Raw genomic sequence first — 144,179 nt, 5'->3', positions numbered from 1 at the left:
ATAGTGCAAGAAACTCCCACAAGTTTGCTGCCTATGAGTTTTCTTCTACTCCTCCCTCTTTTTCACTCTCCACATTCAATCCCTCTCCCATGCATTCCAATTCCACCTTCAAAATATTTCCAGCATTAGACTGGAGTCAACTAACCCTCATCCACTCCCTTGTTATCTCTTGTCTAGACTACTCTGAGCTCCCTCTCTCTGGCCTTTCTGCCTCTACTCATTACAATCCATTATCAAAATTGTTGCTCATGTTATTTTCCTTTCTTTCCATTCTGCATCCCCTGTCTCCTAGTCGCTACACTGGCTTCCTGCCTATCAAGTCCAATTGAAACTCCCTACTCCCACCTATAAAGCGCTCATCTAATACTCTCCCCCTACATCTTCAGCCTCATCCCCCTTCACACTCCCTCCAGCCCTCTCCATTATGCCAATGGCCACCACCTCTCCTCCTCACGCATTACCTCCTCTTACTCCTACCTCCATGACTTCTTCAGTGCTGCTTCCCTCCTTTGGAACTCACCTCCTCTCCCAATCAGGCTGTCTACCACTTTCCAAGGCTTCAAATGTGCACTTACAACCCAGTCCTTCATCATCATCATCTATTTATTTTTATAGTGCCGCTAATTCCGCAGCGCTGTACAGAGAACTCATTCACATCAGTCCCTGCCCCATTGGTGCTTACAATCTAAATCCCCTAACATACACACACAAAGACAGAGAGATACTAAGGGCAATTTAATAGCAGCCAAATAACCTACCAGTATGTTTTTGGAGTGTGGGAGGAAACCAGAGCACCCGCAGGAAACCCACGCAAACACGGGGAGAACATACAAACTCCACACAGATAAGGCCATGGTCAGGAATCGAACTCATGATCCCAGTGCTGTGAGGCAGAAGTGCTAACCACTGAGCCACCGTGCTGCCTACCAGCTCTCCTCCGTTGTACGAGATACAGTAAAGATGCTTCGATATTAAAAAAGAAAGTATTGTAATGCGCCTAGGGAATGATTTATTAACAAGTGGCGATAATGATTTTTCTTATTGTCTCTATCGACGAAGGTAACGTCCATTTTCGCCAGCCATTGGCTTTTCGCCCTGTTATAAACATACCCCTTTTCCAGACTTATCCATTGCATTGATTCGCCTATTTACACAGATCCCGTATTAGCCCGTACATCGGTGGCTCTTAACCAACATCTACCTGCTGTAATAAACGCTACTCCCCCCCCCCCCCCACTAACTAGACCTTGAAGATGTGTACTATGTTGAATTCTATGAGGTTAGGTATACATTGTTATGTCCGCTCCTCACTCTGTACCTCCCCTTCCTTTTCCCTTTATTTATTTCTGTACCACCCCCTCACCCCCCGAAACACTAAAATTGTGATACAAACTATTGATGTTAAAAAATAGCAGCCTAGATTTATTTTTAATATTAGTGAGTATATATTGTATTATACATAGAGAGCCCTGACCAGTAATTTCCTACCAGGTCTACCAATCATTCTTGAGTAAAGACTTACTCATCCCACAACTGACGCCATTTTACTGTGCTAATCTGTGCCCAGGTTTGTAGCAACAGAAAGAAAGACAGAAAAATAATTATACAACAAAACAAGAAGTATACTGCAGTGTTGCGTTAGTTTACTGTATATAACTTACACTGTGATGTATTTGTCCTTAAGTATACTCAACAGCGAGCAATGCGTCAAACTATATCTAGCCAGGTAAAACTATTGACCTGTCTTTACATTGCAGATTGGCTGACAGCTGCTGGGTAGGGTAAGGGGTCAGGCTTTTTAAACTGATTTTTCATAATGTGCAGTTACAGGTGCGACATGTTATATTCTCCCAACGCTGAGAAAAGCTTGCTAAATAAATATTAACAAAGACAATTACACTGAGATTGATTTATTACATTTTTTTTTTGCACTAACGGTTCAGATACAGGACACGCTCCTCTTGTCTTGCTCTATAATTGTTCACTTTCTTGCTTTGCTGAGAATGATTTAAACAAATGACCATCTGTTTAAAATGTATTCAAAAACCACTCTTTTATTTTTTCCCCACAAAGAGTAGATATATTTTTTTTTTTAGTGCTTATTTTCTGTGTAATGTGATGGCAAGGTTTTATTTCTGTACTAACATGACGGGGTGGAAGTTTTCGTTCAGTGATTGCAAAGCCGTGGAATGTTGTATGCTTGTACAGGCAGAAGGCATCAGAGTGGTCTAGTGATGGTTGCGTAAATTCCTGTGGATTTCATCACTATCTATATTATGTACTGTAGGTGAAAGACTTTGCAAGAAGAACAGCACTGTGTTAACCATACAGCCATACTAGACATTGTAATGTTTTGGCAGCAGAAATAGATATATTTTATGGTTATTTTATTTTTCTTTCTTTTTGCAGTTTACTTTTCTTTACCAAGTACTTATGTTTAACAATAAATATAACAGAGGAGGGGGTGTTGAGTAGAGGTCCACAAGCATGAGCAAATGACTACGTGTGGCCAAATTGGACATTGATCCTGTACACACTGGGAGCTGCTCTGTGCCCTCTATCCAACCTCACCACATTCGTAGCACTCTATCCAACCTCACCACATTCGTAGCACTCTATCCAGCCTCACCACATTCGTAGCACTCTATCCAGCCTCACCACATTCGTAGCACTCTATCCAGCCGCACCACATTCGTAGCACTCTATCCAACCTCACCACATTCGTAGCACTCTATCCAGCCTCACCACATTCGTAGCACTCTATCCAGCCTCACCACATTCGTAGCACTCTATCCAGCCTCACCACATTCGTAGCACTCTATCCAGCCGCACCACATTCGTAGCACTCTATCCAACCTCACCACATTCGTAGCACTCTATCCAGCCTCACCACATTCGTAGCACTCTATCCAACCTCACCACATTCGTAGCACTCTATCCAACCTCACCCCATTCATGGCCATAGCTCCTTCTATCCAAACACACATGATAAAAATGATAAAAAGGGACAGACTACACTAAATCCACATGCGCATGGCACAAAGTGACAGATTTTACTAACGTCAGAAGACAGTTGCTACAAATCAATTTTAGAAACAAATTAAAAGATTCATTTTAAAAGCACTGTCCTGACTTAGGAAATGAGCCAAACAATGAACTTAAAGTGGAGTTTGAATTTCACAAAGGAAAATACATAGCACTGCTGCAAAGTGTATGCGAAGCCTTGCAGGAAAAATATATTTATTGCTTTAGAACAAGCCTGACCAACCTGAGGAATCCCACTTCTTGTGAAACTACAAGCCCAAGCATGCTTTGGGCAGCACGGTGGCTCAGTGGTTAGCACTTCTGCCTCACAGCGCTGGGGTCATGAGTTCAATTCCCGACCATGTGTGGAGTTTGTATGTTCTACCCGTGTTTGCGTGGGTTTCCTCCGGGTGGGTTTCCTCCGGGTGCTCCGGTTTCTCTCACACTGCAAAAACATACTAGTAGGTTAATTGGCTGCTATCAAATAAACCCTAGTCTGTGTGTCTATGTGTGTGTGTATGTTAGGGAATTTAGACTGTAAGCTCCAATGGGGCAGGGACTGATGTGAGTGAGCTCTCTGTACAGCGCTGCGGAATTTGTGGCGCTACATAAATAAATGGTGATGATCATGATGATGATGATGCTTTGCCAGTAGATAGTCAGCAAATAGCTGTCAGGGTATGCTGGGAGTTGTAGTGTCACAACACTCGGAGTGTCACAGGTTGGTCAGGTATGCTGTAGAGCATATGGGTGGGTAAAAGTGAATTTAGGAGCTGGTACTTAACACGAACTTGCTCAAACACAATAGAGATCATCTACAAATATACCCCAAATCCACTTATACCTTTATTACAAATGTAATCTAAAATGTCCTTGAAATGCTCCTTCTCTACCCCTTATTATAATTTATTTTGTGGCGGGGAGGCTGCAGGGAGAGGTATAAACTTGGTTGCAAATAAAAAGAAAACATGAAAGATAAATGTAGTGAGGTTTTAATCTTGACGTATTCCCATGGTGAAGGCTGAAGACAATGAGCCATCCTTGGTTGGGCGATTGACGATAAGCGAGTAGGAGTGACAGGGACAGCGACAGGCGCAGACGTGACAACCCCCTCCCCTCTCACACCTTCACCCTCAGTGGCGCTAGTTCACACCTCCATTCTGCTACATGATTCTAATTTTTAATGAAAACGGAATGAATAACAAAGATCGCCATGACCCTATTAAAAAGCCAAGTGGAGCTGAGGTACAAAAAGACGGGAACATAAACATTGGTGGGTGGGTGTAAAAGGCTGAATTTTAAATTATGGACGAGTTCATTTTGACCTACCGAGTATTAGCCTGGTGTGGGAGGTGAAGGAGAGCTACGAGCGTATTATAAGAATCCTTAATCAGACCCAATGTAAACCTATGTGTCCCCGCCGAAATCAATGCACACGGTGGGTTCGAAAGCTGCATGTGCATCATAAACTACCTACACTGAATCTGCCCCTCTACACGGGGGCGTAGTACCTATTAACGATACTGACTACCACAACATGGACTACGACGACATGAGGATTCCGAAGAATTACTACCCCGACCTGAAAAATAAACGACTTACCATGATCCAGATGACTTCATGTGACGACCCGTTGTGACGACGACTGTGAAAAATTACGTCACGTGAAAATGCGACTCCTCTTAAAGCGTTAAAGGTGATGGACGGACCCGGCTGCCATTCATCTAATGTAAGTATTATTTTAGGGGTTAGGATTAGTGGTATTAGGGTTAGGAGTTAGGAGTCAGGAGTTAGAGTTAACCTTACCTTTACAAGCCGGACCTGGCTTGTAAAGAACCATTAGATGAATGGCAGCCGGGTCCTTCTATCGCCGCTTTAAGTGGGGTCGCGTTTTCACATGACGTCATTTTCCAGAGTCGGCAACTCATCGGGTCGTCACATGAAGTCATCTGGATCATGGTAAGTCGGTTTTTTTTCAGGTTAGGGTAGTAGTTCTTCAGAATCCTCATGTCGTCGTAGTCCATGTCGCAGTAGTCAGTATCGTTAAACTGACTACCACCGGTACACGGCACATAGATCAATTCCTATGGGGATGTCAGATGGCGTTTTCCAGCTCTAACGATTTATCAGCTGTAAAACCGCTAGCGGCCGCAGGCCTCAAATCGCTCCTTTCTGACATATCAGAGGGAGGAACACTCGTCTCAGATTAATCTTTGAAGATGCTGCCTGCAACATTTTCTGATCATAATTCCTCCGGTGTGACTGGGGAAGAGCGTTACCTATTCACTTATAGGAATAATTTTAGCGCTATGAACGTTAGAGACCAGACCTGGTATTCTAATATTTTTTATCACAAAAAGTTATGTTTCCGACGACTCTAACACGGAATGCTGGGGTGATCTCATTGATGAATTAGTGTTCAAGAAATGAAAAATCTGCTTATGTTTCACATTTCTTATAAATTCCAACCAAAAAAAACACATTTATTGCTTGGCTTAAAATTGCAATAATTACAGCAACACAGCTAATAAACTCTTTTAATAGGTTTAAAAACAGCGCTTACCAAAAAAAAATTACAAAGCCAAAAAAGCTAGCACTGTTTATTGAGATTTAATTTAATCTAGAATGAGACCCAAAAGACCGAATCTAAACTTTATATGTTAATTATTGAAGAATTTATTTTTATTTTTTTTATGTTCCACTTAATTGAACAATTATCTAGGTAGATGGAACTAATTTTTTTTAGAAAGCCCTAGTACTTTTATTAGTGACCAAAACTCTCATCTCAGCAATAGTACAAAAGTAATACCTTCCTTTTAAAAATTCTGTAAGCCTTGACCACAGACATATCTAATCTGGAACTAACCCCAAAACTCCGAACACGCAGGGACTGGTGCCGGCCTAAGCCGTTCTTGTGCGCCGGATGGACGTGCACAAGAGACAGATGATTTCACAAAATGAGAGAGGCCAGATTAAAACCTGTGTTTGTATATAGTAATAAATACTAGAGTGTGCCAAGTGACCGGGTACATAACGTTTTGTAGTATTTAGGTTGTCTAACTAGATGCCATTTTGGTGCTCCATACAATCAGGCAACCCAAGCTGTTACCCAGTCAGACTGCAGCTTGGACCAGAACCATCATAATTATTTTCCTTTTAATTTTGGACAATTTTTCTGGGATCCTTAATAAGGACAACACCAGAGGGGTAAATAATGTATTAAACCTTTTAAAAAGAAAATGTGGGGGTGTTGCCCATAACAACCAATCAGATTCTGGTTTGCATATATTTAGTATGTTGTAGAAATGACAGCGAGAATCTGATTGGTTGTTATAGCCAACACCTCCAATTTTCCTTCTTAGAAAGTTTGACCCTTGTTTTTGCTGAAAACAGAAGATTAAATTGATTATGGAGTAACATTTCACCTATGGATAAAAGTGCAGAGTATTCTCACTACTGCAATAATGAAGATATGACATCGAAAACGTTTTTCTGCTCAGAGCAGACATTATCCATTAGGCAGCAAAATCAATGGAGCAACTAAATTAAATTAAGTAAATAAAAGTAAGTAAATTTATAGTCACAATATTCTCCATTCTTTTCATTTTTATTAATTCTATTAATTATTATTTATTCTTTTTCATTTTGTATCTAATATTTTTTGTCAGTATATTTTTTTGCCAATGTTAAAAAAAATTCTCTTTTTGCCAAATGAATTTTGTTTAAAATTTATTTGAACTTTTTTTTTTTTTTTTAGAAAATGTTTGCTAGTTTGTGATTGTTTTCTTTGAAAATTTATGTTGCTTGTTTTGTGCCATTGGTAAACTGAATTCACACCATAAAAGTCTGTTTACACAAAACTCCACTGAGGATTATAACAATTTCAGTTGATTGCACTGAAATGACTTTGGGTGTTTTTGCTGTGGTCTAAAGTGTGTAAAAAGAGAATAGAACTGAAAATGGAAAATCCACAATTTAGATGCTTGATAAATAGGACTCTCAATGTAAGATGCAGATTCCTGCATCTGGAAATGATAAATGTGCATTCATTGTACCGATTTCTATCCCGTCACCTCACTGCAGCTGCGGTAATGAAGTCTCTAAAGATGAACTGTATGGGCCTGAGTCAGTAAGGAGAGCAAAGCATAAAAAAGGAGTAACTTTGCACCTGGGCAAAACCATGTTGCATTGGAGGGGAGGTAAATTTAAAATGTGGGGACAGATTTATAATTGGGGTAGGACATGTCCTAGATCAACTTTACATTTCAGCGTAAAAATACAGATATCAAGTATTTGTGTGCTAGATGAAAAAGCAGCCAGTATATAACTTGTGTGCAAAATAATAAACTAATTTGCACCCCTTGCATTGTAACATGGTTTCTCCAGTATCAAACTTACTCCTTGTTTTTGCTTTGCTCTCCTTAATGACTCAGGCCCTATGTGCTCTATATAGAAGAGCAATGACAATTCTACAGTAACAGAAATCCTTTGCTCTATTATCTGTAAAATGTGATAGGAAAATTGGAAAAACAAGTTCCAAAAAGTATATACCCGGGGGAGAAGTCATGTGACAAGGGGGCAGAAGGGGACGTAGTGATGTCGTCGCGACACCATAGCCCACTATAAAATGCCGAAATTCACGACATTGATTAGCGGGGTGGGGCTTAATCGCGTCATTGAGCTCCGCCCTGCCATTTAATGCCCATGAATATAACAGATGAAGAGCACAGATCTGACGGTACATTGTGTAGGTGTGTACACATGAATCGCATGCTGATCGGGACTTTCAGTCCTTGGTAATATAGTTACAGATAACTTTAGCATGAGAGATGGATTTCCACACAAATATGGCAGTATACAGTTAACAGGAATAAATGATTTTTGGCTTTTCCACGACTTGGGGATTTCTGATCTGTCACCATGAAGATGTGCACAGTGAAGCTAACGTTAAGGGTAATTATGCATAAATATGTGATTTGTCACAGATTACACCAGTATTTAGTGTAGCTACATCCTATCCTCTAGCTGTATTTTACACAAGGGACACAAAACACTCAAATTGTCACTGGTGCTGTATTCGGATCTCCATGGGCCTGAAACTAACAATTATGATGGACCTCGGGCTCCTGATATAATCTGAATATTTAGCTAATGATTTGACATTAGCATACCTACCAAGTGTCCAGATTTAGGCAGGATAGTTCAGATTTGATGGCTCTATCTCTCAGACACCTTGGCCCCGCTGATCTGAAATTCACTGTTAAGAAATAGGATCTCTCCTGTTTATTTGATCTATCATCTGTGCAATTACTGCTACTACTATGTGTAGGATCATTCCTGCAGTTCACTGATTCAGCTGCTTGCTAGGCAAATAGTTACAACTACAAGCTTCATTCAGAGCTCAGTCTGGCAGCCTTAGATGTGCAATCACCTACCACACTCATGCAGCTAATCATCCTGCAGTTCTGATTGGTGCTGCTGCATTTATAAACCTCTTCCTGGCAGCATACCAATGCTGGTGATAGATCCTGCTTGACCTAGTGTGCTTTGTATCCTGACTTGTTCTACTGTCAGTGTTTAACCCGGATTGTTTATAGAAATTGCTGTCTTCTCCACTCCTGACTCTTGGTTTGCTAAACGGATTTGATCTCATATCTCTACCTGCCCTGACCCCTGGCTTGTTTAAAGGATTCTGCTGTCTTCTCTACTCCTGTCTGACTCTGAGTTCTGCCAATTACATTCTGGTTGCTCACTACCTGTTGCTGAGTACATGTGGAAAATAATAAGTTCCTCGGAGAGGGGGCTTCTAAAAGTGAAGCAGTGAAACGCGAGGTGAAAGGTAAAGGTGAAACACAAAGCCATTCTAGCAGTGGAGGATCTCACGCTAGTCTGCCCTTAACACTCACTCACGTTAGTAATAGATCAATTTATAAAAAATTAGTCACTTCTTTCCCCAATAATAAAATCCTACTTTAATTCCCAGACCCCCCCCCCCTCTGCAAATACTTAATTTTATTCTGTATTATTAATCATGATATAGTAAATACACTTGTTTTCGAAGGTCTATATGTCTATCCATACATCCAGCAACTTAATCACGTATATCTGCAATTACAACGCATCCTATAAGTTTAAATGTGATCTTCCCCAATATTTAAGCAATGAGGAAGGAAGGCATTTAAATGAAACAACATAAATGGGGAGAATTCATTTTTTTTAATAAGATTCTTAGGGTTTCCTGCCATCGTGGTACAGAGGTTTACAAGTCAGCAAGCTTGTCCGTCGTTCTGTTTTACTTACACTTGTATTGCCTTTTACCTCTAAACTCAACATTACACCGCACCCCATAATTCACCCGACAAACCACACAAGTCAAATAAAAGCATATTGGTCTGTGTGAAACTTATATACTTTACGACCCTGCTAAACATTCGGTTGAGTCAGGGATTAAATGTGCCTTTTTTCCCAAACGAGGAGCATTAGTCATTAAAATGACCGGCTTATTATAGATCCAAATTAGCACTTTCATTTTTCCGCAGTGAGAACTACCTACAATTTTCTTTAGCATTTGTTGTAAATTAGAACAGTTATCCCCCTTTTTGTTGCCTCTAGTCCATTGGCAGATAGGTTTGGAACCTCATAAAATTCCACCAAATTCAACATGCTTCATTTTTTTTGCAGCCCAAGCAGGAAATTACAACAATTTTTCACTTCTTTTACCAGAGTTGTTAAGCAAATGCCTCACTAGAGCATTGGATATTGGCTGAGAAATCAGGGGAGTTTTTCTCCCAAAAGGCTGTTTAAAGCAAGCAGTAAGTCAGCAAAGTAAGACAGATATTATTTTGATAGACTCTGACACAGTGTTGCCTTTCCCTCTCTGTGCCCTTCATCAAACTTTGACACCGTTATTTGTCGGGCCCTGACAGAACAAGATGGCTGACACTTGCATGACTTTTGCATGCAATCCATATATTATGAGGCAATTGCTGTAAAAAAAAAAAAAAAAAACAGTGTATATTTCAGTAGTGTTTTAAAAAAACAGGACAGTTTCTGAAACAGTTTTAGATCTGGAAAGTATTTGGCCACTTGTGAAGTAAAGATTTGGGGGACATTAATAAAAATGTGTAACAGCAACCAAACGTTTGCTTTCATTTCTTAAGCTCAAACTCTTCAAATATCCAAATATATTCTGTTCTTACAAGCTCCCAGTATAACTTAATATACTTAGTATTCAGTTTAATGGGGGTTAGGGACTGGGACAAAACCAGTTCTGCTTATGAATGTTTTGGGGCAATTAAATGTCTGGCTATAGTGACTTAGAAGGAGGTAGATCAGTCTAATTTTGGGGTGCCTCCACCAAATATCGGGGACAGAAATATCTTTGTGCAGTAGAAGAGAAGTACATAAAGACAGACAGGTATAACTACAACAAGCCAGATGTTATAAAGCTGCAACTTTTCCACAAAATGTTAAACCGTACACAACTTAAATAAATAAGATCCAATAAGGAAGATGAAGGCCCAGTCCTATCCTGTGTTGTGTTACTTCAGTTCTACCGAGCTGGTATCTATAGAGTACTAGACAAATTGTTGATCTGTTTAACAGCTGGGTAACGCTGCATAAGAAACAGGATAAATATTAGATGAAGCTCTGCCCAGGAACGATCCTTCTCAAGTCTAATTCAAGTTCAGATGTAAGTCCCTTTGCGAGATGTATCTTACGTGAAATAGCTCCATGCAGGCTCATACACGGACCATGCACCAATAAAAGCAATCACACGCAAATGACATAGGGGTGGGAAGGGGCGGATGAACCAGGGGGTGCCTGTACTTAACTATGGGGGGCTGCCTATACTAAACTATGGGGGCTGCCTATACTAATCTATGGGGGGCTGCCTATACTAAACTATGGGGGGCTGCCTATAGTAAACTATGGGGGGGGCTGCATGTTCTAAGTTATGGTGGGGCTGCTTGTTCTAAACTATAGTGGAGACTGCCTATCCTAAACTATAGGGGGGCTGTCTATATTAAGCTATAGAAGGGATCTATAATATAAATGTCTAGTGGCGTGTGTTAGTCTGTCTGTGTGTGGAAAAAATAAAACCAAGCTGCAGCGCCACCTGCTGGGCGGAGTTATACACTGACCTACTAAATTCTTAGTGTGTGTGGAAAAAAAAATTCAGAAAGGGCTGAAATTTGGTATACTAAGATGTTTTTAATTTGTTAATTGTTAAAAGTGTTTATAAAGATTTAAAAAAAATATATATATATATATTTCTTGAAGGAGAAGTGACAGTTGGGAGTGGCTGGTGGTTGCCGGGGGTGACAGTGGGGAGTGGTTGGTGGTTGCGGCCTGGGCTATAGCCCAAATGCATGACAAGAACCTTTTTAACACCTTGGGGTAAATGTATCAATATGCAGGTTCTTCAACACCCGCGTGTTCAGCCTCTTCCGCGATTAAATTTCAAGTGGCGCTGCATTGTAAAGGGAAGTTAACCCTTTACAATGCAGCGCCGCTTGAAATTTAATCGCGGAAGAGGCTGAACACGCGGGTGTTAAAGAACCCGCATATTGATACATTTACCCCCTTAAATAGCTTGATTTGACTAGAATGCATGAGTATCATGCACGGGTTAACTTGTGTTTATATAACAATATATGGGAGAGGCCTATACTAAACTATAATGAAGGGTGGGGCCTGATATAATGTGTGAGGGAAAAGGGGTTTATGTTGCTATAATGTGTGAGGGAGTGGGGTGGGGGGGGTCTTAATATATTGTGTGATATGAGTGAATGGAGGGGGCTGTCTTATTAGCACTTCGGTGGGGGGTAGGCTATTAATATAATGGTGGAGTTTTGGTAGGGGCTAGCTAAATATTTATTGGGTGCTATTTTATTTGTGGGGTGATGGTGGGGCAATTTAATTTATTGGTTGGGGCCTATTAAATTAAGATCGGGTGACAGGACCTTTAGTTTAATGCTGAGGTGGTTTGGGCCTATTAAATGTGGGGTTGAGTTTAGGGAGGGCTCTTTATTAAATGTGAATATTAATTCTTTAATGCCAGGGATGGTTGTGGGAAATGGTTATATTAAACGCAAATGCTATTAATTTATTGCTAGGGCTGTTTGGAGCGAGGGAAATAGGTTTATTTATTAATTGGGAGTACTATTACTTTTATATCAGCGCTGCGTGGAGGGAAATAGGTTTATTTATTAAATGTTTATGCTATTAATTTAATGTCGGGGTAGTTGGAGGGAAATAGATCTATTTATCAAATGTGAGTACTATTATTTTAATGTTGGGACTGGAGGGAGTCCTAATTATTAAATGTGGGTGCTATTAATTTAATGCCAGGGCTGGTTGGAGATTTCTAACTTTCATTTACCCATTTTTTCTTCCAAATAGGGCCTCCAACATTCCAGGATCCAGACAAGTAGCAAATAATCTAAAGAAACCAGCAGCCACAGGTGGTGAAAGTGCCAAGAACAGGTAGGAGAGAGTGGGACGGTCTGCCAACTGTCCTGAATCTGATGGCGCAGTCCCAAATTTGGGTGATTGTCTTGCTTAGACAGGATTTGGTCCGACTACAAGGACAGTTGGGAGGTATGTCCTGCTTCACACCGTACTGCTCGTAAAGGCAGAGCTGTGTGTACCTAACAGTAGTGCACACAGTTTTGCCTGTGTATTTGTCTAAAATGTATCTAAAATTATAACCCTCCTGTCTTAAGTGTCCCAGGCTCCCCAGAGCCTTACTCAGCTCTGGTGATACTTTAGTGGTCCTTTCATTGATTCCATTGCCTGCCTTCTACCTTGCATTGGTCCCATTCTCAGATCACTTTGTAGAGCATATGGCTAGCCCCCATTGCACTGACAATATTATTAATCCTTCCTCCTTTGTGCTTAGTATATCACCAACAAACCCTTGGAATAGCTCTCCCCTTCACTTATGCCATTGTCTGCCAACCCTCCCTGCACTGTTATTAAATTATGCCACCACCAATCACTGGGCACATTTAGGGCTCATACACAATTGTTACAACAGAAGTGTTTTCTTGCAGATTCTTGCAACATTTCACCTTTGTGGTGATCACACTGGATAGCCATTTATTATAAGGAGTATTTTTAATGCCTTTTTGAAACACACAGAACACATATTCATATATTATATATAGAGAGATATGACTGGTAGTTTACATCTCAGGACATCAGGAAAAGATGCACCAGTGGGGTAAGGTGCTCATATGCTGCTCTGGCAGACTGATCACATAATTGTGTCAAGATGTTTTGTAATAGTTAAACAAAGTCAGATATGTTTCTATGAAGAGCATTTTGGATGGATGTGTTAGTAGCAACTAAACAAGTTTGAGCACAGAGACATAAACCAGTCACAGATAATGTAAAAGGATTCATGTATTTTTATAGCACAGGACTGGCAGCTTTTTCCCTGTATGGCTTTAGAGATGGCCCACTGTGTCTTAAGTCATCACATCCAGGTTTTCCTAAATGTTACCACAACTAACATCCAGTAGTTCTAAATCCCGCCTTCTTTTGTGTTGGCCACACCTCCAGTTGACTTGGTCCCACCCACATGAGGCCACTTTAAGAATTTTTTCCAGGGCCACTTTAAGTTCCCAATCCGCCCCTGTGTACACCCCTTCTTGGGGACCGCCTCTGCTGCAAGTATCGGGCAGTCCCTGTTGGACTAAGCTTACCCCGGGGCAATGATTTTTCAGCCCTCCCTCTCACATAAATATTTACGAGCCCCCTGGTTTGATACAGAGGGGCAGCATTACGGGACAGATGTGACTCACTCCAAGGACTTGCACCATGTAACATTGTGCCCTCTCATCATCTATAAGTGTCTACTAATGCCGCTGTCTGTAGTTGTCCACTGTTGTTTTAATGAAGGATTTTGTAGATCTGCCACCAGGGCATTTGTTTTCTACAATTCAATTCTAAAAATTATTAACCATACTTTACGGTTCTCTATCTCCATCACATAACATAAATCATCATCCATCATATCTCCATCTATACATCTGTTCTATGCCAGGTCCAAAATCTGTCCTGTTAATTTCTCAGAATGTGGATTTTCAATTGTATTGTCAAGACATGTTCTGGGCAACCAAATCTGCATCAATGTAGATATTATACATAATTATATGTGTGGGAAGGGTGACTATTGGTTTATCTGAACTGTCTGTTTTACATATTTCTTACACGTCACTAATAGAACATATAAATATAATTTATATACATTCCATAGTTATATACATGGGTCTTGGGGACCACCTCTGCTGCAAGTCTCAGGCAGTCCCCTCTACCCCGTGGATGGGTGAAGCTTACCCCGGAGGACTGATTTTTCCTCCCTCCCCATAAATATGAGTCCCCTGGTTGGATTCAGAAGTGCAGCATTATGGCACAGAGCATATAAGTACAATAAGGTAATGAAAGCCATGCTCTTGGACACCGATGAGTACTCTGGCCAGGGCCTGATCAACCAATAGGCTGATCAGGCTGCAGCCTGGGGCACTGGGACTTGGGGGGGTGCTGGGACATGGGAGGTGCTGGGACCTGGGGGCGCAGCACCTGCAGCATTTAAGATTTTTCCTTACTATTGACTACTTGCACCCGGAGCCACCCCTCACCCCACACCACTACGCTGTCGCTCCCACCCCTCCCCTTTCCCCTCCACCTCCTACCTGACTGTCAGGTGTGATGTCATCATCACGCCCGACAGTATCAGTGAGGAGCCCGGCAGAGAGGAGCAGCAGCCCGAAAACAAGTGTGTGGTAAGGAAAGCATGGTGTACAGGGTAGAGGGGCAGGAGGGAGGGGGGATTGTGATTCAGGGGGGCAGTGTAATGCAGAGAGGGCAGTGGTGTGATGCATGGGGGCAGTGATGTGATGCAGAGGGGGGCAGTAGTGTGATGCACAGGGGGGGCAGTGGATTGATATACAGGGGGGGCAGTGGTGTGATATACTGGGGGGGCAGTGGTGTGATATACAGGGGGGGAAGTGGTGTGATGCACTGGGGGCCAGTTGTATCACACAACACAGGGGGTGCAGTGGTGTGATGAAGGGACATATGTGTGATGAAGGGACATATGTGTGATGAAGGGACATATGTGTGATGAAGGGACATGCTAGAACTGTCTATTCGGATTACTTGGCATTTCCATTTGGAATCCTGTGTTTGCTCCTGGGCAGCAGCAGAGTCTGGAAAATGTTCTGCATCAATCATCGCTGCATCTGGACCTCTGGAGGAATTAAGGCTCAAGTGTGTGAGGTCTGGGAAGTGGGTATTTGGTGTGTGCGCAATTTTCTATGAAATTTTCCCTAGGACACCGAGAAGCCTTGCACCAGCCGCATAGTTAAATAAGTGGGACAGCAGAGTGTGATTAAGGGGTCAGTGTGTGCTGCAATGCGGATCAGTATGTGCTACAGTGGGGGGAAGTGTGTGCTGCAGGGGGACAGAGTGTCGTGAAGGGGGGCAGCAGAGTGGGCTGTAAGGGGGAAAGTATGATGAAGGGGGACTGACTGTGCTGTAAGTTGGACAGTGTACTGAGGGGCAGAGTGTGATGGAGGGGCACAGGGTGCTGTAATTGGGACAGTGTACTGAGGGGCAGAGTGTGATGGAGGGGGACACAGTGTGATAAAGGGCACAGTGTATTAAGGGGGTCGTGTGATAAGGTGATTTATGGCTGGGGAAGAGGGTCATGAATTGGCCTTTGGGTGTTAAGAGACATTTCTTTATACATCCTTTTCACTAATGTTATAAATTGGCAAGTGGAAGGTATGTGGGAGGAGCTAAGGTGGGTGATGAATTGGCTGTGGGGGAGGTGAGGAATTAACTTGGGAAGTGGGTGATAAAATTGCCAGGGGCATCATGAATTGGCCACTGGGGTGTGATGAAATGGCTGTTGGGGGGGCATGATCTCTGTATTGTTTGGCGTTCATGAGGATAAAGCTAAGTGATAACAAAGCTACAAGAACAAGCAAGAGAAAACAGCAAGAACAGGTAAGAGAATCTGTCTAAATGTGTTTGCTGGATAATAATCCTGAATTTTCTTGTAATGATTTGAGGGAGGGGTGTGTGCTACGGGTGTATTAGCCCAGGGCGGCCATAAGCCTTAACCAGGTCCTAACTCTGGCAATATATTGTGTGCCTAATCTTTGAGTTTTTGTAGTATGGTGCAGGACACCTTCGTCTCCTAGTATCCTCCTTTATTTATATAGCAACAGCAAATTAGATATAATTGAATAGATTGAAAAATAGAAAAGAATATCTATTATGGGGTGTGCTGCTGACCTCTCACAAACAGCCTTCTTTAAATATTCATTTCACTGAATGACCCTTCTAAAATAGACAATTATTGATAAATAGAAAAGATTAGAATATATAGCTTTTTTGGGGTGTGTAACTGCTGCTGAATCTCACACGCAAACACACAATTTTTTTCTTATTTCCCTTGTCACTGCCCCACACAAGATTACTGTCACTAGAAAAACTCAAGTTTAAAAGAAAGAAATCTGTTTGTTTTCTGGATTCTGCTGCTAACAGTCTGACAGCAAAAGCACTGTTTTTCTCAAAGAATATACTAGTTAGTTCAGAATGATTTATATCTAACTCAGTCTGTATATACTGTATAGTACTATTAGATATATACAATGCGATGTATTAACAACAACCAGTAGCCACTAGTCTGTGCAAAGTCTATTTAACATTAAAATTAATAGCAATTGATCAGTAAACTATTGTAGCTGACTGTTCTCTACAGAACTGCTTTACAATAATGTTAGGACTCTATTGCTTTCCTATGTCCCTGGTTCACCCTGAACACTATTTTATGAGCAGAGCACCGCAGCTAACCTCCTCCCTCGCAGAACAGAAAACGGGAGGACTATATATATATATATATATATATATATATATATATATATATATGTTTCCACAAAGAATATGAAGTAGGCGCCTTAAATATATTCAAGATAATTCACATTATATGCGTACCAGAAAAAGGATTAAAGGAGACACTTCAACAACCGGTTATGTTGGTTGTTATGAGCCGCGGCTCCCCGACGTTTATTCCATGCTTATTTTTGCATGGCACATTTTTGAATTCGCTGCACATATATTGTTATTCTTTATGTCCTTTATACAGGGCATTATGGCCTTACATGGGGGTTATTGGAGTTAGGGAGGAGTCCCGCTGGCACTCTGCTTCTATTGGTGTTCCTCACTATTTAAGGCAGTGAGGACAGAGCCTCACTGCCAGTTATAGCTCCCAGTGTAGCTAGGCTTCCTGTTCCTGTTCCCTGCTCCTTGACTGTTTTTGCTAGACCTGATCTCCCGTGTATGACCCCTGGCTTGTTTCTGGACCCTGTTGTATTGCCTGTGACCTCTGACCTCGGCTTGTCTCTGGATACGTTGTCTGCTGCCGGCCCTCGACCCTAGCCTGGATTTCACTCTGCTGTTTGCTTTTACACTCTATTACTGGGTTCTCCCCAGTCAGTGCACATCTCACGACCCTCTGTTTGTCTGCAGCCAAGTCTGTCCCCACCACTAGGGGCTCCAGTGAACACCAGACTTTCAGAGCAGACTCCGGGTTTTGATGTACTGGCTGGAGGGGTTCCTAAGATTGGTTAGATGACAATTTTGGATATCAGAGTCCTCTCATGGAGATAGGGATAAACAAAAACAATCACACAATAGTGTAATTAACTTAAGATATGTGGAACCCTCCGCCAAAGCACTCCAATGCAAATGTGCGTACCAGAGAGAAAATATATGAAAGCTTATCTGTAGTCTTGGTGTGTCCTTGCCCAAATATGTCCTAGACTCACAGGCAGGATGAAGAAAACACATATAGTGTAGTATATTCCAAAAATATTGAAATTTAATAGCCTCAGGATAAAATTACATTTACATGATAGGACCATATGAACAGTGTATGAAGTTGCTTAGACGAGCATAGCATAGGGTATAATAAAAAATTCCCATAAAAACAAACAATAAAAAAGTGCTGATTGATCGCAAAAACTTCTCCTGATGTAGTCTCGTGATTATAGAGACGAAACGTGTTGAGAATTTCCCATAAGCGCCTGCTGGAGGGTCTATTGTTTACTATCTACCTCCAGGCTTGTGATCAATCAACACTTCCATATTGTTTGTTTTTATGGGTGGTATTAATTAGAACTATAGTGATTCAAATAAGCAGACGAAGAGTCATCCTTCAGCGCTCAGGAGAGGAAAAACCCCCTGTGGAGGAAACCTCTGGGGAACCATGGCTGCGAGGACTGCCCTTCCCTCTGGGCATTAAGGGGCTGCAGAGATAACGTGTAAGGTTGAAATGTTTGTTGATCCATACAGGTGAAATTCACCAGTATTTCTGGTAATAATGTCCATTGTTCCGGTCCTGTTTGAGCTCTCGGTGATCTGGCTTCAGAGTTACTCTTATTAAAGATCCAGAGGAAGGCGAAAAACCACTCAGAGACATTTCATTATCCTCAAAAATAGGGAAAAATAATTCCTTCCCGACTCCATGTATGGAAATCAGTATTCATCCTGGATCACATATAGCTCTGTACAGAAATAAAGGGGAGGGAGCCCTGCTCCTAGGAGCTTACAATCTAATGAGATGAATCCTGCCCACTAAGGCTTACAATTTGATTCATCGATACAGAACAGGGGAGGAAGCCCTGCTCCTAGGAGCTCACAATCTAATGAGATGAATCCTGCCCATTAGGGATTACTATTTGATTCATCTATACTAGAGATGAGCGGGCTCGGATATCTGAAATCCGAGCCCACCCGAACATTGCCGATCCGAGCTGGGTCCGAGACAGATCCGGGTATTCCCGCCAATTGCAAAACTGAAACCGAGGCTCTGAGTCATAATCCCGCTGTCGGATCTCGCGATACTCGGATCCTATAAATTCCCCGCTAGTCGCCGCCATCTTCACTCAGGCATTGATCAGGGTAGAGGGAGGGTGTGTTAGGTGGTCCTCTGTCCTGCTATATCTCGTGCTGTGCTGTGGAAATAGCACAGCACAGCACGAAATTTTTTAAAAAAGTTATAAAAAAAAGAAATTAAAAAAAAATATCCAAAAACAATCCTGCAGTATAAGTCCATTGGTACTGCAATATTACAAAGTTCACTGATCCTGCAGAATAGACTGGGAATTAGTGGAAATGATTGTTATTGAATGTTATTGAGGTTAATAATAGCGTAGGAGTGAAAATAAACCAAAAAACTTGTTTTTAACACTTTTTATGTTTTTTTTCCAAATAAATCTGAATCCAAAACCTTAAATCCGAACGAAAACCTTTCGTCAGGTGTTTTGCAAAAAAAATCCGAACCCAAAACCTCAAGCAAATCCGAATCCAAAACACAAAACACGAGACACCAAAAGTGGCCGGTGCACATCCCTAATCTATACAGAACAGGGGAGGAAGCCCTGCTCCTAGGAGCTCACAATCTAATTAGATAAATCCTGCCCGTTAGGGATTACTATTTGATTTATCGATACAGAACAGAGTAGAAGCCCTGCTCCTAGGAGCTCTTAATCTAATGAGATGAATCCTGCCCACTAGGGTTTACAATTTGATTCATCTATAAAGAACAGGGGAGGAAGCCCTGCTCATAGGAGCTCACAATCTAATGAGATGAATCCTGCCCACTAGGGCTTACAATATGATTCATCTATACAGAACCGGGGAGGGAGCGCTGCTCTTAGGAGCTTACAATCTAATGAGATGAATCCTGAGCGTTAGGGATTACTATTTGATTCATCGATACAGAACAGGGGAGGGAGCCCTGCTCCTAGGAGCTTACAATCTAATGAGATGAATCCTACCCACTAGGGATTACAATTTGATTCATCTATACAGAACAGAGAAGGGTGCCGTGCTCCTAGGAGCTTACAATCTAATGAGATGAATCCTGAGCATTAGGGATTACTATTTGATTCATCGATACAGAACAGGGGAGGGAGCCCTGCTCCTAGGAGCTTACAATCTAATGAGATGAATCCTACCCACTAGGGATTACAATTTGATTCATCTATACAGAACAGGGGAGAGAGCCCTGCTCCTAGGAGCTCACAATCTAATGAGATGAATCCTGCCCACTAGGGATTACAATTTGATTCATCGATACAGAACAGAGAAGGGTGCCGTGCTCCTTGGAGCTTACAATCTAATGAGATGAATCCTACCCACTAGGGATTACAATTTGATTCATCTATACAGAACAGAGAAGGGTGCCGTGCTCCTAGGAGCTTACAATCTAATGAGATGAATCCTGAGCGTTAGGGATTACTATTTGATTCATCGATACAGAACAGGGGAGGGAGCCCTGCTCCTAGGAGCTTACAATCTAATGAGATGAATCCTACCCACTAGGGATTACAATTTGATTCATCTATACAGAACAGGGGAGAGAGCCCTGCTCCTAGGAGCTTACATTCTAATGAGATGAATCCTGCCCACTAGGGATTACTATTTGATTCATCTATACAAAACAGGGGAGGGAGCCCTGCTCCTAGGAGCTCACAATCTAATGAGATGAATCCTGCCCACTAGGGATTACAATTTGATTCATCTATACAGAACAGAGAAGGGTGCCGTGCTCCTAGGAGCTTACAATCTAATGAGATGAATCCTGCCCACTAGGGATTACTATTTGATTCATCTATACAGAACAGGGGAGGGAGCGCTGCTCTTAGGAGCTTACAATCTAATGAGATGAATCCTGAGCGTTAGGGATTACTATTTGATTCATCTATACAGAACAGGGGAGGGAGCCCTGCTCCTAGGAGCTTACAATCTAATGAGATGAATCCTGCCCACTAGGGATTACTATTTGATTCATCTATACAAAACAGGGAAGGGAGCCCTGCTCCTAGGAGCTCACAATCTAATGAGATGAATCCTGCCCACTAGGGATTACAATTTGATTCATCTATACAGAACAGAGAAGGGTGCCGTGCTCCTAGGAGCTTACAATCTAATGAGATGAATCCTGCCCACTAGGGATTACTATTTGATTCATCTATACAGAACAGGGGAGGGAGCGCTGCTCTTAGGAGCTTACAATCTAATGAGATGAATCCTGAGCGTTAGGGATTACTATTTGATTCATCTATACAAAACAGGGGAGGGAGCACTGCTCAAAGGAGCTCACAATCTAATGAGATGAATCCTGCCCACTAGGGCTACAATATGATTCATCTATACAGAAGAGGGGAGGGAGCCTATACAGATATAATTACATCCTTCTCACTTACCTCATCCATTGGATACAATGTTATTGGATCTTGCCTATAGGGCTCACACAATCCTGCATAGAAGAGAGCAGGGGATCCCACGCAGTAACTGTTATAAGAACAAGTTACTTGAGCAACCCTGAGTTGTAGATCTCTTCGCTGGTGTCAGTGATCCTCGGCGTCACCCTCCCAACTGACTTCCTGATTGACTGACTGCAGCTGGTTCTGGTCCTTATATCAGTCTCATGAACATTCCATCGTAATGGTCTCCATGGAAACTATGTCACCTGCTCTGATGTCATAATAGGCTCTGACCTCATGTTACTGACAAGTGATGAAAGTATAACCAGAGGTGGTGGAGGGTGTAAGCCTAAAATATAAATACAGAAATCACATTCATGTCATATCAGGTCTATGAGTGGATGGAAGGTTTGTGGCCCCTGTGGCCCCTGTGGCCCTTTCTTTCTATGTTACCCCTTCTCCCAGATTGGTCTCAGAGATCCATGGCCCAAACCTCCACCACATTCTATGTGTATAATACTATAAATCATCTATTCTGCCGCTAGTAACAATGTACCTGTTCCTCCATCCTATCAGAATTACAGTCTCCATCCAATCAGAATTAGTCTCCATCCTATTAGAATATAGAAATGAAACAAAAGAGTAATTTCTGTTATTTTGCTCTTATATAGTCTTATGTGACATTTCCACTAATCTGATCTGCAGGTAATTAAAATAACTGTACAATTTACCCTTAATTTACAGAAGTTTAACAGATATAAGAAGAGGAAATATACTAGTATATAAAATGTGACGTGCATGACCTCAAATACCCAACACAAGAATATATTTCTAGTACCACTATTTAAAACACCATAAATAAAAAAACATTTATGAATTGGAAGTATTTAAAACAAATAATCTTGTTCTATATAATCAGATTAACAATTTATTAAATAAAAAATAAATGTAAATGATGAACTGCCCATAACTGAATCTGGAAAAACATTAGTCACAAGGATCTCTATGGTCCCTGGAAGTTATACATGTGATCCCTGCTCCTTCTATGTTGTGCAGAGATGTTAGAAGTTGTGCACACATTATGGGGCTTGTGTAGGCGTCTGTCAGACAGGAAATATGGATCTCTGTTCTGCGCATGAGCAAAAGATGCAGAAGTGCAAGTTCCTATGTAGAGTGTGGCGCATCTTACACTAAGGTTTAGAGAGGTAGCCGGGGGAGGGAGGTCCAAGCGTAGGCCGAGTACAGTAAGGACATGTCCACGTAAATGTGACTGACCTGAGCAGACCCAGGTCACAGCCAGTCATGGGCAGCACGGTGGCTCAGTGGTTAGCACTTCTACCTCACAGCACAGGGGCCATGAGTTTGATTCCTGACCAGGGCCAGGTCTGTGTGTAGTCTGTATGCTCTGCCTGTGTTAGCATAGGTTTCCTCCCACACTCCTAAAACATATTAGTGGGTTAATTGGCTGCAGACAAAATATATTACCCTAGTGCTAAGTAATTCACACTGTAAGCTCCAATGCGGCAGGGACTGATGTGTGAGACAAATATTCTATGTACAGCGCTGCGGAATTGGTGGAAATATATATATAAATAAATTATGATATTTATAGTGGTGGTAGTGGGCAGTAAACAGGTGTATATCATACCGCCACTTCTCCTACTACTGCCTTCATTGTAACACTATCACATTCCAGCCACTTACATTATATATATACATATATATATATATATATACAGTGGTGGAAGTGGGGGGTATACGGGTACAGGGGAATGTCATACCACCACTTCTCCTACTGTCTTTATTGTAACACTATCATATTCCAGTCACTTACATTATCACTTTTTCCCGGCAGGGTTGGAGGCGGAGCTAGGCAATGTGGGACTGCAGGTGGGGGTCAGCGCACGCGGGGCTGCGGGTGGGGGGCGTGTCGCCAGGGGGGGAGGCAAGTGGGCGATCACAAACATTGTTTGTCAGTGGACAGCATAGCGGTTGGCTACCAGTTGCTGTATGGGGTCTCAAAATACTATGTGGCAGACAGGAAGTCTGACATCACTTCCTGTGAGCCTGATCTAAGGATCGATGCTGGCCAACTCAACTAAAGGTAGGTGAGCAAGGGGGGGCTTCCTGTTCTAAACTATAGGGGGCCTGTCTATTGTAAACTATAGGGGGGCTGCCTGTACTAAACTATTGGGGGCATAAAGGCAATGTACAGTAAGGGCGAGCTGACACAGGTGCGGCTGATTCAAGTCCTGGGTGTCTCGTAAATATGTGTTATTTAGCCGCATCCTTTGCACCAGCTACAGATGGAAAAAGAATATATAATATACTATACATATTTTATACGATTCTGGGATAACATTGAAGTTATTACTAAACATCATCATCAGCTTTTTATATAGCGCTACTAATTCCGCAGCGCTGTACAGAGAACTCATTCACATCAGTCCCTGCCCCATTGGAGCTTACAGTCTAAATTCCCTAACATACACACAGACAGACGCACAGACTAGGGTCAATTTGTTAGCACTCCACACTCCAATTAACCTACCAGTATGTTTTTGGCGTGTGGGAGGAAACCGGAGCACCCGGAGGAAACACACTCAAATACGGGGAGAACATACAAACTCCTCACAGATAAGTCCATGGTCTTGAATTGAACTCATGACCCCAGTGCTATGAGGCAGAAGTGTTAACCACTAAGCCACCATCTATCATAAGTGCTAACGTAGCCAGTTTATTTTTCCGTTTGAACAAAATTTGCAGTTAGAGACTACACAGTCTCTTCTGACAGCCGCTATCACTTATTTAGATCTATTGATTAACAATACTAGGGCCCAGGGTGTGTTTTCTTTCCACAACTCAGGAAAATTTTTTGTGTGTGGTTTCTGCACCCACCACAGGTCAGGTGTCAGTGCCGACAGATAGTGACGACTGATAAGGCAAAGTCTTTGTATTAAAAGCTACACCTATGGTCGCACTGAACATGTGATAGCAAGGAAGATAGATTATATAAAGGTTTTGTATGTACAGTACGCCTTAAAAAACGTTTTCATCGTAGTCATCTAATGTGATTGGCAGCAAGGTTGCATTGTTGCTCAACTTTTTGGATTTTTGATTCTAACTTCACAGACTGTATTGATGACTTAGTTTATATAAAGTATATGACAACAATTTGAAACACCTATTACTAGACAACAATGGTGTTTTTGAAACTTGGTGAACAGATAATTTACAGCAGTGATAGCACCATGAAGTAGCTGGAGAGCCGCAGGAGAGGCCCTTCAGCCTTCAAAGGGGCCCCAGAGAGGAACGCGGGAGAGCACAGCGCACTACCTCCTCCTCCTCCGGGTAAGCCGCGTGACCTCCCTACGCTGCGCAGAGAATATCACGTGAAGCGGACGTCGGCTGCCCCCATTCTAATCAGAACTGCCAGTTGCCCACCACTCATTTACAGTCACATTTTGTATTACTTATATTTCAATAAATTGAACCACCTATTTTAGCACTTATTTGACTGAACAAATGATTTTAAGATTATGTTATAGACAATTTATAGCCACAGTTGGTATTAACTACAAGTTAACCCCTGCATGATACTCATGCATTCTAGTCAAATCAAGCTACTTAAGGTGTTAAAAAGGTTCTTGTCATGCATTTGGGCCATAGCCCAGGCCTCAACCACCAACCACTCCCCACTGTCACCCCCGGCAACCACCAACCACTCCCCACTGTCACTTCTCCTTCAAGAAATATATATTTTTTTAAATCTTTATAAACACTTTTAACAATTAACAAATTAAATTAACAAATTAAAAACATCTTAGTATACCAAATTTCAGCCCTTTCTGAATTTTTTTTTACACACACACACTAAGAATTTAGTAGGTCAGTGTATAACTCTGCCCAGCAGGTGGCGCTGCAGCTTGGTTTTATTTTTTCCACACACACACACACACACACACAGACAGACAGACTAACACACGCCACTAGACATTTATATATTAGATAGTAAAGTAAATTGACACTCTTATTACATTATTTGTTGCAGTATTTGCCAAAAAAAAGACATTCAGAAGAAAGACAATTTTTTGCCACAGCTGATATAAAATATATTAAAAGGAATTGAACCACACTTACCACAATATTTATTTGACTGAATAAAGACATTTTTATGGTAGACTTTCTAAAGTAGATTACAATAACTAAAGCCCCATCTACTGGGATATTTATTTGACTGAATAAAAGATATTTGAAATGCTGGGTGAACTAACGGATAAATCTTCACCTCTCCTACATTCAGAACGAATGAGTTTGAGTCTGGCGATCGATATGTAAGTGTGACTGTTGGGCTGTGATCGCCTCCTTTGCTTTTGATTGATTGCAATTTGTCTAATTAAACAAATGGGTGTTATTTTATTCTCCTAATTTTGGGTAAATCAGGACTGATAACCAAATTCATTCTCTACTACCGAATTTGGAAAATTTTCAGATTCAGAGAGATGGATTTGCTCACCTCTAAATACCACCACAGATAGTTTGACTTTGTTAGTGCATATTAAGATGTTCAGGCAGCACACACAGCGCTAATGAATCAGCATCACTACCCTACAGAGTCTGTTAGATAGATGCTAGAGCAGCATGCTAACCAGAACATTCTGTCTTGCACTGAGGAGCCTTAAAAAGAATGGAACAGTTTGCCTATAGGTGGATATTCTGCATCAGAACATTCAAACTAGTGGTTAAAGTATTGACACTAAGAAGTTATTTGGTCCAGAATAGGAAGGTTGTATTTACATATTAGCCGTGGGGATCGTGCCTTAGATTTCTACGTGCACTTGGCCCAATCTAGAACAAATTTTCAATTCACATCGAAAAGACCACATCACTGTTCCCTCATTCTCATAACTAATTTAAGCCATAAATTGTTAGGAACCCGGAATCTACTCTGCCAATCAGGTGTTCACTGGAGCCCCTGATGGTGGGGACAGACTGGGCCACAGACTGACAGAGGGTCGTGAAGTGTGTACCGGCTGGGGAGAACCCAGGCAAGCGGAGTGAGGTCCACGCAGAGGTCAAGGGCCGGCAGCAGACAACAGTACCAGTAAACAAGCCGAGGTCAGGGGTCACAAGCGGATAGCAGAAACGGTAAACAGGCCAGAGATCTGGGTCACAGGATACAAAAGCAAAGTCCAATTCAGAGCCAAGGGTCATACACGGGAAATCAGTAGAGGTTCAGAAGACAGGAACGGGAACAAGCAGGTCAGCAGACTGGAGTGCAGAAGCTATAACCGGCAATGAGGTAGTGGACCTCATTGCCTTAAATATCAGTACCAGCCAATCAGAGCCTGGCAGTGGGATCACATGGACAGAGGTCCTGATACAAATTAGTACTTAATTAGCCCACAGGCTTACCTATTCCTGCGCCTGCGCCCGGCTGTCCCCAGCCGCCGGGACGCGGCGCTGCTGTAGTTAGCGTCCGGCCGCTGCCTAGGCAACGGTCGGGTAAATTCCGGAAGTGACGTCCCGGTCGTCATAGCGACGGCCGAGACGCCTGCAGACAGGAGGTGAGAGTCGCGGCAGCGCCCGCGACCGCCGCGACTGCTAACAGTACCGCCCCCTTGAGGAGGGGTCAAGGCACCCCGACATCCAGTTTTTTTGGGAAATTTGCTAAAGAACTCCTTCAACTGTCTGTCTTCTAACCCGCGGTTCCTCCACTGCACCAAGAAGTGTACCTGCCCTTGCACTTTTTTAGAATCCAGGATTTTCTGAACAATGTATCTCTGTGGCTTGCTTGAAGACTGGGCTTGAGCTGGATAAAGTACTGGCTTCAATAGAGAACAATGAAATGTGTTGGGAATTCTCAACGAGCCCGGAATTTTTAACCTAAATGCGACGGGGTTCACCTGCTTGATGATGGGAAACGGCCCGATGAACTTAGGACCCAACTTCTTGCAAGGCTGTTTGAGCCTGATATTTTTTGTAGACAGCCACACTTTCTGTCCAACCTTAAGGGAGCAGGTGGTACGGTGTCGGTCCGAATTTTTTTTTGCAACAAGTGAGGCTTGTCTCAATGATGAGTGTACTTTCCTCCAGATAACTCGGAGATCCCTGGCAGTGGAGCGGATCTCCTGGATACCAACGGACTGAAGTGAATACAAGGAGTTAGATCTGGGGTGAAAACCATAATTGCAAAAAAACGGAGATGTTTTGGTAGATGAGTGACAGGAGTTGTTACAGGCAAATTCCGCCCAGGGCCACAAGGAGGACCAGTTGTCATGGAACTCCGATGTGTAGCATCGTAAAAACTTCTCCAAAGACTGGTTAACTCTTTCAGTTTGCCCATTTGACTGAGGGTGGTATGCGGAAGACAAACTGATCTTGATTCCAAGGAGGGTACAGAAGGATTTCCAGAACTGCGCTATGAACTGAGAACCCCGATCAGAGACGATGTCAGTAGGGAGTCCATGGAGACGGAAGATGTGTTGAATGAACAAGACGGCCAAATCTCGAGCAGTAGGAAGCCTGGTTAATGGAATGAAATGCAACATTTTGCTGAACCGGTCTACCATGACCCAAATGGTATTGTGTCCCGCAGAGGATGGCAGATCAACTATAAAGTCCATGGACAAGTGTGTCCAAGGTTTTGCAGAAGCGGCCAACGGAACTAACTGACCTACCGGGCGAGTGCTAGGAACTTTGTTCCTGGCACAAACTTCACAAGACAGGACGTGACTCTTGACGTCAGCAGACAAAGACGGCCACCATACAGTACGGGAAGGGATTTCCAATGTTTTGAAGACTCAAGGATGTCCAGCAGACTGACTATTGTGTGCTTCAGCAAGGACTGCTTTTCTTAGATGAACTGGGACAAACAAGCATCCTACCGGAGTATTATCAGGAGCCAACCTCTGGAACCTTTGTAAGGAACAACTCAAGTCTTGGGTTAACCCGGCATGGATCATAGACACAGGGAAAATAGGCTCTGGACTAGTAACCGGGGCATGGTGTGCCAGGAAACTTCTGGGCAGAGCATCTGCCCGGACATTTTTAGAACCTGGACGATAGGTGATTATAAAGTTAAAACGGGTGAAGAACAGTGACCAACGAGCCTGTCGAGGGTTCAGTCATTTGGCCGACTGTATATACTGTAGATTTTTATGATCCGTTATAACGGAGATCTGATGTGCAGCGCCTTCCAACCAATGTCGCCATTCCTCAAAGGCCCATTTAATTTCTAACAGTACTCGATTTCCAACATCATAGTTGGTTTCCGCTGAAGAGAACTGACGGGAAAAATAGGCACATGGATGTAGGCGGTGAGTATGGGGATCTTTTTGTGACAAGATGGCCCCGGCACCGACGTCAGAGGCATCAACTTCAAGAATAAATGGTGCTTTAGGATCCGGGTGTCTAAGGACCTGAGCAGACACGAAGGCTTTCTTCAGGGTTTCAAATGCCATAATTGTTTGAAGAGACCAATTAGCTGGATCACTTCCCTTGCGGGTCAAGGTGACGATAGGAGCCACGATATCAGCAAAGCCGCCAATAAATCTCCTGTAATAATTGGCAAAACCCAGCAATCTCTGGACCGCCTTGAGGTTATTCGGCGGTACCCAGTCCAGGATTGCTTGGACCTTGGTTGGGTCCATGGAGAAACCTTCTGAGGAGATTATATAACCTAGGAAGGATACCTTCTGGACCTCGAAACTCGCATTTCTCGAGTTTAGCGTAGAGATGGTGTTCTCGAAATTTCTGTAGGACTTGTCTGACATGACCCTGGTGTGCTGACAACGATTCTGAATATATGAGGATGTCGTCCAACTAAACAACAACGAAGTGTCCCAGAAACTCACGTAACACCTCATTAATCAAATCCTGGAATATTGCAGGGGCATTACTAAGACCAAACGGCATGACCAGATATTCGTAGTGGCCCGAGAGCATGTTGAATGCCATCTTCCATTCATCACCTGCTCTAATACGTATGAGGTTATAGGCACCACGAAGATCAATTTTCATGAAGATAGTTGCCCCTCTTAGTTGGTCAAAAAGTACGGAGATGAGAGGAAGGGGATAGGTGTTCTTGACCGTAATGAGATTCAGCCCTTGGTAGTCGATACAGGGTCTGAGTCCACCGTCCTTCTTGGATACAAAGAAGCACCCTGCTCCTACTGGAGACTTGGATGGCCTGATGAAGCCTTTCTCCAAGTTTTCGTCAATGTAATCCTGCATGGATTTGGTCTCTGGGCCGGAGAGAGAGTACAAGCGTCACTTGGGTAATTTAGAACCCGGAATGAGCTCAATGGCACAGTCGAAATCCTGGTGCGGTGGTAGAGTGTCAGCAGCCTTTTTGGAGAAAACATCCCAGAAGTTATGATACTGTGAAGGAAGTTGCTCCGGAATAGGCTGAATCACACGCAGGGTAGAGTCAAGCAAGACTGTGTACAATAAGAGCTCCACTGGACAATTTCTCCTTTAACCCAATCCATGACAGGGTTATGGCGGGATAGCCAGGGGTGGCCCAGAATCAAAGGAACTGAGGGACATTCGATAAGGAGGAAGACTATGGATTCCTAGTGGAGAGCTCCAATGTTCAATTGTATTGGCGGGGTCTCCCAGGTAATCTTGCCGCCTGGTAATGGACTGCCATCTAAGTCACAAACAGTAATAGCGGACTTGAGTTTGACCATCGGAATTCCAGCAGCGCGGGCGAACCCGATGTCAAGGAAGCTGCCTGCAGCTCCACTATCAATGAAGGCCGACAGGTCCACAGTACGAGCACTGAACGTGAGCTGTGCAGGGATCAATACAGCATTTTTCGGGGAGACAATCTGCAGACCTAGGTGAACTTTCCCCTCGTTTCCTAGGCATGCTCTTTTCCCGGCTTATTTGGGCAGGAACGGGAGAAATGGCCTTTTGTGCCACAGTAGAGACATAGGCCTTGTGATTGTCTCCTGTCTCTTTCCTCAGGGGAGAGACGATACGCTCCTAAATGCGTAGGCTCCTCACCATCCATGGAAACAGGAATGAAGGCGGATGGAGATGAAGATGCCTCCTTTTTGGTTTTCCGCTCTTTAAATCTCCTGTTGATTTTGATGGAGAGGTGCATCAGATCCTCCAGAGAAGTAGGAGATGGATATTGCACCAAAGAGTCTTTAATCTGTTCCGACAGGCCGAGACGGAACTGACTACGTAAGGCGGGGTCATTCCATCCACTATCAGGTGACCATCTACGGAATTCAGCGCAATATTCCTCTGCCGACCGCCGGCCTTGTTTCAAGGCCCGTAGATGAGCTTCTGCAGAGGCCATTCGATCCGGGTCATCATATAGTAGACCTAATGCCTCAAAGAAAGCGTCTACAGACTGCATGGCAGGACTGGTCTGTGGCAAACAAAAAGCCCAGGACTGGGGGTCACCTTGTAGGAGGGAAATGATAATCCCGACTCTTTGTTGCTCTGAACCAGAGGAGCGGGGTCTCAACCGGAAATAGAGCTTGCAGCTCTCCCTGAAATTCCGAAACAGGGATCTATTTCCAGAGAACCGATCCGGCAAATTCACCTTAGGTTAACAGGTGGAACTTTGAGTGGGTTGTGAAGTTTTCGCGGCTTCTTCTTGAACGGACAACCTCTCAGTCAATCCCTGGATCATCTGGTACAAGGACTTAACATGGCCTGCTAAGGCTTGTGCCGGAGACGGTGTGGATCCGCTTTCATCCATCACAACCTCGTCTCAGTGTTTAGGCCATTTATAATGTTAGGAACCCCTCCAGCCGGCACAACACAACCCAGAATCTACTCTGCTAATCAGGTGTTCACTGGAGCCCCTGATGGTGGGGACAGACTGGGCCGCAGACTGACAGAGGGTCGTGAAGTGTGTACCGGCTGGGGAGAACCCAGGCAAGCGGAGTGAGGTCCACGTAGAGGTCAAGGGCCGGCAGCAGACAACAGTACCAGTAAACAAGCCGAGGTCAGGGGTCACAAGCGGATAGCAGAAACGGTAAACAGGCCAGAGATCTGGGTCACAGGATACAAAAGTGAAGTCCAATTCAGAGCCAAGGGTCATACACGGGAAATCAGTAGAGGTTCAGAAGACAGGAACGGGAACAAGCAGGTCAGCAGACTGGAGTGAAGAAGCTATAACCGGCAATGAGGTAGTGGACCTCATTGGCTTAAATATCAGTACCAGCCAATCAGAGCCTGGCAGTGAGATCACATGGACAGAGGTCCTGATACAAATTAGTACTTAATTAGCCCACAGGCTTACCTTTTCCTGCGCCTGCGCACGGCTGTCCCCAGCCGCCGGGACGCGGCACTGCTGTAGTTAGCGTCCGGCCGTTGCCTAGTGATGACGACCGGGACGCCTGCAGACAGGAGGTGAGAGTCGCGGCGGTGCCCGCGGCCGCCGCGACTGCTAACATAAATAAGGTTAAACCGAGCACTATTGTAGAAGAACAAATAATTTTTACTTAATGAAAATTGTGGTTCTAATGTGATCGGACGTTTGACGGTTATACTTTTGCTTCTTGATATTTTCCCACCTCTCGAGATATCTCATTGCACTTCTAGTCCAAGGACGCACTGGTGCAAAACAGCGTCGTTTTGCTCTGGGCATCCAGAGTAGGCGATCAACGAGGTCCTCTTTTGGTTTGTGCTCATAAAAATACAGGTCCGGCAAACTACAAGGTCAAAAGGTTTCCGTTACATAAGAGCCATGGAAACCCGCGCCCTCAATGTGAGCTATAGACTCAGTACAGCTGTGCCCTTTACAAGTGTATGTACAGCAATAAACCCAATAGCTTTTCTGTTCCATAACTAGCAAGTATCACGCTTCATGTTGCTTAAAGCAAACATACATAACAGCCCCGGTCCTGGCTGTAACATGCCGCTGAGAAGACAAGGCTTTTCATTATTGAATTTTTACTACGCTCTGCAGACTTTATGCCTCACACGTGAATTAACGTCAGTCTGTAAAACAGTTTAACTAGTTTCTTTATTTGTCTTAGCTTCAGTGACTGGCAATAGAGACCTCGGTCAGTGGTATTGCAACGGAGAATGACTTTTAGAAGAGATGGAGCATCACGATTATAAATGAACAATATGATTTTTGGCAAGGAACATGACTTTCGTATATATATATAAAATAATTATTTTAATTTTAATTCAATAAACCTAATTTTTTATCTTTATACAGAAATATGTTTGTGACTTCAGGTTTATGTTTGTACTTATTTGTTTTTTATAGGGAAGTGCATGGATTTGGAGGTGCGATATTTTGGGATGGAGGAGCTTGGTGGTACAGGGGCGTCCCTTGCTGTGTTTGGACATAAATATACCTAGTTATATACAAACATGTAAAAATAACATTATGTTTTAAGGGAAGAGATTATTTAAATGATATTCAAGAGATGGAGAAAGCACATTAAGGGGGCCATTTCTGATCTAGTGGGCCCTGGCTATACTTTCAGGGGGACAACTTTGCCCTTTTCAGACGCACTTTTTACATTTCTAAGAGCATTTTGACGATTAATATTGTAGGGGGATTGTAAAGTGTTGGTAGGTTGGACTTTTCACTCTTTCCACCAGATGCATTCTCATCTTGTCCCACAACAGATTGCTTTGACTGTTTTTTACAGGGACATTAGGAAGAGCATTACATACCTGTATATTTTCTTATTAATAAAGAGTGTTTTGTGTAGCCAAATCTGCCTCATATCTGGTCATTCACAGATTGGGCCAAAATATCATAATTGAAATTCCTTGTTCCAAGACCCAAGCAGGGGCGCACGGAGGATTTTTCAGGGGGGGTTTCCTCCACCCCCCGGAAAAAAAAAAACCCTAGAGACCGGGCATGCGCGGCAGCTCCGTTTCGGCTGCACTGTAGTATACAGCAGCCGCGGCGCTGTCAAAGAAGCATCCGTGGCGGTGCTGTATACAATACAGCACCACTACGGACGCTTCTTAGACAGCGCCGCGGATGCTGTATACTACAGTGCCGATATGTAGGGCACTTTTTTAGCGGGGGAGGGGGTTTCTGGAGGCCCAGAAACCCCCCCTGCGTGCGCCCCTGCCAAGAGGGCCCGTGGCTCCAGTCCCATTCAGCCAACCGGGTTGGGTATGAAAAGTCGACAGGCAAAACGCTGACAGTCGTAATGTCGACACGGCTATAAGGTCGACAGTCAGAAAGTCTACAGGTTCATACACAGTTAAGAAGTTGATATGCAAAATGTGGACAGGGTTGTAAAGTTGACTTAGGTCTCAGCGGGCCCTGGGTGCCAGGGCATGCTGACACTTATGGTCCCCCAAGTGCCAACAAGACCTGGCAGCCATGGGATTGCTAGTGCTTGTAGTAATACTAGCGCCAATATGTCCAAACACTTATTGGTAGCCTGGGCATAATGGGACATGTAGTGCACCAGAGACATAATGGATTTCTACATTAATTAAATTACTATTACCTCATAGCAACTACTCAAAGGATGTGGGAAGAGCCCTAGAGCTATCAGCATAGGACTGGTTAAACGTAGAGAGTTCCCCTGCTACAGTGCCACCAGCCCCATCTGGCAAGGCTTAGTGCTAGTAATAGTAAAATCGAGGGGACCCCACGCTTTTTGTCCCCTCTATTTTGCTAGTACCAGCCTAGGCTGGCAGCACTAGGGTTGTGCCCCCAACACAACGTTTTTTTTTTTACATTTATTGCCTTCCGTTTTTATATTTCATGTATTGCGGTTTTAAATCTAGTGATTTATGTCGATATTTTAAATGTCAACCTTTTAACTTTGTCAACATTATGAACCTGTAGACATTATGGTGTCGACATTTTAACTGTTGACATTTCAACTACATCCCCACCCAACCATGGCCTCATCCTAGCCGAATTAAAGCCTGGGACAAATGGGCACAAGTGGCCACTAGCTTCCTATGAGCCCATGCCGTCAGACCCCATAATCTGTGTTCACTGCTCCTGCTTTTGGCAAGGATGCCGATGCCGCTTGGTGGTGGACCAAAAAGTTCCCAAGTCACATCTCAACAATCCTGTCCAATCCAAATGCCGGATTGGTGACCTGATTGAGCATATACACTACAATGTCAGCCTAACCTAAATAGTCCAAATTGGCCAACATAATCTGTGGCCGTATAGCCATTGTAACCCACCATATTCCCTCTTAAAAAGAGCAAGTAAACACAGCAAGCAGTCCCATCAATTCAGAAAGGGAAGTCAAGTGATTCCTTTGTTGACAAACTGTTATTAATCTGCCCTACATACAGATCCAGTCATCCATCCTGAGCTTTGAGCAACTGGTTCTGGGTCCAAATTGGTCACACAGGAAGGAGAGGAAATTGAACATAGATATAGATGCTCAGCAATGAGGTGAAGAGATCGGATCACATGAGGCATAAGGATTGCACGTGGTCAATTACTTTGCACCCTGGTGGATCTTACATGGAATGGTCTGCCAGTCCTACCAGTCCCAGCTGACACTGGATGAACCCAGATCAGACATTGATCAGGGTTGCTAGTTCCAAGTCACACATATGCAGCAAATTGAGACCGGTTTGGCCTAAACTTTCCAAACTGATGGACTAAACCTCTGTAGGTGGAGCAGTTTTACCTCCAACACATAAGAAAAGATAAAGAGACCCCATATTCTCAGTAAAACTTATCGTTCTTATAGAGGCAGCAAGGTGGCTCAGTGGTTAGCACTTCTGCCTCACAGCACTGGGGTCATGAGTTCAATTCCCGACCATGGCCTTATCTGTGTGGAGTTTGTATTTCCTCCCCGTGTTTGCGTGGGTTTCCACCGGGTGCTCTGGTTTTCTCCCACACTCCAAAAACATACTGGTAGGTTAATTGGTTGCTATTAAATTGCCCTTAGTCCCTCTCTGTCTGTGTGTGTGTGTGTGTGTATATTAGGGGATTTAGACTGTAAGCTCCAATGGGGCAGGGACTGATGTGATTGAGTTCTCTGTACAGCGCTGTGGAATTAGTAGCGCTATATAGATGATGATGATGGTAGAGGGAGAGTTATATTTTCAACACAATATTTTTTTTTCCTTTTAATTATAAAGATAATCATTCTTCAGAGCTGGATTAAGAACCCATATTTGGGCCCCATTCCCACCTAAGTGTGCAGAAAAAAAACAACATAAAAAAGTATTTTGAACACTAATATCAGGTCCATCAATGTCACCAACAAGGTTCAGGAGTAGAGTATATTCCAGAGTAACTTACGTTCCAGTGATAGAGGACACTTTGCCAAACTGATGGGTAAAAATTATTTTGCTTTTTGCCGAGTAATCAACACCTGAAACAAGCTTCTTGCAGAGTAAAAGGATAAACAGAGTTGTACACTGGGAATAAACCACTAATTTAAAAAATAAAGTAAAATAAAATAATTTTTGATTAATCATCAATAGCTACTTATTAAAATGAAACAAAGTCATTTGAATACTTTGCTATTGTTACCGCCATTTTAGCCCTATGGCATATTATAGAGTATTCTGCAATATTGTTTTCCCTTTGCAAAGCGCGGTGAAATGCTAGACTGTTTACACACATAGTGTTACACAACAATCAAAGAGTTACCTCCCAAAGTATGTGTCACCATTCAGCCCAAGGAACATGACCCCTTCCATACTGGAATGTCATTGGCAGTGGTCCGAGCCTGAGCTACACATCAGTGGAGGAACAGCTGTGAGGGGCCAAAGCTCCACCAAACGGCCTCTTTGATGTTCTCTTGTTAAACTGGAATAGAGATTAGTCGGAGATTTGATAACATTCTTTCCAGCCTCGGATCATGAACTACATCCACGGGGACGTATATTTAAACCGGCTTAGGTGAAATTAATTTAATTTGTAACAGGGCAGCTAAAATAAGGCTCCTCAAAAAAGGAGAAGGGAATGCTGGAAACCACCGTTGACGTGACACCGTGTGAGCTAAAAGTTCAGCCCTTTGGTTTGTGAAGCATGACACAGGCTTCTACTGACACCGAAAATCCAAAGACAGATCTGTTTCAGCTTCCTTAGGTCTCAGCAGTGCAGGACAGGTTGTGCTGTTCAGCAGTGGGACGACGTAGGGCCTGAGTCATTAAGGAGAGCATAAAAAAGGAGTAACATTTGCACCTGGGCAAAACCATGATGCATTGGAGGGGGAGGTTAATTTAAAATGTGGGGACAGATTTATAGTTGGGGTAGGGCATGTCCTAGATCAACTTTAAATTTCAGTGTAGTAATAAAGCTATTAAGTATTTGTGTGCTAGATGAAAAAACAGCCAGCATTTAACTTATGCGCAAAATAATAAACTACTTTGCACCCCTTGTATTGTAACATGGTTTGTCCCAGAGAACATTTACCCATTTTTTGCCTTAATGACTCAGGCCTGTAGTGTCACTGGAAGATTGAGCAGCAATAGAGAGACTAACAGGCAATGTTTCCTGGGAACACAATATTCAAATAAAGTCTCCCTATCACTACTAGTTCCTCTAGTGAAGTTGCATCTACAGCCCTTCACACTGATGACCAGAATAATCTACCTGTACTGATGAGGTCAAAGCAGGTAGGAAGAGTTCTACTTTGTCTTGGAGTAGATTTACTAAAAATCTGATGTATATGAGATTAACTGAAATGACTACCCTATAAATGGTATTTCTCCATAGGCTTCATGTAGAGCATGGTGGATTAGTGGTTAGCACTTCTGCCTCACAGCACTGGGGTCATGAGTTCAATTCCCAACCATGGTCTTATGTGTAGTATGTTTGTTCTCCCCGTGGTTGTGTGGGTCTCCTCCCACAATCTAAAAAAACATACTAGCAGGTTAATTGGCTGCTATCAAATTGACCCTAGTCTGTGTGTGTGAATGTTAGGGAATTCAGAGTGTAAGCTCTAAAAATGTTGTGTGTATGTTCCTTGCAGGATAACCCCACCCTTTCAAGCACCTGTTATGGCCTATAAATTGATTTGAGCAGCTTCCACTTTTGTATTTGTCTGAGAGGCATGTTGGTGTCAGTAGCTGAGAGGGGGTACTGGCACTGAATTGCTGTTTAGAGGCTTCTGGGGTACCTCTTTGGTAAGTTGGCTCTCAATTTAAAAACACATATGTATGGCCCAAATATATGGGACTCTCATTGTTTAGAGTAGGACCATCCTATTAGCAAAAGCGCCTTGGCTTGGCAGGATGGCTTAAACATACATTTGCAAATGTGTGCAACAAAGACTTTTGCATTTTTATCTACAGTAGAAATGGCAGATCTGTTGCTGGCTATAGCAGTGTGCTGGGGGAAAAAATGTTGTGTGTATGTTCCTTGCAGGATAACCCCACCCTTTCAAGCACGTGTTATGGCCTATAAATTGATTTGAGCAGCTTCCACTTTTGTATTTGTCTGAGAGGCATGTTGGTGTCAGTAGCTGAGAGGGGGTACTGGCACTGAATTGCTGTTTAGAGGCTTCTGGGGTACCTCTTTGGTAAGTTGGCTCTCAATTTAAAAACACATATGTATGGCCCAAATATATGGGACTCTCATTGTTTAGAGTAGGACCATCCTATTAGCAAAAGCGCCTTGGCGTGGCAGGATGGCTTAAACATACATTTGCAAATGTGTGCAACAAAGACTTTTGCATTTTTATCTACAGTAGAAATGGCAGATCTGTTGCTGGCTATAGCAGTGTGCTGGGGGAAAAAATGTTGTGTGTATGTTCCTTGCAGGATAACCCCAAAGAATAAAATCTTTCTGTGAAATGTTTTTGTTTATAAATTAAGTGCATGTCTTTATAACTCCATTAGATGGAGCAATATGTGAAATCATATGTGAAATTTCTTTTAAAAAATAGATAAATGCTTCATTAAGTATACATATGAAAGGTATATTACTATTTAAATTGCTTCATATTACCACACTGTATCTGTCCCCCTCTATTCACCTGTACCGAGGACCTCTGCTATAGAGCTTCAGGTAAGGGTGGGTGTGGCTGTTGGATTCATCCAATCATAGCCCATGCATCAGTCTCCTCCCCCCCCCGATCCTTTCTTAAAGTGCTCTCATTGTTCTGTATGGTGGGCTACCAGTGGAGGACTCCCACCACTGCACTAGGCTGGCAGAAGCCACGATTTTTGTAAAACCTTAGAAAATGTCAAACCCCCTTTTTATCAATGTAATTTAGTATGTTGCATTTTCTTATTTAATGCACCTTTGACTAATGCTCCTCCTCCTGTGCCCAAAAATACATAAGAAAATCCTATAAAATTCACAGAAACTCCTCCGCAAAAGAACAGATAATTTACAGGAATAAAGATCTACATTTTACTGCATTCTAACACTGTCATTCCATAAACTTTATATTTTATATGTACTTTTAAACAAAACAAATCATAAGAAAAAGTTTTATCTGTTTCATGAATGATCATCTTTACAGACGAATAAATGTTTGTAGGAAGTGCTTACTGACTATTAGGTAATATGGAATAATCCCTTTTCTGATTGTATTAATAAGATTCACTTTAAAACCTCTAAATCTGCAATAAAGGTTGATTGAAAAATAAAAGTTACAAACAACATTCATAAATCTATACGAAAAAGTTTTAGAGAAGATTGTTAGAACTGAAGATATGTGAAATAAAGATGGCGGGGGAGATAGTTGTCTAAGTCTAAGCCACACATGGGCCTATCCACAAAGATGGTTAAATGAACCAAGACCTGGCTGTTCATTCTCTGAGTGGCTGAATTTGACAGCATGATAGGGGCCCGTTTGTGCAGTCGGAAGATGACCTCACACGCAGGCGGTTACTTTACCACTGCATTCACCAACGCGCCTCGTGATGATTCAATGGATTTTATTTGTATTATTATCAGACATACTTATCTCTTACCAATTGCCTGATATCAGCTGCAATAACTCAGTATGTGTGATAATCCCTACACACAGCGGATTTCATGTTAGTTAATCTCATTAAAGGATACTGCAACCATCTCCTTTTAGACACCTGTGACAAGATGGACATCCTATGCCACCCTATCTGTTGTGTTGCTGGGGATCCACTGGGCTTGCCTTGCCACCGTCCCTTTTCTTTCTCCCAAGTGCACCCTCTAACTGCAGGAGGAGGGACTTTTGCTACTGCCACCACTGGACTCCTTTGCGGCATCCGGAACCGCATCCTTCTGGGTGACTCTCGCTGCTAATACACCTGGGCTGGTACCCCTGACCTCTTGCCTTCCAATTAGGATTGCTGTGGCTGGTTTCCCCTGGCTTATCACACTGGCCAGAGCTGCAGGTAGCGGGCAGAGCGTTGGTACTGGAATGCTGGGTCCCAACCTCAGAACAGATGGATAGCAGAGTGAAAGCTGCCAAGCCCAAATTCCCTTGCAGGAACCTCTGGTGAAAGCCTTCCACTCTGTTAGATTCCGTGCCACTGGGTGAAGCACCATCAATCCCAGGCAGGACAGAAGGATCCCACTCAGCCTAGTGAATCCTGACAGTAACACTGTAATTAGATAATTATTCCCCATAATACAAGCCACCGGGGCTAAGGTAGATGGGGAACTAGTTTTAATATGTACTTCTGGATAATATGGTACGTTTTTTGCTAGTGCCAAATACCTGTATAATCAGTTATATCTGTTTCTACTCAACCAATTCTTGACTGCCCAACTACTCAACAACTCAAAGCCAAGCTGAGCTACCAGAGCGCTCTCTCCTGGTCAGAGAAACAGAGGAACCCTATTTTTTTGGCAGGGGGGCGAAGATGAAGGTAACAGTTTATTAAAAACATTTACAGATATCTATGTCCACATTCCAAAGAGAGGCATTTGTCATCATCACACCTCGACACCAAGGTTACTAATAAGCGGTTGCCAAGCGGTGGCCATCGATCCATCATTCAAAATTGACCTGGCTGTGTACAGAGGTAATCTGCAGGGAGCACTAACAGATACAGAATATAGTGCAATGAAGTCTCTCACATATGGGCAATATTCTGTCCAGTTGCTGAAGCTGAATAGAGGTGATAAAATGTGGAGAGTAGATAAAATAACATTTATTCCCCTCCCAGTGGTGGTCCTGTTTCAGTGTAGGAAAATCACTTTGATTAACAACCACATTGATTATGTGGTTTGTATTATGGGAGATAATTATCTAATTACAAACTTACTTCTATAAAATGATTCATCAACCACTAAGAAGAAAGGTCACGATATGTGGTTTTCTCCCCACCGAACAGCTAAGCTCTGTCTTTCTTCATAGCTTTTTAAGCATATATATATATATATATATATATATATATATATATATATATTTATAAATGTTACAACAGAATCAGTGTCATTATCATCCCCTGCATGCTGCGTTACATACATTATAACCCTACATTATGTATATTAACTAGGAGGCGGGCGTACATTCAGGGCCATCTTTTCCATTGGGCACGATGGGCAGCTGCCCGAGGGCCCCACGGGCAAGGGGGCCGAATAGGCACGGCTCTTAATGAGAATAAATAATCCTGCAAAAGAAAAAACCTGCAAAAAAAACCTATAATGGTCACTGAGCAAGTACATCTATCTATCTCTATCTCTATATATCGATATCTATATCTGTATCTGTATACATCTATATATCTATATCTATACCTATATCTAGGGGCCACGGTGCACTGCTTTGCCCGGGGGCCCATAATGTTGTTAAGATGGCCCTGCGTACATTACAGGTAAGTAAAGGGGAGGAGTGAACATAACCATATCAATATTTCATATTCCAGTGGTCCAGTTTATTTTGAATAACACAATATTATTTTCACACTATAGAGTTTATATACGGTAACTGGCCAGTACAATTTCCCATTTTTGGGAATAACTTTTTAACTGCTGTATGTACAGGTATATTACAAACTCAAATTCAATTTAAGGGTCAGTGTCACTAACAGGCAAAGCCCCGAAACTCCAGTGATATCACTGCTATAGTTTTAGCATTTCCTCCAGTGACTGCTCATGTTCTTCAAAGTACAAATATCACCCAGGGTTCTGATGGTTCTTCATTACAAATACAGAAAAGTATCACTTTATATGGAAGGTGGAAGTGGATGGTGTTGTATTTTCATAACCAAGGGCCTGATTCATTAAGGATCTTAACTTTAGAAACTTCTTATTTCAGTCTCCTGGACAAAACCATGTTACAATGCAAGGGGTGCAAATTAGTATTCTGTTTTGCACATAAGTTAAATACTGACTGTTTTTTCATGTAGCACACAAATATCAACTTTTAAATTTCAGTGCACAAATAAGCTATCAATTATTTGTGTGCTACATGAAAAAACAGCCAGTATTTAACTTATGTGCAAAACAGAATACTAATTTGCACCCCTTGCATTGTAACATGGTTTTGTCCAGGAGACTGAAATAAGAAGATTCTCAAGTTAAGATCCTTAATGAATCAGGCCCCAAGAGAGCTTCTTTTTGGTAGAAACAAATTATCATAGAACAGGGATCTTTATTCAGTTATATAATCCGCACTATAAGAATATTATAGAATTTAGGAGCCCAATAGACACTTTGGGAATGATTTGAGAAGTCTATTCATCTATACAAATGACCGTAAAAAAGGACACAGAACTTGGGTTTAAAAGAGAAACTGTTGCAAGATTTGTATATATGTCATTGCAAACAATATAGTAGAGTAATTCTAATTTATAATAATCAGAATTTAGGAATGTAATGTCTCCTATGGATGCAGTGTATGTCTGTATTGGTTTATGTATATGGAACCATGTATGCAGCGCTTATAAATTGACATGGAGCAAACACAACAAAGTGGGTGTAGTGTAATAGGGAACAGATATTAATATTTAGGTCTCTGTTCCAAAGAGCTTACAATCTAAATGGGTTAAAGGAAACAAAGAGCAACAAAAGGCAAGGTAACAGGTACTTAATGTGGCCACATCGCCTGTGTTGGCAGACAGTTTATAGGCTAAACCTATATTCATGAGACAGCCTATCAATTCAATAGTACCTAGTAACATCGCTGAGGCATGAGGTACTTTGTGGTTCATGCCTCAGTGAATTGCTTATTGGTCTGCCTCCACTGTGTGTATTTGATGGTTCAAACTTTTAAACCCAAGAGCACAAGAGGATGATGATTTACGTTGTGGACATGGTTATAAAGCAGAGATTGTAGCAGTATGATAGCAATGAATATACATTATACTACTCCCACATCCAATAATGGTTTGTATATATCACCGTGCAGGATGGGAGGCTTCCAGATTCATATTATTGTGTCTGAGACAAGGAAATAAATTCTTTCAAGTTCCTGACATTAAATATTCCTGAAGTCACTCTGGTGAATTGCAGATTTATTGCAGATTGCAGTAACATCTCCAGATAATAGGGGAATTGTTCATAAATTCAATCACGCAGACTCTTTGAAACCCAGCAGATCCCCCCTCTCCCTCACACACTTTGACAGACATTAAATGAAGAGGAAATAGCCCCAAGGAGAGAAAATAGCTTTACAGATGGGCTGAATGGGGCTGAAAATCTGAATTTCTTTCATTCAAAACCTTTTAAGACGCAGCTGTCCGCTCAGATTGTCATTCAGCTAATATTATATATCTGCGGCTCTCTGAAAAGACATTTACTGATGTTTTTTTCTAAAGTGTACCCATTACTTACACATTGGAAGCGGCTGTTTTGTGCATCATATGTCAGCGGTGTCACTAGTTCCTAGTGAACCGATGGGTGTTATTCTCACGAATATTGGTTCAGACATCTATTGTGTGTCATGATAGGGACTCTGCAACCCCTCCATGGAGCTGGTATGGGTTCCTTGCCACAGAATTGGCAGAGATAAGTTCAGATTGCAAGTTGTGAGGAAAAATGGTAACAGGCAAGAGATAATTCACCTCATTTGTAAAAAGCATTATTATCTATATACTAAACACATCTTTATAGCTGCAGCTGACCTCTATAACTCTCATCCACTCTCCATCAGACTCCTCACAAGTTACTATAGCTGCACCTGACCTCTGTTACTCACAACCCCTCTCCATCAGACTCCTCACAAGTCTCTATAGCTGCACCTGACCTCTATAACTCTCATCCACTCTCCATCAGACTCCTCACAAGTCTCTATAGCTGCACCTGACCTCTGTTACTCACAACCAGTCTCCATCAGACTCCTCACAAGTCTCTATAGCTGCACCTGACCTCTGGAACTCACAACCCCTCTCCATCAGATTCCTCACAAGTCTCTATAGCTGCACCTGACCCCTGGAACTCACAACCCCTCTCCATCAGATGCCTCACAAGTCTCTATAGCTGCACCTGACCTCTGGTACTCACAACCCCTCTCCATCAGATTCCTCACAAGTTACTATAGCTGCACCTGACCTCTGGAACTCACAACCCCTCTCCATCAGATTCCTCACAAGTTACTATAGCTGCACCTGACCTCTGGAACTCACAACCAGTCTCCATCAGACTCCTCACAAGTCTCTATAGCTGCACCTGACCTCTGGAACTCACAACCAGTCTCCATCAGATTCCTCACAAGTCTCTATAGCTGCACCTGACCCCTGGAACTCACAACCAGTCTCCATCAGACTCCTCACAAGTTACTATAGCTGCACCTGACCTCTGGAACTCACAACCAGTCTCCATCAGACTCCTCACAAGTTACTATAGCTGCACCTGACCTCTGGAACTCACAACCAGTCTCCATCAGACTCCTCACAAGTTACTATAGCTGCACCTGACCCCTGGGACTCACAACCAGTCTCCATCAGATTCCTCACAAGTCTCTATAGCTGCACCTGACCTCTGGAACTTACAACCAGTCTCCATCAGATTCCTCACAAGTCTCTATAGCTGCACCTGACCCCTGGAACTCACAACCCCTCTCCATCAGACTCCTCACAAGTTACTATAGCTGCACCTGACCTCTGGAACTCACAACCAGTCTCCATCAGACTCCTCACAAGTTACTATAGCTGCACCTGACCTCTGGAACTCACAACCAGTCTCCATCAGACTCCTCACAAGTTACTATAGCTGCACCTGACCTCTGGAACTCACAACCAGTCTCCATCAGATTCCTCACAAGTTACTATAGCTGCACCTGACCTCTGGAACTCACAACCAGTCTCCATCAGACTCCTCACAAGTCTCTATAGCTGCACCTGACCTCTGGAACTCACAACCAGTCTCCATCAGACTCCTCACAAGTTACTATAGCTGCACCTGACCTCTGGAACTCACAACCAGTCTCCATCAGATTCCTCACAAGTTACTATAGCTGCACCTGACCTCTGGAACTCACAACCCCTCTCCATCAGACTCCTCACAAGTCTCTATAGCTGCACCTGACCTCTGGAACTCACAACCAGTCTCCATCAGACTCCTCACAAGTTACTATAGCTGCACCTGACCTCTGGAACTCACAACCAGTCTCCATCAGACTCCTCACAAGTTACTATAGCTGCACCTGACCTCTGGAACTCACAACCACTCTCCATCAGATGCCTCACAAGTTACTATAGCTGCACCTGACCTCTGGAACTCACAACCAGTCTCCATCAGATTCCTCACAAGTTACTATAGCTGCACCTGACCCCTGGAACTCACAACCAGTCTCCATCAGACTCCTCACAAGTTACTATAGCTGCACCTGACCCCTGGAACTCACAACCAGTCTCCATCAGACTCCTCACAAGTTACTATAGCTGCACCTGACCTCTGGAACTCACAACCCCTCTCCATCAGACTCCTCACAAGTTACTATAGCTGCACCTGACCTCTGGAACTCACAACCCCTCTCCATCAGACTCCTCACAAGTTACTATAGCTGCACCTGACCTCTGGAACTCACAACCAGTCTCCATCAGACTCCTCACAAGTTACTATAGCTGCACCTGACCTCTGGAACTCACAACCCCTCTCCATCAGATTCCTCACAAGTCTCTATAGCTGCACCTGACCTCTGGAACTCACAACCCCTCTCCATCAGATTCCTCACAAGTTACTATAGCTGCACCTGACCTCTGGAACTCACAACCAGTCTCCATCAGACTCCTCACAAGTTACTATAGCTGCACCTGACCTCCGGAACTCACAACCACTCTCCATCAGATGCCTCACAAGTTACTATAGCTGCACCTGACCTCTGGAACTCACAACCAGTCTCCATCAGATGCCTCACAAGTTACTAAAGCTGCACCTGACCTCTGGAACTCACAACCAGTCTCCATCAGATTCCTCACAAGTTACTATAGCTGCACCTGACCTCTGGAACTCACAACCCCTCTCCATCAGACTCCTCACAAGTCTCTATAGCTGCACCTGACCCCTGGAACTCACAACCAGTCTCCATCAGATTCCTCACAAGTCTCTATAGCTGCACCTGACCTCTGGAACTCACAACCACTCTCCATCAGATGCCTCACAAGTTACTATAGCTGCACCTGACCTCTGGAACTCACAACCAGTCTCCATCAGATTCCTCACAAGTTACTATAGCTGCACCTGACCTCTGGAACTCACAACCAGTCTCCATCAGACTCCTCACAAGTCTCTATAGCTGCACCTGACCTCTGGAACTCACAACCAGTCTCCATCAGACTCCTCACAAGTTACTATAGCTGCACCTGACCCCTGGAACTCACAACCCCTCTCCATCAGACTCCTCACAAGTTACTATAGCTGCACCTGACCTCTGGAACTCACAACCAGTCTCCATCAGACTCCTCACAAGTTACTATAGCTGCACCTGACCACTGGAACTCACAACCCCTCTCCATCAGATGCCTCACAAGTTACTATAGCTGTACCTGACCTCTGGAACTCACAACCAGTCTCCATCAGATTCCTCACAAGTTACTATAGCTGCACCTGACCCCTGGAACTCACAACCAGTCTCCATCAGACTCCTCACAAGTTACTATAGCTGCACCTGACCTCTGGAACTCACAACCAGTCTCCATCAGACTCCTCACAAGTCTCTATAGCTGCACCTGACCCCTGGAACTCACAACCAGTCTCCATCAGATTCCTCACAAGTCTCTATAGCTGCACCTGACCTCTGGAACTCACAACCACTCTCCATCAGATGCCTCACAAGTTACTATAGCTGCACCTGACCTCTGGAACTCACAACCAGTCTCCATCAGATTCCTCACAAGTTACTATAGCTGCACCTGACCCCTGGAACTCACAACCAGTCTCCATCAGACTCCTCACAAGTTACTATAGCTGCACCTGACCCCTGGAACTCACAACCAGTCTCCATCAGACTCCTCACAAGTTACTATAGCTGCACCTGACCTCTGGAACTCACAACCAGTCTCCATCAGACTCCTCACAAGTTACTATAGCTGCACCTGACCTCTGGAACTCACAACCCCTCTCCATCAGATTCCTCACAAGTCTCTATAGCTGCACCTGACCTCTGGAACTCACAACCAGTCTCCATCAGACTCCTCACAAGTCTCTATAGCTGCACCTGACCTCTGTTACTCACAACCAGTCTCCATCAGATTCCTCACAAGTTACTATAGCTGCACCTGACCTCTGGAACTCACAACCAGTCTCCATCAGATGCCTCACAAGTTACTATAGCTGCACCTGACCTCTGGAACTCACAACCCCTCTCCATCAGATTCCTCACAAGTCTCTATAGCTGCACCTGACCTCTGGAACTCACAACCAGTCTCCATCAGACTCCTCACAAGTTACTATAGCTGCACCTGACCTCTGGTACTCACAACCCCTCTCCATCAGATTCCTCACAAGTCTCTATAGCTGCACCTGACCCCTGGAACTCACAACCAGTCTCCATCAGACTCCTCACAAGTTACTATAGCTGCACCTGACCTCTGGAACTCACAACCCCTCTCCATCAGATTCCTCACAAGTATAGTCAGGGATGTCCTTATAATCTGTCCCACTAAGACAAGGTGGAAAAATTAATGGAGGTTCACGTTCAGATGCAGATAAATGGCAGATTTATTCCATTAGTTATAAACACATAATAATTAATAACAGGTCTCTATAGTCCCAAATACCTCTGTCCTGGATATTAAACACCGCATCTGAGGACCTAATTGCACCTAATTAAGGATATACTGATGTAAAATATCTTGCTTTATAATACAAAATGCTAAATACCATTGAAACAATGTATTAACCCTGTGTTCACCTATAAGCAAATTCCAGAAAGAGATTTACCAAATGATTTAAATGTGCTCCGGCTTGGATAGAGTCCAACTTAGTTAGATTTATCATGTAGATCAGGCCTGGCCAAAAATCGGTTCTCCAGGTGTTGTGGAACTACAAGACTCAGCATGATTTTCCAATAGGTAACCAGCCAATAGCTGTGAGGGCATGCTGGGACATGTAGTTTCACAACACCTGGAAAGCCACTGGTTGGCCGGGCCTGATGGCCTAGGTGGTAGTGCAGGTTTTATACTCGAACATTAAAAGGTCTCCTAGCAGGTAATTCTCTACCTTTGCATCTGATTATAGTGTTGTACTAAAGAGAACACTATACATGGTAGTGATGATGATGATAATAATAATACAATTTCTATTTATTGTATTACAATAAATGCATGCATATAACATGTATTGCAATGTCTAATACTCGTCCTTCTTAGCTTGCTTGCCTGGGGAGAAAGCTTAATACACCTCTTCATCTGAAGCAGAAACAACAGTGACCTCTGCAGGTTATAAGAAAGTACTGCAGAACATGTTGACGTGCATTGAGCATTATAACCTAATGAGACATAGTCGAAATAACAATGTTTCCTAAACTTCAGTTATATTGAAAGGGACTTATTCATCTACAAATAATTATTTTTTTGCTTGTACATACAGGATTGTCACGGTTCTTACGTAGAGACTCGGCAGATGTACCATAGTAGGAGTGGTAAATATAATAAGTAAAGGCAAAGAAGATGATGCAGTTCGGTGTAACTCTGCAGACCACTATGTGGTGTTAAGTTCAGTAGAATGAGCGTCGGCTCTGTAGACAAACGTAGGGACGATGTCCGGAGATGAGCGTCAGCTCTGCAGGCCACTATGTGGCCGAGAGTCCAGTAGAATGAGCGTTAGCTCTGCAGACCACTATGTGGCGGAGAGTCCAGTAGAATGAGCGTTAGCTCTGCAGACCACTATGTGGAAAAAGGTTCAGTAGAATGAGCGTTAGCTCTGCAGACCACTATGTGGTAAAAGGTTCAGTAGAATGAGCGTCAGCTCTGTAGACAAACGTAGGGACGATGTCCGGAGATGAGCGTCAGCTCTGCAGACCACTATGTGGCGGAGAGTCCAGTAGAATGAGCGTTAGCTCTGCAGACCACTATGTGGTAAAAAGTTCAGTAGAATGAGCGTTAGCTCTGCAGACCACTATGTGGTAAAAGGTTCAGTAGAATGAGCGTCAGCTCTGTAGACAAACATAGGGACAATGTCCGGAGATGAGCGTCAGCTCTGCAGACCACTATGTGGCGGAGAGTCCAGTAGAATGAGCGATAGCTCTGCAGACCACTATGTGGTAAAAAGTTCAGTAGAATGAGCGTCAGCTCTGTAGTCAAATGTAGAGACGATGTCCAGAGATGAGCGTCAGCTCTGCAGACTAGGATGGAAGAGAATAGCTGGGAGCTAACAGGAAGCCACTTCTATCACCAGGAGGTGACTCAAAGAACAGGCACTGTAGGTAAGGAGGAAGTGCCTTTTAAACTAAGCGCCATTAGAATCCACCAATGAAAGGAGAATAGAGGTTTTAAAGAAGCCGTCAGGTCTGCGCATGCGCAGACCCGAATCCAAGATGGCGGCGCCCAGGACGGAGCAGAGCGCCGGAGCCAGGTAAGTCTGCCGGGTGTCGGGTGTGCTGCCCGCACACCCGGCATGTGATAAGGATACTGTCTTGAATTCATTGTTACAATCATGGTTGCCAAAAGTAAAATATTGTTTTTTTCCCCCGTAGGTTTTCCTGGATTTATAGATTAGTAATCGCAATGTCCGCTGTGTCTCAATAAGAGCCTTACATAGTAGCCAGGTCTTACTTTGTGATCTTTGGTCAGCGTCAGACGTTCTAGGCCAGGCAAATATGCGGCGCTCCAGGTGTTGTAAAATTACAAGCCCCAGCATGCTTTGCCACTAGATAGCCAGCCAACAGCTGGCAATGCATGCTGAGACTTGTAATTTCACAACACCTGGAGCTCCACAGATTGGACAGGCCTGTTCCAGGCCATAAACAACACCAACAGCTAAGTAATGACAATAACACTGGTGAGCATGGCAATGAAGGGGCTTGGAGGAGAGGAGAGGGAAGGGGAGGGGAGAAGGGGCTTCCTAGCATTTGAAAAGTGATAGGAACGCCCCCATATGTGGCCACATCCCCCAGCGTGCCGTGGCCATTCCCCCATCCTGCTGCCGGAGAGACCAAAGCTGGGAGGTATGGTAAAGTGTGACAAGACATTGAGACTGGGAAAAGCTACAGAGATAACAACTGCAGCTGTAGTATGTAAGAATGTCATTTACAAACCAGGATTGCATATAATGGGACAGCACGACAGCACAATGGTTAGCATTGCTGCCTCACAGCATTGAGGCCACGGGTTTGATTCCAACCACATATAGATAGCCATCAGATAGATAGATATTACTTTGCAATGACCATATCCAATTATTTGACTTCGACAAATGACACAAAATTCAGTATGTCTTTAATGTCAATAACACAGTTAAGTGATTGCCTATTATGGACCTTTTAACAACTCTCCCATGTAAAAAATCCTTAGGGTTCCGCACTTTGGGACTCCCACCCACCAACAGAAACTGACGTTTGTCACTGTGAGGAGCAGAGCGGTCAGTGTTGAGGAAGAGAAGGGAGATTCCAATCTTGCAAAGACGGTTATTAGAAAGTAAATGTTATACCCGATTTAGAGCTAGATCATCCATTAGGCAACCTAGCCTCCTGCCTAGGGCCCCAGAGCCGTAACTTAAAATTCTAGTGCCTGGGGCGAGAAAGACAAATGCCGCCCCCCTAGCCCTCAATTTTAATCAAACAAACCTTAAACATTCCTAAATTGCGCCCCCCTTCAGCGTTACGCCCTGGGCGGTCGCCCCTATCGCACAGCCCTAGTTACGGCCCTGTAGGCAGTGACGGGACTGGTTTACCCTAAATCGGTTTCTTTTTGACAAACCGAGGGGGAGAAGGGGTCCCAAACCAATATCTTACTTACGGCCCTGTGGGGACTTATTAGACGATTCTAAATTTCAAGGAGAGCTCTTCTCCAGCACTGACACATCTATGCTGCTCAAATTGCTACCCTGGTGGGGTCCTGCCTCAAAGCCAGTAATCCCTTTAACATTTGCATTTTGGTGATCAGTCTCCTTTAATAAACATGGAGAACTATGAAATAAATACAGATATAAAGAAGTGATACAGTATCTTTATGAGATCCCCAGCACCCCATCCCCTATACACTGGAATATTACAGCACATGCAACTGCAGGATTTATTCCTCTTCCCCGCCACTAATTAGTGGGCTGGGCGCCAGGGAGCATTCCTTTAAAGAAGGATTCACAAGCCTAGAGGCGAATGACCTCTATTCACTCGCACTAAATGAGGAGCTGGGGATTTCCTTAACCAAGCGTGGCTGTTGTAATAAAAATAACTAAATAATGCTACATTTGGCCGGAGTTGTAACCAGCAGGTTATATCCAGGATAAATCACTTGCACTGCAGCACATCCTTTCCTTGAGCATGTTTTCTAAAAAAAGTGAAGTAGGAAACAATCCAGAGAGGATTTTCCCCTCTCTCCCCGGCTGCCTTTGCTGGGTGGAAATTCTTGTATCAGCAGACACGTCTAGAAGCATTAAGCAAAAAATGTGTGATGTCTGCTGCAGGATGTCACAGAGATGGGCCGCTCTCGTCACCTGATAACAACTAATTCTGTCTACATTGCATCGCTGATATCAATGATCGTGCTCTGTTTCCAATTGCAGAAGGGCCCCAGCTCTGACATCACATGAAACGGTGGTGGCTCAGACTGCCTAATCCCCACTCTCCTCTCCCACTTGTCTCCCAGTCCGATCTAAGCATGGCCGCAGTTCCTTCCCACTCAACTTTCCCAAAGCACTTGGCTTTCATTGAACTCATTATTGCAGTTTTCACACCATTAGAATTGAGCGTGCCTCTGTTTTTTGCATAAGTTACGCTTTTAATGCATGCACACCAAAAATACGTATGTGTACATGTTTCAAAAGGTTTCGTCTGTTTGCAATGCCCAATTGACATTTGTAATCTACACAAATTTACAGAAAATTAAAGTTGATATTTGTGTGCTGCATGAAAAAACAGCCAGTAATTAACTTATGTGCAAAACAGAATACTAATTTGCACCCCTTGCATTGTAACATGGTTTTGTTCAGGAGACTGAAATAAGAAGTTTCTCAAGTTAAGATCCTTAATGAATCAGGCCCCTAATGTTGTAAAACATCTTGCTTCCTAATAAATAATGATGAATACCATTGAAACAATGTATTAACCCTGTGTTTACCTATAAGCAAATTCCATAAAGAGATTTACCTAATGATTTAAGTGTTGCTAAACTATGACTAATCTCAGTCTGCAAGTTAATGAAAATATTGGTCATTGCATAAGAAAATAACGTTGCAGTTTGGTTGAATATGTGGAAGCAAAAAATTTTAGCAGCAAAATACAGGGGATGACATAAAAAATACAAGTGAGTTTGTGTTTCTTATAGTGTTTACCACACTCATACAACTTATAGAAAGATTTATGTCTGTAGACAATGAGCCTTTCAACTAGGCACAAATGTCTGAGTTACTGCTACAGTGACCCACGCTGAATTAATTCACTGATGTTTAGAAACACTTCTATCAATCAATTAATCCTGTCCCGGCAACTGGAATAATAAAGTAAGTGGGAATTTCGGGAGCATAGCGTTTTATACCGGGATGAGGGGACATGTTAGAGGATCTAGGGGCCACTTAAATCGCTGGCTTTAGCAGGAGAATGACAGGAATAAGCTCTCACCCTATATATTGTCTAATAACACACATCCGTACCACAGACATGTTCTACATTTAGGACTTGGAGTCCGAGGGCCTCAGGGAGAGTGGGACATAAGTACAATAAATCTTTATGCAGACTGAGATGTATCTCCCCATGAGCACATGATTAACCAATAGGCTGCGGCCTGGGGCGTATGGCTCTTGGGGGCACGAGCAGCGAGATCTTACCTGCTTCTACACAGAAGGGGCCAGCTGCGGTCATCTCTGGCCTGTGCTCACCGAGGGGGTGTCTGCTGATACAGATGCCCAGGAAACCAACAGTTGAATGAATTGCATTTCCTTAGAGATGTCCTTCCCGATGCCTTGGACCAGGAGCCGCTCGTGTCACATGAGCTGCGCAGAGTACGGGCTGCACTAAGCCGATTGTCATCCCCTCACTGTCTGTCCAGTCACCTTCCCAGCATGTCTAGCAGGTGGAGGCTGCAACAATGACAACTGAAGGTAGACGCCAATAAGTTTGCCAGGGCGTGGCGTAGAAGGAGAATGAGTATGAGGAGTATTACATTGCTCCTCATTCGGTTCCATTTATTTCAATATACAATGACAAATCCCAAAAAGATTTCAAGTATTTTCAAGAGGATCTATGTGATCTTGAAACAGGATCCAATTTTAGAAAAATTGATTGACGATAAACCTATAGCTATTTTTCTGAAAAAATAAGAATCTAAAAAAATCTTTTAACACCAAGCATCATCAACATAATCATCAGATATTTATATAGCGCCAATAATTCCGCAGCGCTGTACAGAAAACTCACATCAGTCCCTGCCCCATTGGAGCTTACAGTCTAAATTCCCTAACACATACACAGACTAGTGTCAATTTGATAGCAGCCGTCTAACCGGCTAGCATGTTTTTGGATTGTGGGAGGAAACCAGAGCACCAAGAGGAAAGCGACGCAAACACAGGGAGAACATACAAACTCCACACAGATAAGGCCATGGTCAGGAACTGAACTCATTACCCCAGTGGTGTGAGGCAGAAGTGCTAACCACTGAGCCACCGTGCTGCCCTTATGCTCAAAGACTTTACATGCTCTGGGAATTTAAAAAACTCCCGTCTTCCATGTAGACCAGAGATTACCTCTATGGTCTTTAAGACAAATGGCAGGCGAGGACAACCTGATGCTCTCCACATGTTGTGAAACAACAAGTCCCAGCATGCTTTGCTAGCCAATAACTGGCAGGGTATGCTGGGACCTGTAGTTTCACAAAACCTGGAGAGCCACAGGTTTCCAGGCCTGACTTATCATAACCAAAACAGGCTTTTTGTTTTGCACTAATAATCAGATTTTATGATGCATCAGCTGACCCTGAGCCATTGTCCAATTGAATTTCTTATGCATGGCGAGCTTGTGACAACATGGTCCATCATAAATAAACATGCCAGGCATCCAGAATTTGTCTAAGTCTCCAAAGTTATGTTAATGTGGTAAAACAAGGGCACATTGAGTTGAGGACTTATTCACTAAAATGTATAAAGTCTGTATCCGGTTAGAGAAAGTTGTGGCTCCGGGCCCTAAACCTTTCACCTTCAGATTTCTCCTTGGCTTTGACTGCTCTTAAAACTTCATTACCTGATAACAATAATAAAAACAAATCAACATAACTTTTTCTCAAACTGCGGTACCCAGAGGCAACAAATTGGGGTTTTCTTTATATACCGGTCACCAGATTGGGGAAAACTTCAAACACGAGCCACCAAGTAGATTTGTATACCGGTCATAAAATAGGACTCAACTTTTGGGTTCTACACCTTATACTACCCACCAGGGTGTACTGGTCTTTAATTCTAGCCACCAGTACAAGTGTAGTATATCCAGGAATCTAGTAAAGTGAATTCTTTTATCCAATATTGATTTATTTTTGGTTGTCAATGCCCCTAGTGCTCCCTAATTGTTCCTCTCCGACAGTCCTCCCTCCATTTCTTCTGTTGTAAGCCACAGATACAAAGCGCAAACTCTGTTTTCGATCTTTCATTAACAGTGTACATAATCCACAGATTCTGCTCCCATGCTGCATAAATTAGATTAGCACTAAGTATGCATCAGGCATAGTGTCACATTCAGCATATGCAGATTGGTGTGTACCTCCAGGAATTGATCCGTGAAAAGGCATTTTTGTACATGTTTATTCCTACAAGCTTTAGGAATATACTGTTAACTAAATGTACCAACTACCAGCAAATAGGAGCACTGCAGCCGGTTTTAATTAATCAATCAGTTTGATTGGAAGACCCCTAAATTAGTAACAGGTGGTGTTTGCAAATGGACGTGGTATTTTGCATCGCTATATTCTGGAAATGATTTTAGAATTATTAACAATTAACTGTAATCATTTTTTACAAAATGGAAAAATAAAATACACCTGCAATGAATAAGTGACCATTTATGTACAATCAGAGAAAATACCAAATCATGGAATTACTTATATATATATATATATATATATATATATATATTTATATACATTTCTCTCAAACAACTTCAGGACTTTTCTGTTCTCTGTAATATGTTTACTTCTACTGCATTATCTAGAACATCAGACATCCTAAGTCAGCATACTCACAGAGACACACACTATACACGGCACAGGGGCCCAAGATTCCTTTTGGTGGCCCTGTAGATATACCTCAATTTTCTGTGGTACTTGTTTTTACACTGAGGAATTGATGTAGAGAGTTTACATGTGGGGGAGGGGCCCCATTTGATTACCAGTATCAGGGGCGAACGGAGAAATGTCGGGGACGGGGGGATTCCAACCCGAAAAAAAAAAAAACCCCGCGAGAGCTGCTGCGCATGCGCAGCAGCTCCGTTTCTTCAGCGCTGTCCTATACAGCAGCCGCGGCGCTATCTAAAAAGCGTCCGCAGTGGTGCTGTATACACTACAGCACCGCCGCGGACGCTTCTTTGACAGCGCCGCGGCTGCTGTATAGGACAGTGCAGCTAGCGGCCACTTAGTTAGCGCAGGGGGGGGGTTTCTGGGGACACCGAAACCCCCCCTGCGTGCACCACTGAGTATTCAATGTAGAGCCCAATCTGATGACCAGTACACAATCCAGAGCCCCACCTGATGATCAGTGCACAATCCATAACCCCATCTGATTACCAGTATACAATTCAGAGCCCCATAGGATGACCAGTACACAATCCAGAGCCCCATAGGATGACCAGTTAAAATCCAGAGCCCCATAGGATGACCAGTATGCAATCCAGAGTCCCATCTGATGACCAGTATGTAATCTAGAGCCCCATATGATGACAGGAACACAATCCAGAGCCCCAGAGGATGACCAGTTAAAATCTAGAGCCCCATAGGATGACCAGTACACAAACCAGAATCCCAACTGATGACCAGTTTATAATCCAGAGCCCCATCTGATGACCAGTATACAATCCAGAGCCCCATATGATGACCAGAACACAATCCAGAGCCCCATCTGATGACCAGTATACAATCCAGAGCCCCATATGACCAGAACACAATCCAGAGCCCCATCTGATGACCAGTATACAATCCAGAGCCCCATATGATGACCAGAACACAATCCAGAGCCCCATAGGATGCTAGGCAACAGAGACGCTGTGCTGTGTCCTGTCGGCGGTCAGATCAGCTGACCGCCGATCTCCACTTCACCAATGGCCAGGCTCCCAGTACTATTTAAACCAGACTCTGGCATCACTAGGGTGCCAGAGTATCTAGTCTTATACCTTGTCTCTAGGCTTCCCTGTTATTATATACCTCCATTTGCCTGTATCTCCCAGATTTGACCTTTTGCCTGTTTGACTACTCTTCGGATTCTCCCTGGTTCCTGTTTTGTTCTCCTGGTTCTGACCCTCGGCTTCCTGACTATTCTTCTGCCTCATCCTTCTGTACTTCACTGCCAGCACGGATTTGACCTCGGACTGTTCACTACGCTGTTCATGCTACCTCGCTGGTGGCTACCTGGGAGAACCGCGACCGGCACGTCTCAGCAGCTAAGCCCAAAACTCCTTGCAGGGTTCCCTGGTGAACACCTGGGTCGTGGTTAGACTCGGCGCCTGCCTGCGTAGCAGCGCTAATACCAGCAGGTAAGGCCTTTCTACTACCTAGTTTGTGACAGAATACTCTGGCCATGACTACGGACGGCCAAAATGAACCTTCAGCCCGGGACCTCCTACAGCATTTGGCTCAAAAGGTCGAACGACAGGACGCCGAGCAAGCCAGGCTTCTCCAGTGTATCCAGGGTATAGCCACTCGTCTGGACTCCATGCAGGTTTTCGCTTTTTCTACTGAACGTTCCAAGGTGGCCTTTATCATGTCACTTCTTTCTGGACAATCCCTGGCCTGGGCCTCGCCACTGTGGGAACGAGATGACCCTCTTTTTCTGAATGTAACCTCCTTCATCACAGCATTCCGCAAAATTTTTGATGAGCCAGGTCGAGTATCTTCAGCAGCCTCCAGCCTTCTCTCCTTACGCCAAGGCTCTCTGACTGTTGCCCAATTCGCGGTACAGTTCCGCACCCTCGCTTCTGAGCTTAACTGGAACGATGAGGCACTTGTGGCGACCTTCTGGCAGGGTCTTACGGATCGTATCAAAGATGAGTGTGTGTCCCGTGAGCTCCTAGCGGATCTGGATTCTCTCATATCCTTATGTATTAGGGTGGATCTCCGTTTCCGAGAACGTACCCAAGAAAGAGAGAGATCCTCTCCTAGACGTTTTTTCCCTCGCCTAGCCCCTTGGTTCCAGAATCCAGCACCAGCTGTTCCTGACGAACCCATGCAGATTGGTCGCTCCCGGCTATCTCCCGAGGAGAGGAAGAAAAGGCTCCGGCAGGATCTCTGTCTCTACTGTGGAGAATCCGGACACCGGTTGCTGTCTTGTCCTAAACGGCCGGGAAACGCTCCATCCTAGTCGGTGAAAAGGAGGCCGTTCTAGGAGTGAGACTTTCTACTCCCTTCTCCACCTCCAATCCAGACTTCCTTATGACCATCACACTGGACTCTACTAGTGGCCACCATTTGACCTCTGCCTTCGTGGATTCCGGCGCTGCCGGAAATTTCATCTCCGCCACCCTGGCATCACAACTCCAGATTACGATTCTTGACTTGCCTCAGCCGCTTTTCCTAACTGCCATGGATGGAAACCGTGTCTCCAATGGATCCATCTCCAAGGTTACTGCACTGGTTCGGCTGACGGTAGGGGTCCTGCATTCTGAACTGATTGAATTTTTGGTGTTACCCCAATCCATCAATTCAGTCATTCTAGGTCTCCCATGGCTTAGACTACATGCGCCCCAATACGATTGGAGTTTTGCTCAGGTCACCTCTTGGGGTCCCCAATGTCACAGGAGATGTTTAAGTTGGGTCAAACCCAAGAAGTTGTGCCGTTCCTCCACGTCATGCCAGGGGCACTCCCCTCATCTGGAGGTTCTCGCTCCTTATTTGTCGTTTTTGAATGTGCTCTCCAGGGCAGCTTCTGAGCTTCTTCCTTTTCACCGTTCATGGGACTGTCCTATTGAGTTACAACCGGGGAAGCCCATTCCCAAGGGCAGAATCTAACCTCTGTCTCTTCCCGAAGATCAGGGCATGTCTCTGTATATCTCAGAGAACCATCAACACGGATTCATTAGAAGATCTACCTCTCCTGCGGGGGCAGATTTTTTCTTTGTGAAGAAGAAGGACGGTACCTAACGTCCCTGTATTGATTATCGACAGCTTAATGCCATCACTGTTAAGAACAGATATCCGCTTCCCCTCACTTCCGAACTGTTTGACCATATTAGCGGTTCCAAGATCTTTTCTAAACTTGATTTACAGGGTGCTTACAATTTGATCCGGATTCGTGAGGGCGGCGAGTGGAAAACTGCCTTTTGTACTCGCAACGGACACTACGAGTACTCCGTGATGCCCTTCGGATTATGCAATGCCCCCACTGTTTTTCAATCGTTTGTCAACGAGATCTTCAGGGACCTCCTCTATAGCTCAGTAGTAGTTTACTTGGATGACATACTAATCTTTTCTTCCGATATCACCACTCATCGGTCCCACGTCTCCAGGGCCGGATTAAGGGAATGGAGGCCCCTGGGCTAAGGGGGCCTCCATTCCCCTGTGAGGGCCCCCCCCCCGTGATCCGAGCTGCCCGTGATCCGAGCTGCCCGCCCCCCCGGCACTTACCTCCTTCTCCGGCGGCTGTAGCCCAGTTAGCCCTATGGTTAATCCGGCCCTGCACGTCTCAGAGGTCCTACTTCGTCTACGACAAAACAAGCTCTTCTGTAAACTGGAGAAATGTATCTTTGAAGTTCCTCAGGTACCATTCTTGGGGTATATCGTCTCTGGTTTTGGTTTGAAGATGGATCCGGAGAAGGTTTCCGCGACCACCAATTGGCCTCAACCTCTGAGTTTGAAAGCTATTCAACGCTTCATTGGATTCTCTAACTATTATAGACAATTCATCAATCAATTCTCCACATTGATTGCACCTATAACAACTCTCACCAGACGATCTGCTAACCCGAAGGTTTGGCCTCCGGAGGCCGTTTCTGCCTTTACCTCTCTGAAAGAAGCCTTTCTATCTGCCCCTGTTCTATCCCAACCGGATCAAGGAGAACCGTTTTTTCTTGAGGTGGATGCTTCAGCTGTCGGAGTAGGAGCTGTTCTCTCCCAAAAATTCCCCGCTGGGACCTTGCGGCCTTGTGGATTCTTTTCCAAGAAATTCTCCTCTGCTGAGCGCAACTATGGAATCGGCGATCAAGAATTACTAGCCATCAAACTAGCATTTGAGGAATGGCGTCACCATCTTGAAGGAGCAAGACACCCGGTGACGGTCTTTACGGACCACAAAAACCTAACCTATCTCCGAGAGGCACTCTGTCTAAATCCTCGCCAGGCTAGATGGTCTTATTTCTGCGCCCGATTTGATTTCAAACTTACCTTTCGCTCCGGTGCTCAAAATTCTAGAGCAGAGCTCTTTCCCGGTCCTTCAATGAATCCAATGACACTCCTGCAGCCGAACCTCCACACATCCTGGAACCTTTCAGTGTAGTTGCCCTAACTAGGGCCAAGACTCCCACAGTTGGCCGCTCCTATTTGGAACCCCACCTTCGTTTTAAAAGCCCTCCGCTGGGCTCATGCTACTAAGTTTGCAGGCCATGCCGGATTTAAGAAATCTTGTTCTCTACTTTCCCGAAACTATTGGTGGCCTACTCTCCGATCGGATCTCAAAGAATTCATTAAGTCTTGTGTTACCTGTGCCCAAAACAAGATTCCTAGATCCCATCCCTCTGGGCTGCTCCTGCCTCTACCTGTACCTGATCGCTCCTGAACTAGTATTTCCATGGACTTTTTACCGATCTCCCGCCCAGTGAAGGGTTCAATACCATTTGGGTGATCGTCGATAGATTTTCTAAAATGGCCCATTTTGTACCCCTTAAAGGTCTGCCCTCTGCCCCTAAACTGGCTCAAGTCTTCATTAAAGAGGTGTTCCGGCTCCATGGCTGTCCCCAAGAAACTATATCAGACAGTGGGGTACAATTCATATCTAGATTCTGGAGGGCATTCTGCAAGGATCTTGGAATCAACCTAAAGTTTTCTTCGGGTTATCACCCACAGACGAATGGCCAGACGGAGTGAGTTAATCAGGATCTGGAGATGTTCATCCGCTGCTTCTCCTCCGGTAATCAAGATGATTGGTGTAATTTGCTCCCATGGGCAGAGTTCACACATAACAACCACATACTATTATTATTATTATTATTAATTTTTATTTATAGGGCGCCACAAGGTGTCCGTGGCGCCGTACAGGGACAAAAACTAATTACAATACAAGGTGAGACAGCACGGTACAGTAAACATAAAGCACAGTAATTCAGTAAGCTCAATGCACAGCTAGTGAGGGCGGGGGGAGAATCCGCAAATGACGGGGCCCAAAAGGAGGGCGCAGAAGACAGGGAGACCCCCAGAGGGGGGAGGAGGGCCCTCGAGGAGGAGGGCAAAGTAGCTGGAGAGCAGAGTTAGAAGTGGTGGAAACAGGAGGAGAGATGGCCCTGCTCAGAGGAGCGTACAATCTAAGGGGAGGGGTGGACAGACGGAGAAACACAGGGGAGAGAGGGAGAGTAGAGGGACGGAGGCAGGGAAGGGGAAAGAAGGGGGAGAGGCAGAGGATAAGGTAGGTAGTTAAGTGGGAGACTGGAAGGCTTTAAGAAAAAGGTGGGTTTTTAAAGCCCGTTTGAAACTGGACAGGCTAGGGGAAGTCCTGATGGAGGGAGGGAGCTTGTTCCAGTGGAGGGGGGCAGCGCGGACAAAGTCTTGGATACGCACGTGGGAGGAGGTGATGAGGGGGGAAGATAGGCGACGGTCATTGGCAGATCGGAGAGGACGGGATGGAGCATGATTAGAGAGGAGGGAGGAGATGTAGGGTGCAGTGGAGTTGGCAAGGGCCTTGTATGTAAGAGTGAGGAGCTTGAACAGAGTTCTGTAGGGGAAGGGGAGCCAGTGGAGGGATTGGTAGAAGGGGGAGACAGAAGAGGAGCGCGAGAAAGGAAGATAAGCCTAGCGGCTGCGTTAAGTACAGACCGAAGGGGAGTGAGATGAGAGAGGGGGAGGCCAGTAAGGAGGAGGTTGTAGTAGTCCAAGCGGGAGATGATCAGAGAGTGAATAAGGCATTTAGTGGCATCTTGGGAGAGGAAGGGCCGGATGAGAGCGATGTTACGCAGCTGGAAGCGGCAGGATTTAGCAAGAGAGAGGATATGGGGGCCAAAGGAGAGAGAGGAGTCGAGGGTGACACCAAGGCAGCGAAGTTGGGGGACAGAGGAGATAGAGGAGTTGTCGACAGTGATGGAGAGGTCGACAGGGGATGAGGTATGGGGGGAAGGAAAAACTATCAGCTCAGTTTTGGCGAGGTTGAGTTTGAGGAATCGAGAGGACATCCAGGAGGAGATGGCAGATAGGCAGGCGGACACCCTAGAGAGGAGTGAGGGAGAGAGATCAGGAGAAGAGAGGTATAGTTGAGTGTCGTCAGCGTAAAGGTGGTAGTTGAAGCCGAAGGAGCTGATGAGTTCACCCAGGTAGGAGGTGTATAGAGAGAAGAGTAAGGGGCCCAGAACAGAGCCCTGGGGAACCCCGACTGGAAGGGTGGACGGGGGGGAGAGAGACTCAGTGGTGGTGACAGAGAAGGATCGGTCAGCGAGGTAAGAGATGAACCAGGACAGGACAGGGCCAGAGAGGCCAAGAGACTGGAGGGTGTGGAGGAGGAGGGGGTGGTCAACGTTGTCGAAGGCTGCAGAGAGATCAAGGAGGATGAGAAGGGAGAAGTGGCCCCTGGCTTTAGCAGAGAGGAGGTCATTGGTGACTTTAGCCAGGGCAGTTTCAGTGGAGTGAAGGGGGCGGAAACCAGACTGGAGAGGATCAAGGAGGGAGTGTTCAGAAAGGAAGGAGGTGAGACGGCTGCAGACGAGCCTCTCGAGAATTTTGGAGGCAAAGGGGAGAAGAGATATGGGGCGATAGTTTGAGAGAGAAGTGGGGTCGAGATTAAGCCTCTTAAGAATGGGGGATACGAGAGCATGTTTGAAGGAGGAGGGGAAGATGCCGGAGGAGAGGGAGAGATTAAAGAGGTGAGCGAAGTGGGAGCAGGTGGTGGGGGAAAGGGAGCGAAGAAGGTGGGAGGGGATGGGATCCAGGGGACAGGTAGTAGGGGGGGAGGAAGAAATGAGAGAGTGGACTTCCTCGCCCGTGGTGGGGCGGAAGGAGTGGAGGGGAAGGTGTTTAGGGGGGGAGGACAGGAGAGTGGGAGGGGTAGAAGAGAGAGTGGAGGAGGAGATTTCAAGTCGGATGGCCTCAATTTTAGAGGAGAAAAAGGAGGCGAAGTCGGAGGCAGACAGGGAGGAGGGGGTGGGGGGAGGGGAGGGGGCCAGGAGGATGCTGAAGGTGGCGAAGAGGCGGCGGGGGTTAGAGGACTGGGAGAGATGAGGGATTTAAAGAAGATTGTTTGGCGAGAGAGGGCAGAGCTGTAGGATGAAAGGATGAATTTAAAGTGGAGGAAGTAAGCCAGGGAGCGAGATTTTCTCCAGTGACGTTCGGCGGTACGGGAGCATTTTTGGAGGAAGCGGGTAAATTTGGAGTGCCAGGGTTGGGGTTTGGAGCAGCGGGGGTGGACGGAGTGGGCAGGGACGACTGCATCCAGAGCGGAGGTGAGGGTTTGATTGTAGAGGGAGACCGCCTGGTTGGGGCAGGCCTGGGAGGAAAGGGGAGAAAGGAGGGTATCGAGAGAGGAGGACAGAGAGACAGGGTCGAGAGCGTTGAGGTTGCGTATGGACAGAGTAGGTTTGGGCAGGGGGAGGGGAGCAGTAGAAGAGGAGATGGAGAAGGAGAGGAGATGGTGGTCAGATAGAGGAAAGGGAGAGATGGAGAAGTCAGAGAGATTGCAAAGGTAGGAGAAGACAAGATCAAGAGAGTGACCAAGGCAGTGGGTAGAGGAGGAGGTCCATTGGTGAGACCAAGGGAGGAAGAGAGGGTGAGCAGTTTGCTGGAAGCAGGGTCGGTGGGGTTGTCAATGGGGAAATTAAAGTCACTGAGAATGATTGAGGGGAGGTCGGAGGAGAGGTGGTGAGGAAGCCAGGCAGCAAAGTTGTCAAGGAAGAGGGAGGTGGGGCCAGGGGGGCGGTAGATGACAGTGACGCAGAGGTGGATGGGGTAGAAGAGTCCTCTCCCTTTTTTATTGTCTTTGGAGCCCATCCCATCCTTCCTGATTTCTCACGTCCCTTACCACCTTCTGTTCCTGAAGCCCATTCTCTGATTCGGGATCTGGTCCACATCTGGACATCTACTAAGGAAAATATATTGAAAGCCACTCAACGATATAAACTAACGGCCGATCACCACCGTAGACGTGTTCCCATTCTCCATATTGGCAACAGAGTTTGGCTCTCTACACGGAACCTTAGACTCCGGGTACCTTCGATGAAACTTGCTCCACGATTCATTGGGCCATTTCCGGTTACACAAGTCATCAACCCAGTAACCTACAAATTATTCATTCCCCCCCCCCTCTCTGAGAATCCACAATTCCTTCCATGTTTCTCTACTAAAACCTCTGGTGCTCAACAGATTCTACCACAAGACCGCTTCTCCTCTACCTTCTGTTACTACCACCGGTGATGAGTATGAGATCAGTCACATTCTGGATACCCGTAACTTCCATGGACGTCCCCAGTACCTGGTCCACTGGAAGGGTTTTGGACCCGAGGAACGGTCGTGGGTATTTAAGGAGGATCTTCATGCCCCTTGTCTATTGGCTAAATTCATCAAGAAGCTATCCTCGAGGTCTGCACCTCTTCAATGGAGAGAGGGGGGGGTACTGTCAGGCGCTGCCCCGCACGCCTAGCTAGTGCCGGGACGAACGCCTTACCGATCTCCGCTCGTCCCGTTGCTAGGCAACGGGACGTCACTTCCGGTTCCATTGGAGGTTTGGGTGCATTGCGTCTCGTTGCTAGGCAACAGAGACGCTGTGCTGTTTCCTGTCGGCGGTCAGATCAGCTGACCGCCGATCTCCACTCCACCAATGGCCAGGCTCCCAGTACTATTTAAACCAGACTCTGGCATCACTAGGGTGCCAGAGTATCTAGTCTTATACCTTGTCTCTAGGCTTGTTATTATATACCTCCATTTGCCTGTATCTCCCAGATTTGACCTTTTGCCTGTTTGACTACTCTTCGGATTCTCCCTGGTTCCTGTTTTGTTCTCCTGGTTCTGACCCTCGGCTTCCTGACTATTTTTCTGCCTCATCCTTCTGTACTTCACTGCCAGCACGGATTTGACCTCGGACTGTTCACTACGCTGTGCAAGCTACCTCGCTGGTGGCTACCTGGTAGAACCGCAACCGGCACGTCTCAACAGCTGAGCCCAAAACTCCTTGCGGAGTTCTCTGGTGAATACCTGGGGCGTGGTTAGACTCCGCGCCTCCCTGCGTAGCAGCGCTAATACCAGCAGGTAAGGCCTTCCTACTACCTAGTTTGTGACACATAGGATGACCAGTACACAATCCAGAGCCCCATAGGATGACCAGTTAAAATCTAGAGCCCCATAGGATGACCAGTATGCAATCCAGAATCCCAACTGATGACCAGTTTATAATCCAGAGCCCCATAGGATGACCAGAACACAATCCAGAGCCCCATAGGATGACCAGTACACAATCAAGAGCCCAATAGGATGACCAGTATACAATGCAGTACTACATTTGACCACCAGTATACAATCCAGAGCCCTATCTGTTGACCAGTATACAATCCAGAGCCCCACATGATGACCAGTATACAATGCAAACCCAATTTGATGGCCAGTATTCAATCCAGAGTTTCACTTGATGACCACTATACAATGCAGAATTCCATTTGATAACAAGTATACAATACAGAGCCACATTATATGATGACCAGTATATAATACATGGCCAAGGTCAAGGTAGCCTAGTACCCTCAACTGGCTCAGCAATAGGGCACAAATTTGACGGATGAAACAGTTAGAGTTACTGATTGGCTGCTTTGTATATAATCTGGAGGAAAATAGTAATTTTAATAAGATGATTGAATTTGTCCCACAGGTAGACATAATGACAACATACAGACTAGAGTAATTTATATTCTTCATGAATCGATAAGGGTCCATATTTGCAAGGTGTTCAGAGAGACTTGATCACAATTTATATAACCCAAGATATGAAATGTTGCTTGCCTACAGCTTACAACTATTTGTCAATCAACAAACTCATTAGAACATATTAAAACATCTAGGAACAAGAGCTGAACATTATAATCTGTGCCTGACTCTAACCTGCTCTCGATGGTACTTTAAACACTTTATAAATATAGAGCTAGAGGCGAAGCTTTCCTATATTTTGCTTCAGTTCCAATTAGGGGCATAATTATACATTCTAATGAGTTCTGGCAGCGGGAGAGGAATGCGGTAATGTGTGGCACCCACATTCACAGACTAAACACGAGGTCCCCCGGAGACCACATACCAAATGTGAAGTTTCCTAAGCGTTTTATAAAACAAGTGCAATAAATCCCAGCTAAGCGGCAGAGGGGCTCGCAGATTCCCGCACAGACTGCTGGGGGAAATGTCAGATAGTAGCAGAAATGTTCTCCCTCTGGAATACGCTGTTCTTTGAGTTCAGTCGTCTAATTTTCTGCTCACTGAAACCAAATGGACCATGTTAGAATAAAAATTTATAGGGTTCTATTTATGAAACATTTTTGAGCTTTAAATCCTGCAAAAACTGTAGTGTTTCCAGGATTACGGCAATTTTAATTATCATGGCTATTTGTGAACAGCCTAAGGCTGAAGATATCACAGAGATCTATGCCGTTTACTAAAGATTTCACTGTTACTGCCACCCCCATAGTTCTCCTAGGGGATTGCGAAATGGGCCAAACTCTGAAAAGCTTAGCTCTTTGGAGTTTGCCCACGGTTGTTCGGATGGTATTAGCACCTCTTACCTTATTGTAAAAAATTTCCCGCTGGAGAGAAGAATGCGGAGATGAAGAGGTATGTTTTATGATCCCTCCCCAATTGCGCATGCGCAGTATTTACCTGCAGGGCGGTACAGGCAAAGAAGTCTTTTGTTGCTGCATTTGTCAAGCTGGGAGGACACTTCTTCACCCGCACAGCCACTTTTCTGAAGCACTTTCCCGGATTCTACAAGATGTTAAATAGCTCCGAAAACAAGGAGCGAAGAGTGGAGATACGAATAGGGAAGTAATGTAATAAAAAAAAACAACGAACATTGATAAAATAGGACCCATAAGCACCACAAAATTCTTTCCATCATTTAAATCCCAGGTTCTCAACTCGTGGTACATGTCCCCCTGAAGGGTACCAGATATATTTAACAGAATTAGCCCTTGACTCTAGCTAACAAAAACACGCTCATCATTTCCCGGCTGGACTATTGCAATCTTCTCCTCACCGGCCTCCCCCGCTCTCGCCTTGCCCCCCTTCGTTCTATGCTTAATGCGGCGGCGAGGCTTATCTTCCTTTCTCGCTGCTCCTCTTCTGCCTCCCCTTTCTGCCTTGCCCTTCACTGGCTCCCCTTCCCCTATCGAATTCTTTTCAAACTTCTTACCCTCACCTACAAGGCCCTCTCCCAGTCTACTGCCCCTTACATCTCCAATCTCCTCTCCATCCACACTCCCGCCCGTTCCCTGCGCTCGGCCAATGACCGTCGCCTCTCCTCCACTCTAATAACCTCATCCACTCCAGAATTCAAGACTTCTCCCGAGCTGCCCCCTTGCACTGGAATGACCTCCCTCGCTCCATCCGTCTATCCCCTAACTTGTGCTCCTTCAAACGGGCACTCAAAACTCATCTCTTCCTCAAGGCTTACCAGCCCTCCACTTAACCCTCTTTCCATGCTCGCTCTCATCTCCTAGATCCTCCTTTGAAAAGGGTGCGCTTGCTCCCCTCCTCTGACTCCCTCTGTGCCAATTGTCTGTTGCCCTCCCTTTAGGATGTAAGCTCTAATGAGCAGGGCCCTTCTCCCTCCTGTCTCTCTACCTTCTCTTCTGCTCCAACCTCAATATTCTTGATTTTCCTGGAGCATCTGAAGTCTCGGTATTACTCGTTTATTGTTCTGTACTGTTATTCCCTGTACTGTCCATTGTTTGTACTGTGTTCGGCGCTGCGGAAACCTTGTGGCGCCTTATAAATAAATAATAATAATAATAATAATAATAATAATAATAAAATATTTAAAAACTTTCGGAAAGGATATTTTTCAAACATGTAAATGCATAGGCCGTGATTTGCTACACATTTACATGCATTGGGGGGTATTGAGTATAAGCGAACACACCTTACAAGGTACTTGGCAAACACTTACCGTAAGACAGTGGTTGAAAACCTGATTCAGATCATGTTTCAATGTCATTGGTGTTGAAGTCAGGTACGTTGGTGACAAAGCGGTATTAGTGCCCTTAATACTGCATTCAGATGGATGATGTGTATTGAACCACAGCAACCAAACAGCAATTAGCGTTTACCTGTCCAGTGCAAGATAGACTATGTAAGCAAGTGTCTGATTGGTTGTTTTGGATTAATGCAAATGTTACAGCTAAATGCAATGTTAGGAAATGAGTGAAAATGAGCAAAAGTTTCAAAACTGTTCCAGAAAATATTTTTTGCTTTGTTCCGACCTTTTAACAGGAGGACCCACACTGCAAGTTTCCCTGTTATAATGTGACCAGCCTATCCTCCTATACCCTGGTTCTGGTTGCAGTTTATGCAGTAGGCTATGAGCGCTGGTGCTTGGTTTACTTAGTGGGAGTGGGGTGCAGAGTGTTTTTTTAAATTATTTTTGCATTTCCTATTTTTTTAATGATAGATTAAAATGTCAGCCATTCTCATCATCTGACCAGTGTCACTAGGACGCGGGCCCTTAGGATCATCATCATCAGCTATTTATATACCGACATTAATTCCGCAGCGCTGTACAGAGAGCTCACTCACATCCGTCCCTGCCCCATTGGAGCTTACGGTCTAAATTTCCTAACATACAGAGTCAATTTGCTAGCAGCCAATTAACCTACCAGTATGTTCTGTTTGCGTGGGTTTCCTCAGTGTGCTCTAACAAATTGACCCTAGCCTGTGTGTATGTTAGGGAATTTAGACTGTAAGCTCCAATGGAGCAGGGACTGATGTGCGGCAGAAGTGCTAACCACTAAGCCACCGTGCTGCCCATAAGCTTAAATGTATCTTCATGTGGACACATTTAAAATGTATGATATGTGCAACACAAAATAAACAAGTAAATGCGACATTTGTGCTCCACGCATTTTACGTTTTGGACTCAAATGTCTCTAACTCTAAAAGTTCCCCATTATTTCTCAAAAAAAAATGCAGCAAAATTATTATTAAAACCATCCTGTGTCAGAGTGCCAACATTATAAATAAATTGTCTCACAGTTTCTTAGCAGATTAAGTTTATCCTTCCCCAGTTACTTCTTGCTTAACCATCTGAACACTCAGACGTCATAAAATCATGTTCTTATATCTTATCGTAGCTATAAACTTAATGCACCTCTGATGCTTATAAATGATTTTTTTTAATAAATCCTACTTGTTGACTCTATACATTGTGCTCCACAGATGAGCCTATATATTCTGAATGACATGTTTCCTCCAGTTTTAAAATCTTTATTATTGCTTTTGGACCTTATGTCAGTGGCCGTATCTACACAATATTTACATATATTGCACTTATCACGTGTTCTCCAAACATTGATCTCTTTCCCTTATTGCTAATTATCACTTAGGGAGCGATTACACTTCTAACATTTACAGTCCAATAAATGAGGGTTATAAGCAGAATAAGTAGATCCACGCCAAGTATTTTCCTAATGATAATTTCTCCTGCTCTAGTGTTATTATAGTTAGATATAAAGCCATATTTATATCTCTGTTTTTCCTATCACCCTTAGTACACAATAAAGATGTACGATCAATTCTATTCACTGTCTGTTTAATGTCCTGTTATATTTAATGGTCATAGCTGGTATTATAACAAGTGTAATATAATCTTCTTTGATTGTATCATTTCTTTTATTTGTATCAATGGACATTTTGGAATTCCTCTAATCCAGGATTGGTTATGATTATACCATATAGTATGTATTATTATCTTCTTGTTTAAAATGTGTTTTAACGTTCAACACCCCTTCCCAAGCTACGATCTCCACATTAAAAAAATTAATGACTGACGTGATCAGTTTAGGTGACGCCAAGATTTATCATATTGTTATGTAGGTGTAAAAATAATCCTTTGAAAATCAGATACACAAATTCCATAGCAGTCATAAGGTAATTAAATCTTCCCAATGTATGGATTATTCTTTCATAAGTATCAATGTTCCCAATACACCCCCCAAAAACTCAGAAACATTGCTACACCAGCGTGTTGATTGTAAAACATATCCATATATTGATTGAGCAGGGATTTAATCTTTTTCAATAAGAAATCCCAATGTTTCAATGTGAGGATTATTCATAGTAAAAAAACAAACAAATTATATCTCTTCCAAGCAATTCTTGTGTTCAATACTAGTATATAAAGCTTTCACATAGCCTGATACTAATATCAGCCCTGGTTTTCAAATCATATTTACACCTATATTAATCACATCTATAGAGTCCAATATGTATAATGTTTTCATTCACAGAAACTGAGGAGTCAACACATTGCAATAGTTATCATGTTTCCTGTGGACAATATATAGGTACTATTTTATGTCCTGAATAGAATTTGTAATTTCAGTAAGGGTATACCATTTGGATTTTGCACTTTAAGCATCCTTTAATGGGATATACCAAAACAATATATGAAACAGAGGACTGGCTACTATTAATTAACAGTACAAGTGCAAACTGTAGGCAGTTGACACAAGACATCAGTCACAACTAGACCACAAGACCAGCAGCCTGAAAGTAAATATGAGGGAAGAGGTCGCTTTTGTGTTACGACTCTGCCTATACTTTGTATGTGACAGCAGTACCTCAAATCCACCAGAGGTGCTGCTGTTCTGCCCCTGAATTTTACACCATGCCTGTAGGAGTTAATCTGCTTACCTGATTAGAATTGCACCTGTCTCACAGCTTGTAATACCTGCCTCAATCTGAGCAGTTCATCGTTTATACCTGGCTGCTGCTTGTCTCTTGTTTATCCCTGCTCTAGTTTTGCTATGCTGCTGTCTGATCTTCTGTTGTGACCCTCTGCCTGATTACCGAACCCTGCTTGCTTGCTTGTGACCTTGACCTCTGCCTGGCTACTGGATTCTGCTTGAACTCTTGTTGCCCTGACCTCTGCCTGGCCACTGGACTCAGCTAGTCTGTCTGCTTCCCTGGATTGCCTGGTGCCTCTGGCAATCTGGAATCCTGACTCCTGCATCCTTAGTCTGGAGCCTCGCGCCTCCTGGCAATTGGGTAACTCATTATACTTGTCAATGCATTTAAACTGTATTTGTCATTGCTTGGAACCTGTTGCTTCTTTGGACTACTCCTGCCATTCATCACACCTGTTCATATTCAATATACTGTCCCTGCACTTAAACTGTATTTGTCATTGCTTGGAACCTGTTGCTTCTGTGGACTTTCCCTGCTATTTATCACACCTGTTCATAATTGTGTATTGGAGTATACCTGTTTATTCTGCTACCTGAAATTTGCATATTCCACGAACTCAATCCATTTTCAAATATTTTGCCTAAATAAAGACACTTGATTTTCCTACTGCTATTAGCATGTCCTGAATTCACTAGCAATCATAACATTTTGGCAAAACTTATAGAACAGTACTCCAAATGTAAAGTGTACCATCACATTTCTATGTCTCTTTTTGTTTGTTTTTAAATCTCTCAAGCAATTCAGTTTGGTGGCTTCTCTTGGCACTGGGTGTTCTAACACCACAGACGTAATTTCGTATCCACTACAATCCAATCACAAAAGGATGACATCAGAAAAAGTCCTGTGACATCACAGTCACATGACACCAGACAGGACCCGCAGCCCGAAGGCAGATATAAAGAAATGATGAGATCATCTAGGTGTCACAGGAAGAGAGACAATTATAATACATTAACCAGACCAAACTTCAACCCAGGCTTCATAAAGCCTTATTCCTCTGCAATGTTGTCTATGTCGCAAATGCAAACTGAATGATCATCCTGTGCTTATTCTCCCTGCAACAGTTTCTAACTGACACCAAGAGAAGCGATTGGACATCAGCTGTTTTGTCTCCTGGGAATTCCCTGCGTTTCAGAGACGATAGAACACACTCCGGCTACCCTGAGAGGCGGCAAAAGTGCTTCAAATTTTCAAAATAGGGCAACAAGAATTACCTGGCAAAGCAACAAGATCATCAGTAAACTATGCAGAGCTAGGAAGAGCCCCTGAAATTATCACACAGACTCTTAGATGTCTCATGCCTACACTAAAGGCAGCATGTCAATGGAACAATTTTAAACTTGTCATTAGGTTTGTCTGTTGTCTGAAATTTAGATTTCGATTGGACGTAGATTTACATTAGAAATTTCATACATTCAGTTTCCAAGGTGACATGTGTGTTGTTCCTAACACACACACATGATATTTTTAGTTTGCAGTCAAGTAACTTACTTGTTTTTGGACTGTGGGGGAGGAAACTGGAGCACCCGTAGGAAACCCACACAAGCACATGGACATACAATCTCCACACAGATAGGGACCTGGTTGGAATGAAACCCATGACCACAAGGCAGTGAGGTAGCAATGCTAACCACCATACTGGCCCATCTATTACAATGAAGCTGAACCGACCAAGGTTAAATACTAAATATATAATTATAACTCCAGGAAGAACGTAAAGTCAAAGTACAACACCAGGCTCTGGAATCATTACAAGGTTCAGGCTGGACAAGACTTGGCCATAGAGACAATGCAGAACAAGACGTCTGCTCGTCTTACCAGTGTAGCCCCCTCCCTTATATAGCCAATTATATGTTCTCCGACCGTGGATAGCTGGAGCTATAAGCAATATGAGCAAACACATGGAAGTCGGCCATCAGGCACCACTAGGCCTTGTGTTCTGACCATCCTGTGGACACTTCCATCAGTCATTGTCCTAATGGAGGACAATGACTGCACCAATTTACCACTTTGGCAAATCAATTACTATCGAATTGAGTTTTGATGTGCCAGAGAGAGGGGCAGCAAATTCGGTTGACCGATTTAGTAAAAAATGATCAAACTAGCTGCCCAAATCTGTACCCATGTGGAAAGCTTACAGCGAAGGACTCATGGGTGTGTATTCATTGATCTAGTGATTCAATATTAGGGTATTGATGATTGTCATTACAGTAACAATGTTGCATACTCCCTCCACACCATCTTTCACATGTACCTGGGGCAGGTGATTTGTTTAACCTGCAGATATCCAATAAAAGGGTCATGTGACCCTACCCGCCTGTGGATTAAGAAAACTGTATCCAGATTTCCAAGTAGCCACATCTGGTAGCTATGGAGCCAGAATGACATACCACTTACCGTAAGCAGTACAGCCATCACAGGGCCTTAAGGTAAAATTGGGTAGTACCACGATGATGCCATTCTAGCCTCCCGGGCCCCCTGTGGCGTCTCTTTTAGGGGGAGGCTATCACATGCAGCCCCTCATCTGGGGGGTGAGCTAAAAAGTGGACTCCTCATTTCATGACAACCCAACAGCAAAAGCAATGATAGTGGACAGGCTGGTGGGCAATTATTGCATTCTGTTGGCCATGATTATAGCCAACACAACATGTCAATGACATCGAAGAGCAACAGCCGACAGCTTTACAGATACACTGCTGGCTGCTTCTCACCCACATCAGCAGCCTGCGTCCCATGTGTGTGTGCCGGAGGGTAAATACAAACACTGAATGAGTGACATTGTGTATTATGACATGATGCATTAGCCAGGGTCTCCTATTTGAGCAACCGCCTACGTTTGTCTAATGGTAGCTCCAGCTGAAGGTAATGCATTTAAGTTGTGGCAATAATTCTGCTACTAAATAAGTTATAATTGAGTTTATCTGAGATGGAAAATAATTTATATATACCAGACAATAAGCTGAGGAGCAGCACACAGTGCCAGGCAGCTGTTGCAAGAGCTAGGCATGCATAACAAGCAAATATCATTCTACCATTGTATAAACCGCTTGTTAGACCACAGTGAATGTGGGGCACAGTTTTGGGGACCTGTGTGTAAGAAAGACATAGGAGAACTTGAGAGGATTCAAAGACGAGCTGCATTATTAATAAATGGAATGGAGTGGTTCAATTTCACTTAATTGGTTTTTTTTAAATAAAGGCACCTTCAAAGAGTCTTAGGGGAAAGATTACTATGGGGCCGCTTTACTGCGGAGCTTTCAAACACCCACAGATCGGTTGCAGTTTTCAGATTTAAACCACCCGTTTTACCCTCCTGTGGTTTGGAGGGTGCAAACACAAACTGCATCTGGTTTATGGCACATGCGGATTAGGCCAAACTCTACGGCAAAACCAGATAATAAACAGGACTTGAGGTTTCAGCTCTCTCATCTGTCAGAACCACGTTTTTTTAAATTTGCTATTAAAGGGCTGTTAGCCATGCTCTTTGGCAAACTGTTGCTTGTTACATTGGACAGTTTATATCCCTGCAAGGTCTCCAAACCCCAAAAGCCAAAGGGAATATTAATGGCAAAATTCGCCGGATGGAATTAAAAATCCATTTGATTATTACGTGATATGGAATCACCAGTTATAACTAGCAAATTGGGATGATTGATCCAAGAAATTCATCAGATTGCCATGTATGGAGTCCAGAAAATGATATGATTCCCTTGTGAGGTTAAATGGTAAAATCTTCTGGGGGGTTTCGTTTCCCCTTTCTCTTGAACAATACATCTAGAGATCATAAAAGATTGAACTGTAAGCAGTGTCTGATTAGTTGCTACTGGTGACATGATTTCACTCTTTTAGTGTTTTAGGTGCCCCTGAAGCATTGTCACCAGGGCCGCTGAGAGGGGGGGGGGGGGGGGTGCTACCCGGGCCCTCACTGTTTTGTTTTGTTTTTTTTTTAAACTAAATCTTTTTTGCTTTTTAGCTTTGTTTTTGCGGGGGGCGGGGGGGGGGGGGGGCTCTGTCCCTTCATTGGTGGGGGTGGGGGAGGAGTGGTAAAAAAATAAAATAAATACATGTACTCACATGATTGCGACGCCGGTGTCCCTCTTCCTTCCTCTCTGCTCTGTTTACACTGAATGTTGGGCGTGACGTCATCATGTCATGCCCAACATTCAGTGAGGAGCAGCGCAGAGAGGATCAAGAAAGAAGCAAGAAGACAGAAGAAAAGAGAAAAGAAGAAGGAAGTTAATAAAAAGGTAAGTAAAAGAAGGGAGGAAAGCAGAAAAGCACATTGTGTTTGGGGGGAGAGAGGCCCAATATGAGGAAAAAGGGGGGGGAGGCACAGTATGAGGAAAAGGGAGGGAGAGAGGCACAGTATGAGGAAAAGGGGGGGAGAGAGGCACAGTATGAGGAAAAAGGGGGGAGAGAAAGGCACGGTATGATGAAATGATGAAAAGGGGGGGCAGCAGAAAGGCACCGAGTGATGGAGGGGGGGGGGCAGGATGGCACAGTGATGAGAGGGGGCAATTTAAGATGGGGTGGTTTGATGGCTACTGAATGTGGATGCGAGTTTGACTAGAATGAGGTCTCTTTATTAAATGTGCCTATGAATTATTTAATGGCAGTGATGGTTGCGGGAAATAGGTATATTTCTGAAATGTAAATACTATTAATTTATTGCTGGGGCTGTTTGTAGGGAGGGAAATAGGTTTATTTATTAAATGTGAATACTATTACTTTAATGTTGGAGCTGGAGTAAGGCCTAATTATTAATCGTAGGTGCTATTGATTTAATGGCGTGGCTACTTGGAATTTCCTAAATGTACCCATTATTTTTTCCAAATAGGGCCCCCAACATTCCAGGATCCAGACAAGCAGCAACTAAAGAAACCAGCAGCCACAGGTGGTTAAAGTGAAAAGAACAGGTAGGAGAGAGCAGGACAGTCTGCGAAATGTTGTAATTCTAGTGGGCCAATTCCAATTATTGGTGACCGTTCAATGGTGTACACAACAGTGCACATTTTTTTTTTCTGTAGGAGGGTGGCCTGGTCACGCCCGATGATGCCACGCCCACAATTGTAGGAACACAACCATTCCATATTTTGCAAAATTCTTTTACATTCTCGACTATAAGGGGGGGCCCTGAATTCCTCTTGGCAACCCTGATTGGCACGCCTAGGTTTGCCTAATGGACGTGCTGGCCCTTGCCACCATGTGGTTTTGCAAGTTAAGGTAGGTAGATTGAGCCAGCACCACCTTCTTAACTCACATGACTCATTGAGAGAATACAGTGGTATAAAATAAATGTAGAAATCTCCTTACAAATCTACATGTAAACAATAAAATCTTATCGCTTTACAGATGTACCGAATGGTTCACTTGTCTTTAAACTTTAAGCGCAGAAACTTCAGTCAACAACAAAAACTTTATTGCACCAAATTTCGAGGTTGTCATATTTTTGTGCAAAAACAAAGTGAAGAAACCTTCTTGCACACGTATGGTGAAATATCGTGTTACAAGTACCAGCTTTGTGTGATGTGACATGAGTGAACTTTGACTAGTACTGCACATCAATGGTTTTAATGATTTCCTCTCGGCTAAGACGTGTTTATTTACCGATGATTAGTCTGTATTATTTGGAAATGCGGTTAGAGGCTCAGAACAGTTTGTTCCATATTTTAAAGCCCCGGTCCATGGCAGTTTACATTAACATTGGAATAATTAAGTGACTTTGGTGGGAATATGCTCATGGCTTGTTACACTGTTTACACAATCGTTAGCATTTGAGATCATTAGCTAATATGACAAATAGGTTTTAAACTGCCTTCAACAATCGCGCTCCACATAACCCCTTTCAAAGATGGAATTGTTGAGTTCCAAGTGCATATTTCAAGCAGCTTTTATAAAATGATAATAATAATTTTTCAAACAAATATACTAAACATGTGTCTAAGCAATGAGGAAACTTGCAAACTTTCCTGAGCTCAGAGCCATATGCACGCCAGAATGTTAGATCCTTAATTTAAACAAAATATTTCAAACTATTCTAATTTATTTAAAAAAAAAAAGTGTTTCCCTCCTTACATTAAAATCAGCTGTTCAAAGTGTTTTTAGCACCAGTGCAAGAAACGATCAGATTTTGTTCTAACAGTATATATATATAATATATAGTATCATATCTCCAGATCATATAAAAGACCATAAGCCGGGCTTACGGGAAATGGCAAGAGCGGCAGGATGTCGCAGAGCTTACCGGGGCGCCCCACGAGCCCGCCTGCGCAGTAAAAATATATATCTCCATAACGGGCAATGTGCCTCCTTATGCTCTGAGCCCCAACTCTAAACAGAGCGGGTATTGGAATATGCAGTGTCTGGGGTAGTAGCACATATGTCAAATCAGGGTGGGGGGGTGGTGGGCAGCTGGAAATCCCAACACAGGTCCTGGTTGGAAGAACTATTTTCCAGAAAGTGGTAGAAACAGGGGCGGAACATAGCAAAATTTGGGTAGTGGCCTGACGATACCACTATTGCCTCCCAGGCTATTTGGAGAGCAGAGCCCTTACCTCTGGGCTCTGCAGCACTTCCCTCGTAAGGGTCTGCAGACTGATGCTCCTACATGCCAGCACACAGTTAGGGGGGGCACCACTGTTAAAAAATAGACACTGAATGAGTGTCACTCATCAATGTTGTGGTCATCCCTAAACTCTGCCACCCTAGGCGATCGCTTAGGTTCACCTAGCGGTAATGCCAACCCACACTGTATCCAATGGGCAGAACAGAACTGGCTTATGTTCTATCTAAGAGCAATAAAACAAAAGGCATAAACAGTGCAGACAGGATATAGGGGAGCAGGCAAGAAAGGGGCAAGAAGGAGGCATGGGAGGACAGGAAGTGTGTACAGACTGAAGAGAAGACAAACCTCTTGGAGAGCTCCCTGACTGATAAGACTGCCCAAACGTGTTTGGAAAAATTGTATATATGAAACGTGCGGTAAATGTTGTGTGTTGGGGAGATGATAGTATCCCAGACTGAGGCTTTCCACCAGTGCCCCTGACCTATCCCACGAGTCAGACTACTTCTACTGTATTCTAAGAAATTTAAAGAGAAAATGTCCATATTATTTGAGGTCTTAATATAACTTAATCATGTGACCATGTAACATTCAGTATGTATTTTTACTGTTCCAATACTTTCCTTGTTGAACTGGAAGACTACAAATGCTGGTTCTGGTCTGTTCTACTCTATGAACTTGATGAAACTGTACTAATATTACATTTTATATATATATATATATATATATATATATATATATATATATATTTATATATGTGACTGAATCACGTATAATTAACTTATGGCATACATTTATTTAAAGGAAATAGCACAGGGCTATAAATTGCCAATGCACTTATTTTTAATACTGTGTATATTTCGAGATAGGAAATCGTTATTTCTGAGACCAGGGTAGAAAATGTGTTTTTTTTCTGTTTAGCCTTTCTAGAGGAAATGCATTATGTCTGATGTTTATATCTGATACAATGAGCCTTTGTTTACAAAGCCTTTGGTGTATTTTGATGTGGGGAAGTCTTTTTTTTTTTTTTTTTTTTGTTCTGTGGGAATGTGTATTCAGCGACTGTCTGAAGAAGGTATTCATGTCAGTGATACATTTTGACTTGCTAGTATGTATCCTGCCTCTGAAATAAGACGCAGGATATCACAGCAAGGTTTTTAAGAATTTATTAGCTAAGTGTAAATATTATTGGCTTTGCAATGCATATAAATCCATGTTTGTGTAAACAGGTTATATCCTGATGCTAAAAATAGCCTGTGTCTGAACTGTATAAAAGGCACTAGCTTGTATTGGAAACTTGTTCTTCTGATTTCAATATCTGACCTGATCACTGGTACCTTTAACCAGTGAGAGCAAATAAACATCTTGCTTCAAAGACTTGCTTGGAAACATCTTCAATATTGCTGTATTTCTGTGACCTGCAGATTAGATCCTAATTCTAATCTGTTGTCCGGCTGTCTCTGAGGTTTGGACCCAAGCTTTTCCAGTACCACCTCTCTGCCTGCTACCCATGCAGCCCTGGTCAGTGTGAAAGGCCAGGTGGGATCCATCCACAGCTTCCCTGATACATAGTAAGAGGTCAGGAGTACCAGCCCAGGTACACCAGCAACGAGATACGCTAGCAGCGCCAGTTGCCCAGAAGAAACCCCGTACAGGATGCTGGCGAGGAGTCCAGTGGTGGCAGCACATGTAAGCCCCTCCCACTGCGGCAAGAGGGCGCATTTGAGCCAACAAAAGGGAACGGTGGCAAAGTAAGCCCAGCGGGTTCCCAGTAACAGCAGACAGGGTGGAATAGGCAAATATATATATATATATATATATATATATATATATATATATATACACACACACACACACACATATTTGAAGGATGGAGGTGCCTGCTTACAACGAACAAAAAACATTCATTTTTCACAACATTCTGTATATCGGATGAGAAGTTAGAAACCACAACAACTTTTTCGCTGCCAAAGCTGTAAATCCCACTGTTATAGTCATACATGTAACATGTACCCAAAATGACCACGCTTACATAATAAAGGGCCCTCTTGTATGATACAGTCACCACTTTGCTTCCACTTTGAGACGTGAGAACATGCCTGTGTTATGAAGCCCTGGCCACGAGTCATGTTTTTCTAGGAACATCAAGGGCGGAAAGATTTTTTTTTTTTTACTGTATTTGAAATTAAACATTGCTGAGCAACGTGCGAGCCTCCAGCTTGACACTGTGCAGACACTCGCAGCCCTTAGCAATGTATCTTTCCCGAGAGCCCCTGGTCGTTCCACAGAACGTTTAGATAGATTTTAATTATAATTTCACAGAGCATGTTTGTTTGATTTTGTCATCTACTTACTTAATTGCTTATTTGATCACAATTTCCTGGTTTATCAGTTACTTTTGCGGCAAACATGGGCGTTGGGTTAATTCACTTCAACTGCTAATGGATCTCAGGCTGCTTACGGTGAATTTGAACTAACTGAAGAGCTATAGTAAATATATATAACTAAACATATAAAATAAAGGCCCAGTTTGATCATATCTAGAATTTTTCTGTGTTGTTCATTGTCCTCTGTAGGTTTCTGCAAATGGTTGGCTTTTAGTCACCGACTAAAATTCTACATGGATGGCTGTAATAATAGCGACACCTAGAGGATACAAATCAGTATTACACAACATTATACAGCGAGAATAGAACTGAAAAGCAGAGTAACAAATACAAGTAGTAATAGAAGAAGGGTAACATAAGTGAAGTCATATTATCATCAGGACTTGAAGGATGAGCGGTATGGAATATTATTGCAGCACGGTGACTTAGTGGTTAGCACTTCTGCCTCACAGCACTGGGGTCGAGAGTTCAATTCCCAACCATGGCCTTATCTGAGGAGTTTGAATGTTTTCCCCGTGTTTGCGTGGGTTTCCTCCGGGTGCTCCGGTTTCCACCCACACTCCAAAAACATACTGGTAGGTTAATTGGCTGCTAACAAATTGACCCTAATCTGTGTCTGTCTGTGTGCATCAGGGAATTTAAACTGTAAGCTCCAAAGGGGCAGGGACTGACGTGAACGAATTCTCTGTATAGCGCTGCAGAATTAGTGACGCTATATAAATAAATAGTGATGTTGATGGAGTGGAAGGAGATTGAGAGGAAGGGTTCATGGGGAGTGACCTGGTAGGTGCAGCTTCGAGAAGGGAGGCAGCCCAAACCACCATGTGGTTGGTCACCAGTTTGTGGCACTTCAGAAAGCCAACCATGGATATGTTACTTTAATGTACATCAAGAACATACGGCGTATAAGATGGACCCCTTCCTTCTCTGGTTAGTAGTGCTGCTACTTTCTATCATCAATGGATTTGGTCCTTTTGCCCCTCTCCTGTTATTCTATGATCTGGATTGCAGTGGCAAAGAGGAATCATTTATAAGACTACAAAGTGTGGGCCCTTATCATTTACTAACAGATATAAGCTGTTTATAATATTATACATGTTTTTAATCCATTTTAAAAATAAAAATGCACAGCACTATAATGTCCCTTTCATACTCCTTATATTCTTGAGGTTTATTTAACTACCTAATATCCATGGCTGACATTCCTGTACTTGGGATAGACCCTTGATGTCCTCAATCATGATCAGCTGATATTAAGCGAGACCTCTGATGCGAGCACAGGTAATCATTAGTGGTTACATAGTGTGCTATTTATTTCAAAATTCAGCACCTTTTATTGATCTTGGTACACAGACCGAGACCCCACAAAAGTGGATACAGAAGGTCTCCACACTCAATAGAAGAGGGAGCAAAATTGTTAGCATATTGCTTTTAATTCTCTACGTGGGTTATATAATTTGATTATATAAAAGGAGTTCAGTGACTGTGGCTTGATATAGAAGTATAACCTCACATTGCTTATTTATCCTCCTGTTTATACAACTCCAAATTCAATTACAAAATAACAACGGTTCTCTCCTATTTACTATCACTTTTTTTGGTGTTGTTTATAGAATATGGAGTTAATTTACTACCATTGTGATTACAGCTTAATCTACTTGCGGATAGTTGTCCTAAACAGAATAAACTTATGACCCACGATCATGGATAATAACACAACACTATTCAGTTCCCTGAATTGTGACCTAATCTTTTATTCCTTGTGATAAAAACTGAAATCTAGGCTTATCATTTACTCCCTTTCCTCAAAATAGTCCATGGTAGCCTTTTCAATGGGTAGAACAGTAGTAGTCATAATAAAGAGCCCAAATTCCGATAAGAGTTACAAGGACACATTTATCGCAATTGCTGTAATTTGCGACGTGGAGGAAGTCAGACTTCTTGAATAAGTGACATACAAGAATTCCGAGAAAGGAACATACCGGCAGTGAGATTTATGTCACTTCAAAGGGCAACAGTTACATTGCTGCTATTTAGGGGCAATGGGAAGATGCGCTGGCTGTATAATGTACAACCCTTGCTTTAGAAAAAGAAAGAAAAACATTATACCAGGTCCTCCCATTGCCCCCTTAATAGCAGCAATGAAACTTTCGTCCCTTTGAAGTGACATAAATCTCACTGCCGGTAACTTCCTCTCTCGGAATTCTCATCTCTCACTTTTTCAAGAAATCTGATTTCCTACATGTCAGGAATAATAGCAGTCACTATTAATGTGTTCTTGTAACGCTTGTCGGAATTTAGATGTTCGCACACTCGTACTCCACCCAGGTAGAATCCCTTCCCAGTTTAGGGAGAGTAAAGGTTAGAATTGACATCCCCCTCGGATGGGATATAAGGCAGCTCATCCCGTTCCCCTATGTATTTGAGTGATTTCCCAAGCTTCCTCTGAAAAATATAAAACTAACAAGCTTGGGTGGAAAATTGGGCTTGTATGGAGCATTTTTGAGAAAAAGGAATTAACCATTAGATTAAGCTGCATGTTTCCTCTTGAATTATCCATGGTACAACCCATTCCAATGGGATGTACCTAACCAATAAAGTAGAGAAGGCCACAGGAAAAGCCAAAAAAAACAATGAATTTATATAGTGGCTGTGTGGAGTCCTCTGCTGAGCCACTCTGTCAGTCTCTACATTGGTTGCCTCTATTTCAACAAATCCAATATAAAATTATTCTACTAACATACTAACATACAAGGCCGTCAACAAAATTGCACCGACATACATCTCCTCACTTGTCTCAAAATATCTCCCAACTCGACACTTCCGTTCTGCGTCTCTCTTCCACTCTCATCACATCCTCCCATTCTCGGTTACAGGACTTTTTTCGGGCTGCACCCACTTTGTGGCATTCCCTCCCTCACACAATAAGACTTTCCCCTAGTCTTCAAACCTTCACGCGTTCTCTGAAAACCCACCTCTTCAGACAAGCTTATAATATTCCTCAACCACCATCATAATATCCCCTATTACCACCCTCTACACAGCTAACACAAGACAACAACCCTCTGACCAACATTGGTACACACACAGCCCACTCAGTACTTTTACCTTTGCGTTCTAGCTGGTCCAGTGTGCAATATGATGTAGCACATGCCCTTGTATTTCTAACTCCCATTGTCCTATAGATTGTAAGCTTGCGAGCAGGGTTCTCTTACATCTCTGTCTGTATGTATTACCCAGTATTGTTTTATTAATGTTTGTTCCCAATTGTAAAGCGCTACAGAATTTGCTGGCACTATATAAATAAAAGATGATATCTCTCAAATCAGAGCAGGTTAATACATCCAGATAATAATGGCTAGCGAAAGTATGGATAGATGACCATACAGATGCTTTGCAAAGCTGTGTCGCTGTATGAGTCCTGCCCAAGATGTTGCTACGGCTCTTGAGGGACCTCATGATACCTGGCATCTTCCACCATTCCGGTTGTATGCCTGTACAATTACTTACCTGAACCATCTGGAAATGGTTTAAAAAGGGAGACCATAGAGCATGCAGTTCTCAAAGACACAATTGCCAGTTAACCAATTTTAGTATCATGCATAATAAAGAAACTGCAATGGTTAAAAAGGGTCAGACATCAAAGTGTTGAGAACTAAATAGAGGCCCCACAGAGCCACCAAATAGCTAATAGAAGGGTGGATCCTCTCCACTACTTTGCAGAAACAAAATAATCAAATCTTCTGAAGCCAACTTGGTATGGAAGAACACTCATTGCAAACACTTCTTGAGTGTAGCTAAGCAAGGCTCATTACTAAAGACAGTAAAAAACAAAGAGGAGCAGGGACCTTATATAACATCGGGGGTTGTTTTCTAACCTGTCTCTACCTAAGCTAGAAAACAATTCTACCCACTGTAATGGTTGCCATAGAGGATTGAAGAGGAAGAAAAAAAATTGTAGGATGTCTCAAATTCAGCAACTTACAAGATTTATAAAGACCTTTTACATTGTCCCACATTGAAAACTTAAATAAATTAGAACACTTGGGAATGAATACCATATTGGTTGAATGACAGTAGTTATCGTAAAACATTTTTGATCTAGGTAAACTAGGGGAATGGTCAATTGTGTCAGCAGTTTTAATGCTAAAAAATGCCAACTCATGCGCTTGAATTTCAAAAACTCAAACCCTGAATACAATATTAACGGTAATAAAATATCAAGTATTGAAATGGAAAGAAGGCACTATGTCAGGAGACAAAGTAGGCAATGTAGTAAAGCAACAGGGAAGCCAGCTGGTTGCACAGGGACAGGGTCACTAAAGAGGTAGTAATGCTACTGTAAAGGTCATTGGTCTGAACCCATCAGGAATACTGTGGTCAGTTCTGAAGGCCATCCCTTTGCAGAATGCCAAAAAAAAACCTGGAAGACTAGATGGGGCTGAACAATTCTAATCTACCAACAAATTCTGTTGCTTTTAATACACATATACATACTGTTACTACTGAGTGATGGTCACATTCTAGTGCTATGAATGGTAAGGCCTATACTTGTTCTATAAAAGCACCTAAAATGTCTGAGGTTTCAGAATTAGTAATTACTAATTAAAGATTCACGCTCGCATCCTCCACCATCTTCAGCTGAAGGCGAGAGAACCAGAGTTCCTCTATCTTAACAAAAATGTTCTTCTAAGGCGCTTATTTGGTACATAGCAATGTTTCTCTACCTCAATCATCTCCTTTTTGCTATATTAAACATCAGGCTTTAAATAACGGTGCTATTTTCACATACATTCAGTAATAAAAATGTGAACTTTTTCAGATGAGAAATGTTTTTACAGCAACATGCGATGAGTGCTGTTAAAATTTAATGAGTGAAAAGGGTGACTTATAGAGGGCACAGGCATTTCGAACACTGGATTTTAAACGAAATAAGACATCTGTGAACAAGAAACGGGATTTATGCAAGGAATGCCAGGATAATCTGCTTTATTTCACGTACATACTGCAATATAATTCAAACAAAACGTAAATGTTTTGTCACGCACAGCTCCATTCCTGGCCCTTCGTACATGGTATTTAGTTCCTACGAAATTATTTTTCTAAGATACCTGTCTTCTCCCCCTAAATCATTCACTAAGTTACATTCTTAAGCCTGTAAATGCAAGAGGTTTAATTCCCTGATCCCAGGCGCATGGTATATTGTACCACAAGTTTTTCCCTCTACAGAGGGCGGATAAGGTCTGGCGTTTTTTTGAAAAGAACAAGCCCACGCCAACACACTTAGCAATGTCCATCCCTACATCAGGAACTGAGGTAACATTTCCTGAAACATTCCCCCCATCTCCGGCTGCCAGCCCAAACACGACAAGGTATTTGTACATCACCTAGGAAAAACAGTGAGATTTCGATGATCTTACACAGAAGTTGTATGCCGGTATATTAGACTGCTGTGAAACAGGGAAAGCCTTTTCATGGAAGCAATCTTGTAACACCAAACACTGGACATTTTTCTTCCAGTTTCTAAATAAGCTCTGACAAGAAGGGTAAACAGCCCTTGTCCTGAATTTCCCAGCACAGGGTCCTGGAGGTGAAGGGGAAATTAATCTTTATTGTGGTGAACTCTACAATAAATTGTAACATTATGCATCGCAAAAAAAAATTGTTCACGGCTATGAAAACGTCAAGGATGATGAAACGTTACACAGAACGGCTGTAGACCCCGTATGACCTGGCGGCCGATGTTAAAAGGATCCCTCAACTTTTCCAAAGGCAAAACTCACGTGAAACCCACAAAGTGCCCGTTTTCCAAAACCAGTCAAGGTACTGGGAGTAGACATTTACAGTGTATATTTATTATCACAGAATGACCGTAAAGCATGGACAAGTACACGTTCCACTACGTATCTTTGGGTGCATATCAAAATGCAGTACTGAGTGCTAAATACGTAGTCTTAAATATTTAATTTTGGGATTGTATGGCTTAACCCTTTAGAGTAGTTTTAGTTCTTCCCGTCTAGATTTTTTTTTTTTTTAGCTTGGCAATGTTTTATGCACACACAAGGATTTGTATTTTGCTAGATTCTACCACTAAGGGAATAATGTTTTATAAGGGTAATCATTTGGATATATGTTGAAATACACCATTGGTGCGCAATATACAATTTTGCCCATGCTTATTGCACACAAGAATGGATACTAAAAGCAATGTTGCTTATTCCAAAGTATAGGAAATGTCACAAATATGCTTTAGTCAAACTACAACACATTTGCGGGTGCAGAAACTTCACTGCAACAGGCAACTTTGCTAGTTACTAGTAGATCCAGGTTACACTGGATCTGTTGGTACGGATCTATATGGGAGGAAAAAAAACAGAACTGGTTCCAGATATTTCAAAAACACAAGTAAAAAATACCAAATACCTGGAACTAATAACATGTATAAACCCGGATGGAATGTCTCAAAAAATGCCACCAAGTCTGGGGATAGTGTCACTCCCCTACATAGGAACTAAACACAGCAAAAAGTGACAGCGCGATTGATAGACATCCAGTGGGTAATATGGAACAAGGGATGTCCAATAAATCCTTAATTGGATATAAAATCTACAACGATTGCAAAAAACATGAAATTGTGTAAAATTAAAACATTTAATATATAAAATACATATAATCACCTGAAATAATCTGAAAAATAGTAAAACGGATAACAGATAATATGTAATCGATATCAGTAAATCTCATATTACCACATCGATAGTAGATCCCAATTGAGTGTCTCTTAGACCGTAAAATATTCCAATATCCAATATATGATGGTATTGTCCAGACTGCTGAGATGAATACCTGATAAATCTCCTAGGAACATATATCCTCCAGTAACAGTGCAAATCTCACATAGTAGGTATTAGCAAATACTTGCAGTTCTCGATGTCTACAAGGAGGAAAGTTCCAATTTCGGTCTCAGCGTCTCTGTATTCAGAAGGTCTCCGGAGCGAGGTGCGCACCTCTCAGATGTCCAGATGATTACACTGTAGCTTAAACTGTGTTCCACTTTGAAGCTCCATAGCCATGGCTATGAAAAAGTCCTTACTCAAAGGACGAAACGCGTCGCTACTTTATTATTGGATCATCTAGACCACGCAGAGTAGATCCTGTCTAATACATCCCGCAATTCAGACAGCTTATTCTTGTACTATACTTACCGAATAGCTCTGCGAGCTTCAAAGTGGAACACAATTCGAGCTACAGTGTAATCATCCGGACATCTGGGGTGCACACCTCACTCCGACGGAGACATTCTGAATACAGAGACGCTGTATTGTTACTATTTTTCAGATTATTTCTGGTGATTATATGTATTTTATATATTGAATGTTTTGATTGTACACAATTTCATGTTTTTTGCAATCGTTGTAGATTTTATATCCAATTAAGGATTTATTGGACATCCCTTGTCCCATATTACCCACTGGATGTCTCTCAATTGCGCTGTCATTTTTTTGCTGTTTGGTTCCAGATATTTAAAATAAAAATGTGGATTACAGCCTGTAGGGCTACCTGTGCCTGCCCCTTAATAAAATGTCAAGATATACGATTGACTGAAGAAAACACACACACATTTGAATACCAATAAATTTCATTTAATAAATATTTCATTTTTCAAAACATTTTTACATGCCTCGTCTTCCTTTCCATATGCAGTTCCATAACATAAGCAGACGTGAGGTTATGTTTGTACTGTATAGTTAGCGGCTGTGTAGCTGGCAGAGTCTTAACCCTGGGTACAAAGCATATACACATATCGATATAACGAATAGATAATGATGTGATTATAAGTTGTATAAAAGGAATGAATCCCAACTGCAATAAATCATGACAGACTACAGAATAAAACAATGTGTATAATGGATATTAAGGATTATTGCGGGGGGGGGAGGGGGACGACATGCTTGTATAGCATCAAAATTACATTTCGGTAAGCTTCCGATCTTAAACATTTTTTTTATGATCTCTCCACTTAATGGTCTTAAAAAAACTTTCTACTTTCAGTGGATCGCCCTACAAAAGTTTAATTTTTTTCCCCCCTAAGCTCACATTCTGCGACAATGCTTTCTATTTTCAGTAAGACAAAGTTTATTTTGGGGAGTAGTATCTCAATCAAATGCTGTAATAAAAGTTTCAAAGAGATGAAGAATTCAAGCTCACTGCAGACTTGTAAAAATCTTAGCGACTGATGTGCATAGGAGAAAATGGTCCCCCAGAAACACAGTTTTATCTCTCGCAACTAACTTCGATAGCAAAACTAATGAGTTCGTAAAACTAGTACCTCTTCTCCCCAATGCACATTTTAGGCTTAATGGTGATGTACAATTTAGACAAGTTGACAATTGCCTCCCCACCTTCACTGCAATCCACCCACTGCCAAAGCCCACTGGAGGACTCTAGCGCTTCAATACAGCTCTGTGGAACCTTGTTCATGGATCTCTAGAGAAACCACGAATGGCTGCAACTAAGATAAGCAAGAGCCATCTCCGTTCCATGTGACAAAAGCCGGGACCCGTGGCGGGAAATGGGGGCTGCCCCTTTATTTGCTATACAGCTGGGCATGCTGGATAGCACATCCGTAGTCAAAGTATGGAAACCCCTTTTGATTATATGTTTAACATATCAAATTCAGCGCTCCACAATTCCGAGGACTAATGGGATCATTCCTATTGATCTGAACGTATGCATCACTTTCCTGAGTCCTACATTAAATGGACAGGCTCTTACTGCTACATAGTTTGGTCCTTTCCTATTGTATTAGAATAGTCAGTAGCCTGGATCATGCCCTTGACTCCACACTCACTTTACAAGCCTTTGGAAGCTTAAACTGAATTTTGACGATGGTAAAACAAAATCTCCCCCACCGGTAGCTTGTCCAATCAGCATCCAGCTAACAACTTTGCAGTCAGTCATTTCTGTTTACTTTTTCCAGTCTCTGACCCAGGGAATTAATGGAATTATAGTTTATGCACCAATGAGATCCTGTAGCTCCTGGCCACAACTTTAAGGCCCAGGTGAAAGGCAGTTTTACATGAAAAATACCTTTACGTTACATTTTGAAGTGTATTAAGACACCTTGAAATCACAAGGACAAAATGATGGTTCGGTTTGTTCAAGACAATTAAATACTGCAATGGACATGCAAATATGTGGGGAGCAAAAACTGTTTAATTCTGGAAGCTCCATGGATTTGCTCCCCTAAGAATTATATACATTTGTAATAACGGGATTGTTGTTTAACATTTTTCTTTGTGGAGAATGATCAAACAATACATGCGGTAGAACGTATTCCACTATTAAGCAAAAATAAAGCAGAAATCCCCACTGTTGAATAGAGCTGAGCAGATTTCTACACAAGGAACGACTCTTGCTAGACTTGGCATGTGAGAAAGTTCAGACTCTAGGCTGACCTAGAAAACACCTTTGAAAGCTGCAGCAGAGCACGTTTCTGGAGGAGATGACACAGATACTAGTGAATGTAGGTATGATTGATGAGACTCGTCTTGCACAAAGCAAATACAAATCCAGACAATGGTGCAGAAAGAATAGTCATGTAACTCAGGTTAATTAAGAAGAAAAAAAAAAAAAAGAAAGAAAAAAGAAACCACCATAAGATTGCCATCAAGTTTCAAAAGCACATTCAGAAACAGGTCTATAGGTTTTTTTTTTGTGTGAAAGAAACCTGAGATTTATTGAATAAATTAAATACAATTGTATTTATGATGACATCCTACCACAAACAAAAAAAAAAAAAAGCCCAACGGCTCGGAAATTAGCATGAGGGGGAGGGGAACCGCCCAGATTCATAAGTTTTCTTGTAAACCAAAATTTAATGTTAATAAAAAGTTATAAGAAGCACCAATAAACTTTCAAATTAATGTTTTTATTGCTCCATCTCACCTAGAACAATTTTCCAACCTTTGTCCCTCTACCCATGGTGCAGGGCTTCAATAAAAAAAAATCCCTGCTTAGGCAAGACTTAATTCATAGCTGGTCAGTCAGGGTTTACAAAAGCAGCAGTGAGTAGCTGAAGGCCAGAGCGTTGCTTGAGCTTCTGATCAGACAGTCACCCTTCAGGTTTAAAAGGGCGAAGAGAATTTCAGCTAACCAATCATGGGTTTCCTGTGTCTATGTGGGACCAGCATTACTCCAGCAGAGTGTCTCAATGAATCCAAGCACAAAAGGAGGGAATGGAGTTTTGTTAATGTTTCTAAGGCCTTATGGCTTGAAAACAGTCCTTCATGTTATGTGAAGCAGGATCAAGCAAACTTATATTGAGTGAATTTGTGAAGTATATATTTGCCAAACCTCTACGTTCCCATAAGGTAATAGTAATGAACCTCTACCCCCACCCTACAAATGAACACAATAAATAAATGAAGTGAAGGTCCTTTTCAACGCTAGTAAAAACACAGCTTTATATGAGAACTATTTTTCTCAGACCATGTAAAAGATCATTAACCCATTAGCATTTATGGAATGTAATATTTAAAGTCAGTTGTAGAAGCAGCCTTTGTGTTGTCTGAACCAATATAGATGAACATACAGCCTATCAATTCACTAGGAGCTCTCTCTCATGCCCTTAATATAGTTCCTAGTAGATTGATTGGTAGAATAATGGTTTAAAATGGCGGCTTCTACTATGCGTACGTGACGGGAGACTTTTAATATATTATTAAACTGTCCTTTTAATCAGACGAGTTGCACATAATTTAAGTCAATGGTCCTCCCATGTCCGACATGGATTTATGAGACATTAAATTTTCATCAAGACAAGTATTTATCATGTTTCCTTATTGTCACTGGGGTCTACGGCCGATCATTCGTTTTACCTCAGAACAAAAAGCATTTTAGCGCCCAGCGATGAGAATATAAATGAGGCAGAATGCCTTATGTTCTACTGAATATTCATAGGAAAATAAACCTCACTTATAAATCAGAGAATATTTTCTCTGTAGCATAAATACATTTTTCATATACATAGAAATACTGTCAATCAAAATACTGGAAAAAAAGTGAAGCATTGCATAATAAATGGATTTAAAAATGGAACTTTGAGGGAATAATCTTTTGTACTTTGAAGCGGCACCCAGCACTTTTTGAAATTAAATTAAAAAAACCAAAAAAACAATATTACTAGAAAAAAATACATTAGACATTTTCTTCCAGGTAATGAGACTTATGAATGTCTAGATACCTGATAATCATGTATATGCATGCAGATTGAACTAATCAGATAGGCCCAAGTTTACATATTTTTATTTGGGTGGCGGGAGCCCCTCTTTCAGAGAACGGTTGAAATCAATATAATGTGATTTTAAGTCTTCAGAACTAGGAGGTACAGGGTGCAAACCTGTGATCTATGCTACGACTATTGGTCAGCTGCAGTAACTCGGACTAAAAGAAAAACAAAAATGAAATGTGTATCATTTAGAAAGAAACTAAACTGCAACAATGAAACCTACACAGCCGGGAACAATTGGTATACAAGAGAGTGGTTTTCTGGGTCTGTGGATACAAATGACAATGTGCAAAGATAACAGTCCTGTTCCTGTTGGTGGAGCCATCTCCCAAGGTTGGTCCTAAGTTATTTCTCTGAACTCTTTCTCGGCCTGCAGAAACTGGACATGTTTTCATTCAGTGCGTAAATTCTGCGGGAGAATTCCTCAAACTCTCCCAGAACCTGCTCGTCGCACTCCACAGCTACAGCGTGGTCCACTGGAATGCAGTTGAACGCCTCTAACTGATCCCCTGAGGTGAAGTCCGATGCCTCGGTGCCAAGAATCTCCTCTGCCTGCTCCACGGCGCAGTGCAGAGTGCTACTTTGGGAGGGATGCACATTACAGGGAAGTCCTTCACTAGCAAACTCCATGCTTTCATTCTGCAATAAAGTTCCATTCAGTGCACAGGAGGAGTCAGAAAACTGCTCAGCCTGGCTACGCTCATGGCTATCCGTTGTCACTATACTATCACCGTTAAGGCTCTCGCATAAATCTTTGCAAATATTTCCTTTCGACATATCTATGCTGGCATCCAGCGAAGAGGCAAATTGCCCTATTTCACCTGGCGTTGCAGTAACCAAAATTGTGATGGGATCCGCAACTGCCGCTTTGTAGCTGGGAGGTGGGGTCGTGTATTGCACTCCCTCGTTCTCAGAACTTGTGCGCTTCCGTCGCTCCTTTTCTGGGGTCGGAGTCCGACTAGAAAAGCCAATGTCCTGGCTCCCGAACACGGAGCTGGCTGGCCTCTTTGGAACTGGGATTGCACTTGAAGTTTCGTGTCGATCACTGGTGGAGAAAAGTGTGGGGGGGGGATTATTGGTTTGCAGAAATACATTTCAAGTAATATGTTATGCAAAGAATTTAAAATTAAAACAATTAAAGAATGATCAGTTAAATAAAATGTTATAATGTAACGGTTTGCTGGATGCTACAATGGACAATCAATTTATAACAATGTAGTGTTAGAGAGGTTGAAAACCTTTCTGACAACAAATTTTTGGTTTGTACATGTCTACAGAGCTTTAGCTCTCTGACCTCCTTCTGTTCTATTTCCCCTGGATCCCACACACAAACGCTCTGTGGATACAATCAATTCCAATGTCCCAGGAGGGGGAAAAAAGTAAATCAGTGAATTTAGCAAAAATTACAGAAGGGTATGAAGTGTATGAAGGTGAAAACCCCTAAAATAAATTTGTAAATAAAGTTTTCTGTCAATCAATTTAAAAGTAAAACTGCACATTATACATTCTCAACTTGGTGGCCAAATTATATAAAAACAGAGAATACTTGCTTGTAATTACCAAGCAATGAAAGTCTTAGTACATTCATTTTATTGTAGCTTTACTTTCCTTCATACAAATCTTTATTTGACCCTTTGAGATAAATCATATTTGTAATTCTTCCTACTTCGTTTCCTCTATTATTTTTTTAGAATTTCCAGGAATGAAATCCTGGTCCCCAGCCTTGTCTTCCTTAATGAGGCTGGTCTTGCAGGTCTGCAATATGTACAGATGAGTTTTTCTGTGAGTGGAACGCAGGCACACAGATCAGCTGCTGCAATTCTGCTTCCATGAATGTTCCATCCACGGACTAGACTAGAACTGATCAAATCTAGTAAGTGTTCATTGTCTGGAATCTATCCAAAACTCACAGCTAAACAGCCTGGCATGAACAAGCCTCTGTCAAAATGCTTTCATCGTTTATGGTTTCAATCTACAATCATTTTTTGGCAACAATGTATGACATCACTGCAGTGAAAACTATAAATGATCGTGTTTAATTTGGGTTCCGGCCATGTGAAATGTTGCACACTACCCCAAGCCAACGCCAGGTCACTTCAACTAAGAAAGTTACAATCACATCTAGCCTTTGTGCCGTCTGTATTATAAAGGACAAAAATAAAAAATAAAGATATCATTTTGACAAGAGCGACTAAGTGCGAGCAGAAGATGACAGATATGGCTGCAGTGACAGTACTGCTCTGTTGACAAAATAATGGCTTACAGAGCAACCCTCATTCATGTCTATGGAGTCTGCTTGTCGTACCCATTGACTTCAAAGACTAGTTCCATTATAACCGTGCTGAGGATTACGTCAACGCAACAGCATGTCTGGAATGTTCCTTTGTCTTGTCAGCTTGTACCATAAAAGGTTACACATCACAAAACAGTGTCTGGACAAACATGTAAAACTAGGAAGCTGGATAGACTGCGCCGTGTTTCAGCAGCTATAGAATGAAGAGCTCACTGAAAGCTGCAGGTTTGTGTAAATACCACGTCTGTCATGATATCTATTGGAAGTGACGAGATGTCCCACGCAGTTATATACAGATAAAGCACTGACATGGATACAGTATTCCAGTGCGATAAGATGGTACAAAAGCCTTAGAATTACTATACCATAAGGTACATTAATAGCTAATATCGGAAACACAGATATCTATGTGGTAGTTTTACTACCATAGTGAGAATAGTTATTCATCATACATTTATATAGCTTCACAAACTTCTACATTTTTAATGGGATAAGTTGTATGCATTTACAAGAAGGAAAATTATAAATAACTCAGTCAGGTTTAAGAATTTAATTGGACAGCCAGTTTACAGGGTTGTATCTTTGAAGGGTTAAATCACAAACAAATGTAGGTGTTTCATATAACACAGCTACCCAATAATTTGGAAAAAAATGCATTATTCAAGTGTAAATATGGAGGTTCCTAAAAATAAAGCTCCCGTTTGTGAGATATCTAATTATATATAAAGTAAAAGGTTATCCAGTAACTGTAAGAATCATTAGTCCGATTGACCATCTCCGATAGGAAAACAGGATATCACAGCTGTACCCAGAGCCCACACAACACTTACCATCTGACCAGCAGACCATACTCCATGAAGGACTTGAGGTTTGGGAGGGTTTGTCGTAAATCCGGGGTCCCCAATGAATGTTGATATCTTAACTGGAAGAGAAAGGAGAAATTGTATGTATAGAAGATTGTCAAATGACCCTTCAGAAGCATGTATTTCACCCCATGCAATCAGAGCGAGCTGCTCACTCTCTAAATTTCGTCCAGAGTGGAAAAAAAATTAGAAAATGTAAGTTATTGTTAGAGAATAGGTCCCCCTCCCACAGTACAAAATCACAGAGCTGGTGGAATGGGAAAATACTTTCTTCGGCACATGGATCTCTGTGGAGCCAATCAAGAGCTACACTAACAATGTCTTGCTGCTATTACCACACAATACACAACAGGAAACAACTGTACTGCTGGTGTGTTTAGGTGTAGCGCAGTTTTGTTGCACAAAATGGTTAATCTGTTTACACAGGCAGATCTGGGAGCAACAATAGAAACAGGCATTACAGTGCACAGATTATAGGGACAAGTAACATCTTTTGCTGATGTTCTACTACAAAGCTACTCTAAGTATGAGTGAATTGTTAGATGTTGGCTCAAGTAACAGTTATATATTCCTCCCCTAATCGGAATTGATAGGATCGTTAGAGAACGTTGGTAGGAGATAACTGCAAACCAGCCTGTGTGTGCACGCAATATTCTACCAAGGGTGGACGATAATTTGGCCATTGGTGCAGTCACTCAGGCTAAGGAGCAGCGTCTGTCTATGGCCAGATTAACGCCAAAAGGGTCATCTCACCTTCAGGCTACTATTATTCTGTACTACCGCTTCCTGGGCTGTTAAATCAATGCAATGCTTTCACTTTCTGTGGTTTCAACAAAACACTTATCCAGATAGTTATTTTACTCTTGGAAACCCAAACTGCTCTGAACATCTGATAGTTGTATCCACAGCGAGGAATATTGTTGTATTTATGGGTAATTTAAGTGGGGGGAAAACACAAAAAAAACTAATTGGTGTCACAATTTAGGCAACAGGTCCATTTTGGCAAGTAGGCGCTCATGTATTTAAATACATAAATGGTTTAGCCACCGCTCTGGAATTTTCATTTGGTGTCCGGTCTTGCCAAACCATTTCCCTGAAAGATCGCATTCATATGGAACCGATAAACTGTTCTGAGGTATGAAATATTTATTAGCAGTTCTAGGATACAGATTAAGAAATCACACACAAGTTTTATTGAATATCTTGTGTCATTTGGGTGGTATGTAATAAGTAACCAATGAAAGATATATGACGTTTATGAATATAAATCAGTTTTCAAACTCCAAAAACAGCATATTAAACGTGTCCTGAAACCAATTACTCTGCAGAACAAAGTCTCATGAATTTTAATTAAACATATGTTTTACAGGCCTTTCAGTGCATTCATGAACACTGGTACCAGAGATGACAGAGTGATCTCCCTGTTCTTCTCCATGATGCTTATTTCATGTGACACGGGTCTGTGAAGTGCATGAAATCACCTAAACAAATAAGAAATGCAGGCCGAGGGGATATGGCGAGGGGATATGGCCAAGGGGATATGGCCAAGGGGATATGGCCAAGGGGATATGGCCAAGGGGATATGGCCAAGGGGATATGGCAAGGGGATAGGCCGAGGGGATAGGCCGAGGGTAGGGGATTAGGGTTAAGGTAGCTCTACATGCTGATTGCATCTTTTTTTCTTTTTAATACTGTGGAGTAAAATCAAACTCAAATCCAATATAGATACCTGTGCTCCAGGATTCATGATTCATATAACCACCCCCACCCGCAAGGTGTATACATGAGAAAGCATTATGTAACAGATTTTCATTATAACATGTCAATTTGAAGTTAAGACATGTCAACTCCTATAATCTGCTTATATTCATATCCTCCCATTATCTGCAATCACTGAACACACAACTTATTTGAGCATAAAATAAAGCTGTTAACAGTATAATCATTTAAATAAATATTCATTTTCAAATATATTTTAGCTACATCAAGATGCTTTCAATGCGTACTGTACATACAATGTGCTCTAATAGTACTCTTAGTTGCATACAGTTCAGGGACAGCTACTGACGAGCATGCGTGTAACTTTTAAAATCATAGACTACTCCGTGTCAGTCATCACGCATCACCAGTTAGGCCGCGCGGGCCACTTAAGCCGGGCGGACGGCCGCGCGGGCCACTTAAGCCGGGCGGACATGAGTTTCATACAATTGCACTCATCGTTTTTCTATATGACCTTTATTGTATTTAGCATAAATTACAGGGTAGCGCCTAGGAGCCTGAACATGGAAGACCCTGTAGCAGCAACTTAAGAAAGGAGGCAGAAAAGGTTGAAAATCTTATTATTATGAATGTGTATTCCAGAAAGGACTCTCCTTAATGTATAGATTAATGCAAAATAAATAGCAAAGTTTCTTCCTTTAAAATGTCTTAATTGTAATAACTTCTATTCTGCTTTTTTTTTTAAAAAAAAATATATTCTTGAACAAGGTCAATTGTATCAGATTCATTAATTTTCAATAAGCAACGAACACTAAGCATTTACTGAGAGAAAGGAAATGATTTACAAAGCAAACAAAAACAAACATTTGTTTTTCCACGAGAGGGTGTTAACACAAATAAAACCACTACCAATTGCTTTTTGTTCCATTAATCATCTAGCCCAGTTCATAATTTATTTTGTTATGATTCAGAGTTGTAGACTAGTCCAACAACATTAGGGTCTTGTAGGCATGTGTGAGAGCCCAATGGAGACTAACAAATCCCAGCCATCAAGCCCTCCAACCAGAGATAAGGGATTGGACAAGCATGTGTACGTAGTTACCAGCAGCCTGTGTATAACACTACCCCCCCAAGGCTACAGCAGCAAACCCGCTGGAAACAAAAGACGACAAGTAATAAAAACAAGGTTACGAGTGACACAAAAAAACAAAAAGGCAAAGACAGTTTAATTAGCACAATTTTTTAGCTCATGTTAAGTATTTTGCAGACTTTCAAAAGTGTGTAGTAGACGAAAATGACAGGATTTAAAAATAAATGGCTTTGACCCATGCCATGAAGACTCGGCCAAGGAATTCTCATTTATGTGTAATAATCTAATGTGTCAGGAATTGCTTTTCTTCTGTGAAGATAAATGAGTTGCACGCTGGACATCAAGAGCAGAAAGAGAAGGACTTGGCATAATGTATGCTTTGTAAACAATGGATCTGTGAAAAGGCTGCAAATGGCTTGAACCATTCATTAAAAAATGGTTCTCGGAGACACAAAGTACAGAATATATCTAGAAACCAGAAGGAACAGAGAGATATTGTTCTTGGCACGGAAGTAATCACGTGGATAGGAGGATATCAAAACTGCCAGAGCCTGGGAAGTCACACAGGATGTCTCTATCCAATGAGGGAAGATGGATCTAGAATTGACTTTAGACAAGGACATTTGTTTGGCAATGTTCATCTCCAATATGCTGTGCTATATAATGTTTTGGGTATTTTTGGCTTACCAAGCATCTAACGTAGAATGATTACAACACTGTCATGTAAAACCTTTCCTAGTGACTTATTTTTAAGATGTCAGTGGCATCTGCATACAAATATATAGGAAGGGACAGGATTAGCAATACCCAAATAGTGAGAAGAAAAAATAAAGACAAATCACAAACTTTGGAAGGATAGGAAAGAGAATTCAGCACCACAAAACTCTGGAGCGTGTGAGACAGACTGTATAACAAATCATACAAAACATACATAAAACACATGAGAATAGGTTGATAAAAGAGGTACAGATGTTGGACAGAATGTAGAGAGGGCCTTGTTCATGAGCTTACAGTCTAATCGGGTAACACAGACAATAGAAGATAAAGGAAATTGGGACTGTAGCTGTCAGAACATCCAGGGAGTGGTACCTGGCGGGGGAGGAGAGGCGATAGTAAAGAGATAGGTTCTTAGGGGCATATTCAATTAGCTTTCCGGTCCGCGGGATCGCTCTGGAACAGCAGCGAAACTTAATCCACGTTACCGCAATAACGTGGATTTTCGTTCGCAGCCCATAGGGTTGCGTACGAAAATCCGCGTTAATGCAGTACCGCATTAACGGCAATAGTGCGCAGGATTCGCGGTAATGCGCGTTACAGCGAACCGGAAAGCTAATTGAATATGCCCCTTAGAGTTTGTTTTTAAAATGAAGGGTTTAAGAGAGTCTGGTCAGGAAGGGTAGGGAGTTGGATAAGTGGGGAACAGCACAAGAGAAGTCTTCTAGGCAGAAATGAAAGGAGAGGCGCAGTTCAGAGTATAAAAGAATGTGGGGTGTTCTGGCGATGAGGTCAGAGATGTACAAGGGGTAGGTGTTGGTGAGGGCTTTGAAGGTAAGGGCGAGTATCTTGAAATGGATTCTGGGGGTAATGGAGAGCCAGTGTATGGATTAACAGAACATTGCATTGAACTACATTAATTCATCATCCACTCAAAGGTAAGCATTATTTGAGGTTTTAAAAAGACAAAGAACATTTTAAATTGCAATGACTGGTTCAATTTGATATCCAACATGGACAGATAAGAGTAGAAATTCCATTCAGAGGAGAAAATCGGGTCAATGAGATAAGCAGCTAATAGAAAACAGTGCTAGCAATCCTCCATGTTAATAGCTTGTCTAACAGCTAATACATGAACTGTCTATTCTTGGACAAACTTAAAGGACCTCAAAACCTAATATTCAAGTTGACTTCTATAAGAAGGGGGCACAGTAGACATCCCGTCAGTAACCCTTGTGCATCATATTCATGTCATCATGCAAGCAGTATAGGAAGAGTGCTTTTAGTGGAGATTTAGTTGTTTTATTACTTTTTTTAGGTTGCTGAGACATTAAAATGAAAAGTACTTTCCAAACAAAGTAACCACAAAGTCATAGAAGGGATAAACTGAATGGATTATAGGTTCCATCAGAGTGATAATATTACAATATGTAGAAACCTTTCTAGACAGTATTATAGCTGAGAGCGTAAGACTGCCAGGAACATATGTCTTTCAAGCTCTGAAACGAAGGAATAAAATACACTATAGAATTTATACAGTGCATTAGAGCTGGCAGCTTGTGTTTATGAGACATCTAGATGATGACAAGTAAGTGCTGCCAACGTTTAGGAAGACGGTCCATTTTATTGCTTTCTTTTAACAACAAATAGTCCCTATTCTTAGAGCTAATAAAAAGTTATGGAGGACATGAGGATGAAACGTGCATTAATCTGTCTCATTTAATGCATGACTTTCACTTGTATCAAATTTAAGTTTGATCTAAATATTGCGACATAGAACAATTCTTTCAAAGACTGGGCTATACCTATGTAAGCTGCATGAATGGATTACATTTCAGATTACGATCTCAGAGTACTACTTAATTGCCATGGTATAAGACCCTGTTTTGTCCCCCCCTTCCATGCAATGAACTAGTTTATTAGGAAAATATCAGCTGTTTTAAGTTTTCACAGCACTTTTTACACATTGGTGGATATAAACTCCAAACCTATATTCCGTATAAATGCCTAATACACATACCAACAGGGATGAAAGTATAAATTATTACTACTAGGAATCTACAGTGTCTCTGATATGGCTAGAAATGCCATCATTTCTCTAACCCATAATCTCTTCATCTGCTGCCAGAGCTCTGTATGGTCACTAAATTGTGATAACCCTTTTAAAACACAATAGTCGGAGGTGCGACCTAGTGTGAGGTCACTGTGGTTGGGGTATGACAGCATTGGGGGCGTGGAGAAGAAAATAAATCGCTGTCAGACACAACCTGAGTTTGCTCATAGACCGCACAAAGGGATAACACGAACATTTGTGCATATTACTTTTTTAGGGGGTACAAGTAACAATTTTTGAGGACACCGCCCCTTTAATAGCTTTTAACTTCGTTTTTAAAGGAAGTATTCAAAGAAAAATGTAATAGGAATAAAGACATTTGGGCTTTATAGCAACAGGTTGTAAAGGCTCCAGGTACCGCATATTGATAAAATACACACACACAGACATAGGGCTTTGACAAGGAAGACGGCCTCACCTAAATATTTAAAAATAATGAGAAGAGCTTGTTCCATTTATATATATATATGACAACTGAAATTAGACACAAGTGTGAAAAATAGAATAGGGAATCTATTCATGCGAGTTGCTGAGCTGTGTCTCAACCATGAATGTGAAACAGAATATTTACTATACGTGGTGGGGGGGCTTTATTACCTAAATATCTTCAAACAGACCATTTACTTTTACAGCCCAGCAGCTCCCAAGGACGCCAACACTATATAGACAATATTGTGCATTTCAGTTTTCTTTAGGGAGAAATTGAAAGTGACTATTTCTCAGCAAAAATACAATTCTGGCAAATATATTTGCATTTTGCTAAAAAGTCAAGAGCGCATGTCCCTACATATATAATACACCAAGCACATCGGATAGGATTGTATAACAGAACAGAGCAGACGATCTAGTTGTTTTGGAGCTGAAAGGTCTAAGATAGAGGCCGGGAGGGGATGCTGGGACTTAATAGTTCCACAGCAGCCAGATACCTAGTTTACCCAAGCCTCTCAACGGGGCCTACCAAAAGACTAGTGGATATTAGTACAGACCCGAGCAGATCTCAGAAACCAGTGACAGAGTTATGTTCTGTGTAATGGGAAAATCGTTCGCTTTCCCTCAACAGCACAGTAAGAGGTCATAAGAGCTAGAGTAGTCTTCAGTAATCTGTGCTCTCATGTTGTTGTGGAACTACAAGTCCCACCATAATCTGACAGCCGTTGGACAGCGACAGGTCGTGTCTCTCTGCTACAGAGGTTAGTCGGATAATACGACTAGTCTTTTAAAGGGCTTCACAAGATAATTTGGTTGATGTTTTAGTGAAGTGTAATGAAGACAGAACTGGATTTTTAGAAAACATTCCACCTCCACAGATTCAAGGACAGATGGACAGGTTACCCCTCAGCTACACCCATTACCATTCCAATGAAAGGTAAATGAATAGTCAACTGTCTGATAATGAGAGGTGGAAAATGTATAAGAGGAAAAAAGTTTTAAAGTATCAGATTGTGTTAAGAGAAACAGTCCAATGTAAACAGCATCAGTCGCATTCAGGAGGAAGATACATGGATGACTATTTAACAATCGTCTATATATAAGGATGTGCAGTAAATAATCACCAAGTAATTTAGTCCTGAGCCTTCATTGTCATTTTATAGGCTGCAAAACAATTAGCCCAATGTAAAAATATTTGAATTAAATGAATTTGTGACGGGGATACTGAATTGCTGTTCACATTGAAAAGCTTACCAAATACATGACTATTCACATACAATTACTGTAAGAGGTACTGCACCAAGTCTTGTTTATTTTCCTTTGGTATTTACCCAGGTAAAACATAAACAGCTAAATAATATTCCTCTTGCAGGGCTTTAAGTTATCTAGAGAGCCACTGTTGTGGTCTCTGTCCCCTCATCTCCTCCCTATCCCTTCTATCCACACGTGACATTCCTCTCACAATGCAGCCAGTGCAGGACATGGGTCACTATAGATGAAGCAGGAACATCATGATTTGTTTTAGTCATGCTTCTACCATTACACTGTATTCATCTGGCTTCAGCCTGGACAGCCCATGTGAATAACATGCTGGCGTTATGGACCACAGAATGATTTGTATCAGGCGATACCAACCAATAAAATGATGACAAAATGAAAGCCAAGATTATCATTACTAAGCAGACAAACCTGAGCAATGTTCTTGTTGAGAAGGTAGACTCCATAGTCAAATTGTAGCTTTTCGCCTCCTTTGGGGTACAATGGAAACCTGGAAAGAAAATGAATAAACTAACTTAACAGATTAATGTTCGACATGAACAAAGGCTATCACTGTAGAAGACTGCGCCTTGTCTTGTAGGCGGGATTGAGAGATGGTTACCAAAGACAAGACTTCTCCCGTGCTGCTCCCCACTTTTGGAATTCCCTACCACGCTCAATCACTTTCCCACAGCCTTCACATCTTTAGATGCTCTTTGAAAACCCATCTCTTTATTAAAGCTTACCTTATCCCCGATATTACTCGCACTAATAAACCCGCACAACAGCCCCAATCTCCACTGTGACCCTCGCTCCTGTTTCAGCTGTGCCCTCTTCCACTTAGTATGGTAAGCTCTCTAATGAGCAGGGTCCTCCATACCCTTTGGTTTAATGTCTGCATTTATTTAATCTACCTTGTATGTCCCTGTTTTATGTATGTCATGTTATCCCTACTGTACTGTACTGCAGAGCACTGTGGCGCCTTACAAATCTACAATAATAACATAAAGTCATTAAATTCACAGGTACATCCGTAATACAAAAAGCACCTTATAATATTCACAAATGGGACTGAAATTTCTTACACTGACAGCAACTAAACTATGTCCCCCGAGACTGTCCTCACTAACATGACCAATGATCTGCTCACAGCGACGTCTGAGGGTCACTTCATACATACTCATCTTCCTCCTGCTGGTTTCCAAACCAGAACCATCTTCTTCTGCACTCTTCACTCCCGTGTCCCTTAGGGCACTGTACTCTCCCGATTCACCAACTACATTTCTGAACGATCCTTCAGTTTCTAGTTTTGACACACGGTTCATTGCTCAAGTTATTATCTTTTATTTGTAAGGCACCACAAAAAGGTCTGCAGCACAGTACATGACAAATACAGTAAGCAGTGATCCATTACATGATACATGAACAAAATACAACGACCAGACATACTGAATAAACAAATATACAGATAAACCATTAATGCAAATCAAATTACTTATGGGACAGTGAGGCAGAGTGATGGTAGTGACCAGAGTGAAGCAGGCCTGAGCTTAAGAAAGGAGGGCTAGGGAAGCAGCCTAGAGGTACAGAGGGGGGTGTAATAGTAGAGGGAGAACACAAGGAAAGAGGGCCCTGCTTCTGAGAGCTTACATCCTACAGGAAAAGGTGGAGACAAATAGGGAACTGAGGGTGAGAAGTATAAATATAATTCTGTAGGCCACGGGGATGTAGCGACTGGCATAGAGGGACAGCACAGAGCGTCGGGAGAGGAAGGTAAGGCTAATAGCAGCATTGAGGATAGACTTAAGAGGAGCAAAGTGAGTAAGGTAGTCCTGACAGAAGGAGGTTACCGTAATGGCGAGAGATTACGAGTGAGTGAATCTGTTGGGGCCCTCAAGGCTCTGTTTTTGGCCCTGTGCTTCTCTCTATTTAGACCTTTTCTCCCCATGAAATAATGCACGCCTTCAGCCTACACTACCATCACAACAGCCAAATCTACCTCTCCCCCTCTTTTTATCCCTTGTATCTAACTGCCTCTTTGTCATCTCCACATGGATGTCCTAAAGCTATATAAAACTTAGTTCATCTTCCCTCCTCACAATCAGCATTAATGTCATACGCTCACCAGCCCCCCAGGCCCGCTGTCTTGCGGTCAATGCTAGACTCCACCCTCGGCTTCACTCCACACATTCAGTCCCTTGTACTGTCATGTCCCTTCTTTCTCCTATGGAAAACATTTCTAGAATACGCCCTTTTCTTACTCAGGATGTTACCAAAACATTCCAACTTCCTAACTACCCTTCTCCTCACCCGTCTACACATGCTCCAATCTGTCCTAAATACCACGTCGAGATTGATCTTCCTCTCTCAACGTTGCACATCAGCTGGAACGCTCTGAAAACACCCCAATTCCTGTAACCTCCAGAATCAAATACAAACTACTCACCCTCGCCAAATACTCCCACTCATATCTATGACTTCACCAAAGGATACTCTTCCTGAAACCCTCTTAAAAGCGGTGTGGTGCAGGTCAGAGGCAGATGTGATTACTACCTCTCAGTTTAGACTCCAAGACTTCTCCCATGCTGCTTACCCTCCTATGGACCTCCCCACCCAGCGTGACCCCACTCTCTCCAAACCTCCATTCTCTCTTTCAAAATGCCCCTCTGCACCGGGGCCATGTCTCCAGCTCCTATAGTCTCAACTTTTCCCTCTCCATGTAGATTGTAGGCTCTCCCAGGGAGGGCCCTCTCTACCCTCTGTCTCATGTCTGCATCTTCTTTGTTAAGTTGCATTTTAGGATCCATCCTCTAGATTTTATAGGTTGTACAAATGCCTCCAGCAACATTACTCTATCTTTCCAGCTCCCTTCTATGTTTTACCTAAATCTTTATGCCAGCTATGTTGTCATTGCACTTGGATTGGCCACAAAGTAGAGAAACACTGAATAGCCTTATTCAATGACGACAAAAACTCATCTGCGTGGATGAAATAAAGGCAATGGTGAAAACCAAAGTAGTAATTATTCATACTCAGAATACCACATGCATGAAATGGAGACTGTTATCTGGCTTTTTCTGAGCATATAAAAGATCAAACATGCATGCACACCTGCAATTTTGACAAAATGCAAGAACCAATGAATTACAAGGAAGGTAGAAAATCCGTCATGACGAAAATACCAATGCTGATACTACATTCATCTTAATGGGACCTTTCTTCAAAGTAATATGTATTGCAGAGATTACATTCGCAGCACAATTAGACTGTCATAATCACTCTGCTTTAATGAGCTACACATTGGCTCATGGAATGCTGCTCGGACAAGTATTTGCCAGCCGTCAGATCCCCACATAAGTTATTGGTCTAATCTCTACCTGTGTAACATCACAGAAAGATTAAATAATCGAGGGTCTTGCAATAAATCTGAGCCAGTGAAATGGTTGCTGGTGTGCTAAGCTGTGAAAGATCTATGCTCCATAAATTGTTCTTTACATATCTGGAGACGCCTTTGCAAGTTGAAAAGATGTGTGTATCTTTATAGTAAAGCTGGGTGATTTATAAACTGGTCTGTATGGCAGACCCTCTCCAAGGGAGACCACTTTTATACACCCACAAAGAACTTGGCGTAGTGCGCTCAGTCACCTGTCTTTCAAGCAGTCTCCACTTAAAAGCGAACAATGGCTTGCACAAACGTAATTGTTCACAGCTGGAGTTCATTTTTGCATGAAACATGTGGCTTAAATACTTTATTTCTTCAAAAATCAGCAATTTACCAGTCTACCAGCAACTCATACTTAGTAACAAAAAATATTTGATTAATCAAGACAATGTAAAAGCACATGAACGTCAGCAGTCTTGCAAGCTTTGAAATATTAAAGATGATAGACGTGTCCTATTGTAAGCTCCGCCATTAGCAAAACAGGTTACCAAGCTAAGCTTTAGTAGATCTGGGTTTTATTTTTATATTGTTTTATTTTTTGGCAATGACTTAACCCCTTCACATGGGGGTATGCTCTGCATTTTAAATGTATACCCGTCACCTACTCACAGAGGAAGTAGACATTTTTAGGAAGAATCAATTTTTATCACAATAAAGCCTATGAAAACACTATGAATTAGTGACATCACTAGGCCATGAGGCCTAGTCACGAGTGGTGTGATAGGCTGAATACTAGTGCAGACTGAACATGGCTGTAATGTATATATTTCTACTTTGCTCAAGTAAATTTCCTGGAAAGACAGACATGTAGCTGGCTTTGAACACTTAATAGGGAAAATCTAAAGTGTTTTACACAATTTTCCTTGCAGCATACACTAATGCCGGTCTGTTACCAGCTAAGATGGAAGAGCTAAGAAAACAGTCCCCGCCTTACAAATCCTATCTCCCTGACCCCTGATAATCCCAGGACTGTTCAGTACATTTACACACATGTATTTGCACTACAGCAGCAAATTGTAACTCAGACACCTGTTAATTCTGGTAAGCTCTTGAAACCCTTTAAGGGTCTGATCATGGAGGAGGCAATGTTTTCACTACACAGACCTCTCAGAGTCTAAAATATCTACTATCTAATACCTAAAACATGAGCTAAGAAACCAATACTGCACAAAGAGTACACTTTCATAAAAAGGATATACAGGTAGAAAGGAATGAGGGGGTAGAACTAGGAGAATGAGAACACATCTCTCCTTTTACTCCGTATAGTAAACCATTGTTTAGTTATCAGATAACATTGCATAGAATATCTTAATAAAGTTCTAAATTGGTTAAGTGTTTTTCTTCACTATTTTTCTGGGCTACTTTTTTTTTTTTGGTTTGTTTTAAGGAGTTGACAGCTTAAGATCAGAACCCGTAACTAAACTTCCATTCAGCATCTTATAAGCAGAGGCTGCCATCTTTCTAATGCAGTTTATAAAACAAACCTCTGATAGTTAGAAGCAATACCACCTTATACTATACTGTTATTTTTGGAAAATGTCCCCATGCCCAGAATGTGTATAAATAGAAATAAGGGGACACAGGGCTAAATTTGCTCTTTTCAGTGACTAATTTATGATCGAATTTAACATATCCGAAAATGAATCTTCATACTGTCTTACAGAATACAGTCTTTGCATAGGCTTGGGTGTAACGAATTGTGATTATGTCATGCTTTTAAATTTCCCTCAGTATGACCTTTCACCCTCTGAGATATCAACCCTGTGTTATTAAGAGTCCACCAGCCCAGTGCTGGGAAATCACTGCTCTGTACAAACACTTATGTTTAATACCCTGGCTGGATGACTTTAACTCTGCTTTCCATGTTGTCATATAGACCCACTATTGCTTCCAACTGTGACACTCACAGTTCTTCCCAAAATAATATTAATATCTGAACTTGAGGAGGTGCCGAGTAAAAGGACTTGATATTAAACAAGTTTAAGCTAGTTTGTTTCTAAATTCGACATGCACGGCTAATGCGGTATGATTGGACATCACCATCCTGCAGCTCTATGGCAACACGGAGGAGAATGTCAGAAAAATGTTTAGCAAGACCCGGAATCTGAAATTACATGTTCTGTGATTACCCAGAAATACGAGCTCAAATGTTCTGGAACGCTGTCAAACATAAGTCTCATTGGCTCCCCCAGATATTTGTATTAAAGAAAGAAAGAAAAAAACCTCATATAAGAGCCAAGAAAAATATAATAGTTTTAATAAAAACAGGGGATTTTTTTTGAAGACAGACTCTATACATATCCAGCCATTTTCAGAATAATTAATCATTTTTAGTGAAAGGTTTTTCTCTTTTGATGAAATGCACATGCTTGATTATTCTCAAGGAGCAGACATTGCTAAATATTACAGATATATGTACATTTTATAGTCAGCTTTTTACTTGCTTACAGATTGCCCTTTTTACCCCGTTAAACTTTTTTCTTTTTTTTAAACAAAAAATAAAATATTTTTTTTTATAAAGAATATATTTTATAACATTTATGTTTTTATTTAAACACCACATGGCGACATCTGGGCTACACATTTTAAAATTACCCGATTTTTTTTGTTCATATTACAAGGAATTACCCAAACTTCATTTGGATGAGAATGTACAGGAATATAAGTGATTGACAGCTAACCAAATTAGTATATAAATGCTGCGCTGCACAGTTCTCACAGTCGGGTTTGTTTCACAACTGTAAAAGGTGTTTGCAGAACCTTTAGCACGGACGAGAACCCTATAAATCTAATACTTTTCCTATTTCCAGCTGCTTCTCTCCTTATTTTAATTTGACAAAGTGTTGGACTATGAAAACATCACCGAAATCCCAACATATTAAAGCCATTATCAAATCACTGAAACTTAGGCAATTTCCATAGTTTGGCAGACGCGCCTCAGTTTCGGTATTATTTTTTTTTGGGGGGGGGGGGTTAGAGGGTGAACTGGATATGTGAGAATAGCAAGCTGAAGTAGGTTTACAAGCAGACGGATTAAAGTGGCTGAAAAATTTCCAACGCTGAAATGAAGTTATGAGGTTTGGAGATAAGACATCATTAAAGGCTGGAAAGCTTTCAGCGATGAATTTAATTTGTGGAATATTTTAGTCGCTGCATATGAAACAGAGCTGCTATTCTGCCACAACGGTGAGCGAGTTTATCATGTGCAAACGCCTTGCTCATTTCTTGTTCTCCAATGGGTGCTCGTGAAATATCACATCTCCGGAAATATACAGAAAATATCACTTGCTGTGGGGGGGACCCCTTACCTCGCAAATGATGTGGGACATGTTTTAACTTAAAGTCTACAACATGTTGCACCAAATACAATACCCTTACTCTGTGTGTGTGCGTGTGTTTGGGGGGGGAGGCGGGGACGACAATAAAGAATAAAGCAAATACCTTGGTAGTCAAGTGGGGATCAGGGCAAATCTGCCACTACTGTAGTGGGTAGTGGGGTGCTGTTGAGCGAGATTTGCCCTATTTGTACAGAATAGTGGCAGCTACCCCCTGCACTTTAGCATCGCCCGGTATCCTATGTGCCGCGTCACCACAGGGGCTTTCTAACTGCGCCTCCTGGATTATTTAAAACATTTCACCAGTCTCAAACTTTGCTGTAGTGTTGGAGCTTTGTAGTACCACTAATGAACTAATAGCCTGGTTAACCTAAGCTCAGCTACAAGAGTGTTTACAGCAACCAATATCAAAAGTTACATCTAGGTGCTCTTTAGGAACCTGCGCACACAGCGATTACAAATCGCACATCTTCCCTGGCTCCTTATACAATACGTCTGACTCTTATATTTCACAGACTGCCTCCTAAATTCTATTTTATAACCACTTATATTACCAGTATAGTGAGCTCTGTCTTATCAACCAATGTTGTAACCATTGGCGGGGTGATAAAAGGAAGAGGTCAATAAACGTATTATTTTAATGAGCGAATGTTTACCAACCAGTAATAGGATAACAGATCTCATCTGGAGCTCAACTCTCTTGGCACAAGGAAATGACTATCTGAATGCACATTGCCAAAAACAATTTTAGTTGCAAAGCTTGAAATGTAACAATAAGACGTCTCGGATCACTAACTGGGATGAAAGGAATATTGGTGACATCTTGTGTCTGTCAGAATAAAACGTTTCCTACTTACTCTCTCTCCTTCTCTGTGAGTTTGTCATTGATGTTGTCTTTGATGGCAGACCTGGAGCCCTTGTGAAGAATGGGATACCGCAACGGTACTTGTAGGAAGAAGGAAATCATAGAGACCAAGTGGGCGGTGTAACCTAAAGCCACAGCCACACTGCCATCGTCCTTTGCTGCAGATAAACAAAGCAGGCATAAGACAAAATGCTGCAACACTTAATACATGCTGACGGGTGTTAATGTATAAACAAATTATATTAGCATATCAGCGTAAATATGACATGTCGCCCATCCCAGGAGTGGTGCCCATAAAGTGACTTTGGTCCCCTGTCTACCTAAATCCTCCCAATGTCTAACCTCCCCCATGACTGTCAGGCTGGGAGTTTTGTGGCACAGAGAACATAAAATGCCATGCGATGGGCACAAATAGCCAGCAAAAGTGCTGATGAAATTTTTAAATTACTGTAATGTGCAAAGCTATAGATAACTTGAGAACATATACATTGCTGTTCATGACTATTCCAAGATGTATTACAAGTTACACACTCATTGCATGGCAGAATACAGAACCACACCAGGAAGAAAACAGCAGAGTAATCACAAACGGTTATTAGTACCACATCTATAAAAACTGTGCCTGGGAAAGCACACACACAGCGATGACAAATGTCAGGGTCTGCTCATCTGGTGAAAAATGACTACATCTACAGAATTGTGCAACATATGGGCATCTGGTAGTGCTGTTTCGCAAAGTGGGTCATAAATCTGTCCCCTCTGCTTTTTACTTATGGAAGTTAGTCACAGCTGACGTCTTTATATGAAAAGCAACAAGAGGACACGTATGTTAAGCAGGAGGACTCGAAGATATAAAATTACCTTGAAAATCCTCAGAATTTGGTAATTTCACGCCACATATAAAATAATCCTTTTGGTCATGCTGTGAAGAAAGTAATGTGTTACGACAATATAAGAATCAACAAAAATGCTTGTATTATTTACAGTAAAAACTAAATAGGAGTGGCTATGTTAACCCTAGAGTGTAAGTTTAACACTCCCCATCCCCTTTATATTGTTTCTGAAAGAGACTTAACGGTTAATCATCATTATTTATATACCGCATGGGAATGGGAACAAACAGTAATAAAACAATACTGGGTAATACAGACAGAGGCAAGAGGGCCCTGCTCGCAAGCTTACACTCTATGGGACGATTGTGTAGAATACCATATCCTGCACTGATGAGCCACATTGAGAGAAACAGTCTAGAGGGGAATTCTGCCGCAGCACGGACTTGTGCTAACAACCCAGTGAGTAAAGTATTGGCTCAGAGGGCTGCCCTGTAAAGGACACGGTGTATGTATTTATATAATTTTAATAACTCGTTTGTTTTGGGAAGTGATGTTTCTACCCTACCAGAAAAAAAAGTAGCTCAAACGAAGATGTATGAAGTTACTCAAAAAATAATAATCTTTACTTTAGACAATACTGCTAACAGTTACAAATTAGCTGGTGTATGTATGGGCATATTACAAACTCAAATTCAATTTAAGGGTCAGTGTCACTAACAGGCAAAGTCCTGAACCTCCAGCGATATCACTGCTATAGTTTTAGCATTTCCTCCACTGACCGCTCATGTTCTCCAAAGTACGAATATCACTGAAGTTTCTGATGATTCATTACAAATACAGAAAAGTATCACTTTATATGGAAGGTGGAAGTGTACGGTGTACTTATTAGATTTTACCTGATGTTTGTGACTTGTACTACAGAAAACTTTAATGAGGGCAGTGTCAAATAGAAGGATGAATATTCACACTTTATGCTGCACGTGCATCCAGCAGTCTATGGGGGAGGAAAACACCCCACGACCTCCCCCCAGAAACATCCGTACTTGTAGGTGTTAGTTATTAAGAGGAAAATGACAGTGAATTATATGCTGTAAATAGAGTGCAGGTGTGGGCCCAACAGGATGCCGAGAAGTATACAAGTCAGCCGTCACTGGTTTACTGAATAACAAAGAACGACCAGATTAGTCTGCAGGGACACGTCAATTATTGTGGAAATAATTGTTACATATTAAGGAACCACTCGCGTGTAAACTTTCTGCTATTCCAAGGTGCCCAAAAATAAACAGAGTTTAGTATCATTCAGTGCAATGGGAATAGGACATCACCACCTGGTAGAGCAGAAGTATTGTACAGCAGCGAGAATGCGGACCTTCTACATAGCGTGGTTTTAAGCAACCAAACTTGCTTTCCTTTTAATACACTTTTTACTATGTCCATATTCTAGATCTCATTATGAAATAGTTTTAAAAGATGATGGTTTAAGCTAGTGATGGGGCAACAGGCAGCCCAATGGCCACATACAGTCCCCTTAGCCTTGACCTGCGACCCAATGGCCACATACAGCCCCCTTAGCCTTGACCTGCGACCCAATGGCCACATACAGCCCCCTTAGCCTTGACCTGCGACCCAATGGCCACATACAGCCCCCTTAGCCTTGACCTGCGACCCAATGGCCACATACAGCCCCCTTAGCCTTGACCTGCGACCCAATGGCCACATACAGCCCCCTTAGCCTTGACCTGCGACCCAATGGCCACATACAGCCCCCTTAGCCTTGACCTGCGACCCAATGGCCACATACAGCCCCCTTAGCCTTGACCTGCAACCCTCAGATCTTCCCTGCTTTATTCTCAGATGTTTGTAATAGCGTGTAACACTTGTGTGTAATGCCTGCTAATAGGTTATTACAGATAGGGGTCTCTTTCTCTGATTAAATGTATTATTTTAACTTATTACTCAGATAAAGGGTAATGTGTGGCCCTTTTCAAGGCGGGAGGACCACCATTGGGGCCCCTGAAGTGTATCAGATTGTCAATCACTGGTTTGAACCATGCTGATCATTACTCACCGCATCAACTGGGTAAATATAAGAAAGTTCAGACAGCAACTGCCTGCAGCGAATGGTCAACTGAGCGTTTGTCTTCAGGAACAGCTCCCTGACAAAAATAATAAGAGGTTAATGTAGCATTTCCCAGAAAGATACCATTTACTAGGTATAAGAGTGGGACATCATTTTCATTACCTCTTTGCTGCACACTCTTTTTTCAAGTCATTCAGAGAGTCGGTCTTTTTCTCTAACTTCTCCCGATGTCCGTTAAATTTATTACCTATAATGGGGGGGGGGAAGTTTTGGTAAATCGCGATATAGAGTGATCTTTTACAACAGTATTTTACAGAATGTTTCTGCTTTGTTCAACTCTGAGACCATCTTTTTTGCCTTTGCCTGTATCAGTTGCTGGCCATCCAGCTGTCTGTGCAGAAGTCGGTTGTTTTTATTGTTAGTCGTAATGGTCTTTTGATGGAACAGCCAAAAGAAAAATACAGAGGGGGCTTAGAAGAAAAAGTGTCAGATGTGTGTTCTCTTGAAAGCAAAGTTCACTTAAGTAAAAAAGATGTTTCAACATATGGCTTTTGATTCAAATATTCAGAGAAAAAATGCACTGCATTATCACGCTATGGGGAAATTTACAGGCCACGGTTTAATGAAAACAACCCAAACACATACACACTACAGAGTTCGTTGTAATGACTTCCAGCTCACACAACAGTGTTTTTGTCAGGAAAACCTGTCAATACATTTTGCATGGTTAATATTAACCACTAAACTGCTACGCAAAGGCTGTATTAGGTTTGTTTTATTTTCATAAGAGGTTTCAGTTTACCAACACATCCTAGTATATGGATTTGTACAAGCACACAAACGCTGAACTCTTAAGCATTAGGTGTACATATCATTTATAGTTTTCCTTCCTTGTGATTGATGTGCCGAGAGCTATACTGTGTAGAGGACTCTGCAATGCTATCAGTATACTCTCTTCTACAATCACTAGTAATAAACAGCCAGGTACAAGATATCGCAGCAGGCCAGGTGACTTGTAAAAGAGAAGAAAAACATTGCAACTTCCCTACACTGCTTTGTGAATGTTGTTTTAAGGCATGTGTTACCTGCAATATAAAGTAGGGACATTGTATCACAATAATAAGCACGATAAGGGGGAATACTTCAACTCGGTCTGTCGTTGGTCAAACACATGTATAGCCAATCCCAGTGTTAGATCTGAGGAAACCACACGATCACTCACGTCACCCTGACCTTACGCTATCCCTGGTAACATGTTTATATTTGATTATTTCTTCAATTCTTCAAAATACCAGGTGGCTGTAAAATGCTCACTGAAAGACTGCAGGCTATTTTGACTTAAATTAGCCTAACTTATATTGAGGATACAGGTCCTATGTAAATAAGTACAGAAACACCATGAATATGGTAATACCAGAATGATCTAAACCGTGGGACAGAACAAAATAAACCAAGCTAAGTGATTGAGAGACTATTTATATTGCCTGACGTGTAATAATTTTTATTTTTTTTTATATATAGAAAAGGCTGGAAAGTGGATAATTAAACTCAAAACCACTAAACTGCTAATTATAACTGATAATCTGAGCGTATACAATATACAGAGTGCATGAAAATATTGTGGAAGAAACAGGTCATTTCCTCACATTCTGTACGTAACAGTTTTTCCCTTTTCTTAAAGGAAACTGGTCAGAAAAATGCACCACAATCTCATGTGCACTGTTTGGATACTCCTAATACAGCACACTATACGGGGATCCCAAAGCACACTATACGGGGATCCCAAAGCACACTATACGGGGATCCCAAAGCACACTATACGGGGATCACAAAGCACTAGTTGTATTGTGTACAGTTCAAACCTTATGAATTTCATTACTGGGCACTTAAAAGGAGTCATGTGACAAGTGGGAGGAGCCTCTATTGAGTGCCAAAAAGGAACAGGGTACCCAGGGAACCAACACCTTGTGCTTGGGATTTACTCACGTTTAACGTTCAGTGCGTTGTGCTCCTTATGCAACAGCTCCATCTCCCGCCGCAAAGATTTCTTCTGCCTCTCCAGCTCGTCCTGGAGCACCAGTATTTTCAGGCGTAAACACTCGCCCTCTTTCTTCTGGGGAAAACCATTAAGACGACCCAGGTTTAGCCCACTAGACTTAGAATATTTTAACACCGTTTCACATGCTAGTTGAGATCATCATCCAGTTCTTTGGCGCTGACCCTTAGGCTTTAACCATGAACATCTTCTGATTTGCTAGGAGAGGTAAAAGTGACTGAGGAGCAGCTAAGGCTGTATCTCCAAATACAATGCTCCCTCTTTAGACTGCACCCTGTAAGCTTACCGTCAGATATCGCCATACAGGCGTCCTCTTTAATAGGCCAACTGTATCATCTTTTACAAACATCTATTAGTACAACTGTGCACTTAAATGGGTTCACTGCCCTGAACTAGACTTTGTTACCTGGATGCATGTAGGCACCTTGCTAAAAAAAAAAAAAGTAAAAAAAAAGAAAAAGATAAAGCTTTTATGGAGTGCAGAATATAGTTCTCACCAACTCGTTACTTGATGAAGACAAGCGCAATTTCTCTTCTATCTCTCTTCCAATTTTCTGAACAGTCACTTGGGTTTGCTTGATCGCGCACTGCGCCCGATGCAGCCTGTAAGAGGAGGATTCGTCACGGACATGAGAACTGTATGCTGTTATATGCGCTCTACCATCATCAGGGAACAAACACACGACAAATCATTGACCAGGCCAAAACATTTCTAGCACACACGATATTGAATTTAGATTTGCCTGAAGTGCATGTCAAAAATGCAAGTAGCGATGCACAGAAAGAACTGCTCCTTATTGTATAAAGAGTCATCAATGGCAGATTGTAAATACACAGGATATACCAATGGAAAAAAAAGAACTATACAATGACCTTTATCTCGGGTGTAAGGCATGTACTTATTGTGTCTATGCCATTCACTGATGGATAGGCCTTTAGAATATCATTTGTGAAGATAGAAAGCGGTAAGCAGACTTGTTTTCATGGACCAGTTACATACACAACAGTCAATGAGAAGGGAAAGAGACGACTTACAAAGTGAGAGAATCCCCCCCCTCCCCATTACTTATTGACAGTGTGAGACATCAATCTACCCTCCATACAGTTATAGGAGCAGCAGTGCCTGTAAGAGTGGTACATGCTGTTCTGTCTGGGATTAAATGATGAACTGTACGGCTGAAGAATGAAAATAGTAAAGATATAGAGATAGATATATCCCATTTGTGCACGTCAGTGGATTACATTACACTAGATCCAGTTAAATTTAAAGTTCTATTATACGAGCTGCGTTTGATCAGGTTTTTCTGCGGTGCTGTCTAGACAGAACATAATCACAACTTTCAGCTGTAAAGGCAACTTGCGTAATGACAATCCCATAAAAGGAAGCAATGACAGTGTGCAGTCTATGAAAATATATACCAAGATGAGAAGGATTCAAGCAATAATCTGTTGTCACACTTCCACTAAGGCCATAAACACAGCAGTTGATCTCAAGAGGCTCATATACGTATTTGCAATTTTTTCCAGGTGATTTCTAAAATAGAAAACATTTTTCAAGCCCTTAAAGGGACCAGTAAACCTAAAATACACATTGCATTATATCAAAGAGCTGCTCACATTGACAGAACTGGACATGAGTTACATTTGCCTTTACATTTCCTGTATAGCCAAGGTCAAGCTATTGTTCTGTTTTATCAGCCATTTTCTGCTAAAAGTGGACTGGCTGAAAGGAAGTCTGCTGTGCTTAGGAAAAATATCTCCCCCTTAATCACTATCTTCCATTCTAATAAGACCGGGGGGGGGGGGGGGTGGGGGTAAATTTATTTGTTTATGAAAAAATGTGGAGATGTTGCCTAGAGCCACCAATCAGATTCTACTTATTTATTTAGTACATTCTACAAAATGATAACTAGAATCTGATTGGTTGCTATAAGCGACATCTCCACTTTTTCAAACCCACAGCTTGATAAATTTACCCCCAGATTGGGGTTTACATAATTCAAGTGCATTAAACAGAAAACAAAATATTTAAAATAGCAAATAACACTTTTCTAAGATTCTGCAACTCCAGAAATTACCAAAAATGATGCTCTCACCCACATTATAGATGTACAAGCTGTGTACTTTGCTCACGGTTTACATAATGCTGATCGTGGGGATCTAAAGGTCTCAATGTTTATGACCAGCCGGAGCAGAGGCTTCTGGGCATGATGCGCAGACAGACATGGTAAGAGGAGGGGGGGATTTTTCCCACTCCTCCTGCATCCATCCAGGTTCCGATACACTGACTGAATCAGGGGTTCTCTACACATCTTTTTAACAATTTCATGTGAACTAAAAACTGCCCTAAAAGGCTGTGGCCAACTAGCACTGGAAACAAGGGACAAAATGACAGCAAAATACAGCACATGTCCTGCCTTTCCATCGCAGCTTCTTAATTAAATATTTCCTTTTTCACTACTACGTACCACAAAGACAAAATTCAAACTTACTGCTCAGTCAAAGGATGGTTAGATAGGAGTCAGGATAAAGCACTCAGTTATTACTGGTGCACTACTGGTATATACTAATGTCCACTAATGGCTTTTTTATTAGATTTTTACATGATCTGATGAAGGTCTCCAACACTTTTGCTAAATACAGCATAATGTTTAAAACAGTAAGAGGAAAAGTTACAAACGATTAAACCTGGATATTGGAATTGTACTCTGATATAGCCTTCAAATGCACCAAGTTGAAACATATGGCAACAACAGCTTCAGTCAACCGTATCAGATTGCAATGAACCATCAAGAGGCAACTTGCTATATAGAGGGGGATCTCCTCCGAGGGCCAGGGGGCTTAGCGTAAAGATCTCTGGGTATTAATAATGATTGCATCAGTGACAGGCATTCCAGTCAGGAAGGAACATAGCAAACGTCTAAGAAACTTGCCTCCGGCAGACATGCTTAACTGGTAGAGGAAACGGCTTCATTCGTGTAGACCCAACACATGGAAGTTCCTGTTCTGCCACATACGTGAGATGGACTGATGTTATTACAGGGATTCAAATGGAATTCCATACTTTGCACTTTACAGGAATAATTAAATATGCAGCAATGTGCGGCTGCCAGAAAAACCTCAACCATATTTTGTATACCTAACACAATCGGTAGGGGACCTTTCCTTTTACAGACACACCGAACAAACAGACTATTCCTGCTCTGGAAGAGACTACAAATGATACTGCTCTGCAGAGAGGAGCAGTAGAAACAAAGGCGAGGAATGACTTCCTTTATAATGTAACCATCGCTTAATACCAGCTCATTTCTTGGCAGAAAGATACAATAAAATGTATGACATTGTCAAAGCTTTTACTAGAAAAACAAGTTTAATAAATGCATTAAGCTGTTATTCTTAAAATAAAGGACAAAACTAAAGAGGGACCGATGTACACTGTATTGCCTGTGATTCACAGTTCCCCAGTTCCCCACTAGGGGCAGCAGCAGACTACATAAGGCCAGCACTGGACAACAGCATTCTTGTTACTACTGTATCAACTAGAGGAAATAAAGTTGCATGTTACAAAGTTCATATCTGAGCCCTTTCACACTTTAAACAATAAGCATTAGTGATAGCAGGTAAACTTTCCCACATGACTAATGCACATCTGACAACACAGGCTTTACAAAACGTCATTGCAAAAGAAGGATTTCAGCACAAAATAAAAAATTCACACATCGCACTAGATACGCACATAAATCCATGCACACGTTCTTCACATATCTTTAGAACCATTAACATGAGCTAAATTGCTGTGATTGACGAACATGTAAAAGAACTGACCAATCATAAATAGACCAGACAAATTGCCATGGGGTGGGTGTTTGTAGTAGAGAAATTAGATTGTAAGCTAGTCTGAATTTTATTGATTGTTTGACCTTGTATTTCTTCTGTTATGCCATCTGCAAAGTTACACAAAAAAAAATAATATTATCTATATTCCACTACTGTAGATCAACTTGTAGACCATGTTTAGCTGCCCTTTAATTGATGTTTACTTAGCTTCGTTTGCACATGCCCTGCTGGGTTTTTACAGAATACTTTTACACCTTGGCTTGTGTACTACAGCGTGTTTGGACATGAGGTAGAGCAGCTCTGCTCTGATTATTGCATAAAATAGTCACAGAGCAGCATTGCGACATATCCAAGGTTACAAAAACAAATGACTGGCTAAAGAGATATAAAACTTTTGAAGACAAACCCAGAATATAAAAGCACAAATACAATTCTACAGCAGATTTAATAAAAGTTGCAGGAAGATACCAATGAATCAAAAGCACACTGTAAATAATCCATTTTAACACCACTGACAATATGCACTGAAGAAGCAGCAGTTGTGTGTGTGGGGGGAACAAATGGCTAAAACTAGTTTATAGGACTTATTTTATTTCATAATTCATGGCAACAGGTCTTTAATATTTGAAGTGATGACTCAAAAATGAAACATTTGAGACAGTAGATATCCCATTTCAAATAACAGGCTCTCCCTGTAATCTTCGATTGTCTTTAAACATTTACAATGTAAATAACGTCCAAGAGAAAATGAGCCAGTAATAATGTTTCCAGTAATTGCTTACAAATTAGCGCATTAAGTGCTCTCTATTTATCTTTCAGAATCCCTTTGAAGGATGTGCAGAAAACGATAAAGCCAGCACTGCATTCCTAGACGAAGGCTTTCCATGCCGCCCTATTAAAGGTCTAAGTGTCTTGGAGAGGCAGGGATTCGCCTTGTCAAACGTATCAAGCGATAGTCTCAATGTAATGGAGAGCACCTCTGAGTGACAGATTCTACAGGCTGCTCTTATGAGGCACTTAAAACAAAAACACAAACAAAATAACACGGCTTGGATTATCCACGAATATAAACTCTCACTCACACAAAGGTCAAGAGACTTAAAGAACGTTTTAGTGCAGACTGATGCACCAATAGCAAGAAGGTGATGTCTGGAATAGAGCTCTGTATTCCTCTAGCGGTGTATTATCAGATAACACCAGTACAGATGCTGCGGCTGAATGGTAAACAGTGCGGCAGTGCCCCCTTGTGGAGACTTACATAAACACACCACAGATTATTATATCTTCACCTTTTGCCTTCTAGAGCGGTCACAAAACATTTCATTTTTGGTAGCAGTTGTTTCTTGGACACATGGCATTTGGGTTTAACCATGTACAATTGTGTGGCAGCTAATAATTTAATTTTTTATACAGTTAAACACAAATGATGCGCTATGCTATGTGCCACAAGAACCTCTAGTTCACACAAAGCTATGGAACAAACTACTAGTGAGGATTGCTGGGAACAGTAGTTCCACAATGCTTGGAGATCTACAAAACAGTTCCCTATGATTTTCTCCCACATTCTAAAGACATCTATTGTGTGTAAGGGAGTTACACACAATAGCTCCACTGGGCCAGGTCCCTGTACAAGTTCTGACTACAGCACTTCAGAATATTTTTCCCCTGTTTAGCTATTTAATACAACACACTATAGCTTCCTCATTACATTAGTCTAAACGTTTGCTGAAAGTTCCTTATGCTGGGTACATATACTAAGACTGCGGGGACATGGTACATGGGGCATGATCCTCCAAGATCAAAATGATTACATGAAAACCTGCAGACAGTTGCCTGCCATTATTCAAGGAGTGAGGACATTCAGGTGCATATACCATGGCAGACATGTGCTCCTGAGAAGCTCAACATAAAATGTAATTTTACAATGCAAGGCCCTAACCACCTTTAGCCCCTTTAAAAAAATTAAAATAAAGAATAAAAAGAATACATGTGTTTTCTCTCCTTGTTATAAATACATTAGGCAACAGATGCATTTCAACACTGCTCGAATTCCAAATCAGTAGGCAAAATGAAAATACAATTGCACCATCTGGTGGCAATGCACAGTACTGCTTGCCTTACAATTTTAGATGCACACATGGAAAAACAACAATCTCAAAAGCTTAAAGAGGTTGCTGAGTTCTGTTCTTCTGGAGGAGACTGATCAATTACTTCTCCATAGGATCTTGAGATCACATAATGCTCCTATGTACAACAAAGCCCTCTGTTACCACACAGTTAAAATAAATCAACATCTACAAAACCGTAGGGAGAAATAATATACGGCCCTTAGTCCTGCGCCTCTACCTGGCAGGGTAAATGAAGCACCTTCCTGCCAGCACATTATGCAAAACCATTGTCTGCAGACACCAGAGCTCTAGAAAGAAAAACACTAATAATTGTGCACACTGAGGCCATTCCTCTTTAACCTACCATTTTATCACCAGACCAATATTAAACTTTTGTCGACGTATCATTTTACAACATAATACATTCTTCCATGATTCTTCTCTTAGTTACTATAATGCAGATAGTATCAGAGGTTGCATTTACACCAACTTTATATCTGCAATGAATACTTTGCACAGGTCTCTGAATGAGAGAATTATGGCATTAGGCTCCCATTGCCTTGCTTAATGGTAGGGATCAGATTATTCTTGAGAAGATGTGCCATAACTATCTCAATGGCCTCCATAACAAGCACCCACCTCGCACTTTTTGTCAAATTTGGAGGACGGCCTGTTCACAGTTTTGCCATATTCTCTCCATTTGTTTCTAATCGTATTATGGACATAGCTCCAAGGGATGTTCTCTAAATTCTTATATCCCTCCCTTGATTGGCGTACTTAATCTCTACTCTGATTTGCTTTCGGTGCTCTTTGATGCTCATGAGGAAGCTTGTTTGTGGGACCTCTCCTAGACACAAGTATTCATAATGAAACTAATTGGACACAGGTGGATTCCAATCCATTATATGAGACAACTGACTTCATAAGGGTTTACTTAAGTGAATTTTAGCAAAAGGGTGAATAATTATATAACCAATTAGTGCCTATTTTTTATGTGCAACTAACAAGTCTTAGAATTGATTTTTATGCGGTAACACTTTCCAAGTAATACAAAATATACATTTTTTTTCTTTAGTACTTCTATTTTATTTGTCTTTTTTAAAACTTGCATAGACCCTGAAGAGAGTGAGGAAATAGTCTACGTAGACTAAGAATACTGGTGTTATCTGGAGCTAGAAGCACCTGGCATTGTGGCAGTGGTTAGCACTCACTCCTGCGCACAGTGTTAACTTTAAATGTTACAAGCTGACAAAGTTGACGCATGTGGCAGCCACCAGCAGCCGCCCTAGACGTACGGCAGAGAAGAGAGACAGTTTATTTGCAGGAAAATAGAAACAAGTTTACAGCACATGGAGGAACGTATAACACATGTAAATTTGTTTTAAATAGAGCAACGTCTCACAATGTTGCGTCGATTAAAAAGTAAAATAATCTATCTGGTGAACGGAGGTAGGGACGCCGCTTTAGATAAGGACGGTAGTACAAGTACAAAGCCCCACACTGCCGGCTACACTATAAAAGATCTGCTAACAGAATCATCTACTCTGACTGGCCAGGCGCAATTATATATTGACAATGGAGAGAAAAGTAGAACACAAATCTTTTAGTTGCAATACCTGTCAAGTAAAAAGACCGTTTTGAGGTGAGGGGGGAAACAGAGGTTAAATCCTCAATGAAGGACACACAACCAATTGTTTTCTTTACAACATAAGCTCTAGTACTGGCTATTGCTGCAGAATAGGAACTTACATTATTCATAATGTAAGAGTAATCATTCTACCGATCATGACCAGATCATACCTCAGCAGCGAGAAGACGCCGTAGGAGTTCCGGACAGCGGTTTGCTCTACTTGCAGATGGCTGTTCCTACGCGACTCTGTATTACTCTGGAGAAAACACATGGTCACAAAGCAGACTATTAGCAAAAGGAAACTACAAATCGTCAGAACACACAAAGGATTCACAAGGAACATTAAAGATAAATGTATAAACTATGTAGCAAGCTGAAGATCTGATGTTGATAAGCTCAGCAATGTAAGCATCTTACATTGTTTCCATCTGCTTCACTTTAAGCCTCCATAATAAGGCTGGCAGGACTGCCGATGCCTCCAATTGGGCAATAAACACATGCTGAGTATTTAGAGGGGACCTTTCACCAGTCTGTGGACCGGACCAGTGTCAGGTCATCAGAGGCACATCAAGCAGTGTCTGGCATCAATGTCGTCACTGGGTACTAGTGCATGATTAGGCTGCACACTCATGGACATTGCTTTAGCTCCCATATGGCTGCTCCACTCTATGTATGTTATGGTTACGCTTCAAAAAGATCAATCACCTGCCTCACATATCACCAAGGTTATATTTTGTATTATGGAGTTATGTTTCACCAATTATTTTTTTTTTCTAATACACAAATGCAACTGGATTGGAGGTATTACAAAATACCTTTGTTTAATCCATTCAACAGTTAAGCTTTGCTTACTAGAAACGTTAAGACAACAATATAATGTAGTTTAAGGATTTCTAAAAATATATTTAAAAAAACACTCACACCACCTTTACATCCAACGGAATAACTTTTTTCCTCATTTAATTTTTACGCCTACGTTTCCTGAGAACATGGGGCTATATGGACAAGAGTTTAGAACAAAGTATCAGTTTGGATATATTTCATACTGCACCTATTTTACGTTTACTATGCACAGGAAGTATACTTTTATGACAAAACACATTGTCGTATTACTTTAAGGGTGAACAGGCACCTACACAGTGGAAGCATCCATTCTGTGGGCAGGATCAGTGACATCACTGGGCCATAGAGTAATATTCACCAGGCCTGGATTAGTGTCATGAGGTGCTGGCTTCTAGTGAGTTGATTGACTAGAGTCAATTTTAGTTCCGCTCTAAGATTGTCTGCCCACAGCATTAAGGTTACCGGTCCACTGAGGTTTGATAGATCTTGTTACATTATACACTTACTTCCTGTTACCAATAAGATGTAGATAAGAGCAACAAGATTGCGCAGTGAAATGGTCAGGTCCACAATGAGCCAATCCATCTAACTAAAAATAGGACAAATATATAGTAAAATGAACTTCATGCACGGTCCCTACACTTACCTTACTTTCAAATGAGGCACCATAATATCCATCATTCAGACCAAAGATGATTTCATTTGGGTTACAGGCATGAATCTGAGGAGGAAAGGAGAAGTGACTTTCAGCACAGATAATTATGGAAGCAACAGATTTCCAATGAGTTAATACAGCAAGAAGGGGCACATTGAATTATATTCTGTAATACAGACTAACAACATAAGAGATGCATAATTAGGAGTTTGTTGTAGATGTAACAACCCTAATTATGTTTACTTCTGCAATGACAGCTTTCTGGGGCAGGGACTTTACACGATAAACAAATTTCCTTCTTCTGACCAGTGATGCTATAAACGGCACGAATAACAAAAATGCCATTTAGTAGTAGTAGTTCTAAATGCCACTACTAGGCTGCAGAGAGGACACCAGACCTGCATACATCTATATTGAGAATTCTATTACTGCAATTAAGACAAGACTCACTTACTGGAAGACAAAGAATGAACTGGGTCATTGTGATACTGCTGCTACCACACAATGACATGATTTATTATTTAAACACTTTCCAGTGTTCCACAGCTTAAGTTCCTAAACCTTCTATTGTCACTGGGTTAGAAACAAAGATAAATATAGAACATCAAACATATACATAGCAGGAACCTATAGAGCCAAATATAAGTGATTGGTGGAATTTTATCATATTTACATGCTACAAGACAACAGCATGTAATGTCTAAGGAGAACTACTCATTATAAAGGTGCATATTTGTGTCACAAAGGAGCAGCTGAAAGCAGCATTCAAATCGATAGGACTCGCTCCCATACTGAAACATAATGGAGAAGACTCTTCCTGTCACACAAGAGCTCTTTATTTAAGAAAACACTGCATAACAAAATGGTTTCTTTTTATTCTTTAGAAATATACTTGGCCATGGCAATCAATTTAATACATATATTTAACAAGAATTTATGTTTCGTGTTTAGATATTGTTGCCAGTGGTGACGAAGACACCACTGGTAATGATTGCAACCTTTTAGTTATATGAATAGCCTCCCCCCCCCCCCCCCCCCACAGGAACCCACTGTACCAGAAACACAGCAATCCTCTCTCAACATCATATACAATATATTGTGCTTTTCCTTACCTGTGGGCCCAAATATTTAAGCCCATCAAGATTCACCTTCCACTCAATTAGCAGCCGATAAACATCGTTTTTGCCACCCCATATCCTGACCACGAAGCACGACACCGATGTGTCCAGTCTATCAGGCATTAACCCGAAGTCCAGACTTCTCCACGTGGGATTCTGCAGTGTAAAACATGTCACAATTACAGTTTGTACACAGAAGCACACAGAATAAATAGAAGGCTGTTATGCCACCAGTACGCAATACCATGACAAAATTGCAGTATAAACTGAACCTTAACCCACAAAATTAAGACCAGTATTTGAAAATTCTGAAAGTGTCATTATATGAAAGAAAAATGATTACTTCACACAGACTGACAGTTATGTTGTATTAGCATGTGATGAGAGTGAGATACTATAAGGATATTGTTCAATGTGAGCAGTACTGAACCAGATGAGCGGATTGTTTATTTTCTACTATTTAAAGCATTGCACGAAACACAGGGGAAAGTAGTAAAAATCTGCATGTTGCAGTACACGTGGCTGCTGTTTATCTAAGTCAGGTAAAAGTCAAGTGTGGTAAAAAGTAAGCACAATATGGCAGCGTGCAACAGAATTGTCCTAGTAAACAAACAGAGTTTGGAAAGTGTGTCATCTTTCGCTACAACACGTTATTAGAAAATGGCTATTAAGCTCATCTCCATCCTGGACTTTATTTTCCTTTTACTGATTTATTTTTTAAATATCAATAGAAAAAAGCTGCCAGCAGAAAGCCATCATGGACCATCATGATAGGGTGCCCTTAGTGTTGCTATATTTAGACCAGCAGAGCAACTGTACTCATACAACTCCTTTAAATTGTGTTTTGGTGAGGTGATGCAAGAGAAAACAGCGATCTGGGGGAGAGGGATGAGACTGCTACAGAACTGTACATCACCCTGACAGGTTTAACTGTTCACATAGAAATGGGTGCGCTTTATCCAGCCACAGCATAGTGAATTGTGTGAGAAGTCAGTAATAGAAAAGATATTGAGCTTACCAAAGAGTCCTTCACCACCTCACTCTTATAAAATTCTGTAAGAAACAAAATATATTGTCAAATTATCATCACTTCATTACATTCCTCGTGGCCACCATTGGACACAAAGGTAATGGTTTAAATACAGGACAGGATTTCATAAATGACGCATATGAAAGAAGCTTCCAAGAACAAGCAAAACCTAAACTTATAATAATTTACAAGTTAGAAAGTTACAAATATGCATTTATTCAGTCAAACAGGCTAAACCACAGGACTGTCAGTGACTCCAACTGAAATCAGATCCTGGATTCGTAACCTATTCCTAGACGGAGAAAGCAGATTTGACGTAACAGACACTTTATTTGAAGGAGAGCCGTCCATCCAGTATGAATCTGAATGAGTTCTGCCTCCATCATGACCTAGTGATCAGTACCCAGTGTATTTAGGCTCATGTAATCTCATATTTACATTTAATCCAACAGATTGTCTATCCCAAGAATGTTTAAATTGCTCTACTGTATTAGCCTCTACCACCTCTGATGGGAGAGGATTCCACTTACCCACTACCTTTGCTGTGAAGCAATATTTCCTCATATTTCCTCTAAACCTACTTCCCCCCAGTGTCAGTACATGTCCTCGTGTTCTAATACTTCTCTTCCTTTAAAGAATGTTTCCCTCCTGCACCTTGTTATAACCCTTTATATATATGAAAGTTTCTATCATGTTCCCCATTTCCCTTCTCTGCTCCAAACTATACATATTAAGATATCTTAGTCAGTTTTGTGCTGTAGGCCATGCACCATTTTAGTTGCCCTTCTTTGTACAGTCTAATGTATTTATATCATTCTGGAGATATGGCCTCCGGAACTTAACACAGTATTCTAGATGAGGCCGTACCAATGTCCTATACAGTGGTATTATTACTTCTTACTTTCTGTTACTGATTCCTCTCCCTATACAACCAAGCATCTGACTTGCCTTCCTCATTGCTTTGTTACATTGATTACCTGCCTTTAATTCATCTGAAATAGTGACTCCTAGATCCCTTTCCTCCTCAGTAGTTTTCATTATAGTGCTATTAATACTATATTTAGCCTTTGGGTCTTTGAGACCCAAGTGCTTGATTTTGCATTAAACTGTAGTTGTCACTCTTGACCATTCCTCTAGTCTATCTAGAACATCATTCATTTGTTTAACTCGTTCCTGGTGTGTCTACCCTGTCGCATATCTTTATGTCGTCTGCAAAAATGTATACTTTCCCTTCAATAACATAGGCAATGTCACCAATAAAGATGTTAAAAAGCACCTGTCCAAGTACAGATCAATGGGGCACTCCACTGGTAACCTTTCCCTCCTGTGAATGACCTCCATTTACTATAACTATTTTCTATCCTGCAACCAAGATCTTATTCATTCAACCATCTCAGAATTCAATCCCAAGTTTTCGAGGTTATTTAACAGTCTGCGATGCGGGACAGTGTCAAAATCCTTACTAAAGCCTAAATAAGCTACATCTTTGCTCCTCTTGATCTATTGCTTTAGTCACCAACTCAAAAAGTAATTAAGATTGTTTGGCATGATCTCCTCCCAGTAAATCCATGCTGTAAATTATCTCAAATCCTGTAAATTACTGGATTTGCGATATTCTACAACTCTTTCTTTTAAAAGTGTTTCCATCAATTTCCCCAATACTGATATAAGGCTCATTGGTCGGTAGCTCCTTGACTCTTCCTTGCTTCCACTTTTGAGCAGTGGGATTACATTTGCGCTTTTCCAGGTCTCTGGAATTACTCCTGTAGCTAGTGACTGGTTGAATAATTCTGTTAAAGGTGTTACCAGCCCCCTTTTTAGCATCCTCGGATGTATTTCATCTGGCCCCAGTGATTTATCCACTTACAGTTTTGAGAGCGCTGTTAGGACCTTCTCCTCTGTGAATGTACTTGTATCTACCTCATTTTTAAGAATATACTTGCAGCTGAACTGTGGCCCCTTCCCTGCTCTTTCTGTAGTGAACACTGAGCAAAAATAATTATCAAGATGATCTACTATTACCATCTCTCCCTCAACAAGACCCTCACTGTCTTGAGCCTTATTATTCCTCCTTTCACTTATATTCCTATAAAAAAAGTTGTGTCCCCTTTACTTACTTCTTTTCAGCTTGTGCCTGTGCACATCTGATCACCTTTTTAGCCTCCTTCTGTCTAACAAGATACCCTTCTTTATTTTCATTATTCTTAGTCTGCTTATATTTCCTAAAGGCCATCTTTTTTGCTTTCGCTATACTTGCTACTTCTTTTGCAAACCACACTGGCTTCCTTTTCCTTGTGCATTTCCTAACCCTTTTGATACAAAAGGTCTGTTGCGTTAAGTATTGCACTTTTTAATTTTTCCCACCTCTCCTGCACTCCTTTCAAGTTCTTCCACTCTGCCAAAAAATCACTTACACATTTTTCATTCATTACAAAGTCAGCCTTCCTAAAATCTAACACCTGTGTCTTCATACTAAATGATACTGCTTGATGGTCACCGGATCCTAGGTTCTCACCCACATTTTCAGATATTGTCACCATTTGTATGAATTAAGTCTAATATTGCGTCTTTGCGAATGGGCTCCCTCACCATTTGCTTGAGGGATGCTCCATGCAAAGAATTCAGAATGTCTCTACTTCTAGTGGTACTTACATTAAAGTATCCCATGAATATTACCTCTCCTATTAATGTCATTTGAGTAATGTCCTACAATAGGTTCTTGCCCAGTTCCTCTTCCTGACCAGGTGGTGTGTAGATCTCCCCAGTACAATGAATAGCCTTGTCCCCCATTTCTATGGTCACCCAAAGGGCCACAGTCTTCAATACTTTGTATCAAAGTAATATTTATGGTTTTCTTCCCCCAACATACATTGCTACTCCTCCTCCGATTCTTCCCACTCTGTCCTTCCTAAATAACATATCCTGATATAGCTATGTCCCAGTTATGATTTTCATTGCCTCATGAATTCATAATAGCTACAATGTCCAGATAATCTCCTGTCATTATCACACTTCGTTCTGGGATTTTATTATGCAATGCTCAGCTCTCTGTCTGTTTATTATTGTCTTCTGTTGCTGTGGATATGTTTCCTTTTCTATTAGTCTGCAGAAACAATACATTGTTGGGAGAGCAGATTGTTTTATTCCCGTTTGGTTCACTGCCCCCCTCTGCTAGGTTAAATAATTCCTGATGAAGCTTCCAAACTGCTCACTTAGTATTCTGGTTCTCCATAAAGATGGGTGCAGGCCGTCACCTATGTTTAAGCCCCTATCTTGCCAGATGGCATGACTGTGGTCTATTAATCCAAATCTCTCCTCATTACAGCAATTCCATAGCCACACATTAAATTGTCTGATGCAATGAGTTCTGTCCTCACCTCTGTGTATTGGCAACACTGCTGAAAAGTTAGTGGTTGCCACTTGCTTTAGAGCAGTTTTCCTAATTTATCTTTTATGGCCATGGTCTCACCATTAGCCAGGTCATTTGTACCTAGGTGGGCAATGACATCCACCCCCCATCTTTTCTTGCCGCCTTCACAATTTTTAACATGCGCTGTTTATCCCTGTGGCTACCGATAAGCACCTTAGTTGTTTATCTACTTCAGTATCTTTTGCCTCTCATAATGGTAATCCCTCAAGAGAAGTGCAGTTCTATTTGCAGATTTAATTTTCCTGTCCTATAGCTAGTAGAATTCCCCATATCCTCATGTTGTATGTTACCTATATTTGTACATCCCAGCAAGAGCAGCATATGAGTTTTACAATTTCACAGCTTGTGGGATTTGTCTGCGTCCCTCTGGAAATCTCTCCCTCTCACAGTAGTCCAAGGCAGAATGCCTTCTGGGGGCTCTCGGAGGCAGTGGTGGTCTCAAGGATACAGACATCCTATATACCTCAGCCTGTAGTTTCGCTGTCTCCTCTCGCAACTATAAAAATGGTTTACAGATTGCACAGTAGTAGAGTTTCCAGAATGTCCCCCACAAAACAAAAGCATTACATCCACTGCACTAGACCAAACATCGTATCAGATGTTAATGGTAGCGTCAATATTTGTGCATCCGTTTCTGTATTCTAACTCACCTGATTATGTTTCAAACTCACAATTCACTTAAGCATGCAATTTATTTCACTTTAGAATGCAGCTACTGCAATGAGTCTAACATGCAATTTACAATTACAGTGCGTGACACAGGTGGGCAAGTAACAGTTATAACAATGAACAACAAGCACAAAAATACAATTTCAGGGTTTCAGAAAACCACGACTTAAAATGGCAGAAAGATATTTTCCATAATTAGTGAAACAAAAACACCACTGCTGAACTACAACTCCCAGCATGTTTTCACAAAGAATAGCACATCAGAGCAATCGGTGATAGTGAATTCTGGACATTGCAGTTATACAGCTGCAGAGCCTCAGCGAAGGAAGATTGCCTAAACCCTTTACTGACCACCCAGGTACAAAACTCTAAAAATAGACAGAATTCCTGGGAAAAATAAGCACTTTTCTCTTCAAACTCAGAAGTCATCTTATTACAGTTAAAGTGATGGTGTAAAATAAATTAAATTAGTTTTTTCTTGCTTTTTGTACTCACCTCTGTAAATTTTGGAGTCATCACATAAGTGCAGTGTGAAGTACGTGTCCAGCAGGCGGAACCCATTCTTGCTAACAATGTTTCGTGCTGCGATATTCCGCAGATGACGGAGACGTCTCTAAGCACAAACAATCGGTAAGAAAAACATTTTAAGACTATCAGATTGTTTACAATATTCAGACAGATTTAGATGTGGTGAAACAGGATTATAAAGCATGTGTAAAGCTGAAAATTCTGCTTTCAAACTGGAATATTTAAGACACAAAAGACCTTATCTGTGAAAAGCAAAACACAGACATAGCGAGCCTTCTGAATAAACCTATCATCATAATTCTGAGATCATCATGATTAGGGACACTGGATTAGTGGTGATCAACATGGGAAAAACTACGTGTACCCGTAAGACACACATGAAAACCGCTCGCCTCTTGCTAATCACCAATAAGTGAAATAGTGGCACTGTGGACCTTTCATAGCTCACTGTCAACATTTCTGTACAACTTGTGTTACAAACCTAGACTAAAATAAAAGTAAAAATTCTCAAACATAAGGGACTTTATTCAATTTAAGGAAAAAGATCATTGGGTAATGTAGAAAATTAGAGATTGTATAAATTCTTTTTAGGAGACGTAGTTGACAAACAGTTAATAAAACTGAAACAAGCAGTGAAACAAAAACACACACACATACAATGACATCCATTTATACTGCCCTAAGCAAGAAACCAATCACATGGCACTAAAATACTCTTATTAGTAAAAGGTTCTTACAGGCTTCTTTCCGCATAACTGCATTTTCTACTTTTTAGAAGAAAATGTTTAATCCATCACATGTGATTTGGGTTAATTTTAGGTCATGTGATGTCGCACAAAGTACGAAGTTGTTAAAACAACCACCCAGCCCTCCATAAAAACAAAAATTAAAACAAAGGCAGAAAGGGCTACATCAAATTTACTTTTTAGATGTCATCACTGCACCCAAGTAACTTCCCACTATAGTTTTGGATCTAGTTCAGATACTGAACACTATTCTATCATCGTATATTTCTGCACAATATGTAAATTGGGTGCAGGAATGTCACAGGGTCAGCACAAGAATGTGTGGATTAAGCAAACATTCTGCAGCTACTATTTCCTCAGCAGTTCATTCTTTTCATGTCATCCCCATCCTTAGGGCAATTAGCCAGAGGTTAGGAAAATCCCAGCGACACCACATGTCAAATGAGAAAGCATTGACATGCAACCAAAAAAAGATGCCACTGACACATATGGGTATGAGGGTCAATGGATTTCCTCCCCAATAGCAGTGTACATGCATTTATTGAACTAAAAAAAAAAAAAAACACTTTTAAAAACAATACATTTAAAATGCAAGTAAGAGTCCTTAAACAGCTGTCAATTAAGAAGACAAAGATAACAGCTACAATTTGAGGGGGAATACAAATTAGCCACATGTAGTAAACTGAAGCACTGATGTACTGTGTAGAGATTCAATTGTTTGTGTCAGAGGTGTCCAAACTCAGTGCTCAACAACTACAAACAGTTCATGTTTTCAGGATTACTGAAAATCATTACTAAGAAGCCATCAATGAAAGATAAAACTTCCAATAGATCGGCAAGATTTACTACCAATAAAACAAATAATAATGCACTTCCAAGATGAGAAATTGCTTTGGAATATTTTGAGACTGTTCCTCCACCTCTGGCTCCCAGGTAGCAATTTGCTACACACTCACTTTAATAGTCAAACCCATTTTCATCAGGCAATGGGAACACATCTAATCAGTAAGAACACCCTCCTATATAAAGACTATTCTCATGTGTGCAATAATTAAATCAGGACATGATATTACAACAGCCCAACATAAAACCACTGGTAATAAAACAATATACCTACAGGCAATTTTGAAATAAAAGCAAAATCCATATATAAAGCATATAAACTATATTCATTAAGACCATATACATTAAAAATGTTGAGCATATCATCATCATCATCATCATTTATTTATATAGCGCCACTAATTCCGCAGCGCTGTACAGAGAACTCATTCACATCAGTCCCTGCCCCATTGGAGCTTACAGTCTAAATTCCCTACTATAGACACACAATCACACAGACAGACCGAGAGGGAGACAGACAGACAAAGAGGGAGAGCCTAGGGTCAATTTTTGATTGCAGCCAATTAACGTACCAGTATGTTTTTGGAGTGTGGGAGGAAACCGGAGCACCCGGAGGAAACCCACGCAAACACAGGGAGAACATACAAACTCCACACAGATAAGGCCATGGTCGGGAATCGAACTCATGACCCCAGTGCTGTGAGGCAGACGTGCTAACCACTAGGCCACTGTGCTGCCCTATATATAAAAACGATATATGCCTATATGAGCAATCACTATTGATTTATAAAAAGACACTGCTAATCATAGACATCAATAAACCTCGGAAATAGTATAGTACACATTTTGTATAGCCGGAGACCTTCCCACCCCATAAATCCTAATTATACAACCTCAATACACGGGTTTGTGAAAAATTGAGGATTAGCTCAATGGGTGAAATTAAATTCGGCGCAATATGCCGCTAGACATGACCGCAGTGTCCGGCTGTGCACATTGACACCTATTACAGTAAGGAATGTCCGCTCATTTCTCTGTACACCCATGTGGGGGTAGCAAAGAAAAATGAGTGAAGATTTCAGTCTGACCATCGCAATGTGTCTCTGCAAACTGTTCAGGAAACACATCATGCTGAATGGAATCTCCCCCAATGTGTCTTAGTAAAAGATCTATATAATTCATGTGTAGCAGATTTCTTATGTTCCATTGATGCCCATAGATTCTTTGTTTTACATCTCAAGTGGTTCTTCCTATATAGTGTATTTTGCAAGTTACTAAATATGACATTTATATTACACTAGATATTAGTACAAGATTTAAAGGTATTGACGGATTTAAAACAGAAATTGCATTGTGGTATAAATAAAGCTAGGTTGTCTATAAATCTTGATGATGATGTCCTCACTGGTCTCGAAATATCTCCCCACTCGACACCTCCGTTCTGCACAAGATCTACGTCTCTCCTCCACTCTCATCACATCCTCCCATTCTCGGTTACAGGATTTTTTCCGGGCTGCACCCACTTTGTGGAATTCCCTCCCTCGCACAGTAAGACTTTCCTCTAGTCTTCAAACCTTCAAGCGTTCACTGAAAACCCACCTCTTCAGACAAGGTTATGATATTCCTCAACCATCATCTTAATTTCCCTACGGAATTTGCTGGCGCTATATAAATAAATGTTGACGATGATGATGATGATGATGATGTCTGCGAAGAATCGGTAAAAGGACCGGGCCAAGATTAAGTATTTTTCAATAGTTTTATATAATTCTCTTCTCCTACGGTCCCGATGATATTTAGATACAAAGGTACAGTAGAGTTGTTATCTGAAATATCAGCAGACAGATCATTTGGGGCATTCTAAAATAGATGCTGCCTATCAATGGAACCTCTATTTGCTGTATAAGTCAAATTAGAGGTAATGGTAAGGAATCATAGCATACTTTGTATATACACTGATCATGACATCTAACAGTGTTTCAACATCACAACTACTTAAAAATAAATTCTCATCCCATTACAACAGCCGAATAATTTCTATAATATCAGTATACCTTTAGCAAAAGGTTGTGGAAAATAAATTAAAATATCTGGATAGATGAGCTAATAGTGACCATTATACCTGCACTGATCAGTTCAGCCAAGAGAATTTAATAAATGTTTGTCAATCAGGCAAAGCATGAGAAGTGGGAAATCTGGGTCTGTCATTATACAGAAAAGCAAACTCCTGTTTAGTAATACCAGCAATTAGCAGAGCAGATTTTAAATATATGTTATATTAATCCCTAGAGTCCGTTTGTAGTTTATAAAAGTCCTTATCACTCAACATTTGAATATATTCATTATGGTATGACTCTTTGGGCAGTATCACAACCCCACCTCCCTTGTCTGCTTATTTAGTATTGTTTGTATTATTTTAAAGACTGAGGGATAGTGTTGTCCAATCTCCTTATCATTTATTTATATAACGCCATCAACTCCACAGCTCTGTACAGAGAATTTTTTATCGTTCACTTCAGTCCATGCCCATTGGAATTTACAGTCTAAGGTATCTAAGACACACAAACTAGGGTTAATTTGGTCAGCAGCCAATTAATCTAACAGTCTGTTTTTGGAGTGTGGGAGGAAACCGGAGCACCAGAGGAAAGCCACACAATCACGGGATAAAGTACAAATTCCCTGGCCGGGAGTCGAACTCGTGACCCCAGCACTGTGAGGCAGAAGTGCTAACCACTGAGCCACTGAGCTGTGATCTCCAAAGTATGTTTATCTCCTGTTAGATTGATTACATTTATTATCTATTACTAGATTGATAAAGGTCAATAAAAGCACTGCATGCATGTGTAGGATAGAATGGGGATGAGTATTAACATGGGGCATATGTATGTTTTTAAAGGCCTTGCCTCCACCAAGGGGAGAATCAATTCAGAGAAGTACTGTCGGATATCACCACAATGTCAGGCTGCACACATTTCCGCCTGCCTATTAGAGTAAGGAAGCTCGGTTCACTTTCACGCACCTCTGTGGGATGCGGGGAAAAATAGGCGGAGATAATTGCACAGAGTGCCTTCATGGACTGTTCACTTGCCTTTAATTCCCCCAGCCCCTTCGATAACTAGATAAGCCCCTTTTTGCTTTTTTTTATTAAAACTAGTTCTTTTACAGGAAGACTGCTCAATTTGATGCACTGCACTCCATAACCTAGATTAATGGGAATAAAGGCATTAGGACACACACGTGCTAAAATCAAGAATCCAATGCACATTCTCAAAGCATACCAAGTGCCCTGCAATGTTGACAGTACAAAATACAATGCAAGCAAATGGAGCTGTACACACTATGCATCCAATTAACTTTGCCTGCAGCTTTCAGAAGCGTTACTGCTAGGTACAACATAATGGTGTTCAAAGGGAGCACTCACTAAGTGCACAGTGTCCTATGCTGTGGTAGTCAACGAGAACGGTCTTTGAACATTCTGTTAAAAGCAAGAACAAATTGTATAAGGTTTTGTTTTGAACAGGCCTGGTTCCTCAATGCCTTGGTGCGCAGCAATCTATGAAAGCAATTAAAAAATTACACACACTATATATATATATATATATATATATATATATATATATATATATATATATATATATATATATATAAATAAAACACACATAAATGGGCATACAAATATTATACAAAAACAGGACATGGAGGCAATCGCGAGTTAGGACAAGCCAAAACAAAGCAACTGTTGGACATTTTATATTACCATATGCTATAGACTCACTGCTGATTTCCAAACTCAAATGGTACCCTATGACACACAAGTGGAAAATATTAAAAGTAACTGCCAACGGGACGGTCCAAAATGCTCAACAATTCATGACACTCCTAAAGAGCAAACACATGTTTTCAGCATACTGGAATAAAGATATGATGGAAAACCAACATAACCACAGAGTAGATGCTCATCAGTATATGGCAGTGAATGCTGAAGCTACACAACTTGACATGAAACCCATTCGCAAATCCTGAACTTAGCAGTTTCATTTTAGTCAATAGTGTAGAATTTGAAGAGAGACTTTCACCTGTCTGCCTGGATAAAGTAAAATAAATTTCTGGGTGCACTTTCAGCAGATTTGTCACCCAGGGAAATGACAAGCAGAGATTAGCGTTGGCGATTAAGGAGTTAAAGGGGCCTATAAAAAGAGTAAATATCTATCTCTATACACACACGTGTGTGTTCTGGTAAACCTACCTTAAGATGGCGTTACCAGAACAGCTATCAACGGTGTCAACCTCTGATATCATTGGCAGAAACACCCGTTTGACTGCAATAGGGATTTACATAATTTCCCAAACAGAGGCCTTAGTCCCTTAAGTACTAAAATCCTTTTAAAGTTCAAGCTGGCTTTACATTTGATTCTCCCATTCCAATTATAATGCATTAACCTATTGTAACCTTCCAAAAAAGACAGATCATATAGCATGTATCTGTGAATCCAGTCTGGATTCCTTCATAAAACATTGACATTATCCTGCAGTTATTTTAGAATCTGTTCAGCAAGTCCTTCACACAAACATACAGTTTTGTAAATGACCTTTTCTTGTCTCTGCACAGCTCAGAACACTTTACATACAAAATTGTGGATGCTACCATGTGTCTTCTAGTTTCCTTTATAAGTTAATGACTGTTCTTTAAAACAACCCTCCTTTTTCTTCTTCTGACCCTCCAGCATACATAAATGCCTGAACTAGCTTCAATATCACTTGACTGCACATGACCAGCCTGCAAAGCGCTATTTTTTTTTTCTTATTTTACAGCATCTATCCATCCCAAGTGATTAATCTTAGGATTCATATGAATGGCTATTTAAAGGCAACGCCTGTTAGAAGAGTAGACAATACCTTGTACTTTGTGCGTTTGATGTGTATTGTGAAAGCCTCCCTGCAGCATAGTGTACTATGAAAAACTCATATTGTACTAAGCGTTAACTCTTAGGAACCATGCAGGTAACGTCAAACCCACTGCAAAGCAAGCACTTGTCACCATGTTCATTCATATAGGTGTGTTTAAATAATTTTTTGTATTCGCATCCATGCATGTAATAGACTTTAAAAACATGCGTTAAATACTTACAATTAACAACTGTATGTATAAAGCTTTATAAATATCATCATTTGCAAAAATAAACCTACCAATTACAAACACTTTTCAAAGTTATAAAACCAATGTTATCTTTTTCCAAAACAAAAATGCCAACTGTTGAATAGTAGAACACGATAGTCGTTTACTTCACATTTTTTTTTGCTAACAGAACGGCTATTTAATAATACAAAACAGCTCACCCAACATTCTCTATTCCTACTGTACATTTCAAATATATAGTTGCAAAACACTTTAGCAACAGCAGCTACAAAACCCAAATTAGAAGCCGAGAATGTGATGTAACTGTAGTTATAAGATTGCTACATGAAATACACCAAGCTCATTAAGTACAAAGTAGACTAGCAAGTAAAGTTTGGAGGTTGAATGGAAGAAAGACTAATAAAAAAAAAAGAAAAGAATTGTTCTGTATTAACGTTAAGCCGGAGATTAAAATGACATGTTTCCGTTTTATGCTCCTAGTTGCTAACACAACAATAAAAACACAAGCATTGGCCGTGCAGAATACAGACAACTTACTGAGAATCTATACATTATTAATCTAATGACTTGTAATGCTAGCATCACTGCAAATAGGTACAAGGAGGAGATGTACATTCAGCAGCATGGTTCCCCAGATAGATCTAATAAGAGCAACAACATACACATGTCACAGTGCAAAGCTTTCAACCACGCAGCTGGTGGATGAGGTAGCAAAACGAAGCATTGTAAACATTGGTGGTTCACTCGGTACCAGTTATTGCATTGAACAGTATCACCAGCCAGTCAGTACAGCTGCAATGATCTGCCGTATTGCAGTGACAGTTGCTCTGGCTCTTGGTATCTGATAAATATTATCTGGGTTGTGAATACAGACAGATGCCTGTAAAAATTATAACTTTAGTATTGGGCATTCAGATGTCACCAGTGTCAAATTATATCGAGGCCATAAAATAACTGAAATAAACTTCAGATTAAAACAAATGTGACCCTGAAGACTAGTGTAAGTGTAAAACAATCATTTAATTGGTGTTAAAGGTATTTTGTAGTAGACTGTAAGCTTCACTGGCGCATGGACAGATGTGAATCATTAAATATTCTCTTTAAAATTCCACATAAATAACATTTAATAAATATTGTTAGAAGGTATTTATGTGCAGTCTATGTTATATTGCACTAGTATGAAAAGGATACCCTGAACAAACAAGTTGTACAATTAGGCTATTTATATATAAAAGGGTCAGGATAATGGAATATACAGGAATAGAGGTTACAAAAACAAATTTTAAGGCAGCTCAATTTCCCTGGAGTAGAGCCACAACAATGTGTGAGCAGGGTTATAAATGTCTCCTGGTTCCGATATTGGAAAAACAGACAGCTTCATTTTTCTAGAATTCACATTCCTGATGTATCCAAATCATCGGAATTATTGGGCACTGCCACAGGAAATACCAGCACTTTACACACAAACTGAAGGACCTCTACCCATTGACATTCCTGACGCTAGTAGAACACATAAGTACATCTGTCACTAGTGTCACCATACTCACTGGCATTTGTATTAATGTTACAATAATTTTCAGAGCACTTTTTTTTTTTTTTTTTTTTTTTAAAGTTTACTGCTAGAAAATACATCACAAATGCATAAAATGATCTTTTAAATGCCACACAGCTTGCCCCAGCCTGGAGGGGGCCGGCAAGCGGGCCACACAGGTCGCCCCAGCCTGGAGGGGGCCGGCAAGCGGGCCACACAGGTCGCCCCAGCCTGGAGGGGGCCGGCAAGCGGGCCACACAGGTCGCCCCAGCCTGGAGGGGGCCGGCAAGCGGGCCACACAGCTCGCCCCAGCCTGGAGGGGGCCGGCAAGCGGGCCACACAGCTCGCCCCAGCCTGGAGGGGGTCGGCAAGCGGGCCACACAGCTCGCCCCAGCCTGGAGGGGGCCGGCAAGCGGGCCACACAGCTCGCCCCAGCCTGGAGGGGTCCGGCAAGCGGGCCACACAGCTCGCCCCAGCCTGGAGGGGGCCGGCAACCGGGCCACACAGCTCGCCCCAGCCTGGAAGGGGCCGGCAACCGGGCCACACAGCTCGCCCCAGCCTGGAGGGGGCCGGCAACCGGGCCACACAGCTCGCCCCAGCCTGGAGGGGTCCGGCAAGCGGGCCACACAGCTCGCCCCAGCCTGGAGGGGGCCGGCAACCGGGCCACACAGCTCGCCCCAGCCTGGAAGGGGCCGGCAACCGGGCCACACAGCTCGCCCCAGCCTGGAGGGGGCCGGCAACCGGGCCACACAGCTCGCCCCAGCCTGGAGGGGGCCGGCAACCGGGCCACACAGCACGCCCCAGCCTGGAGGGAGCCGGCAACCGGGCCACACAGCTCGCCCCAGCCTGGAGGGGGCCGGCAACCGGGCCACACAGCTCGCCCAGCTTGAGGTGGCGGGGGTGGGGGGCACCAGGGTTACTCAGCTCCCCCAGCCTGGGGTCACCATACCCACAATGCACTGTGACAGGAGACAGTACCTAATGACTAGGAATACGTTGATGATTCTGGCTGAGGGGTGAGCTCACCTGCTGGGAGTGCAGCTCTACATGCAGAGACCGGGATACCGCAGGCCCGGCCACCATGCCGACCCCAGGGGGCATGGACGCGGGGGCCAATACCGGCATGGCATCCCTCCCACTGCCCCGGACTGAGCCGGTAATGCTCATGGCGGCGGCGGTGTCCGGGGATCAGGCTCCGTCCTCCTCACTCACTCACTCACTGACTGACTGACTGGACGACAGCCGCCTCCTTCCGGGTCCGCAGCGCGCGGCTCTCCCGCGCACGTCACGCGCATGATAGACCTGGACAGAGGGGGAGCCGCGCGCGCCCCCAGCCAGGACCCGTAGCGCCGCCCCCTCCCGACACAGCTGCCCTTCGATTGGCCGATACACGCTTCCATCGCTAACGGCCGGCTTTAGGGCGGGACGAAGCCAAGGTGTCCCATTGGCCGTTTCAACCATCAATCAAAAGGGAGGCGTGTTCTGCGAGCGTTGTGCTTTACCTCAGTGATTCCCAGGGTTATTCCAGAAGAGCGCAAAATGCCTCGTGCCTCTCAGTGACGTCACTAGCTCCGAGTGACCTGATAGGCTGATTGCTTTTTGCCCACAGAGTTGCCCCCAGTTTAGGCCAGTCACGTGGTCACTGCCAGGGCTTGTTCACACCTAGGTGTCAATAAACCTGCCACTCCCACCATTGCATGCCCTCCCCATGCAGTAATCCATGCCCTCCCCATGCAGTAATGCATGCCCTCCCCATGCTGTAATACATGCCCTCCCCATGCAGTAATGCATGCCCTCCCCATGCAGTAATACATGCCCTCCCCATGCAGTAATACATGCCCTCCTCATGCAGTAATACATGCCCTCCCCATGCAGTAATACATGCCCTCCTCATGCAGTAATACATGCCCTCCCCATGCAGTAAGACATGCCCTCCTCATGCAGTAATACATGCCCTCCCCATGCAGTAATACATGCCCTCCCCATGCAGTAAGACATGCCCTCCTCATGCAGTAATACATGCCCTCCTCATGCAGTAATACATGCCCTCCCCATGCAGTAAGACATGCCCTCCTCATGCAGTAATACATGCCCTCCTCATGCAGTAATACATGCCCTCCTCATGCAGTAATACAATCCCTCATGCAGTAATACATACCCTCCCCATGCAGTAATCCATGCCCTCCTCATGCAGTAATGCATGCCCGCATGCCGTAATGCATGCCCTCCCCATGCAGCAATACATGCCCTCCTCATGCAGTAATACAATCCCTCATGCAGTAATACATGCCCTCCCCATGCAGTAATCCATGCCCTCCCCATGCAGTAATACATGCCCTCCTCATGCAGTAATGCATGCCCTCCCCATGCAGTAATACATGCCCTCCCCATGCAGTAATACATGCCCTCCTCATGCAGTAATGCATGCCCTCCCCATGCAGTAATACATGCCCTCCTCATGCAGTAATACAATCCCTCATGCAGTAATACATGCCCTCCCCATGCAGTAATCCATGCCCTCCCCATGCAGTAATACATGCCCTCCTCATGCAGTAATGCATGCTGTCAGTGCAAGAGGTTGTGGGCCTGAGTCATTAAATGCAGAACAGACATAATATGCGCTTTTTATTAAAATATATCGGATATACACACGTCTGTATCCAACAAGGAGCTGGTGTAAAGTAGAGATGCTCAGGCTCGGTTCCCAGAGAACAGAACATACCTGAACTTAGCAGATCTGAGTACTCGGCTCGGTACTTTCACTCACCCTCGGAATTGAAAACGAGGCAAAACGTCGTTACGTCGTCGGATCTCGTGATTTTTGGATTCCTTTTTAAGACCCAACATCACGGACAGAGGGAGTGTGGACCCCCATTTTTCTTTTCTGCCACTGCTGTGTGCCAATGTGTCCTAGATGTGCTAGGAACTGCCGTGTGTTTGTTTCATTGCTCTGTCACTTACCATCCAGCCAGGTCGCTGCAGTATTTGTCCGAAAGTGTATGAAAATAATATTGTGACCTGTGAGGTGGTCAAAATTGACTGCAAATGACTTGAAGTTAGTGTTATTGAAGTTAATAATAATGTAGCAACATAAAAAGAGCAAAATTATGTGATTTTAGAATATTTTAGGATTTTTTATAAAACATCCAAAACCAAAACACACAAGGGTGGTTTTGCCAAAACCAAAACGCAAAGTTAATCCAGATCCAAAACCAGTTCACGGGGGTCTGTGAGCAGCTCTAGTGTAAAGCTACATCTGTTGATGAATTGAGGTCTAGGTCCGCTCTGCTCTAACAGACAATACACTACAGGATACGTTCATGACATATTTGGAATATGAAGTCCAAAGTAACGCACAGAGACAAAAAAAAATTCAATTAATGTAACCTGATAATAATATAGTCATTAATGATAAAACATTAAAAAATAGAACTATCACTAGTAATCGGCACTTACACCTGACCTGTAGCTGGTGCAAGTGATACGATGGAAAAATACATACCCTAGAGATGGCCAAAACTTGAATCAGCAGAAGCTGCTGCGTGCACTGAGCTTGGCGCGCCCTTTCTGTACAATGCGTCCATACACCCAGTCCCCTTCACCCATCAAATCGCAGGCTGTAGTAAGGGTCCTTTGCGCTTGAAGATGAATTGGACGTTGCTGCGCTCTCTGGTGTACAGCGCGTATCGGCATTTGCGCTCCTGACTCAATAGTCAGGTCATGTATTAGTAAAAGCGCCAGGTGTGCATCACGAAAGATATTTGTCATATGTTTATTGTCCATTCTCCCAGCGCATATGTATGAACTCTCAGTCACGGCTGCCCGCATGTAAAATGCACAGTGGTCAGGGACCATTGAGCCCCTCCGTAGCGCTGTCACTTTATAACATAAGTTATATAACGCATATTAAGTACCATTGCGCTAAGAACACATGTTGAAGCATTGTTGGAGCGGTTGTCTTCAGCACGCCGTGCTATGATGCAACCAACTCAGGCACAGTGACCATCAGGGTCACCGTATGCTGCACAAGAGGCAGAAGCGCTGTCGACACACCCTGATCGCATAACTTGTAACACCGATGATAAATCCTTGTGGAAACGAGCTCTCAGTCTGCTAAATGACGCATTGTAGGGCGTTTCCTTAGCGTTAAAAATAAACAATTGGTTATTTATAATGAGCTGTCAGCGGAAAGCAAAACAAAATATATTTGTACACCTGAGCCCTAATATTGTTCAGTTACAGATTAAGCATTGGTTGACTCAAATGAATTCATTTACGCTGGGTACACACTAATGCAATTATCGTGCAGATCACATGATTCATAACTGTTTGTTCACTTATTGCAAAAGTGTGAACACTCCCACGATCATATTTTATCGTACCATTGCATCTGTTGACTTGGGTTTTAAAATTCCTAAAAATCACATTCATCAGGCTTCTTATTGGGTATAATTCTCCCATAGCTGGTTCGAAGAATAGTTCATGGTCCAGGACGCAGGTCAAAAGATTTGGGTGGAGAGGGCTGTTATAATAAGAGATGCTCAGGCTCGGTTCCTCGAGAACCGAACACACCCGCACTTAGGGGATCTGAGTACCGATCTGAGCCGGCTCGGTACTGTCGCGCGCCCTCGGAATTGAAAACGAGGCAAAACGTCATTGTTACATCGTCGGATCTCGGGAGTTTTGAATTCCTTTTAAAGATCCAACATCACAGAGGGTGGGAGGGAGGACGGACCCTCATTTATCTTTTCTACCACTGCTGTGTGCCAATGTGTCCTAGATGTGCTAGGAACTGCCGTGTGTTAGTGTCATTGCTCTGTCGCTTACCATCCAGCCAGGTCGCTGCAGTATTTGTCCGAAAGTGTATGAAAACAATATTGTGACCTGTGAGGTGGTCTAAATTGACTGCAAATGACTTGAAATTAGTGTTATTGAGGTTAATACTACTGTAGGAACAAAAAATTATGTGATTTTAGCATATTTTAGGATTTTTTTCTAAAAAATCCAAAACATACGAGGGCGGTTTTGCCAAAACCAAAACACAAAGCTAATACAGATCCAAAACCAAAACCACTTCACGGGGGTCAGTGAGCATCTCTAGTTATGATCCCTGAATTAATATACGCAATAGAATACTGTAGATTATCAGCAGGGGGCAGAGAATAACAGATAACTGCAATTTAAAGGCATAGCATCCATTAGAAGGTTCTACTAAACCCCATTGGCGGAATATCATGTAGTTATGTTATGTGATATATTGCGTGCTAAACGGGAGTGTATTGCATGGTGAGGTTAAATGAATAAATTGTAAAGGATATTATGCCAGATGTCGCTTTTTCCCCTCTTTTATACACAGATGAGAAAAACCTGAAAATGCTGTGTTGAAAATAATTGTAACGTTTTGGCAAGATCTGTGTGTCAGAGTGATTGTCGTTGGTTGTAGATTGGAATACTTTACAAAGTTGTTATTTAGTGAGTGTGACCACAGTCCTCACAAACCAGTTTGTTTTTATGCAATTTCTTGTTGGTGTTAAAGTTTCACTTTATGACAGTATTGCACTATTACTTGTTTATTTTCTATTTCCACCTCTACAAATAGGGATTTGGGTAAGAAAGGTCTTTTTCTGCATTAGTCAACCCTGGATTTATGACTCACTGGGATCATAGTTTATCTGAAAATGTTTCTTGTTAATAATTCACTAGGAACTTTTGGACTGATCACTGATCAGGAATGATGCCTTGTCTAAATTAACAAGTGCCCCCACACCTAATGGAGCAAAAAATTAAATAATATGAGATAGTATTCAAAAACACACTGAATATATATATATTTACTGATAAGTTGTCAATATATATTCACTGAGTGTTTGAATATTATCTCATGTTATTTTTTTTTTTCGTTCAGTTAGGTGTGGGGGCACTTGTTAATTTAGACAAGGCATAATTCCCCAAATATTTTCTCTCTGGTGGGACAGTCTAGATATTTGGAAGCTCCAAAGGGCGTGGATCATCAGGATGATGGTGTTGCCCATAGCAACCAATCAGATTCTAGTTATCATTTATCTGCAATATTCTAGAACATGATAGCTAAAAATCTGATTGGTTGCTGTGGGCAACAACACCTCCACTTTTCCTTTTTAGAAGACTTAATAAATCTACCCCAAAGTCATTGGCCGAACAAACTAGTGAGATGGTTCAGTGTAAGGGTAAAATTGTTATTCTCTTTATGATGGGAGGGGCTCACTTCATGATGGGAGGAGCTCATTTCATGATGGGAGGAGCTTACATTATGATGGGAGGAGCTCACATTATGATGGGAGTTTGGCAGATTGTGACTGCAGCAATGTGTTGATCCCGTGCACAAATGCAAGAATGAGATTTTGGTTAGTTGGAGAAGATATTCTAATAAACTTGAAGGCTTCAGCTCCTGCAGTGTATCTAGCTCCACCGCTGATATTGACACATAAATCAATGTAAATAAAAGATCAAACGTTGAAAAAGGCGGCCTGGATATCCCTGGACTGGGGTGAGTTATTTAAGACACGAATGAGGCTCCAATGAGCAGTAGTTTAGGTGAAACAAGAAAGTGTTAATTAAGAGCTTGGCCCAAATGTGTTAATAACTAGTATATTGAGTTTGTATATATTCACGTTCTCCAACATGCACAAGTCTGTCACAGACCACAAGTGTAACGGATAGGCTGGAT

General features: G+C 42.1%; 1 protein-coding gene across 1 annotated transcript; it reads right to left on the bottom strand.

Moving 5' to 3' along the window:
- Positions 1-86,616: 86,616 nt before the first annotated feature.
- UVRAG (UV radiation resistance associated) lies at positions 86,617-138,812 on the bottom strand. The gene is made up of 15 exons (XM_075198560.1): positions 138,500-138,812; positions 129,184-129,301; positions 124,578-124,612; positions 123,554-123,715; positions 122,433-122,507; positions 121,114-121,199; positions 113,866-113,971; positions 113,299-113,425; positions 111,475-111,559; positions 111,301-111,388; positions 109,261-109,321; positions 108,392-108,557; positions 101,190-101,268; positions 93,403-93,494; positions 86,617-91,324 (listed from the first exon to the last, which is right to left on the bottom strand). Exons 1-15 carry the CDS (start codon positions 138,638-138,640, stop codon positions 90,625-90,627), a joined length of 2,121 nt encoding a protein of 706 aa, XP_075054661.1. The 5' UTR covers positions 138,641-138,812; the 3' UTR covers positions 86,617-90,624.
- Positions 138,813-144,179: the final 5,367 nt, after the last annotated feature.

This window comes from Mixophyes fleayi, chromosome 2 (assembly GCF_038048845.1).
Source record: "Mixophyes fleayi isolate aMixFle1 chromosome 2, aMixFle1.hap1, whole genome shotgun sequence".
NCBI classification, from domain to species: domain Eukaryota; kingdom Metazoa; phylum Chordata; class Amphibia; order Anura; family Limnodynastidae; genus Mixophyes; species Mixophyes fleayi.
This window is presented reverse-complemented; position numbering and strand designations above follow the sequence as displayed.

Bases quoted from the DNA above. Each gene is read 5' to 3' on its own strand.
- UVRAG (XM_075198560.1), bottom strand. From the start codon at position 138,640: ATGAGCATTACCGGCTCAGTCCGGGGCAGTGGGAGGGATGCCATGCCG. The intron at 124,613-129,183 runs GTGAGTACAAAA...TGTTTCTTACAG, and splicing joins TGACTCCAAAATTTACAGAG to AATTTTATAAGAGTGAGGTG. The intron at 109,322-111,300 runs GTGAGTAATGAT...CTTTCTTCACAG, and splicing joins ATATTTACCCAGTTGATGCG to CATGACCAAAAGGATTATTT.